Source organism: Spea bombifrons, chromosome 6 (assembly GCF_027358695.1).
Source record: "Spea bombifrons isolate aSpeBom1 chromosome 6, aSpeBom1.2.pri, whole genome shotgun sequence".
Taxonomy (NCBI): Eukaryota; Metazoa; Chordata; class Amphibia; order Anura; family Pelobatidae; genus Spea; species Spea bombifrons.
Genome location: NC_071092.1, coordinates 17,136,202 through 17,280,380, shown reverse-complemented (window position 1 = coordinate 17,280,380; position 144,179 = coordinate 17,136,202). Strand labels below are relative to the sequence as shown.

The window sequence follows — 144,179 nt, the reverse complement described above, 5'->3', positions numbered from 1 at the left end:
CCAGGTGAGAGGGTCCTCCATATTTCTAGACTGCTCTGTGGTGGGGTATTTACTCCGCTTCCTACTTTACTCCAAGGACAGACCCCCACCTTTCAACACCAGTTCCTCTTTCACCAGGTTAAACACTATATTTCCTCCATCTCCGCCACGATCGATTTGAACAGGCCCTTAACACCACAGCCTCCACTCACTTGCTGTCCAGACTATATAAAATATATATTGATGGTGTCGCCTCGCCTAAACCTTACTATTTAAGTCTCTGGGAAAGGGACCTGGGTAAAACTCTTGAACCGGACGAGCGGGAAAAGTCTATTGCCCTCACCTACTGCTGCTCCATTTCCAGCAAGCTCCAGGAGTCCCTACCGACCTTAGGAGATAGTCAAGTAGTTCTTTAAGGTCCGTAGAAGACAAAAAGGCAAGCCAGTATGACCAAACCACTGTATACCTATCCATCCTATCGGAAGACAAGTGAAGCAGCTCCTCCATCTCCCTTGTCTCCTCCACGCGGGACACCCAAGCTCGCAGGGAGGGGGCCTCAGTGCACTTCCAGTATAAAGGAATCAGACAGTGGACCGCATTAAGAAGATGACGAACAACCGTACGCCCCACTGATATTTGAGAATCCCCTGAATTCCAGGTTTCGGTGGTCGGTAAAGACCAAGATGGGGTGTGTGGAACCCTCCAAGTGGTGTCTCCATTCCTCTAGGGCTGCTTTTAAAGCCAGCAATTCGCGGTCACCGATATCATAATTCCTTTCCGGGGTTGACAGTTTCTTGGAAAAGAAAGCTACCGGGTGTGTAATTCCCTGGGGGTCTTTTTGAGACAGGATGGCCCCAACCGCAGAGTCAGAGGCATCCACTTCCATTATATAGGGTCTGGAGGGATCAGGGAATGCGAGTATAGGCGCAGTAGTGAAGAGGCGTTTGAGACTGTCAAAGGCCTCCTGGGCTGAAGAGGACCAGACGAACCGGCCTTCCTTTTTGGTTAAGGCTGTGAGTGGTTGCACTACCCTGGAGAAGTTACGGATGAATTTGCGGTAGAAGTTGGCAAAACCTATGAACCGTTGCACCTCCTTTTTGTTGGTGGGACAGGGCCAGGTGGTGATGGCTCGGATCTTTTTGTCATCCATTTGAATCCCTTGAGGGGTCAGAAGGAAGCCGAGGAACTCTACTGTGGTGGTCTCGAACACGCATTTCTCCAGTTTTGCGTAAAGGTTGTTATCACGTAGCCTGGTGAGGACACAGTGCATGTGACGTCGGTGCGCCTCCAGAGACTCTGAATATATCAAGATGTCGTCTAGATATATCACGACGAATACATCAAGATAGCCCCGAAACACATCGTTCAAGAAGTGTTGAAAAGTAGCTGGGGCATTACACAGGCCAAAAGGCATCACTGTGTACTCAAAATGCCCATAACGTGTGCGAAATGCGGTCTTATACTCGTCTCCTTCTCTGATCCGGACCAAGTTATAGGCTCCACGGAGGTCCAGTTTGGTGTATATATGAGCAGAGCTCAGGCGGTCCAGTAATTCAGGTATTAATGGCAACGGGTAACGGTTTTTGATAGTGACAGCGTTCAGAGCCCAGTAATCTATGCAGGGTCGCAGGCCCCTGTCTTTTTTGCCAACAAAGAACAGTCCTGCTCCTGCTGGGGAGGTAGACGGTCGTATGAATCCTTTCTTGAGGGCCTCGTCGATATAGTCCTTCAGGACCTGGAGTTCTGGACCAGAAAGGGGGTAAATGCGACCATATGGGATAGGCGCCCCCGGAAGCAGGTCAATGGGACAATCGTAACTACGATGAGGTGGCAGTTTATCTGCGCCCTTCTTCTCCAATACGTCTGCAAAGGCATGGTAGGCCAGAGGTACAGAAGGTGGTTTGTCGTTGGTGGGTTGGGTCTCCAGTGCGAGTAGCTGTCCCTGAGAGGGAGCGGCTTGCGATAAACAAGAGGCCTTGCAGAAGGAGGAGAAAAAGGTGATAGAGCCCCTCTCCCAATTGATATGAGGATTATGCTGTCTTAACCAAGGAAGTCCAAGAATAACGGGAAACAAAGGTGACTGGACTAAATCGAAGCGAATGAGTTTGTGATGGTGGGTACCAAGCAAAAGGGCCAGGGAGGTGGTTTCTTGGGTGACTGGGCCGGAAGCCAACGGGTTACCATCCACTAATTGGATGTGCAAGGCCAAGGGCTTGGTGAGACAGGGAATGTGGTGTGCCTTGGCAAATGACAAGTCCATGAAGTTCCCGCTGGCACCGGAATCCACCATTGCTGTTGTGGTGATGGGTTCCTCAGTCCACTGTAGGGAGACAGAGACGGAAAAGTGAGGAGCAGCATGGAATACCGCAAGTCTCTTTGGCGTGTGTTGCTTACCTCCGAGCCTGGAGGGCCTCACAGGACACTCGCGAAGCAGGTGGCCGGCCTTGCCGCAGTATAGACAGAGGTTCAGTGATCTCCTCCGAGAGCGCTCCACAGACGAAAGCGAGCCCCGGAAGAGACCTATCTGCATGGGTTCCTCTGGTGCAGGCGTGGTGGACGGTGGAGACCGGGTCACGGTGGGAGCAGGACTTTGGTAGGCACGGCGTCGTGGAGGACTGGAGCCCATGGTACGTTCCAGTCTACGTTCCCTCAAGCGTCGGTCGATCTGGATGACCAAATCCACGAGGGCCTCCAGAGAGGTAGGGATGCCAGTGCGTGCCAATTCGTCCTTCAATGAGTCCGAAAGACCCAGCCGGAACTGGTCAAGGAGGGCGGCCTCATTCCACAGATTCCACGGCGGCCTGGCGAAAGTCTGTGACATATTCCTCAACAGGCCGTCTGCCCTGTTTGAGGTGGCGTAAGGTGTTCTGGGCTGTGGCTGTGTTCTTACTCATGGCGGCCTGGAACAAAGACCAGGACTCAAGGACGGGATCGTTGGTTCTTAGGAGGTGATGGGCCCACTGTTGAGGCTCCCCGGTTAGTAATGTAATAACAGTGTGGACCTTGATACGGTCTGAGGCATAGGTGCGTGGTCGAAGAGTAAACATCACCTGACATGCTGTAAGAAAGGTCGGAATTGGGGTCTCTCTCCCGCAAACTTGTCCGGCATGGCTACCTGGGGTTCAGGGACAGTGACTCCCTCGGGAACTGTGGCTGGCGTAGCTTCAAGTGGAACAGCAACATGAGGTGTTGTGCGTTCGGACCGTAGTTCCTGGAGTTGCATCCGGAGGTCAGCGAGGCCTGCTTGGAGCTCCCCTACAGTGCGATTCAGGGAGGTCAACTGGTGGGCCGTGGTCGTAAGGGCATCTGCCACTCCTGCGGACTCCATTGTAGGCTCAGATATTATGTCAGACACCACTAGGTGTCTGTGTTCAGTTCAGAGAAGGAGCCCAATATGCAGGACGACCAAAGGAATAGGGACGCAAAAACAGGTGTAGTTCAGACTCACTTTACTAGGTACAGTCCAGGGTCTGGATCAAGCACAGGTACAGGTGACGGTACAGGCGCAGGCACAGGTGCAGGTGACGGTACAGGCACAGGTATAGGCGCAGGCACAGGTGCAGTAGCAATGCAGGTGCAGGCACAGGTATGGGTAACGATACCGGTTCAGGCACAGGTATAGGCGCAGGCACAGGTGCAGTAGCAATGCAGGTGCAGGCACAGGTATGGGTAACGATACCGGTTCAGGCACAGGTTCAGGCACAGGTATAGGCGCAGGTACAGGTGCAGTAGCAATGCAGGTGCAGGCACAGGTATGGGTAACGATACCGGTTCAGGCACTGGTTCAGGCACAGGTTTAGGTTCAGGTTCAGGCACAGGTTCAGGCACCAAATAGGGCAAGGAGCACAGCACTTGGGACGCTATGTAACATACAGAGCGTCTCAGAATATCTGAGCACTGCTGAGAGGGAGCTTGGGGCTTTTATAGGGATCACAGGTGTGATGTATGACGTCACGCCTGTAGATCCAGCCCTAGTACCGCCCTCTACATGAACTCTAGAGGGAGACGGCGCTGGAAGTGCCGCCCCTCTAGCAATAGCCTCCTCGGTATCACCTCCCACCCTCTCCTGCACACAGATGGCAGAAGGAGGAGGTGCCGGAGCGGCATGAAGAAGCGCCGCCCCTCTCTTTGGCACCCGACGCCGCTCCGTCGCCATCTTCCCCAGCTCCCCACGTGGATGTGGGGAGCGAAGAAGCAGCCGACCGAGACGACGCCGGCACCAGGGATCCGGGAGAAAGCCGGCGCCGACCCTGCGTGCCGGTACGTGCGTGACAGCATGTTGCTACTGAATCAGCTGGCTGACCCCTGGAGATCCCAATATCCCACCATGCGGGACTATACATTTTTCTCCGCACTTCATAACCGATACACACAAATAGATACTTTATTTGTATCGCATCACCTGTACTCCTTCTCCATTGGCTCCCGGATGCTTAGCAACCATGCCCCTATCCATATGACTCTTTGCATGCCTTTATCTCCTAAGAAACAATGGTGCTGGCGCTTAAATGAGAACCTTATTGACAACCCTACCTATATAGATGAATTCTCTTCTCACTTTAAACATTACTTTGCAGAAAACAATCTAGGTAATATCCTTGTTCAGACGCTTTGGGAGGCCCACAAGGCTGTAATACGGGGACACTTTATTCAGCTCGGAGCAAAATTAAAGCGGGCGGATCAATTGACCATAGTTTCGCTCAATCATCAGCGGAACTAGAACTCCAACACAAATTCTCTTTGGGTCCCTCATCAACACCGATTTAAAGATATTGGCAAAGATCCTTGCTACTATACTCAAACCCCTCATCCCCCACCTGATACATAATGATCAGGTGGGTTTTGTACCAGGGAGGGAGTCACGGGATAACGTAATTAAGATCATTAACCTCCTCACCATAGCCCGATACTTTGACTTTGATAGTCTTGGCCCTTCTTATTTAAATTAGATTCCTTCAAAAGGGGCCTCGATATTTTCTTAGAAAGGCATGACATACAGGGATATAAATAGAATAACATTAATATTTTAGAGCTTCTTGATCCAAGGAGAAATCCGATTGCCTCTTGGAGTCAAGAAGGATTTTTTTCCCCTGATGGCAGAATTCGAAGTAGCTTAATTAGGGTTTTTTTGCCTTCTTTTGGATCAAGAATAGGAAGGTTAGGTAGAAGGGTTGAACTTGATGGACTTAGGTCTTTTTTCAACATTATGAACTATGTAACTATGTAAAATTACTCGCAAACATTGGTTTGGGTCCAGGTTTTGTGCAACAAGTTAAAGCCTAATTCGTCGGCGCATGTCCGGGATAATAGTATACTCTCCGACAGGGGTGTCCCCTATCCCCGCTTCTGTTTATCCTTTAGCGAACGCTCTACACAGCAATCTACTTATTAAGGGGATTGCAACTGGAGGGGTGGAACATAAGTTAGCCATTTACGCCGATGACATGCTGTGCTCAGTCACTGACCCTATTTCCTCTATCTCTCATATTGTTTCAGAACCTTCCTTTTTCCACACGTTATCGAACTATAAGATCAATATCCAAAAATCAGAAATCTTTGGAGTCAATGTACCCCCTTCTCAACAGTCTTAAATCTCACATTGCCACCCCTTTAGATGGACGGACACACATATTAATTACCTGGGGATTAATATTTCTGCTAACACCTCTGATTTATATGCCCTGAATTTCTCATCATTACTCAATACACTCACTACCGACCTTAGGAGATGGTCATACCAACACATATCATGGTTTGGTAGGATGGGAGTTATTAAAATGAACGTTTTGCCTTGTCTATTATATTTAATTCAGACGCTCCCTATTTTTATCCCCAAAGTATTTTTTCGGGGTAGTCGAAGATCTTCGCCAAATACACCAGGTCCAATAGCTCTCACAGGCTCGCCTTCTCATATCTAACTAGTTTTAAGACCACTGGTGGAATGGGGCTTCCAGATATTGAGGGATACTGGGTGGCATCAAACCTCAGGAGAGTAGTGTAGTGGACACATGACGCGCCTAAACAATGGATACAAATTGAAAACTCATTCTGCACAACTCCTGTATCGGTGTTACCTTGGTTGGCTGAACAGTATCGTGTTGCCAGTATAAGAGCGCACCCCACTATAGGTCCAACCCTTAAAATTATAAAGAAAAGACAGCTTAAATATAAACTTACCAGCTTCCCTAGCCCACTCTTGCCGATATCACATAACCCGGACTTTCCTATAGGGAGAGGTGGTGATGCTTTGCGACCCCTGTTGTTGCCAGGTGAGAGGGTCCTCCATATTTCTAGACTGCTCTGTGGTGGGGTATTTACTCCGCTTCCTACTTTACTCCAAGGACAGACCCCCACCTTTCAACACCAGTTCCTCTTTCACCAGGTTAAACACTATATTTCCTCCATCTCCGCCACGATCGATTTGAACAGGCCCTTAACACCACAGCCTCCACTCACTTGCTGTCCAGACTATATAAAATATATATTGATGGTGTCGCCTCGCCTAAACCTTACTATTTAAGTCTCTGGGAAAGGGACCTGGGTAAAACTCTTGAACCGGACGAGCGGGAAAAGTCTATTGCCCTCACCTACTGCTGCTCCATTTCCAGCAAGCTCCAGGAGTCCCTACCGACCTTAGGAGATAGTCAAGTAGTTCTTTAAGGTCCGTAGAAGACAAAAAGGCAAGCCAGTATGACCAAACCACTGTATACCTATCCATCCTATCGGAAGACAAGTGAAGCAGCTCCTCCATCTCCCTTGTCTCCTCCACGCGGGACACCCAAGCTCGCAGGGAGGGGGCCTCAGTGCACTTCCAGTATAAAGGAATCAGACAGTGGACCGCATTAAGAAGATGACGAACAACCGTACGCCCCACTGATATTTGAGAATCCCCTGAATAGAGGAGTAGGCCCAAACTGGGGGAAGGCGGTAGAATTCGTCCAACTACCAGCCCCACACAGCGAAATACTCCTAGCCAGAAGAGTTGGAGTTGGGGGCAACTCCACCAAATGTGAAGGTATGTACCAGGCTCCGCACCACATCTCTGGTTCGGATCACTCCCCGGAAAGAGACGGCTGATAGTGGTGTCCTGTACCACATGTACGCCGTTTCCTGAGTCTTGGAGGCTATCGAACATTTATGGGTCAGAACGCACATTCTATCCCATTGCTGCTCCGAAAGTGTTTCGCCTAGTGCTGCCTCCCATGACCCCAAAAACTTTGGAGGTACCGAAAGCGCAGTCGCAACTAGCAGACGGTATAGAATAGATATGCCCCCCCCCTGGGCAGCCCTTCACGTCGCGTTAGCATTTCAAGAGGCGTCAGATCCCTAGGGAGATGATGTTTACCCAGCAAGGAGGTTACATATCGAACAATTTGATTGTACCGGAAACGTCTCAGCAAAGAGATCCTACCTTCAGGGAGTACACAGTCGCAAGGAATTGGGCCACCGCGCTCCCAAATTGTTGACAACGGGAAGTCAGGAGTCAGCCCCAGAGATTCAAGATAGCCGCGTTCCAGCCCCGACGGGAAATCTGGGTTCCCCACAATGGGAGTTAGCGGAGAGGGAAAGGAGGACAGAGCACCACCTGCCGCCGACACCAGATCGAAAGCGTAGCCTTCACAAACAGATTTCACCCACTTGGAGACTGAAGTGTGCCAGGGCAAAGTCCCAGAATGGTCGAGAGGGGTATAGGCGTGGAAGCCTGTTCCAGAGCAATCCAGAGCTTGGTCGGTGGGTTAAACCACCATTCCAGCATACGCAATAGATCCGTCGTGTGGTAGTAGGCCACGAAGTCTGGTAGGGCAAGGCCCCCTTTGTCTTTCGGGCGAGTGAGAACAGAGTGACTGATTCTAGGGTTCCTCCCCCCATATAAATCTGATAACCATGGAACGGAAGAACCCCCTCGAAATGTACCTGGAATAGGTACAATATCCTTGGAAGGACGTTCATCTTTATCACATTTATTTTCCCGAGCCAGGAAACATGAGGAAAGCTCCAACACCGCAAGTCACTATGTATCTGGGTCAAAAATCTAGGGAAGTTATCGTTATACACCAAGGCTAAATCGCTAGGAATCCAGATCCCCGAGTATTTAATGCTATCGCGGCACCATCTATAGGAGAACAAGTCCCTAACCATCTGCGCCTCTCCCATGGACAAAGTTACATTGAGGATCTCAGACTTATCAGCATTGATTTGGAAATTGGACAGGGGGCCAAATGTCCCTAATTCCTTACATAGGTTTGCCAATGAGATTAAGGGCTGGGACAAAGTAAAGAGCAGGTCATCCGTGTATGCGGAGACCTTCAAGGACCGCCCCGAGCTAGTTAAGCCATGTATACAGGAGTTGTCCCTGATCCCTTGGAGGAACGGCTCTAGGGAAAGGGCAAATAAAAGTGTAGACAAGGGGCACCCCTGTCGTGTACCGTTACGTATCGGGAAAGGGTCAGTCAGAGCTCCATTCACACGTATCCTCGCCGAAGGGTCAGAGTACAATGCGGTTATCCAGTGGAGCCAGAAATGACCAAAACCATAGGTTTGGAGTGTTTGAAACATCAGATCCCAGGCCACCCAGTGGAACGCCTTTTCTGCATCCGACAAAAGCAGGATCTTCTGGCCTGTCGATCTGGCCACATGATCCGTGTTCAGCGCCCTGAGAGTCCCATCACACCTCTCCCTCCCCAGGATGAAGCCCGATTGATCCGGGTGAATCAGGGATCCCAGCACCCGTTGAAGCCATGAAGCCAAGACCTTCGCAAAAAGCTTCAAGTCGGTGTTTAAAAGGGAGATGGGCCTGTAGCTCTGGCATAATACGTGGTCTTTGCCTTCTTTAGGCAAGACCGATATCGTCGCCATAAGGGAATGGGGGTGCAGACAAGCTCCCTCCTGTATCGCATTGAGGAGTGACGTAAAAGGTGCTTGCAGATGTTCTCAGAAAACTTTGCAGTACCGAAGGGGAAACCCATCAGGACCCGGGGCCTTCCCTGACGCCATAGTTTTAATAGACGCCAGTATTAAATCTGCAGAGATTTCTCTCTCCAGGTCCCCCATCTGTTCCGCTGACAGTTTACGATGGACCCGAGTGGCCAAGTAGTCCGCTATCAGGGACCGTCTATGTTCACCTCTACCATCCCCAGGTAAATTGTACAGTGAACGATAGTACTGGCAGAATGAATTGGCGATGTCCGCTGGGGAACAGGAGGTGACACCTCGTGATGTTTGTCCCTAAGTGCTCTCGCGAACATACAGCCAATCTTGTTACCATGCTCGTAAAAAAGGGCCCTAGAGCGCAGAAAGGACCGCTGTATCTTGTAATTAAGCAAGGTGCCCAGACGTCGACGCATCGCTACCAATTCTATGTACGTTTGTTCGTCGCGGGACAGCTTATGAAGAGTCTCCAGAGCAGCTATACGCTCCGAGAGGTCAACAAGCTCCCAAAGTCCTCTCTCTTTTTAGGTGAGAGGCCTTGCCGATAAGTACCACCCTGACTTGTGAGCCTCCCAGATCGCAGTCTCGTCAACTCCTGACTGCGCGTTTTCCAAAAAGAAGTGTTTTAAGTGATTGGAGATCTCAGTAACTGCATCGGTGTCCGCAATTAGAGACTCATTTAGGAGCCAAGATGGGGTGGTTGGGCGAAAAAGAGGAGCCTTAAGGCTCAAAGTTACTGGGGAGTGATCTGAAAGTCCGATGGAGCTATTCTCCAGACTGCCCAGGTGATAATGCTCCATCAAGAGCAAGTCTATCCTGGAATATGACCGGTGAGACGCTGAATAGCACGTATAGTCCCTCCCCTCCGGATGGAGAGCCCTCCAGCAGTCCACCAATCTTTACTTGTGCAGGAGAGAGTTGAATTGTTGAATGTGAGAAGAAGAAAGTCGGGGAGCCCCCGATGTTGTGTCCACACGGGGATCAAGGGGCATGTTTAAATCCCCACCTAAGACCAGCACTCCTTGTTTGAAGTCCATAAGGGATCGGAGGATGCGAGACAACGTGGAGCATTGTCCCCTGTTGGGAAGATAAAGGGAGGTGAACGTGAACATTTGGTCATGGATCGTACCCTTAACGAAGGTGAACCTGCCGCCAGGATCCACCCGACAATCCAGCATTTGAAAGGGTGTATAACATGAAAACAGGATAGCAGTGCCCCTAGACTTAGAATAAGTGAAGTTAGTAGTGTACACCAGCGGTTTAAGGCTCAGGACCACAAGGGGGGAGAGGCGAAAAGGCGCGCCAGGACGGGTCATGACAGCATAAGGAAAAGAGAAATCTCAAGAAGAACGAGAAGAGGAAGGTCGGAGAAAGTGAAATAGAGCCAGTGGAGGAGGTCAGAAGAGTAGGTGCAAGAAGTAGGGGAGGAGAGGGTAGAAAAAAAAAGGGAGAGAGAGGAGCAAGAAAGGATGGGTAAGGTTTGCGCGGGAAAGGGTAACAGAGCAACTAGGAGAAAATAAGTAGAACAAAGGACAAAAATGCGTAGATTACGCACTCAGCAGTTAGCGTCGGGGGGAGCAAAATTGTAGGACAGCGGCGAGTCCCTGGAGTTACCTGTCCCGCATGTGGACGGCTGGCAACCTGTCCACATGGCATCGCCCCCCCTGCAGCATGGCACCTGTGTGCCATGCTGCGGGGGGGGGCGATGCCATGTGGACAGGTTGCCAGCCGTCCACATGCGGGACAGGTAACCCCAGGGACTCGCCGGGGTCCCCAATGTTCTAGACTGCGACGCAGGGTTGACCTGACTGTGACGCAAGACTGACACTTCGTGAAGAATAAAACACACCCTACAATACACAATTTTTTCCCCCAAGGCCTCAGGACTGCGGCCAGTGGATGCAGGAGGCCAGGGACTCAAGATATGTGGAGGTATCTGGGTGCTTTGGGGTTAAAGACTTCTGGACCTTGTTCTCCTGCAGTACTGGTGGATGGCCCTCAAAGGTACCCCACTACACACTCGACACTGACTTGTCATAAATCCTATGTGCTCTAATGACTCCCCATACTACAATGTTGGGGGCATAATTTTGATGTTGGTGGGCTTGGAGACGAGCCTTCATGCTAAGAGGGGGAGACACCTTTCACACATGGTAGCGGTTAAACACAAGCACTCCATTATGTTGCTATACGGTAAACGGTCGCAGGACTCTTCTGCAGAAGTGTTGGTGAAAAAAGTGCAGGAGATTAGAGTAACGGCTGACTTTGGCATTGATTGGCGGCCGAATGGTTGCATGAAAATTGTCCAAATGCTTTTGATGAGATACTCTGGGTTTTCTGCTTTATAGAAATATATACTTTTATGGGGGTATTTATAATTAGGAGGGTGCTAAACAGGCCCAAATGAAACATAGGTCTACTAAAGCAAAATGTGAAAATTTCACGTTTGGAATCTATAATGCACATGGTCCCGTTTGTGCCCTGTAATGTCCAGAAAACCACAAAAAAACTAGGCATGTGGGGTATTTCCGTAATCAGGCTGAACAATCTAGGATAGATTTCTCTGCTGTAACACATACCCTGTACAAAAAATCCTAAGAATACTACAAAATACTAAGAATCGTTGGTGAAAAAAGCGCAGGAACTAATTTCTGCGGCCACCTTTGTGTTGTAGAATGCCCAAATACCCCTGATATGATAGCCTGGATTGTTAGCTTTACAGAAATATATACCTTTATGGGTGTTTTTGTATAAATTAATGTACACCTTATAGTATGTTGCCTATATGTGCTGGGAAAGTATGGAAATCCTATATAAATTAGGTATTCTGAAATCAGGACACCTGAATTGATAAACTTGGAGGGGATTTTCCATCACTTTAACAAATTTTTTGAGGATTCAGAGGAAAAAAAAAAATTTGGTGTTTTTTTCTAATTTTCGCTAGTTTTTACTAAATTTCTCATTCTACATTTTCAGCTAATCATTCAACTATGGTATCAAAAGAAAGCTCTATCTCCCCTTGAAAAAAAAACAATATATAGTTTACATGGGTACACTATTCACAGAAAAAGAGAATAATCGCTGAACCAACATAGCACAAAAATAGCAAAATTGCTCCGGGACATGAGTACCAAAAACCCCTTGGATTGAAGGGGTTAAAAAGATATGGGTCATCTGGGACCAAAATAATAAATGCTCTTATTTAGCCTCAAGTTAAGGAATTAAAATCTTATTACATTAAAGATAAAGGGATAAAATGAGATTCAAATAAATTAACCATGGTATTATATCTCTTCAAAAATGCTCCCCCTCAATCATGATCTCTCATGATTTGATTAACTCCTCTGGATCAGAATTGCTCCCCTAATAGTATGAATGTTGTGAATGTTAGTATGGCTGTAGTATGAATATTGTGAATGTTAGTATGGATGTATTCTACATAATAAACATAAATTCACAGATCATAGTCGTCTTATTTGTGTTATTATTATTTCGTCAATCTGTTTCATAACAATTTCCATGTCCATAACATAAAATGTAGAATACATCCATACTAACATTCACAATAATATGTTTATATCATATATCGTAACAGGAAAATCAAATAAATACTAAAAGAATTTTTTTTTTTCTTGGGTGATAGGTACAAGTAGTGTTTTGCTATTTCCAAACCAATTTTTTCCAAATCTGGTCATTCTGCCCCATGTGCTATTTCGGATATCTTCAGATAACGACATACCAAGTACCACTGCATAAAGCAGGTAACCCACAGCTACTCCAGTACCTCAACACTAAACCTTTGCCCTGCTACGTCTGTCCCACACATGTTCTTCCCTATTCCTATCACTGTCAACCACAAAACTCAACCAACATGTGCAACACAAACAATCTTATCCCTATCATCTCCAACCATAAACTCCCTCCCATCTTTAACTGTGCCCTATGCCCGCTCAGTATGCAACAAACTCGCCTGTATACATGACCTTTTTCTCTCACATGCTTTTAACCTCATAGGATTAACTAAAACCTGGATCCTCTCCCATGATACTACCTCCTCTGCTGCACTCTCCTTCAGAGGATTACACTTCAGCCACACTCCTAGGCCTGATGGCATAAAGGTTGGTGGTGTAGGCATCCTTCTCTCACCTCACTGTACCTTCCAGCATATATCAAGCCCTCCCTCCCTCTCATTCTGTTCCTTTGAGGTTCATACAATCTGTCTTTTCTCTCCACTCTCTCTTCAAATTGCAGTAATATATCACCCTCCAGGTCCTACCTCACAGTTTCTGCCCGGCTCCCTTTCTTCCTCTCTCCTAATATCCCCTGTCTTATTATGGATGACTTTAACATTCCTTTAGATATATCTAACAAATATGCTAGCTCCAAACTCCTCTCCATGACATCCTCTTCTGGTCTTTCTCAATGGACTAATTCCCCTACACACACCGAGGGACACTGACTTGATCTGGTTTTCTCCAGATCATGCTCCCTTTCAGATTTCTCCATCTCTCCCTTCCCCCTGTCTGACCACGACCTTCTAACTTTTTCTTCAGTGCTAACCCCTAACAAAACTAACCTGCAGTGCTCACCTCATACTAGTAGGCCATTGCCAGATAATACCCTTAACCAACTGTCAGCCTCACTAGAACCTCTCTTACCTTCCATTTTAACCCTTTCCTGCCCAGACACAGCTGCCTCTTTTTATAACAATACACTTGCCTCATCTCTCAACAGCATAGTTCCAATTACTAAATGTTACCCCCGACAATTGAAATTCCAACCATGGCATACCAAAACCACACAGCTTCTTCAGAAGTGAATCCAGTGAAGACTTTACTCACTATAAATTCATGCTTCGCACCTACAACTCTGCCCTCTCTCTCGCCAAACAGCTGTACTACTCCACTCTCATATCCTCCCTTTCTTCCAACCCGCGACACCTTTTTTCTACCTTCAACTCCCTTCTCTGTCCCTCCATACCCACACCACAAACCTCTCTTACTGCTCAGAATCTTGCTACCCACTTCAAAGACAAGATCGAGACTATTAGACAAGACCTTCTTTACAACCCCCTCCTACACCAACCACCACCACTCTCTCCACTCATCCCATACTAACTGCCTTTTCCCCTACAACCGAAGAAGAGATAGCCACTCTTCTTTCTTCCTCTCACCCAACAACCTGTCCCCTTGACCCCATCCCATCACACCTCGCAAATTCTCTATGTACATCCCTTGGTCCATCACTTACCCACCTAATTAATCTTTCTCTATCATCTGGAACTGTACCAACAGCCTTCAAGCATGCGCTAATCACACCCATTATAAAAAATCCTTCCTCAGATTCCATTTGTCTGACTAACTACCGCCCTATCTCTCTGCATCCTTTTACCTCTAAGTTGCTTGAATGGATTGTGTATAATCGCCTTACTAACTTCCTCTCCTCCAATTCCCTCCTTGACCCCCTACAGTCTGGTTTCAAACCCCTTCACTCTACTGATGCCGATCTTGGTGTTGCTGAATGCCTTAAGTGAAGAAAGTAATTGTAGATCACTTTCTAAGCTTGTTTAATGAATGGCCCGTCATTGGACGTTAAGGGGTTAAGTATGGGAAAAAAAGAAAAAAAAGAGGCCTCTTATATAAGCACAACCCAAACTTGAATCTAGTGCAGTTACTATACATTTCTATGTTCCACATCCATGGGTATAAGACAATTATGTGTTTATTAGCACCAAGGTTATGTGATCACACCAATTCTAATTTTGAGACGGCTAAGAAAGAAAACAGAAAGAAGTGAATTGTGAATTTACGATACATCCCCATGTTTCACATATAAGAGTACTAAACAGATTGCATGCATTATTTACCCCAGGGTTATGTAATCAAACCAATCCAAGTGGAAAAACAACGAAAGGCTTCTTATATTAAATACAACACAGAACCCAAACCTTATACATGTAAAAATTTCTATATGTTCCCATGTTTCACATTTATGGATATTAAAGATATGTGCTAACAACCCCGGTGTTATATAGTCAGTTCAAGCAGAGTAATGATTTCTTCAGTCCTCTTCTAGGATGTTAATGAATGGAGTTTAACTCTTCATTGCCAATTTTGTAACTTTCCACCCTTTTTCTAACTTTGCTGGTGAATCGAAAATTCTTATCTGGCCATCCCACCAAACCCTCTTATTTTTTTGAGAAACGTTAGTAACGGTTTCCTTCAGGGATATGTGATTCAGATCTAGGTTTGATAGCTTATTTTCCACAACATTAATCTCATCAGCTAGATCCATTAAATATCATTTTATTTCTACAGAGCCTTTGGCAATTTCTTTTTTAATTTCTTCGAATTGGGCAATAAAAAAATCTTGAGGGACTAAAGAGGAAGGACTAAAACTGATACGGGCTTAAAAGTTCTTGGGAATCATCCCACTGGGACATGGCAGACATATTTAGGCTTTTGATTTCTTTAGTTTTATCCACCGAGGGAGAGAAGAAGTCAGCCATAGAGCTCGCTTGTTTGTCTTTTTTGTTCCTTCTCATTTGATCTATAGAAGGTTCCTTAATCTGATTTCTTTTAGAGGGCATACTTGGAATTTAGTATGGAGTTGTATATCAGCTTACACGAAATGTAACAAGTACAGAGTAATTAACGTAGCCGGTTTGATGAATAATAATGAGTATAGACTATACAGACATTCCCATCCTTTCCTGCACGAAAGAGCAAAACACACAGACAAAGCCTGCAATAACTCAGAAGAATAATCAGTAGTCACAGCAAACCAGTATCAGGCAAATCCAAGTAGGCCTTCTTGGATAATGTATGCAAAGTCAAAAACAAAGTTTTTCTGATAGGAGGCCATATATACACTGCTCAAAATAATAAAGGGAACACTTAAACAACACAGTGTAACTCGAAGTCAATCACACTTCTGTGAAATGACGCTGTCCACTCAGGAAGCAAGACTGATGGACAGTCAATTTCACATGCTGTTGTGCAAATGGAACAGACAACAGGTGGAAATTATAGGCAATTAGCAAGATACAGACACAGACCACTTCTCAGTTCCTATGCTTCCTGGCTGATGTTTTGGTCACTTTTGAATGCTGGCGGCGCTTTCACTCTAGTGGTAGCATGAGACGGAGTCTACAACCCACACAAGTAGCTCAGGTAGTGCAGCTCATCCAGGATGGCACATCAATGCGAGCTGTGGCAAGAAGGTTTGCTGTGTCTGTCAGCGTAGTGTCCAGAGCATGGAGGCGCTACCAGGAGACAGGCCAGTACATCAGGAGACGTGGAGGAGGCCGTAGGAGGGCAACAACCCAGCAGCAGGACCGCTACCTCCGCCTTTGTGCAAGGAGGAGCAGGAGGAGCACTGCCAGAGCCCTGCAAAATGACCTCCAGCAGGCCACAAATGTGCATGTGTCCACTCAAATGGTCAGAAACAGACTCCATGAGGGTGGTATGAGGGCCCGACGTCCACAGGTGGAGGTTGTGCTTACAGCCCAACACCGTGCAGGACGTTTGGCATTTGCCAGAGAACACCAGGATTGGCATATTCGCCACTGGCGCCCCGTGCTCTTCACAGATGAAAGCAGGTTCATCTAACTGCCTTTTCCCCTACATGGCAAAAAAAGGCATTTAAGCTACTAAAACAGGAAGGCAGTGAGGAAGCACTAAGAAGCTATCGGGAAAAAAATAAAATATGTAAAAATCAGATAAAAGCAGCAAAAGTGGAGACAGAAAGACTCGTTGCCAAAGAGAGTAAAACAAACCCCAAAATGTTCTTTAACTATATAAATATTAAAAAGGTTAAAAATGAAAGCTTTGGCCCCTTAAAAAGTAATGAGGGAGAAGTTATAGACGGGGATCAGGAAAAAGCTAATCTATTAAATATATTCTTCTCTGCTGTATTCACAGAGGAAAATGAAATGCCAGGTAATATACAGCAGGATGAGATAAATGCCCCAGTACATGTCGCCTGTCTAACCCAGGAAGAAGTGCAGTGCCGCCTAAAAAAAATCAAGATAGACAAATCACCAGGTCCAGTTGGCATTCACCCCCGAGTTCTAAGGGAGTTAAGTAATGTAATAGACAGACACCTATTTCTAATATTCAACAGGGTCTGTTCCCCAGGACTGGCGCATAGCAAATGTTGTGCCAATATTCAAAAAGGGGACAAAAAGTGACCCGGGGAATTATAGGCCTGTTAGTTTAACTTCTGTTGTATGTAAACTGTTTGAGTCTTTCCTAAGAGATGCTATTTTGGAGAATCTCAATGAAAATAAATGTATGACTCCATATCAGCATGGGTTTACAAGGGATCGGTCCTGTCAAACTAACCTGATCAGCTTTTATGAGGAGGTGAGCTCAAGACTGGATCGGGGTGAATCGCTGGATGTCGTATATCTTGATTTTTCCAAAGCGTTTGATACGGTGCCACATAAAAGGCTGGTACATAAAATGAGAATGCTTGGGCTGGGGGAGAATGTGTGTATGTGGGTAAGTAACTGGCTCAGTGATAGGAAACAGAGGGTGGTTATTAATGGTACATACTCTGAGTGGGTGACTGTTACTAGTGGGGTACCACAAGGGTCAGTTTTGGGTCCTATTCTTTTTAATATATTTATTAATGACCTTGTAGAGGGATTGTATAGTAAAGTATCAATCTTTGCAGACGATACTAAGCTCTGTAACGTGGTTAACACAATAGAGTGTTGTATATACTTCTCCTCTCTCAAACCAATACCACCAATTGATATGCGTGGAGAATAATCCGCTCTGCGTTGTGTATTAATGATAAATGTAATACCCCTTGTTACCTCCTCCAAGAACTAACATATAACCGTATCCCCTTTTCCAGATAATATATATGTCTAGTTCTACTAAGGTTTTCTACCCGATATTACAATAAAACAGCCAACCCAAGGTTCTTACCAGAGAGAGAGCTTTAATTAGAATCTGCCCAGATTAATGCTACAGCAAAGACAAAACCAGAGTTACAGTGATATACAGATGACAATCATTCATACCGACCACAAACATCCCATCTATCTAATATCTGCTGCTAAGTGTGTATGCTGTGTGGGTCATGTGCCAAGGGTGAGACTCTCCAATCCAGTCTCCTTTTGTGTGTGTTTCTACAATGTCTTTTTAAGGGATTTCTCTATTGATGTGTAAATGAGGTCCCTGTCCTGTGTTCCCAAGACCCCACCGTGGACAGTGCACGATTACAAATGGATCTGCATAGGTTGGAGGCTTGGACTGGGATGTGGCAGATGAGGTTCAACACAGATAAATGTAAGGTTATGCACATGGGGAAGAAAAATCCAGGCTGGGAATATGTATTAAATGGAAAACACTGGGGACGACTGACATGGAAAAGGACTTAGGAGTCTTGGTTAACAGTAAATTTACCTGTAGCGACCAGTGTCAGGCAGCTGCTGCTAAGGCAAATAAAATCATGGGGTGCATCAAAAGGGGCATAGATGCCCACGACAAGGAAATAATTCTACCATTGTACAAGTCACTAGTCAGACCACACATGGAATACTGTGTACAGTACTGGGCACCAGTGTACAAGAAAGATATAGTGGAGCTGGAGAGGGTTCAAAGACGGGCAACCAGAGTAATAAGGGGAATGGAAGGACTACAGTACCCAGAAAGATTATCAGAATTAGGGTTATTTAGTTTGGAAAAAAGACGGCTTAGGGGGGACTTAATAACTATGTATAAATATATAAGGGGGCAGTACAGAGATCACTCCCAGGACCTATTTATACCCAGGACTGTATCTATAACAAGGGGACATCCTCTACGGCTGGAGGAAATTAGGTGTCTACACCAGCACAGACGGGGGTTCTTTACAGTAAGAGCGGTGAGACTATGGAACTCTCTGCCAGAGGAAGTGGTAATGGTAAACTCAATAAAAGAGTTTAAAAGGAGCCTGGACGTGTTTCTTGAAAGCAATAATATTACAAGTTATGGATATTAGATTAATAGGGACAGAACGTTGATCCAGGGATTTATTCTGATTGCCATATATGGAGTCGGGAAGGAATTTTCCCCCTGGTATGGGGCATATTGGCATATATAGGTTGAACTTGATGGACTTTGGTCTTTTTTCAACCTTATGAACTATGTTACTATGTTAGGTTCACACTGAGCACATGTGACAGATGTGACAGAGTCTGGAGACGCCGTGGAGAACGTTCTGCTGTCTGCAACATCCTCCAGCATGACCGGTTTGGCGGTGGGTCAGTAATGGTGTGGGGTGGCATTTCTTTGGGGGGCTGCACAGCCCTCCATGTGCTTGCCAGAGGTAACCTGACTGCCATTAGGTACCGAGATGAGATCCTCAGACCCCTTGTGAGACCATATGCTGGTGCGGTTGGTCCTGGGTTCCTCCTAATGCAAGACAATGCTAGACCTCATGTGGCTGGAGTGTGTCAGCAGTTCCTGCAAGAGGAAGGCATTGATGCTATGGACTGGCCCGCCCATTGCCCAGACCTGAATCACATTGAGCACATCTGGGACATCAGATGCACCACACCACGTTGCACCACAGACTGTCCGGGAGTTGGTGGATGCTTTAGTCCAGGTCTGGGAGGACATCCCTCAGGAGACCATCCGCAACCTCATCAGGAGCATGCTCAGGCGTTGTAGAGAGGTCATACGGGCACGTGGAGGCCACACACACTACTGAGCCTCATTGTGACTTATTTTAAGGACATTACATCAAAGTTGGATCAGCCTGTAGTGTGGTTTTCCATTTTGATTTTGAGCGTGACTCCATATCCAGACCTCCATTGGTTGACAAATTTGATTTCCATTGAGAATTGTTGTGTGATTTTGTTGTCAGCACATTCAACTACATAAAGACGAAAGTATGTCATACGATTAGTTCATTCATTCAGATCTAGGATGTGTAATCTTAGTGTTCCCTTTAACTGTTGGAGCAGTGTATAAAAAACATAACAGTTTTCTATCCAACGTATATTCTGTCTATTAATAAATATATAAATAAATAGATATATAAATAATAATAAGTAGAAAGTGCTTATCTGATTTTTATAGGCGATATATATCAGATGTTATTTCAGCATTGGTCTCTTCATACGTAGAAGTTATAATGGTGTTAAAGGTGCTATAGGCCTTAGACTTCTTCTTCTCATATTCCTTTCCTTTCCCTACTCTGGTCCTTCCCCCCCGGACGCCTCAAGTTGTACTCATAAAGTGCATTTGAAAATTGTCAGCCATTTTGTTCTTATGTGCTTGGTCGTTTCCTTATATATTCAGCACAGTGGTCTGTACATGTTGACGCCTGATGCCTAAATTATAAGACTATACTTAACTAATTGACCCTGTCGTGACCGGCTCAGGAGTCATATTATTAAAATGCACTACAAAGCCCTTATTATCCTAGTCAAAAGGGTATTTCTGGGTCAACCTCCTACTCATATAATCATCATGCCCTGATATTTACCAACATTCAATTCATAATTGGACAATTAGCTGAAGATTAAAATTTCCTGCATCAAAGACATTACAGGATCTGACAACATCAAAACAATGTCAGCATAGAGACATATTTTGGATTCAAAACCTCCCATTCTGATTCCCCTAATTTCATTATTGTCTCTCATCCTGGCTGCCAGGGGTTCCAGAGTTAAGATATACAGCATGGGCACCCCTGGTTTTGCTAATGGCTGGCTTTATCCGGAGGCAAAATCAATAGCACCACACCACAGGTGATAAATAAAACTAGTAAATAAAACTGATACACTCCCAATCTAGTATATGCAGCACCCTCCCAAGCACCCCTCCAGCACTCATGGGTACATATTTTGGTGTTTGGTGTGGATTTCTTGATTCTGCATGTGGAGGTAGGTTTTGAAAAGGTCAGGTGTTCTTTTGTGGGGATCCCATCCGGCTTAAGGGATGGGCTGATGGTGGTAACTTGCCAGGTGTCCAGGGGGTTAATGTGGTGGTATGATCATTGGTGGTCATAACTAGTGGAAGGTTCCTTGCAGGGAGTGGTGCTTGGAACCTCAGGTTTGGCTTTGGGCATCAGGGTATGTCTCTTCCCAAAATTGGTGTTTCGTATGGTACCTTGATAAACTTGGCAAGCTAGGTTGGTTTTGTTGAAGTCATTGTCTCTGTTAATGCATCTATGTTTATTATTTCAGGTTATGGGACAATGACTGTGTTAAATAAAAAGCTGTGGCCTTTCCATATCCATAATGTGTGTTGGTGTTTTACTTGATTGGGTAACAGGGCTGAGCCTTGTCCGTGGGCCAAAGTTACACCTGTCAGGTCATTTGACTGGGAACTATAGGAGGAAAAGGTGGACATTGAACTGTTTGTCCTTTAGCATCTACTATTTTATTTACTATTTCAGTTAATATTAAGGATATACAGAGATATTATTTTGGTCTATGAAATCATTGATGCTGATGTTACTAAAGTTAAAATTAAAATAATACTGTATTTGCTCGATTATAAGATGACCCTGTTTATCAGACGACTCCCCAAAATTTGAATATTAATTTAGAAATAAAAGAAAAAACCCTATAGGAAAAAGTTTTACTAGTAAATATTAATTCACATTTAAACTATTTTTTCATATTTACTAAAAAATATGAAAATATATATATTTTTTGCTTTTATTTCCTTTTATTTGCCAACCTCCCCCCAGTTATGCACCTCTGCCCCACGGCTTGCTACTCTGCCACCCAGAGATGCCTTATAGAGATGCCACTCTGCCTCCCTGATATGCCCTTCTATATGCCACTCTGCCCACCCAGATATGTCTTATACCACACATATGCCACTCTGCCCCTCAGATATGCCTAATATCCCCCTATTTGCCATGCTGCCTCCCTGATATGCCTTATCCCCCCCACTTACCGATGCATCTCTGGACTTGTGCTCCAGACTCCCTTGTGTCTAGTGGGGCAGCGGGTGGACGTCTGCACGAAGCGCGTACACAACATCTGCAGCTACCTGGGAATTCCGCCGGGGCTTCTATGACCACCGGAAGGTCACTTCACGCCAGTGCTTCTACTGCCAGAGAGGAGGATCCAGGTCCCCTGCAGCGCTGCGGGGGCTCCTCCTTTCTTTCAGCCGGTGAACATCTACACAATGCACGCAGACAACCTCCACTTCAGCAGGGGCTTCTAAGATGAAGCACCAGAAGGTCATGTCACGCAGGCGTTCAGTAATAGAAGCCCCAGACGAAGTGCCAGCAGCAGCAGAGGTTCTCTGTGCGCATCGCATAGACGCTCACCGGTTGCCAGAGAGGAGGATCCAGGTCCCCTGCAGTGCTGCGGGGGATCTGGATCTTAGTCTTATAGCCAGACCTCTATTTCAGGTCCGATTAAAAGATGACCTTGAATATAAGACGAGGGGGTATTATTCAGAGCATTTGCTCTGAAAAAAAACCTTGTCTTATATTCTAGCAAATACGGTATAAGAAATACTTGGCATTAGAATTACTTTATTTTATCCCAATCTTGAATTTAGGGGATAAATAAAAATATACTGAGACCTAAGTTCCAATAACTATTTTTCCAATCCAGTAATTTCTGTATTTCACATTATTTTTTATTACTTTTTTATTTATGTAGTGCCAAGAGAATCCACAGTGCTGTATAAAGGGTTATATGGACAATAATAAATAAACAGTGATAGAAGTAACAGATGGCTTTAGCCAACTAGCACAATAATCTGGTTCACGTTTCTTGACTCTAATTTTATTTTAATTAAACTTAATAACAATATCAGTGCCAATGTGAAACAGCCACACAAAGAGTATGTATGTTTATACTTCAAAACAGAATGACATAGCAGCAGCCCAAGTCTGACACTCAATAAATGTACCATCCAAATTATAGAGATAGAACTGGGTTCTTGTACATGGGAGGAGGAAAATAATAATAGTGTAGAATAGTCAATGTTATATAGATGATACACATAATATATATAGAATGCACGCACAAACAGACTGGATTAGGCAGACTCATCTCAATAAGAGCATATTCTTTGCTTCCATGATATGTAAAACTGTTGAATATTATGGGGACAAAACATAAGGGATTTCATGTACCGTATTTGCTCGATTATAAGACGACCCTGATTATAAGACAGAAAAAGCCTGAATATAAGACGGCACCAAAGGAAAAACGTTTTACCAGTAAATGTTAATTCATGTAAACTTTTTTTTTTAATAAAAGCTATGATTGAGAAAAATATTTTTTTTGTTTTTATTTCTTGTATTTTCCAACCTGTCCCCCAGTTACGCACATCTGCCCCCAGGCTTGCCACTCCAATATGGCACCGTGGCCCATGATATGCCTTTTAACCCTCTATATGCCACTGTGCCCTATGGTATGCCTTTTGACCCCTATGTGCCACTCTGCCTCCAGAAATGCCTTATACCCCTATATGCCACTCTGGCATTTAGGGGGTTAAAAGGCATATTATGGGGCAGAGTGGCATATAGGGAGGTATAAGGCATTTCAGTTATATAGGCAGAGTGCTCTATTAAATGCCCCCTTAACGCCACTCCAGAAATGCCCTATGCCCCCATTTAACACACACACCCTATACCCCCATTTAACTAACACACACACACACACACACACTCTCTCTCTCCCCCCCCCTCTCTCACCCCCCTTCCCCTTCTCTCACCCCTCTCTCCCCTCTCAGCCCTCTCTTACCGGTGCTTCCAGCCGGGGCAGCGGGTTGACGTCGCCTTCCGCTGCAGCCGGAAGGAGGTGGAGTTGGCAGCAGGGGTTTGTATCCATCCGTCGCGTATACTTTCCCCAGCTGTCAGAGATCAGATCAGAGAGTCGGGGAAGGTCTACGCGACGGACGCAGACAACCCCCGCTGCTAGCCACACCTCCTTCAGGCTGCAGCGGACGTTGTCTACGCGGATCGCGTAGACGTCAACCCGCTGCCCCGGCAATACAGCAGGAAGCACCGGTAAGTGTGTGTATGATGGGGGGGGGTGAGACAGGAGGATCCGGGTCCCCTGCAGCGGTGCGGGGGATCTGGATCTTAGTCTCCTAATCAGACCTCTATTTGAGGTCTGATTAGAAGAGGACCCCGATTAGAAGACGAGGGGCATTTTTCAGAGCATTTGCTCTGAAAAAAACCTCGTCTTATAATCGAGCAAATACGGTATATCGGAAGTGCATATTGTGCACCTATCAACCCAGAAACAAAGTCATGTTTAAAGGGACAAAAACAGGTACCTCCTATACCAGGGGCGTCCAACGTACGGCCCGCGGGCCAAATGCGGCCCGCCGACTTTGAGGTGCGGCCCGTGTGAGTAAGCAGGACCGGACTGGCCCACCGGGAAACTTGAACACGGCTTTGAACACGTGACGTTTGAGGGGGCACAGAAGGTGTTCCTCGTGGCAAGGAGAGGGTCATCACATCGGAGGAGAGCGGGAAAAAAGAAAAAAAAACAAAAATGTAAGTATTACCAATGGACATGATAGAAGTGTAATTTCTGCTAGCTTTTCCTACTGTGGCTGCTTGTGCATCATAGGAGTGTCATTGTTAGATTAAGTATATATGATTACTAACAGCAATCACACGCCTATCATGCCCAGGCAGCCAGTACATGCTGGAATCTGGGAATGCACAAGCAGCCAATACATGCACATAACCTACAGCCTCCATGTGCCCTGCCCCCCTACTTACACACCCATGCTATCACATGCATATTCATTCATCACAAACATTAATTCCCTCATTCACACACCCTCCCCCAGCCTTACCTGAACTGCAGATCGCTCGCAGACTTACGCGGGGGCGCTGTCTCCCTCTGCTATGCTTGCAGTCTGTTTGAACTTTTCTTGACCTGTTCAGGGGAACAGGAATGGAGCGGAGACACATGAGGTGACACACATTCACGTGACTCCGCTGGGTTCCTGCGTGTGGCAGAGCCTGTCCTGGTGTGTGTGTTTGGGTGTCGGTGTGGCAGAACCTGTCCTGGTGTTTATTTGGTCATCTGTTTCCCTGCACTTTACTTACTGTAGGAATAAATTTAACTATTTATCCAGGACAAAACTTTCTTGGCCCAGAAATCAGTGAGAGGAAAAGTAAAGGTTTTGTGTTATTTACTCTGTTTCAATCTGCATATTTTATTAAAAAGGATTAGTGGCACTAAATTGTGGCTTCTGGCATCCCGCGTATGATGACTTTTTTAGTGTATTGATTACTCCCAGTCCCATCACATAAGATTCTATCTTGTATTATCTGCAGAGCACTGATGTCATCTTTCTCCAGTACACATCGATGTCGAGGAGTTAAGATTCTGTGTATTTTATTTATTTCCATAAAATGGCCACCAAAATCCTCAGCACTAGGCCCATGATGCTCTTAATCCGGCCCTGCCTCCAGTGTCTGTCAGCCAGCTCAAAGTTTGTCCAGAAGGGAAACAAAATTGATTTTTATATTAAAAACCTTTTAAAAAGGGAGATTGAATACAGATTTAGACATATTAGCTTTCATGAAATAAACCATAAAGTATTATTATGACTACTGATTATTATGATTATGATTATTTTCCCATAATCTGTCGTTCAACATATACTAAGTACTTGGTTTATTAAAATTGTCTTCAATATATATGCTATATATATAAAATTGCTAAACATTATTTTATTATCATTATTGTTATTATTGTTATTATCTTTTATCATATATTATACACACTTTGGTCCTTTAGTATATATATAAGATTTTCACAGAATTAGCATATTTGGACTTCCTTTAATATTTGCACTTTTATGTAGGGATAAATATAGGCATAAGTATTTTTATATTTAATGGTCTGTTTCAAAATGCTAGCAATTGGAAACACCTAAGGACTCCGCATTTTGGCCATAAGAGGACTCTCATTTAGAACACAAACGAATGTCATCATGCATACGGAAGTACTCTGATATGCCGGGTATAAAAACTGAATACCATTAAGGCTGCACAGTAGATATTTTTTTAAAATATTTTTTATGTATTTATTTAATTGTTTATTGGCTAATGCACTTTGATTGATTTGATTTTCTATTAAAACATTTCTGAGTTTGGTGCTATTTTATAGAAAAATGTATTTAAAAAAAAACACAAACACAATAGTGGAATAGTAAAACAGTATTTTATCTAATGAACAGAAATACATGTATTTTAACATTTTTGATATCTATTATGCAGCTAGTCAGCATAAGCAGGGCTAAATGGAAAAGCAAAAAAAAAAAAAAAAAACACCTGCCCGTCCTGGGGCATCGGGCGATAGGAATTGCGCATCCCTGCATTAAACCCCGATTATAGGCCGCACCCCCACACACTTTAAGTGGGGGAAAAGGTGTGGCCTTTAATTAGCCAATACATATAGTGCTGCTGGTAATTTACTGTGCCGTTGGTGTGCTTTTTGGTCAACTTTTAGATATCATGGACATAAAGAATATGCTTTTATTGAGACAAGTCTGCCTAATACAGTCAGTTTTGCATTCCATATACGGTAGTATATATCATCTATATTTGATTGAACATTGTACACTATTATTCTTCTCGTCCTTCCATGCACAAGGACCCCATTGTATTTCTACAATCTAACTGTATTCTATAAGGTCAGAAAAGCAGCCATTTCTTCTGCCCATTTTGTTGTTGCTTCTTTATCAAGTCCTTATAATTCTCTGATCGTAAAAATCGAGGAAATGAGTCCTTGGCCATAAGACACAGGATAAGCTTTTGAGCATCATCAAAACAATTAGATGTTGGCTGTGAGATGTTCTGGGAGATAATGTCTCTTGTCTTGTGGTCTATATTAACCTGTGGAAATTAAGTGAAATGTATGTCGGTAATTACATAATTTTTTTGTTAAATATTCAAATACATATTTTGGTATGTAGTTATATGTGTGTTACTTTATTACGAATAAAAAAAAATAAGTCTCATTATGCCACAAAACATAAAATGCCCAATATGTACCTATTATGTTTTTTTTATAAATAAGCATACCTTGGAACTCTCCGGTTCTCCAGGTCAATTCCTGAATCCTCTGGGTCGTGGGAGTGGGGCCTTGACATGCCCCGCTCGCTGCCCATTTGCCCTTTAAATGGAGGTGTTTCCCACGGACATAACGGGACCGCCCACTGATGTCACAGGCAATTTTTCTTAGTTGGCGTGCGCAGAAAATTTCTCTTGTGCAAAAAGTTTCTCAGAGCAAAAATTTTGTGCGCACAATATCCGCGCCGCATAAAGTTTCAAAAAAATTATAATTTTTTTCTTTTTTTGGGAAAAACTGTTGTGCGCACAATTTTTGGACATGTGCGCTCTCTAAAAAAGCTATGTGCGCGCACACAAGCGCACAGCTTAGAGGGAACACTGGTCACAGGACTGCCCACCGACCTCAGCAGGACCGCCTGCTGATGTCAGTGGGCAGTTCTGGCAAGGGAAGACTAGGGGTAGCCGGAGTGAAGAAGTTCCCAGGTATGGTTATAAGAGACATCAGTTTAACCCCTGTTAAACCCTAATGTCCCTCTTTCTCAGGACACCCACAAAAATTATATATGTACACGTCAGCTCTAGGGCTTTTTTTATGAAATAATATTCATAAATTAATACCGTATTTGCTCGATTATCTGAATGTTAATTTAGGAAAAAAAGAAAAAGCCTCAATATAAGACGACCCTATAGGAAAAATGTTTTACCAGTAAATGTTAATTCATGTAAACTATGTAAACTATTTTTTTTAATAAAAGCTATGATTGAGAAAAATATTTTGTTTTTAATTCCTTTTATTTTCCAACCTGCCCCCCCCAGTTGTGCACATCTGCCCCCAGGATTGTCACTCTGCCCCATAAATGCCTTAAACCCCCTATATGCCACTGTGCCCCATGATATGCCTTTTAACCCTCTAAATGCCACTGTGCCCCATGATATGCATTTTAACCCTCTATATGCCACTGTGCCCCATGATATGCCTTTTGACCCCCTATGTGCCACTCTGCCTTCAGAAATGCCTTATACCCCTATATGCCACTCTGGGTTGTTGTCTGCATTCATCGTGCAGACCTTCCCCGGCTTTCAGAGATCAGAGTTCCCCTCACCGGGGAACTCTGATCTCTGACAGCCGGGGAAGGTCTGCGTGATGGACGCAGACAACCACCGCTGCTAACCGGAAGGAGGTGCAGTTAGCAGTGGGGGTTGTCTGCGTCCACCGTGCAGACCTTCCCCGGCTGTCAGAGAGAACTCTGATCTCTGTCAGCCGGAAACGCGTAGACATCTACACACCGGGAGTCAGAAGCACCGGTAAACAGCGTTGTGGGGGATCTGGATCTTAGTCTCACAGTCAGACCTATTTGAGGTCTGATTATAAGACGGCCCCGATTATAAGACGAATTGTATTTTTCCGAGCATTTGCTCTGAAAAAAACCTTGTCTTATAATCGAGCAAATACGGTAAATGTATTGCATTTATTTTGCATGATTCCCACTAAAAAAAACGCTTTTTCAGTTTTACATGTACGTAAGTTACACACAGCTAGAGCCAACAGGGAAGAAATACTCAAAATAGGGCTGCAGCTAACGATTATTTTAATAATCGATTAGTTGGCCGATTATTTTTTCGATTAATCGATTAATCGGATAAAAAAATGCATGCTCTCTCTATTCACCTTCTTATTTAACTGACATAATAATAAAAGCTACAAGAACCCAAACACAGTGTTTCTCAAACTAGGTTTTAATACATAGTTATTAGTAAATATTAATTCATATGTTAACTATTTTTCATATTTAATAAAAACTATGAGAAAAAAGCCTTGTTTACATTTTTTTTTTACCAAACTGCCCCGGTTATGCACATCTGACCCCCAGCTATCCACTCTGCCCCCATATATGCCTTATACCTCTTATATGCCAGATTCCACTGTGCTCCCTGATATGCCACTGTGCCCCCGATATGCCTTATACTCCTTAGATAACAGTGAAATCAACTGAGCCCCCTGATATGCCTTATACCTCCAGATATGTCCCAAGCCGATATGCTACTCTGCCCCCCAATACTTGCCCACCAGATATGCTACTCTTCCACAACCACCCCCAAGACTTGCCCCCCATGCTCCAGGTGAGAAGAATTTTGTATTTTGTGTTATCTTTCTATCTTATCGTATATTATTCTTCATCTTTGTTTACTGGTGACAAAATTAGGCATTCTACTGGCCTTGTACAAAGTGTTTTAGTTGTTCAACCCGTTCGTGACAATGGCTGATTTTAGTTTTTTACCTTTGTGACAATTTTCTTTTAAATGTCTTTTCTTTTAATTTTCTTCTTTCTCGTTTACTGAAACCACCCAAGGTATATATTGTTTTTTTCAGGACAACAAGGGCTTTAATTATATATTATTTTGGTTGTATCATATAATTTACTACAAATAAGTATAAAATATTGTGCAAAAAATGAGAAAAAAGGACCTTTTCTGACTTTTACTTGAAAAATATTTACTCATCTATAGAAGCTAATGGGGAAAAAACCTGCTAAATAGATTCTACTATTTGTCCTGAGTTTAGAAATAACCAATGTTTTTATTTTGCAAATTATAGGGCAATAATTATTTCAAAACCACTTTTTCCAAATCTGGTAATTTTGCCCTATGTGCTTTTTGGGACATCTTTGAAGCCGGCCAATGCAATTTACCCCATCAAACTATATATTTTAGAAAACAAGACCCTCCAGGGTATTTCAAATACTAGTATTTTAACTCTTTCCATGCACTTATTCTACCACCAGTCTTAGTCAAACTTTTTCTTACTTCAGGTATGAATTCACAGCTCCTGGTATATGTCAAAAACCTCCCAATATTTGTTCAGCAATATCTTCTGAGTACATGATACCCAGAGCCGGACTGGGAATGAAAAGGAGCCCTGGAAACATTTGGAGACCAGCCCCATATAGTTTATCTCGCTGTTGTGCTCTTGTATCCACACACCCCCCTTATACATACCCGAGTCACACTATTTGCCTTACAAATAACTATAAAACATTATTTTTATCACATTATTTGTATTAAAATGCCAGAAAGCAAAAGTGTTAAAAGGCCCTGATAAATTAAATACATTAGACATAATGGAATCAAAACATTTGCTACTGCAAAACGTTTTAGATGAAAAAGTTCCATTTTATTCAGTAGAACAAAACAGTGATCACATTATTCTTCACGATATTCTTGTAAGAAACTTTTATTTCTTTATTAATTCATGTAAACTATTTTTTCATATTTAATAAAAGCTATTATTGAGAAAAATATATATTTTTTGTTTTGATTTCCTTTTATTTGCCAACCTGCCCCCCCAGTTATGCACATCTGCCCCCAGGCTTGCCACTCTGCCCCCCAGAAATGCCTTATACCCCCTATATGCCACTCTGCCTCCAGAAATGCCTTATATCCCTATATGCCACTCTGCCCCATGCATATCATGGGGCAGAATAGCATATAGGAGGGTATAAGGCATATCAGGGAGGCAGAGTGGCATATAGGGGGTTAAAAGCTATTTCGGGAGGCACAGTGGCATATAGTGGGTTAAAAGGCATTTCTGGAGGCAGAGTGGCATAAAGGGGGTTTAAAGGCACATATCATGGGGCACTCTGCCTCCAAAAAAGCCTTATGCCCCCCATATAACAACCCCCCCGACTTACCACTGCTTCTGACTCCCTGGTGTCTGGTGGGGGCAGCGGGTGGAGGCCGGCGTTTATTAATTAAATCGGCCGCCCAATGGCCGTGTCTCAGCTCTTCGTCCCACCCCTTTTTAGACGTGGGCCGAAGTGCTGAGGCAGGCCATTGGACGGCTCGGTGCGTCCACGCCGGCCCCTTTAATTTCATTAGGCGCTTGCTTGCTGACGCTCAGCGGCTGTTTTGAATGTTGTTCTGCCGGTGGGCCAGTCCGGCCCTGGTGATACCACCCATGCAGAGGTTTGAATTTTGACGTGTTGAAAATTCTGCCCACGTATCCTTTTTGGGATATCTTTGAATGCGAGAATTTTTGTGAAGATATAGCACTAATTTTAGGACTTGCTCATAAAAATAAACTCTCTCTCTTCTTTATTTTTTTACATTTTTTAAATTTATTGTGATTAGAAAGCTGGGCTCCATTGACTTGCATGGTTGAATGAAGGTGAGAGAGACCCTCTTGGAAACTTGTTTATTTTTTTAAAGGACGCCACCATCATGCGAGAGGCAAAATCTCTCAAAGTGACGCTTTTGACCGCTCTCCACTATCGAGGCAATTCAGCGACACCGTTTAAGCTTTGGGGGCAATCGTTGATTGCAATATATAAAATATATGGCGATGTTGACATCTGGGGGAAGGGCCACAGGGGGCCCCTGCTGCTGCTCTCTGTGTTGCTGAATGCCTCAACATCAATGCATTACAGCAACACCGTTTGGATGAAGAAAGCGATTATAGATCACTTTCTAAACCTGTTTAAAGTTATGACGTGCAAGACACGTCATTTGTCATCATGGGGTTGTCTTATAATCGAGCAAATACGCTACATTTGAAGATTTTATTATTTATAGTTACGGCAGATATGAAAGCACAGTGAAAAGTGGTAAAAGTTGATCAGCAAGTACAATCCATTGTTATGGTGATTAGACCACATTTACATGTTTGCCCCAAAACAGCTCTATTGCGTGGCAACGTCCATTTATCAACACAGTATGCCAGCCACAGGCATGTCAAAATCCAGCTAATAACACACAATTTGCCGGCCACAGGCATAGCAAAGTTCAATTAATTACAGCTGTTATGCCAGCCACTGGAGTGATAAAGCCAGTTATCAAAACAGTCTGCCAGCCACAGACATAGCAGTCCAGTATCTATTCATATTCAAATAATCATATACTTCCTCCCACCGTCACTCTCCTCCACCATAACTAACCATATAATATATATTATAATAAATAATATGTAAAAAGTATGTGCGCATTCACTGCAGGGTCACATGACGTATCATGACCCTGATACGTTCCTGTCTCCCCGTGTCGATTCAAAATATGAAAAAATAACCAATAAGAATAGTGCTCAACACCCTATATCAGCCCAAGAGCTCCTCCTCCTCTTTCTTTGCTGCTTAGCCTCCAGGTGAGAACCTTCTAGTTTATTTGTATATTGCCATATATATTTTATATGTACCATTTATTGGTATTTTCTTATTATATAGTGATTGAGCACCTAGGGTTGTGCAGCCACATACCAGTGCCCTGACATAGCAGCGGATGTTGTCCAGAACAAAATAAAGTGATATCCTGCAGGCACCCTGGAGCAGGCATGAGACATAGCTCTACAGATGAATGTGCAGGATGCTTCAGGCTGGGAGTAGGGAAGCTAAGCAGAGTAACAGCAGAAAGACAGGAACAAACAGAGGCATGGAGCTCCGAAGCCTGGATGGGGCCTGACACAGGGGGCAGCACGCATCCTTTACAATCCCTTAACAACCCAAGAACAAATGTGCACTTTTAAAACATATAGCGGTGGTAGAAGTGGAGGATGTCTGCGCGCAAAGCTCCATCGTTTACCAGCTGCCAGAGTGGACGATCTAAGTCCCCTGCAGCGCTGCAGGGGATCCTCCTCTCTTGCAGCCGGTGAATGTCTGTGCTATGCACGCAGACAACCTCTGCTTCTGCCCGGCATTTCCGCTGGGGCTTTTAATATGGAGCTTGGTCATAGAAGCCCAGGAGGAAGTGCCGGCAGCAACAGAGGTTGCCAGAGAGGAGGATCCTGGTTCCTCATGTCATATCCAAGCAAATACTGTATTTTTTTTATCTGCTGCAGTCTTAGTAAATCAATAAAATGAACAATAGTTATGCAGCTTCTCCAATCCACTCCACCCCAGTAAATGTTCTGCTCTACACTTTTGACACTTACAGTATGGTAGATACGCCTTAATCTCGGCTTCCACAAAAGGAACCCAGCACTCGGTTGTGAGGTGGTGCAAGAGCCAGGGTACCACCAAGTCCTTTAATACATAAAAATAAAAAAGCAGAGTCTCAGCACTCAAATGGTAAGGTGAGTTTATTTCACACAGTGACAGTGCTTCAACACTGTCACTGACTACCTCACACTCCCATCACTCTGTGGCTGCTGACAAGTTCAATGGTGTCGGCACACTTATATGTACAGTCAGGGCTGGTGCAAGGATTTTTGCCACCCTAGACAAAACATAATTTTGCCGCCCCTGGCTCCACCCCCACAAGCCCCTCCACTTTTGTCACACCCTCTTAGATCCCACTCCTCCCCATAGGGACTGCGAGCCACGGCTGCGCTTACTGAATGACCGTGTCTCGTGGCTGCAGCCTGCACTGCTGCCTGCCTCCCATCAAGTGACCGTGAGTTCTACCCAGGCTGTGGAGCTGCATATCTCAATCTTGCTTCAGTTTCTCTGTCTTGCTTCAATCCATTCTTGATCTTCCATTCCTTGTTTCTAGTTCTGCTCTTTGCTTCAGCTCTGTTTCCTTCATAGGTGTGCCCCACCCGTTATGTTTGTCTCAGTCTGCAGTTTAACCCCTGCAATCCCAGGGGTTTTTGGTACCTCAAGTCCCAGAGCAATTTTGCCATTTTTGCGCTATGTCAGTTCAACGATTATTTTCTTTTCCTGTGAATAGTGTACCCATGTAAACTATATATTGTTTTTTCAAGGAGAGATAGAGCTTTCTTTTGATACCATAGTTGGATGATTAGCTGAATTTTTTAAAATTTTCCCTCTGAATCCTCACAAAATTAGGTAAAGTGATGGAAAATCCCCTCCAAGTTTATCAAATCAGGAGTCCTGATTTCAGAAATACCTAATTTATATAGATTTTCCATACTTTCCCAGCACCAGGGAACATACTATAAGGTGTATATTTTTGAATTGTTATGCTTATGGCTTAACGGGTTTGGGGGTTGTGAACGGGGGCAGGAGGGTTATACTGGGTAGATGTTATGCTAGGGCAATGGGATGTAAGGTTTTTAAATTTTTTGTATTTTTTTAAAATATATATATATATATATATATATATATATATACACCTCCTGAACATGTTATTAATGTCAGTGATGTCACAATGACATCACTTAGCTCACTTTATTATTTTAATGAATTTTTTAAATGAATACCTTTTTTTTTTTTTTTCTCCTTCTCTGTTTCAGGACGGGAGGGGGGTGAGAGACATGGTTTCCCCGTGATCCCCCTGCACCAATCACACTGTGATCTCTATGTAGGTCCTCACAGACGTGCATAGAGATCGCAGCGTCTGTGCCTCATCGGAGGACAGGATATCCCCTGCAGGGGGAGAGTGGCGCCTGCATCTCCGGTCCGTCCTGTGTCACATTCGGGGCCTAGGAAGCACCGGAGTTCCCATCCGGTGAGGTCCGGTAGGGCCGGCAGGCCTCGCCCGGAGGTGCAGCCGCTCCATTCATCCCTGCCGCAGTCCCGATCCAGCTCCGGGGAGGAGCTTGGCGGCGTGGTCGCGGGCTCCGTTACCGGAACGTCCGGAGCCGCCGACGAGCCTTCATCGCGGCCCGGTGATGCGGGCCGCAGCAGCGACGTCGATTTCTGGCGCCCGGGTGCTATTGGCTCCTTTGGGAACTCATTTAAAGCAGGAAGTGAGAGAAAAGATTTGGAAGGGGGAAGATGTGGAAAATTTTTCGCTCCTTCCTCTTGAGAAATTGAATTTGGATTGGCCGTCTAAGAATGAGGCCCCTAAAAAAGAGGATGAGGATCCGCACAGATCAGGGTCAATGGGATACTGTCGGATAGACTTTGCCTTGCCAATGGCACGAGGCAGGGCTGTCCGTTATCCCCACTTTTATTCATCTTAGCTATGGAACCTCTGGCCCAAGCACTGCGGGTCAATAAGGATATTGTAGGATGCGACGTCTCCAAGGTCACACATAAAGTGGCAATATATGCCGACAATTTATTATGCATAGTTACAGACCCTTTCCACTCCCTCCGTCACATATCTAGGGAATTGAGCGAGTACGGGGCATTATCTAACTTCAAGGTCAACATTCAAAAGTCGGAGATTGTGGGGGTTAACATCCCAGATGCCGTGAGACACAAGATAAGCAGCACCTTCCCATTTAAATGGCAAGCCACGGCAGCTACTTCTCTCCTTGAATTATGATACTTTATTGACATCGGTGACCACTGATTTGCGAACATGGGCGGTACCTCATATTTCGTGGTTTGGCCGCATTGGGGTCCTGAAAATGAGAAAAAAAGAGGATGAGGAGAAGCAGTGATACCGTTTGATTCCTCACACCTTTTCTAATTGGCTGTAGGCTTTTGCCATTTTGGCCAGTGTGATTGGTCAAAAGGCGCCTGAGCATTGTTCTGGGTTATTTTGCTACCTTGACTCGATTGGGGAAGCGTACCTGGTTTACGGTGGGCAAGCATGGTTGCGTTATGATGAGCAGTTCAGGCAGTGCATGGCAGTGCGCCCTGGGGTTCGTTGGGACCATAAGGATATAGCACTGTGGCTGCGTGTTATGACGCCGGGTCGGCCTGGTTCGCAGCCTTCTCAGGTGGGAGCCGGCACTTCCGGTACAGGAGTGTCGGCTGGGAAGCAGAAAGGATACTGCTGGAAGTTTAATGAAGGCCAGTTTAGATGGGGCACATTGTGTCGCTTTAAACACGAATGCTCCGGCTGTAGTGGGGCCCACCCGCTTACCAAGTGTCTCAAGTGGCAGAAGGGAAGTAAGTCCGGTGCTTGAAAAAGAGGTGACTCCGGTGCGGCTGGAGATGATGCTGCCGTGGCTGATTAAATATCCCGATAGGGACGCTGCCCTATTGCTGGAGGAGGGTTTTCGGGACGGTTTCGCATTCCGTCTAGGGTTGAAGGTTTATCTGCGCGGTCACGTAATCTGAAATCTGCGTTGTTTCCGACCGTTGTTTCTGATAAATTGTACAAGGAGATTCAGTTGGGGAGAATGGCGGGTCCTTTTCCTTCTTCCCCAATTCCTGATTTACGGTTGTCTCCACTGGGGCTGGTTCCTAAAAAGGAGCCAGGAAAATTTTGGTTGCTCCATCATCTGTCATATCCAAAGGGGCAGTCGGTAAATGATGGTATTGACCCGGCGCTGTGTACGGTATCTTATGCGTCTTTTGACAGGGCGCCTCATTGGGTGAGGGTGTCCGGTAGGGGGTCGTTAATGGCGAAAGTTGATATTGAGGCGGCCTTTCGTCTTCTGCCTGTACATCCTGAGAGTTTTCATTTGTTGGGGTGTTTTGGGGGTGATGGGTTTTTTGTTGACTGATGTCTTCCGATGGGTTGCTCCATTTCTTGCGCGTATTTTGAGAAGTTTAGCACATTCCTGGAGTGGGTGGTTAGGGAAGTCACAGGTCTCCCTTCTATTATCCATTATTTAGACGATTTTTTATGTGTCGGTCTGGCGGGTTCTTCCCAGTGTGCAGTTTTGTTGGCTATGGTGCAACAGGTGGCGCGTCTCTTTGGTGTCCCGTTGGCGCCTGAAAAGACTGAGGGGCTGTGTTGTTCTTTGAGTTTCTTAGGTATTGAAATTGATTCGGTTAATATGTCTTACAGACTCCCTGAGGCGAAAGTTGTTGAGCTTCGTTTTTGGTTGCGAGTTTTCGGCGGCTGCACAATGTTACTTTATGGCAGTTGCAGTCTTTATTGGGTAAATTGAATTTTGCATCTCGGATTATGCCAATGGGCAGGGTTTTTTCAAGGCGTTTATCGTTGTTGGTAGTAGGTGTTGGTGTGTTGGGAGCTGGCCGGCCGGCTGGGCTCAGGTGGGCTTGACTAAGAATTTGACTTTTCTGGAGTTATTTCCCATTTTGGTGGCAGTGGAGGTTTGGGGTGATCGGCTTGCTAATCGCCAGGTTAGTTTTTGGTGCGACAACCTTGCGGTGGTTCAGGCGATTTCTAATCTCACTTCTTCCTCGGTTCCTGTGTTGCGCTTGTTGTGGCGATTGGTGTTGCGTTGTCTTCAGCTCAATATGTGCCTTAGAGCTTCTCTCGTTCCTGGTGTTGATAACTGTATAACGGACTCCCTTTCTCGTTTGCAGTGGGACCAGTTCTTCGCCTTGGCGCCCGGGGCGGACAAGGTGGGCACGGATTTTCCGGTTTGGATGTGGACTCTGGGCGAGCTGGAGTAGAGATCCTTCTGCAGTGTTCCCTGGTCCCTTCCACACGTTGTTTTTACGATAAGGTTTGGGGTGAATGGTCTGCATTTTGGGATGAGGCTGCAAATTTGGAACGGGGTCTCAGTAGGGCTGAGTGCCTGTTGTGGCTGGTGGGCTATTGGTTTAGTAGTGGGGTATCGGTAGCTGGTTTGCATTGCCGGATGGCGCCTTGGCCTTCCATTTTAAGGCAGGTGGGGAGCCTGATTTCACTAAGCATTTCATGGTGCGTCAGGCTCTGCGGGGTTATCGGAGAGGAGCCTTTAGACGGGATTCGAGGAGGCCGGTTTCCTATCCCTTACTTTTAGATTTAGTGGCGTTTTTGGAAGGGGCATGTGTGTCCCTGGAGGAGTTCCTGTTGTTTCGGCTGGCGTTTGCTTTCGCTTTCTTTGGTGCATTCCGTATTGGGGAACCAGTGAGCCCCAGCAAGGCTGTCCCTGGGGGCATCCTGTTTGAGGACGTATTGTTGATTAGTGGGGGTGTCCGGTTGGCCATTAGGAGGTCCAAGACGGGCAAGCACCGTTTTATTGTTTTGTAGGCTCTGCCTGGTTTTGCAGTGTGCCCGCATGGCTGTCTGGACGCTTAACTTGCAGTACGGCCTAGGGGTGGGGGGCCTTTGCTGTTACATATGGACGGGTCCCCTTTGTCCCGTTTCCATTTTATTGCTTTGTTCAAGCGGGTTCTTGTGAGCCTCGGTTTGTTGTTCAGTGAATATGGGTCCCATTCCTTTCGGATTGGGGCGGCTACAGAAGCTGCACGGTTGGGGTTGCGTCAGGAGGTGATTATTAGATTGGGTAGGTGGGAGTCTAGTCGTTTTCAGTCATATGTTCGTCCTCATTTATTGTGATGTTTTTGTTTTCCTGACGGTTAATTTTCTTTGTTTGTTTTGCAGGAGCGGTTTGGATCCTGGGTGGGGCACTCTTATGTTTTCTGTGCGGCGAGACGGGCTGAGGTGCATCCAAACGAGAGGCAGCTAGGTCTTGATCCCGCGCTATTGAGGGTCCGCTGGCTCGGTTTCCGAGGTATGCGTTGGGATTGTGTGTCTCGGGAAGTGTCTCGCCACGTTCAGATCCATGGAGTGCCTCGGATCCTGCTCCTGAATGTCGGTGAGAAAGATTTATGTTCAGTTCCTATCAGGGCGCTGATAGCCAATATTAAGGCGGAGCTGCTTCAGCTTTGGGCCGCTTATCTGGGGACTGGGTTTGTTTGGTCGGAGATCGTTGGCCGATTAAGTTGGCGTGGGGCCAACTCGTTGGCTGGTATTGAGCGGGCTCGTAAGCAGGTTAACAGGTCTGTTTCACGTTTTGTGGCCTTTCGGGATGGAATTGTCGTTAGGCATAGGGATTTGGAGGGGGATGTAACAGGCTTGTTCCTGGAGGACGGTGTTCATTTGTCCGATATTGGTTTAGATATTTGGCTGCTTGACGTTCAGTCAGGTTTGGAGAGGGCCGAGGCTGTGTTGGGGAGCCGGTGAAGCACAAGGGGATGGCAATCACTGGCTTTGGCCGGGAACTCAGGTTTTTTACGCTGGTACGGTGCAGGAGTTAGCCATCTAGGTATGGTTACTTGTGGTGCACAGAGGTGTAAGTGCAGGACACTCCAGAGGCATTCGCCCCTGTGAATCGTATGGTCGTGTGACTGCCGCGCTAGGGGACGCCGGCAGTTCCAGCAGGGAGACAGGTGGTTAAGCCCATACCAGCAGGTTACTTATTTGGTTATTAATTTGGTTATTAATTGGTTACAATTGGTTATAAGTTTGCTTTCATTTTGATGATAAATATTTATATACTGTGTCAAAATGTGTTTGGCTAATAATGGTTGACACTTTGTAAAACATAAAGGTTGAGTGTCACGGTGCTGTAGTTATTTGCAGTCCGCACCGTGGACAAATAAATTCCATATCTGACGATTAATAAAGTTTTGAAATAAGTGTCTCTTGTCTTAATGTAAGAGGTACCGAAACTGGACGCTACTTCATTCATGTATAATGTATATCTTGTCTGGTTATGTTTATTCCTTGTCTTGTGCCCTGTATTATGTATATCTAGTCTGGTTATGTTTCTTGCCTGGTCTCCCTATCCCTTGCTCGCTATGTTTCAGCCATTACTCTGCTTAGCTTCCACACTCCCAGCCTGCAGCATCCCGCACATGAGTCTTGTGCTATGTCTCATGCCTGTTCCAGGGTTCCTGCAGGATTTATCTTTGCTTTGTTCTGGACTAAATCCGCTGCTATATCAGGGCGCTGGTATGTGGCTGCACAACCCTAGATGCTCACCACCCAGGTGAGTGCAGTCGTCCTGCATCAGGCCCTGTCCTGTGACTCCGCTACTGCATACTGAACTCCTGAACTCCATCTTTGGGCGTCCTGGGTCATTACAGTCGTCTGTATGGACCCAGTTCCTGACAAAAGCAGCCCTGGAAACATTTGGAGACCAGCCCCATATAGTTTATCTCGCGGTCAAGCTCTTATATCCTCACGCATACCCGAGTCACACTATTTGCCATACAAATGACTATAACACATTCTTTTTATCACATTATTTGTATTCAAATGCCAGAAAGCACACGTTTTAAAAGGCCCTAATAAATTAAGTACATTAGACATAATGGAATCAAAAAATTTGCTACTGCAAACATTTTTAGATGAAAAAGTTCCACTGGAACAAAACAGTGATCACATTATTCTTCACGATATTCTTGTAAGAAACTTTAATTTCTTTATTCATGTAAAAAAAAAATTCATATTTAATAAAAGCAGTGATTGAGAAAAATATTCTTTTTGTTTTTATTTCCTTTTATTTGCTGACCTGTTCCCCCAGTTATGCACATCTGCCCCCAGGCTTGCCACTCCTTACCACTGCTTCTGGTGTCTGGTGAGGGCAGCTCTTCGTCCCAACCCTTTTAAGACATGGACCGAAGTGCTGAGGCACTGCCATTGGGCGGCGCGGTGTGTGCACAGCAGCCCCTTTAACTTCATTAGGTGCCGGCGGCTAGATGAGGCGGCCTGGATGCCGTTTTCAATCCCGCTCGCGGCTGTTTTGAAGGTTGGTCTGTCGGACGGCGGTTTCCGGCTGCCGGCGCCCCCTCCAAGTATGGGCCCTAGGAGGGTGCCTACTTTGCCTATACGTGGCATTCAATATATGCTTATCCATTCCCCTTGTAAATGCTGATTAGCCAGAGCAAAAAAAGTAAGTAGTCAGAAGAAAAGTAGTCAGACCACACATGGAATACTGTGTACAGTACTGGGCACCAGTGTACAAGAAAGATATAGTGGAGCTGGAGAGGGTTCAAAGACGGGCAACCAGAGTAATAAGGGGAATGGAAGGACTACAGTACCCAGAAAGATTATCAGAATTAGGGTTATTTAGTTTGGAAAAAAGACGGCTTAGGGGGGACTTAATAACTATGTATAAATATATAAGGGACAGTACAGAGATCACTCCCAGGACCTATTTATACCCAGGACTGTATCTATAACAAGGGGACATCCTCTACGGCTGGAGGAAAGAAGGTTTCTACACCAGCACAGACGGGTGTTCTTTACAGTAAGAGCGGTGAGACTATGGAACTCTCTGCCAGAGGAAGTGGTAACGGTAAACTCAATAAAAGAGTTTAAAAGGAGCCTGGACGTGTTTCTTGAAAGCAATAATATTACAAGTTATGGATATTAGATTAATAGGGACAGAACGTTGATCCAGGGATTTATTCTGATTGCCATATTTGGAGTTGGGAAGGAATTTTCCCCCTGGTATGGGGCAATTGGCATCTGCTTCATAAGGGTTTTTTGCCTTCCTCTGGATCAACACAGTAGGGACACAATATGTATATAGGTTGAACTTGATGGACTTTGGTCTTTTTTCAACCTTATGAACTATGTTACTATGTTACTATGTAAGGAAAAAAACTTCACAGGTTGTTGGACCCATCAATCACACCCATAACATCAATGAGACCATCAACCCCTACCCCATTTTTTTTGGCTTCAGTCATTGCTATGTACCCTCCTACACACAGTCCCTTCCCACTTTATCTCATCAGAGAGCTCCAAAATAAGCTGCAATGGTGCCAAAATGTGGCAAACTAATTAATCTTAACAACATTTCTGACATTTTACTATTTGTTTGTTTCATTGGGGGCCCTGCTCGTTATCTAAGATTTGAACAAACACAGAAAATTGGCAAATTTCCTTAAAAATAAAGTGTGTTCAAATCTGAATGCACAAGTCTGGTGTCTAATACCACTCTCACTGATATAGCACTTTTCCTCACCACATTTTGGTCCATAGTGCTGTGAACACTTAGTTGTCCAAGCATGATGGGAGTTTGAGTGGCATACCAGATTGATGCGAGATTTTCATCTGCTGTTTACTTAATTTGGGAACTTCTTATTATCTTGAAAAATTGAAGGACCTTTCAGTATTGTGCTTTAGGTAGTAGATCCTAAATAAAACATGTTGGTTAGCAAGTTACTGTTAGTTAAATGATAATTTTATTTCAAGACACGGAGGCTCATATTGTGCATTAACCCTTTCTTTGTTCCCAACAGCAGCAAAGAAAAAATACAGTATGGCTAGATTTCCATTTGTTTTTTTTTGCTAAAAACGCCTATAAAAACGCCAATAGCGCCACCTGGCGTTTTTTTTGTGAAAAACGGCTGCAGCCAGATGTTAGCTGTAATTCAATAGGAAATCGCAAAATGCCATTTCCACTTGGCGTTTTTCTGTTTGGCATTTTTTCAGTCCTCTTTGGCGTTTTTCTGCTTTTTTGGGCTCTGTGGCAGTTTTTCAAAATCGCAGCATGTTGACACTCTGGCGTTTTTTGCAAGAAATCTTGGCTTTTTTTCTCCAATAGAAGTCTATGGGAGAGAAAAAACGCCATGAAAAAGCCATGTGGGTTTATTGCCTTGGCGTTTTTTATGGCGTTTTTTCCACAGTTACAATGCAGAGGATGGACCCAGTATCTGTGTGTCCTACGAGAAATAGGCTGAAAACAAACAGTTTCACACAAAACAAAGTCCTGGACTGGTTCATATTGAATTTTACACCATTTGGAACAAACATGCCATTACAAACAAACATACGCGACCGGATCCTGCGTGCCAAAAGCAACAGCAAACAATAGGTAGAAAAAAACCACAAGGAAGTACACAACAGCTCCTCCCATACCATCCCCATTAGGCTAGGTTTCCACTTGGGTTTTTGTCCGGCGTTTTTTTCTTGATGAAAAACGCCAGGAAAACTGCCAAGAAAACTGCCACTGCATTTACCTGCGTTTTGGCGTTTTTTCTGCAGTTTTTTCTGGCGTTTTAGCCTTTCTGTGGAAATTGCTTTTTTTGACCTTAGGCAGTTTTTCCAGCCTTTACAAGTTACAAGTTTCACACAGCTAAAAGGGATTAGGATAAATGGCAAGTATCTGCCCTCTCCTGATGTCATTTACTTGGTAGACCCTTTTGTCTCTTTTCTGTGGTTTGTAAGGCATGCTTTATTTCGAATGTCTGCTCCTCTGGGAAGATTGGCCCCAAATGATGGTGCAAATTGTTTGCTGTTGCTTTTGGCACGCAGGATCCAGTTGATGCGTTGGGTATGTTTGTTTGTAATGGCATGTTTGTTCCAAATGGTGTAAAATTCAATATGAACCAGTCCAGGACTTTGTTTTGTGTGAAACTGTTTGTTTTCAGCCTATTTCTCGTAGGACACACAGATACTGGGTCCATCCTCTGCATTGTAACTGTGGAAAAAACGCCATAAAAAACACCAAGGCAATAAACCCACATGGCTTTTTCATGGCGTTTTTTCTCTCCCATAGACTTCTATTGGAGAAAAACGCCAAGATTTCCTTGCAAAAAACGCCAGAGTGTCAACATGCTACGATTTTGAAAAACTGCCACAGAGCCCAAAAAAGCAGAAAAACGCCAAAGAGGACTGAAAAAAACGCCAAACAGAAAAACGCCAAGTGGAAATGGCATTTTGCGATTTCCTATTGAAGAACAGCTAACATCTGGCTGCAGCCGTTTTTCACTAAAAAAACGTAAGGTGGCGCTATTGGCGTTTTTATGTGCGTTTTTAGCAAAAAAAAACCAAGTGGAAATCTAGCCTAACAGTATAAAAGGGATAGCACAGCCCACACACTTCCTCTTTCTTTGCTGCTCCCATACAACAGATAAGTACCTTTTCGTTATATTAAAACACATTTCTTGATTGCTTGTCTGTTTTATCCGTCCGGACCGCGGGGGTTTCCCCCACCGCGGTCTGTCATATGAGTGTATTGCTGTTACTATTTGTGTTCATTATTCCTTATTTGAGTTTATTACTTATTTGTCTTTTCCGTTTCCTGGTCTCTATCACACCGTACCGGTGTTTTTTTCCCCTCTTACGTCCCTCTCTGTTTTTTCTCCCGGCGTTTTTCTTTTTCCCCTGTGCCTCTCTTACCTTTCTGTGCTTTGCATCCGTTTCCCTGGTGTCCTTCTCGCGGCTTGTTTCTTTAGTTCTACTTTGCCGCCGTCCATCGCATCGTTTCTCTTCTCCTCGAGCGTCGCAGGCGTCATTGTCTGCTCACGCGGCCATTGACGTTCTGAGACTCCTCCCTTTCTCGTTCGCGGGCATTCTTTGCATGCCTCTCGTGTGAGATAGGAGCCTCGGAACGGGTGTCTTGTTCTCTCAGCCGGTACAGTCGGTTAGTTCTTCTCCTTTTCAGGTCTCTTCAGCTGTCCGTTTTTTCGGACATATTGCGTTTTTCTTTCTCTCCTTAAAGGGGCAAATCCCTATATACTCATATACCGTTTTAGTAATTTCAAATTATGACTGGCCGTCAATCTCCCTCCAGGGATGTATCTTCTCAGGACCCCTCTATCAATGAGGATCATATGCCTGATATCCCAGCTTTTGATCCCTTACAGGAATTAAATAATTCTGTTTCCTTGGCCATAGCCTCTGCTATGTCTTCCATGACATCAGCACTGTCAGTCTTCTTGACCCAGGCCATTCAGAAATCCCTACCTGGGTCTTCACAGGCCCCAGATCCCCTCTGATTCTGTTGTTAAACCACCTGGGGGAAGGAAGGTTTCATTTAAAACACACCATACAGGTGTTTCAGCCTCCCGAACCTCTTTGAGTGATGATGCTAATTCCATCATTGAGTGCGTTCCTCCTAAACACAAGCGAGCCCTTACCCGCCGGCAGAACAGGCGAGGAAGTGGAAATGTGCCAGAGCACAATCGTCTAGCTCGTCCGATTCGGACGCTGATTCCATTGAGGAGGCTTGGGATTCGTCTGTCTCTAATTCTGATATGGAAGAACAGACATTTAATGATTCGGGTCACCCCTCTGAGGTCACCGCGCAGGCCGGGACTTCTCAGGTTAATCAGTCATCTAAACCTTCTGACTCTGCAGTCTTAGATCAATTTGGGGAACCCTTTTTCGATCCAGAGGAGATCCATCATCCTCGGTCTGCCGAGTGGTTACCTTCCGACCATGTGGCCCGTTATTTGCAGGCCAGGGTTTGAAAACCCTTGAGTAAAACCTTGCGCAGCAAACTCCGCGCGGAATTCCCCCGGCCTATCGTTCCGGGCAAAGTATGCGAGACTCCGGTCGTTGATCCTAAAATGGTTCAGTTCCTGGCCAAAACAGGCTGGAACCCCCATAAAGGCCAAGAATCCGCCCTCAAAGCCACGCGGGATAAACTGCTTGACATTTTTGGTCCCCTGACCAAAATGTTTCAAATTATTGAGGACTGGGTGGAATCAGGTTCCCCGCCTGATCCCAATGTCCTTTGAGGATGGATGCAGCGCACCATCTGTATCGCTGGCAACACCAACACATCTCTGTCCATTGAACGGCGCAAGGCCATTTTATTCAAAATCGAACCTAAATTGGCCAACCTGGCGCTCACCGAAATGGGCAGTGACCCGCAGGGCTTATTATTTGGAGATTCCTTTATTAAGGATCACGGCCGCTACGTGGGGGCCTTTACCGCCTTGGATAAGGCGCAATACTCCATTCAGGCGATCCTCCCAGCCCCGCTTCACTACAGGGCCCTCCAACGCCTCAAGATTCATCATCTTCGCCAAGGGGCCTCCTATGCGGATCTTGTCACTCTGGACGATCATACCTTGGCGGAACTCCGTTGGTGGCTGGCCAACATGTCAGCGTGGAATGGCAAGGCGATCTTCGGCGTGACACCGGACCTCTCCATAGATTCTGATGCCAGCCTTCACGGCGACATTTCCACGGGAGGCCCTTGGTCCCTAGCAGAGTCGGGCCTTCATATCAATTGCCTAGAGCTTCTGGCGGGTTCTTTTGCCATCAGAAGTTTTTCCAAGGATTGCATTAATTCTTGCATCAGGCTCCGTATGGACAATATGGTATGGTCTCTGCGGTGCGTTACGTCAATTGCCTGGGTGGCACTCAGTCGGCCGTGCTGGCGAACCTTGCCAAAGACCTCTGGTCTTTCTGTCTGGAGAACAACATCATGGTGCAGGCCGAATACATTCCCGGTCTCTCCAACACGGTGGCAGACTGGAATTCCCGTTACCTTTCGGATGCCAGCGATTGGACTCTAGCGAGATGTGTCTTCTCATCTATTATGGAGCTGTGGGGTCCGCTCCGCATAGATCTATTGCTTTGCATTTGAATTCTCGTCTCCCTTTATTTTACAGCTGGCGTCCCGATCCAGACGCCCTAGCGGTAGACGCGTTTCTTCAAGATTGGTCGGGAGGTCGGCATTATGCTTTCCCTCCATTTGCGATGATTCCCAGGACACTCCTCCAGATCCGCCATCAACAGGTCTCAGTGGTCCTTGTTGTTCCTTTTTGGACGTCCCAGCCGTGGTTTCCCAGTCTCCTCGATCTGTTGGTCGCGATTCCTCGCTTGCTCCATTCTCCAGTCCCTCTACTTCTAGACCCCTCCGGGGTGCCGCACCCCCTTATTCAGGATGGCAGCCTTTCGCTCCTGGCGTGTTTGGTTTCCGGGAGTCCGGGCAAGCCTCAGGCCTTTCGGTCTCAGCTCAAAGACTCCTGGCGGGGGCGTGGGCTCCAGGTACCCATAAGTCTTACCGTGTAGCCTGGCAAGCTTGGGTTTCTTGGTGCGTGGAACGGAACTTGGATCCCTTTTCAGCCCCTCTGACCTCTGTTATCCTTTTCCTCACTCACCTTTTCGATCTGGGACGCGCTTACAGGACCATCAATCTATACGGGTCCGCCATTTCCGCAGCTCATCTGGGTTTTGATGGTATTTCCGTTGGTAAGCATCCGTCGTCTGTCGTCTCCTTAAGGGGATCCGTCTTTCCAGGCTGCCACGGCGCAGATATTCTTCCACTTGGGACGTTTCAGTGGTGTTAAACTTATTCCTGTCTTGGCCGCCAAATTCTGAACTCTCTTTGAAGCAATTATCGGCTAAATTGGCTATGTTGCTCTGCCTTATTTCTAGCAAGCGTGTCTCGGATGTGCGGGCTCTTGACTGGAACGCCAGATCCTTCATTCCGGAAGGGGTTCGCTTTGATGTCTCACAGCGTACTAAGTCGGCGATTAAGTTTGTTACTTACCCCGCTTTCCCGGCTAATGTGGCTTTGTGTCCGGTTGCCTGTCTCTAGGAATATGAGGCTCGTACTTTGGGTTTTCGTTCTGGGGATTTTCCCCACTTGTTTCTTTCCATTCGTTCTCCTCATCATCCCGTGTCGTCTACGACCCTTTCGCGCTGGATACGTTGGGTGATGGCCCTGGCGGGGATTGACGTTTCCAGGTTTGGGGCTCATTCTGCCAGGGGCGCTGCGGCATCCTGCACTCTGTCGCTGGGTGGACGTTTGGAGGATGTTCTCCGTGCGGCGGATTGGTCATGGGAGTCCACGTTTATGGATTTCTATTTTAAACCTATTGAACACGTGTTTTCCCAAGTGGTTTCTTAGCTTTAAACTTGCACAATATGAGCCTCCGTGTCTTGAAATAAAATTATTAGATTTTAGTAAAACATGACGTAAAGTCATGATTTTATGAAAGACACGGAGGCGAATATTGTCCCTCCACTTAACTTTCTCATTTTTACGTACTTTTTTCTTGTCCCACCCTTGTTGTCTTTGATGTGCGTTCTGGGCTGTGGTCGTAGGTTTTGTCCTATTCTCCATTATTTGTTTGTGATTTTATGCTTTTCTGGTCTCCATTTATTAACCTGGGTCTGACATGCTATGCCTATTTGTTGCCTAGTCCTGACCGTACTAACTGGTTCCACGTTCTCTGTTTATGTCTCTTCATAGGTTGATTCTCCGTTTTTTCCTTGGGAGTCTGCCACTGCGGTGCAGAGCCGTTCACTTCATCCAGGAGTTTGATGTTCTTCGTTTGTTCGGAGGTTGCCTTGTTGTGTTAAACGAGTTTCTCCAGTTTCAGGGATATTCTTTTCGTCGCAGATGAAGAAAGAGGAAGTGTATGGGTTGTGCTATCCCTTTTACACTGTTATGGGATGGTATGGGATGAGCTGTTGTGTACTTCCTTGTTGTTTTTTCTACCTATACTGTATTTTTTCTTTGCTGCTGTTGGGAGTAAAGAAAGGGTTAATGCACAATATTCGCCTCCGTGTCTTTCATAAAATCATGACTTTACGTCATGTTTTAGTAAAATCTAATAATTATCCAGCTCTATTTTTCAAATGTTGTAGTAGCATAGAGCCTACATGTGGGAAAAGTCCTCGTAGTTGCATAAGAATGCATATCGTCTTTCATACTCCTGGTTCTGGAAAAATGGCACACGTTAAACAGTTGGCTGCACACTTACTGTGGATAATATTGTGGGGTTCCTGCTGTTTAATCAATCACCTGAATCTATTTTTAGCAGGCCCAGGTTATTTCACCTTGTTCTTATGCGAGCCTCGCTGTGTTTTGCAAGGCAGGTGTCATCGGATTGGGTTGTGGTTACATCACAGATGGCCTTGGTGTTTATTTTATGGAAATTTACATTATCAATATAGAAAGATGTTTCTCCTGTTGGAGCAGAGCAAAGCCCTCCATAGGTGTGATCTATGACTCCCATGACAACGTGGAAGCCCAAAAGGTGATGACGTTTGTTTGGCGTTTTCCTGCAGCTTGTTCAATGGTTATGGCCCTGGAAGAAGTGGTCTGTTATATGCCACAAATATCTTCAGTGGATTTGGAGAAGCCAGTTTCCATGAAGTGTAGGGCACATCATTTCTGCAACCCTGTGATGGCATGGTTACCATGAGCATTGGAGACTATAATCTTACTTCAGCACTTTGTAAAGTTGGAGGACACTGGGAGATGTTGTTCTACAGTGACCAAACAGGTGACTTGGGTCCTGGTGCCGCACCGTGCAGCCTGTTAAATTGGTTCTAAGATTGGCATTCTCCAGTGTGGGTGGCAGAAGAGGCCAGAATGTCACATTGAGCTACTGTATGGTGTGTTCAGGCAACTTAGGTGGTATGATAAGTGCTGTCACATCTGTATTGCACATGTTTTATAGGCATATGGATTTGAGTCAGCATGTGTATTTCAGCATGTGTGAAGTGTTGGGGAAGCCTGCCCTTGCATCAGCTATTCTCCATTCTTCCTGCTAAGCCAGCATTCTTCTCTTACTGCATTGCTTGAAATCATGAACATTGGGGATCATGTTATTGTGTTATTGATTAGTTATTTTTTAATGCAAGGACATGCAAGCACTTTGCAGGAAATAATGTATTGGCATCATGTAGATGAGATGGTTGTTTCTTTGAGGCTATTTCTTCTGGTAAAATCTATCTTGTGTTATACTTGTGACATGTAGAGGTACATTTATTTTTTATATTTGACGTGCCAGGTAATTTTATCAGAGCCTGTAAACAACAACTGGATGAATACTTGCAGAAACATAATATTCTGAGATATACATTTTAAATTATGGGGAAGCAGCTTCTTGATCCAAGGAGAGATCTGCCATTCTGGGGTCAAGAAGGAATTGTTTTTCCTTGCAAAATTGGAAAGAGCTATAAACTGTATTTTTTACCTTCTTTTGGATCAACAGCAACATCAATTAACAGATGTGGGAAAAACTAACTAACTATGTAAATTTAATTGGCCATGTTCAACAATGTCCCAATTAACACAGGGGCCAGGATGACCACATGCCAAATTTCCAATCTGAAAAATGCACATGTCCCAAATCTGGCCTTTTAGCCTCCAAGCAACCTAACAAACCCATGTATGGAGAATATCACTGTACTCAGGAGATGCTGCTGAACACATATTAGGGTGTTGCTTGACATATACAAGGAACTGTAAATTCTATAAGGAGCTAAAATACTACTTTAAAATATGTGGGGAAATGTGTACATGAAAAATACCAGCATTTGAAATACCCTGGGGTGTCTAGTTTTCAAAAATAAATGTTTTTATTGGGTACATTGAATTGGCCAGGCTCACAAATGTCCCAAATAGGGCATTGGCACAGGATCACCAAATGTCAAAGTTCAACATTGAAAAATGTGCATGCCCCAAATGTGTCCCTTTTGCCCCCAAACAGTCAGGCAAACCCACGAATGGGTGGTATCACTGTACTCAGGTGATGTTGCTGAACACCTATTGGGATGTTGTTTGACAGTGGCATATACCAGGAGCTGTAAATTTGCACCTGGAGTAAAATGTGCGTGAAAAAAACTGACTGGTGGTAGAATTAGTGCATGGAAAGAGTTAAAATAGTTAAAATGCTAGCATTTGAAATACCCTTGGGTGTCTAGTTTTCAAAAACATATGGTTTGGTGGGGATAAATTGCAATGGATGACTTCAAAGTTGTTCCAAATAGCACATGGCGTGTCACGATGGGTGCAAAAATAAAATCAGCCATTGTCACAAAGGGGTTCAATTGTATCACTATATTTGTGTGGAGTAATGTGCAGACATGCACAAGGTTTTCCTTTGTTGTTTGTAATTGCAGTTTATAGCATACATAGTCTGTGTGGATCTGAATAATAACTTTCCTTCTATTCTTAATAAAAAAAAAATCACAAAATTGGCAGCATCTTGCAGTGGAGAGAGTTTCATATCTGTAGATGATTCTAAACATAGTTACTAGACATGTGCAAATGGACCAAAAACAATTGAGACATTTTTTTGTTTGTTTTTGATACGTTCATTTCACACAACGAATTACGTTCCCTGCCCATATAATTCGGCCACAAATTCTGAGCCATTTTTAATTTGGGAATGAAATCCATTGCCCAGTGCTCACATTCACTCTCACTCTTTCACACTCATTCTTGTTCACTCTCTAAATGTTCCTCTACTGATCTACTGATCCCCGTCTTGATCCTCTGAATCCTCTTGATCCAACCTACTGCCCTGAGTTAACATTAGAGGAGCAATTTACAGTTTAAACTGATACGAACCACACAAGTCTAATAGTTATTTCTGTCTGCTGTTTTTTTTTTTTTTTTAAAGCGGAAGAGAGAGACGGACGCCGAGTGGTTTTCAATTACCAAGTTGTCAGTACCCGCTCAGCGCCCCTCTCTCTCCTCTGCGAGCCCTCTAGCTCGGTCTCGGTGCTGGCTTATAATGCTGAGCGCCGGAAGATGACGTTGTTTCCGGCGCTCAGCATTACAAGCCGGCACCGAGACCGAGCAGGGAGACTCGCTGCAGGACTGCTGAAAGGTAAGTACAAAGGGGGGGGGAGAGCATTATGTCTTGGGCCAGCCCTGTTAACATCATACAATATATGTAATTTGCAGGGGGAAAAAAGAAATATATACCCTTGGAATTTATAGTGGTAGGTACAATAATATGAAACGTTACTGCGTTTGTGTAGTGATAAATGTAATTGAGTGCTTCTAAATAGTATATGTTGTATAAAAGAATGAGAGTAAAAATGCTGAAAATATTCTTGCACACTTATGTAAAAGAACCTTAGTCATCAAGGAGTAAAATAATTACCTCTCTTGGTGCTTCAGTCTTGATAAATTCACAATAAATGTTGTTGGCCTTTAATGCAATTTGAGTAGATGTCTTGGTTTTCTTGAGGTCTTCACAGGCCAACCAGAACTCAATGTTTTCATCACTGAACTCTGATTTTAAGAAAGCTTTAAATGCATCAAGACCGTCTAGGGAAAAAGTAAAATAATATTTTTTAATTTTATTTTTGTACCTTTAATTTTGTTATTTCAGACCTAAGCTTACCCTGCTGAAACATGTTTAGTAGGATTAAAGAGATAAATGAAGTCTGGGTAAAAGCTATATGATCATGATCATGGAAGCTCGCCTGCCACGTCACGGCAAACCTCTTAGGCGAGTCCTACACTATACAATTCACCTCGCTGCTGTGAGCTAAAGGTAAAAATCTCTCCAAATAGAGGTCTGACTACAAGACTAAGATCCAGATTCCCCACAGCGCTACAGGGGACCTGGATCCTCCTCTCTGGCAGCAATGCGCGCAGACAACCTCAACTGCTGCCAGCACTTCCTCTGGGGCTTCTATGACGGAGCGCTGGCATCACATGACCTTCCGGTGCTCATTCATAGAAATGCCAGAAGCAGGAGCGGAGGTTGTCTGCGCGCAGTGGCTGCCTCACTACACACCAAGGAATCTGAAGCATGGGGGACAAGTCTAGGGAAGCACTGGTAAGCCGGGGGAGGGTAAGAGTGGCATATGGGGGTATAAGGGCTTTCTGGAGGCAGAGTGTATAAGGCATATCTGGGGGGCAGAGTGGCATATAGGGGGTTAAAAGGCATATCTGGGAGGCAGAGTGGCATATAGGGAGTATAAGGCATATCTGGCAGCAGAGTGGCATATCAGGGAGGTAGAGTGGCATATAGGGGGGTATAAGGTAAATCTGGAGGGCAGACGACAAAGGAAGGGATACTTTACAGTGAGGCAAATAAAGGTATGGAATTCACTGCCAAGGGAGGTGGTGTTATCAAATATATTAGATGCCTTAAAAAGGGGTCTGGATATTTTTTTAGAAAGGCATGACATACAGGGCTATAAATAGAATAACATTAATATTTTAAAGCTTCCTAATCCAAGGAGAAATCCGATTGCCCCTTGGAGTCAAGAAGGATTTTTTTCCCCTGATGGCAGAATTCGAAGTAGCTTAATTAGGGTTTTTTTGCCTTCTTTTGGATCACGAATAGGAAGGTTAGGTAGAAAGATTGAACTTGATGGACTTAGGTCTTTTTTCAACCTTATTTCCGATTTACTATGTAACTGGGGGCAGGTTGGCAAATAAAATGAAATGAAAACAAAAACATTTTTCTTAATCATAGTTTTTATGAAATATGAAAAAATAGTTTACATGTGAATTAATATTTACTAGTAAAACTTTTCTTATAGGGTAGTCTTATGTTCAGGCTTTTTCTTTTTTTCCTAAATTAAGATTTAAATTTTGGGGTGTCGTCTTATAATCGAGCAAATGCAGTATTTTCAGGATGTTAATTTTGAGGTCATCTATGGAGTGACCTGTTTGGGGGAAGTGGTGACTGACTGCGGAGCAATAGTTATTTTCTTCATGATGGTTGATGGAATATCTTTGCAGATTCATCCTTTCATTTATTTGCTGGCAGGTAACACCCTACTTCCCTCTTGGTGCATTCTATCATGTATAAAACATTTTGGGATGTGCAAGAGTATAATACTTTAATGCTGCATGCATTTTTGTTATGAGTGGCTGTATTACTTGAACAACTTTGTTTGCAGAGTTTGCAGTGAGGTTTGTTGCATGGTTTGGTTCCAATATCTGTGTGTGTTGTCTTAGTAGGCCATTTCCTATTAACCAGCTTTTGTTTTAAAGTAGGTAGTTGCCTGAAGGCCAAGATGGGAGATTCAGGGACAATTTCTTTTAGTACTTTATCCTCTGCTAGTATCGGCTGCAGATCCTTGATCATTTTTGTGTATTTTTTCAAGGGCAAGGTTGTAAGTGTCTACTAATTGTATGTGTGGGGAGGTTTGTTTCTCTGTGTATTGCAGCAGGTGTTCACATGGTGCTTGTAGAACATAGTTTTTTTTCCTGATGGTTCTGGTCTAAACGCTTCAGACAGTGGTTTTTAAATGCATGTCTCTGTCCTCAGTGTTGCCCCCTTTCTCTTGAAATAAGAGACACCTGCATATTTGTGCCCATTTCACTCTCCTGCAATGGAAGGACCATCACCACCACTACTGCTCTCATTGACTCTGATGCCACTGGGGACTTCATTGACTGTTCCTTCTGTTTGCTTAATGGGTTGCCACTGGTTCACAAACCATGCCCTTTATTTGTGTAGGCTATTGATAGAAGCCCATTATATCCTGCTATTGTTACTAAAGAGACTATGCCTCTTAAGACCCTGGTGGGGGCCCTCTACACAAAATGGTTGAACGTGATTACATTGCCCGCTTCCTCTGTGGTTCTGGGTCATACCTGGCTTTTTTTTGTCATAATCCTTCTATAGACTGGAGGAAAGGGGAAGATCACCACCTGGAGCAAGCAGTGTCACCTCAATTGTTTGCCATCCATCTCCAGGCACTCTGGAGTCTCTGTGTCTATTAACAATGCTAAGCTTCCGGCTGATTGTCATGACTCAGTGGAGTTAAGCAAAAGCAAGGCTGATCAATTACCCTTCCCCATTGTTATTATCATTGCCCCATTGACCTATTAAATTTAACCAGCAAGGTACCACTAACCTTCACAGCAATAATCCATCTCTGGCTGTCTATTGACCTTTTAATGCTAATATATTTTAAGTTTGTATTGTCATTGAATGAATTGTATATTTAGCCTACTATTACTTTCTTCTTAAGCATTTGCATCAGTTCCAATTATCCAGTGTTGGTACAATTGATAAGTGTATAATAATGTTAGAGTCTCTAGGTAGTCTTAACATAAATTGGAATGTATTGTGTAATAAAAGCCAAATCTAACTGTGATAAAAACAACAAGATCAAAAAGTACAGCTTATTGTGTTACCTTTGCAGGCCAGTAGTTTGTCCACAGATTCAAAGCCTTCCATTTCTTCACTGGAAGAAGACCTACGAAAACAACATCTATACTTGAAAATAGTATTGCAATATTTTTTTTTACATTGATACCACAGTGTTCATGCTTCTTGAAGATTTTCTTTAGAAATACCATTGCTCCAGAATTGTCATGTTAAACTGTGTAAAGGCTAAATATCTCAATCTTTAGTGGCATACGTAGCACATTTGAACTATGCAGAAAGAATCTTCTAGGTGGTGTCTGCAATGAAGCATCATAAAAAATGAATAGGCACAGACAATGGTTCTTATCAAATATTTTCATAGTTAGAGGATTTAATGGAGGACACCTGTTTTTTTTTTTTTTTTTTTTTTTAACAATACTCAATAACTACTGTTTGTTAAAGGATCTTATGGACCACTTAGCTAATGCCGTACATGCTTCGCTTGCCTGCATGGCCTTAGGCATTCCGTACCTAAGGCCATCCGTTTTACCTCAGTCTTTAGAGCTGGAAGGTGTAAAGGTTTCCTGAAACGAAGTTCTATGCCATTTGAGATGTCTCTGTACCTTTTTTAACACAAACAGGGCTAGGGTGGGGTACGGAATTTTTCTGTTACCCGAACCAAGCCCTGGTCAGTTATCTCCTTTATGGAAAAGAAATATGCACCTGGTTAATAACTGTTTGGGCTTTGTTGCGTCTCTTTGTCAAGTATTTGACCAGCCGGTCATAAGCCATATGGCCTCCATCAGCTCTCTGGGGCAGGGCATCGGATCACACCATAACATTTCGGTACCCTGGCTGCTAAGGTGGCTCCCAGCTTGTCTCCTCCTGAGGGCCCCTCTTTATGTCCAGAGGAACCTGGACACAATGGTTAGTATTCAAACTGAAAGAAATTGGTCTAGATGCAAATTCTTGTTCTTGGGTTGAACATTGGCTTAGTGATAGAGTACAGAGAGTTGTCAAAAATGGTACATTTTCAAGCTAGACAAAAGTGGTGTTCCTCAGGGTTCTGTCCTGGGACCAATTTTATTCAACATATTTATAAAGGACCTTGCAATAGGCATTGAAAGTCATGTTTCAGTGACTGCAGATGACACTAAACTCTGTAAAGTAATACAATGTGGGCAGGATATTACTATCCACAAAAGCTGGGAAAAGCCCTCAAAGTACTCAAATCTAAACCTCTGTGTGTTGAGGCAATTGATGGTAGGCCTTTGTATCCAGCCACAGTCAACCATGAAACAATGCCTCCCCATACTCATGTGATGGTTTTTCATTCTGAACTTTTGAGCCTTCATGTAATTTCCTTTCCCACCTCTCCAGTAGCCTTGGGGAGTTTACCTGGTTGCAGATTCATAACCCTATCACTGATTGATGTTCTAGACAAATCACTGAATGAAGCTGTTGTTGAATAGGTTGTCCCACTCTTACTAGTCTTACTGTGTCAGTGGATGCCTCTTAACTGCCTGCTCCCTACCATCAGTTTACCAACGTCTTTAACACGAAAGAGGTCAATCAACTTCGACTACATAGAGATTTTGGCTGCCCAATTGACTTATTGCATGGAACTGTTCCTCCCGGAGACAAGGTCTATTGTCTCTCTGCATCTAAAGCTGCTGCCATGAATCAATATATCCAGGAGAACCTAGACAAAGGATTAATCCGCAGCTCCACCTTCCCTGCTGGGTCAGGTTTCTTTTCTGTGACCAAAAAGAATGGTACGTTAAGACCCTATATTGATTATATGGCTCTCAATCTGATTACCATCAAGCATACTTAGCCCGTTCCTTTAATTCCAGAACTGTTTGACACACTCAGAGTATCTCTCATCTTTACTATGCTAGATATATGTGAGGCCTATAACCGATCAGGATATGCCAAGGAGAAGAGAGGAAGTTTTTAATACCTGCTCCGGGCATTATTAGTATATAGTAATGCCTTGAAAACTTTGCAATGCTCCAGCTATCTTTCAATAGTTTGTTAATGAATGCTTCACAGACTACCTTCACCAATTTGTGATCACCCATCTGGACAACACTCTGTGAACATGTAAAAAAAGGTATTTTTATGTCTTAGAGAGAATAGAATATGCCAAGGCGATTTTTATGGACGGATCCAGGAAAATTACATGTTGTCCTACAATGGCCCCAACCTATGGGACTCAAACCTTCGGAAAGGTTCCTGGGGTTTTACTTTTTTTTTTTTTTTTTTTTTTTGAGTTTCATCTGAGACTTGAAAGTGGTCGCCCCACTCACTTTTATGACAAAAAAAGGAGCTGACGATCTTAATTGGACTTCTGAAGCTTTTAATGTGTTTCTTTGATTGAAACAACTACTTTCCTCTGTTCCAGTATTAGTTCACCCTGATATGTCCCAGCCTTTTGTCCTAGAGGTAGATGTCTCCAACATGGAAGCTGGTGCTGTCTCTCTCAGCAAAAGAGTTACGAGGGACAGTTACATCCTTGCGGTTACTTTTCTAAGAAATTTTCTACAGAACGCAATTACGGTGTTTGTAATCGTGAACTGCTTGCAGATCCTTCCTCTTGTGGAGTTTGCCAGGAACAATGCTAATCAAGACTCTACCCAGGTTTTTATTTATGCAGATTTCATCCAAACACTCTCCCCTCTACATTTCCTGAGTCGGCTATCCCAGTACTTAATGGATATTTGCACCATCTGCAAATGATATGGGTATCAGTACTTCCGGCCTTGCAGATGACATCCTTAAACAAAGATCCAAGCGACAATGTATGGCTCTCTACTTGACATATCGGACTTCAGATGCCTTTCATGAAACTGGGACCCAATTTATTGATCTGTTTCCTGTCCTCCAGAGGGTAAATATGGCGACCTATGAGCTTACTCTGCCTAGAAATCTGCAGATTCCCAGAGCATGTCACGTCTTGCTCCTTAAACCCTTTATTCGCAACAGCTTTGCCAATGTTTCTTCACCTTTCATTCTGGTGACAAATGCTGGAAACGGTAGCAGGCACCCAGGGCGGACCATACACACTGCCCAGCCTGGGTACACCAGTGCTAATCAGATGGGTCTATTCACTAAGAAGTTGAGGGCTAATTTGACTGACCACAGTTGATTTTAGTCATATGCCCTTGGCATGCTATTTTGCATACACCATAACTTGCAGATTAGACATAGGCAAATGGGCCAAAAACGATTCAGACATGGGCAACACATTTTGTTATCGGCCCATTCAGTTTGGCCAAAAGGACATCACTGCAAGTGCCGCCCTCAGATTAAGTAAGGGCAAAATGAAGGTGCTTTGGGTGACGTCCTCTCCCCCAATTGGAGCATCAGGGAAAGGACATCACCGCAAGGGCCGCCATTTCGGAGGAAGTTCCCGCCAAGTTATATCCAGGTGCTGCTTGAAGATTGAGCATTAGATAAAAGATGTAGTAGTTGTGGAAGTGGTTGGCAGAGAAGGTAGGGAAACATTTAGAGAGTGTGACAATCGTGATGGTCTAGCCTGGTTTTCATGGCTTCGTACAAATCACAGAATTTACTAAAATTCGGTAAATTTGCAATTTGTACGAACCAGAAGGCACAAGCCCATTGCAGATGCACTTAAATTAATTAAACTTTAAACGTTTAATGAAACATTTAAAAAAAAGAGAGGGAGAGAGGTACCAGGGGTATATCAGTATATTTTTGCCCCTCTCCCCACCCCCTGCTGATGGGTTAAATACCGCATTTGCTCCATTATAAGACGAGCCCCCAAAATCTAAATATTAATTTAGGAAAAAAAGAAAAAGCCTGAATATAAGACGACCCTATAGGAAAAAACGTTTTACTAGCAAATATTAATTCATGTAAACTATTTTTTCATATTTAATAAAAGCTATGATTGAGAAAAATATTTTCTGTACACTACAGCTTCTTCAATCGACTCCACACCAGCAGATTTTCTGCACTAAAATAAACTATTACTTTATTAATTAACTTGCAATATGGTAGGTGAACAATGATCATGAATCTCAGCCTCTGCTAAGCTAAACTGTCACCGTTTCACACTCCAACTGTCATCAGTCTAACTGCTGCTACTGACAATTTAAAATGGAACCAGCACACTTGCATATCTAATGTTTGTCCCTTCCCCATGCGGACTTATAAAGAACCGGAAGTAGACACCAGTAACCATTGCTGAACCCCAACCATCTGATATAACACTAGGACACATCTCCACTATACGTAAGTGTAAGCGTTTTTATATATTTAACATTTGTGGTTTATTCTAAAAGTTTTTCTATTTCCATCTTTTACTTTAATATATGCCTGTTAGGTACCCAGATGTATGAAGATGTGTAATGTCATCTGAAGCTGCACCTAAAAGTGCTCTGAGCAAGACCATATGTATTTATCACCAATATCCCAGTTTCAGTATTGACCTGGTGTTGTGTGTGCGCTCCACAATTATATGTATACATTTTTTCACTATTAAGGACAAGTGTGAAGATTGTCCTACATTGTGTGTAGCATTTTTGTATATAAAATTTGTATGTGGGATAATGTATCACCATCCTTACTCAAGGGGAACCCTTTTTAAAATGGAATGTTTTGTCCTCTGAAGTGACTGCAAATTAAGGAGGGTGTTTATCTCTGCATAAGTAAAAAATAAATAGTTCAATTTATTCCTACAGAAAGTAAATTGCCAGGAAACCGATGACAAAATACACATACCAGGACCGGCTCTGCCACACTGATACCCAAACACACACACACCAGAAAAGGCTCTGCCACATTGACACCCAGGCACACGCACCAGGACAGGCTCTGCCACACCGACACCCAAGCACACACACACCAAGACAGGCTCTGTCACACTGACACCCAGACACACACATCAGGACAGGTTCTGCCACACCAACACCCAGACACACACACCAGGACAGGCTGATATTAATGCCAGTGGAAGTTTGCAACTCTGCAGCTATGGAATCAACAGAGCGCTAGCGACTTTTACTCTGTGACTTTACACGGTCTTCCACTTCATGACTGATCCTAAACACTTCCACTTTCCAATAATAGCACTTACATTTGACAGTGGAATATCTAGCAGGGATGGAATTTCATGAACTGACTTGCAAATTTTGCAGATTGAAAAGAAATATCTTCAGGGCAAGGTCTTGTTACCAGTGGGGTACCTCATGGATCTGTACTTGGACCCATTCTCTTCAATATTTTTATTAGTGATATTGCAAAAGGTATTGATAGTAAGGTATGTCTTTTTGCTGATGACACAAAGATTTGCAACTGGGTTGATGCTCCTGGAGTGATAAGCCAAATGGCAAATGATTTAGGTAAACTGGAAAAAGTGGTCAGAGGTGTGACAGCTGGCATTTAATGTGGATACATGCAAAATAATGTACCTAGGGCATACAAACCCAAGGTCAGAGTGTAGAATATCTGATACTGTCCTAACCTCATGATTAATTCAGAGGATTTAAACAATGCAATAGAGCAGCAGGAAATGCTTGCAGAATGTTTGGTTGTATAGGGAGTGGTAATAGCAGTAGAAAGAGGTAAGTGCTCATGCCGTTATACAGAGACCTCACTTGGAGTATTGTGTACTGTACTGGAGACCATATCTCCAGAAGGATGTAGATATGCTGGAGGAAGTTTAGAGAAGGGCTACTAAAATGGTTTATGAATTACAGGATAAAATTTACCAGGAAAGGTTAAAGGATCTTAACATTTATAGCCTTGAAGAAAGACGTGATGGGGGGATATGTTAGAAGCATTTAAATACTTAAAGGGAGTCAACATGATAAAGAAAAACAGTTTTTTTAAAAGGAGAAGTACTACCACAACAAGAAGATATACTCTTAAGCTAGAGGGGCAAATGTTTAAAAGTAATAAGGCTAAGCCAGATATAAATAAGATAAGGCCAGGGAGGAGAGTGAGAAATCATGACTTTTTTTTAACAATAAAAAAAATCACTTAAATAATACATTAAATAATAATAATAAATAAACAATAAAGTGAGCTAAGTGATGCCATTGTGACATCACTGGCATTAATAACATGTTCAAGAGGTTAAAAAAAATAAAGAATACAAAAAATAAAAAATATATAAAAAAAAATGATAATAATAATAAAAGAAAAACCCTTACATCCTATTGCTCTAACACAACATCTAAAAGGCATTAGAGTTGCAATCCCATCATAACTAATGTAAAAATTCTATGGCTTTGTAAAGAATAATGTACCCCTTATAGTATGTTCCCTATAAGTGTCGGGAAAGTATGGAAATTCTTTATAAATTAGACATTTCTGAAATCAGGACACCTGAATTGATAAACTTGGAGAGGACTTTCAAAACCACACAAGTGTCTGCGCACCCAATTAATAAGTGAGTAAATTATATGTGCAACACAAAAATAATATATACAAAGATACCCTTCCAGCGAGCGTTCCCACACACAGTATCCAAATGGTTCGTATATAAAAGGAAGAGAAAAAAGAAAGAAAAAATTATGGTGTAGTATATCAAAGTAGGTCTTAAAAAAAAAACGCTATTAAGCAGATCGGACCCTTACAATTTAAAGGGCATAAATATGCCCATACATAGAGTGTAGTGTAGTCTCCTTAGGAGTTTCTTTATCCCACACTGGTATTTGTAGATAAAGAAGGTAGGCAGCGGAGGGGAGTAGGTAAAAACGATAATTTTAATGTATAAAAGAAAGGCAAACTTGTTGTCCTCCGTCTCGGATGTCACAGAGTCCAGGCTTCAAACTTCGTAGCAGCGCTACCACAAAGAGACGCCGTCTTAGTCCTCTGATCCACTTCCTTGATGCTACTCCTCCTCCCAATGTCGTCAACACGCACTACGCATTTCGCTTATCGCTTCATCCTGTGCATGCTCTTGACGCTCTGCCTACTGGTTTATAAAGCAGCCAGTCTGTCCTAATTGGTGTAAGGCTGCTGAGGAAATCAAACAGCTGATGCCAGTAATTTGTTTCAGGTGAGTATTCACTATGATTCGTTTGATTTAACCCCTATGTATATGTCCTGTATACATATACAAATTCTCTCTAAAAATATATATAAAATGACATACAATAAATGAATATAAAACCCCCACATAGGTTATTCCATATAGTTATATATAACGCTCGCTAGAAGGGTATCTTTGTATATATTATTTTTGTGTTGCACATATAATTTACTCACTTATTAATTGGGTGCGCAGACACTTGTGTGGTTTTGATTGTGTTTAATTTGGAACATTTTTGGGGAGTTTGTTCCTGTGTCTTTGCAGCACCACTTCACCAGAAGGTGCAATACTTATATTTAATTTGAATATTGCGCTTCACTTTTTTGTATTTTGGAGAGGACTTTACCTGATTTTGTGAGGATTCAGAGGGGAAAATATATTTGAAAAAAAAAAAATCTAAGTTTTTACTAGATTTCTCATCCTAAATTTTCAGCTAATTATCTAACTATGGTATCAAAAGAAAGCCCTCTCTCTCCTTGAAAAAACAATATATAGTTTAAATGGGTACACTATTCGCAGGAAAGGGGAATAATCGCTGAACCGGCATACCACAAAAATGGCAAAATTGCTCCGGGACTTGAGGTACCAAAAACCCCTGGGACTGAATGGGTTAAAAACTTGATTTTGAAACAGCAATATGCTACTTGTACTCATTGCCCTATGACATGCAAAAAACATAAAAACATGAGGCATTTCTAAACTCAGGACAAATAATATAATCTATTTAGCAGGTTTTTATTAGCTGTTGTAGATGAGTAAAATATTTTTCAAATTAAAGTCAAGATTTTTTTAAAAATGTTATACCATATTTTTCATTTTACTATGGTATCTAAAGAAAGCCCTTCTTATCCTGAAAAAAACAAGATATCATTTGTGTGGGTTCACTAAATGAGAAGAAAATTACAGTTAAATGAGCACAGCAGAAATGTTAAAACTGCCATTATCACAAATAAAATAAAATAAAGCTCTGTCCTTAAGGGCTTAAATAAACACTCCTGTTCTGTTTTTCCAACAGAAGATGAAGGTTTTTCAAATAGACACAAGGTGAAGTGAAAATGTTTATAGAGAAAGAAGTTCTACTTCAACTCTCCAATGTAAAAACAGACAAATCCTCGGGACCCGATGGGATACACCCAGGTATAAAAAATATTGCAGGGAAGACTCGGCCAGCTACAAACCAGTTAGTCTTACTTCAGTACTTGGCAACTTAATGGAAACCATGGTAAAGGAAAGGATTGTTAAATATATAAATTAAATATGTTAATTGTGTGCAGGATCAGTAACACCACGGATTTACTACTGTCAAATTTTTGAGGAGCTGTTAATATAGCCTATCTAGATTTCAGTAAGGCATTTATCACTCAAAATAGTTGAATGGATAAGGCAATAGCTGGGTGACAAGAGGCAGAAAGTTGTAGTTAATGGTGTATCGTTAGAGGAAGGACTTTTTTTTAGGATTGATAGGATTGGTGTTGCGACTAATACTTTTTTGTAGTAGTGATATTACAGAATGGCAATGTATGTCTTTTTGCTGATGATGCAAAGGTCTACAACAGGGTAGACATTCCCGGTCTGACAAGTCAAGTAGAAGAATAGTCATGGGTGCAGCAGCTGTACTTTAATGTTGATAATATAAAATAATGCACTTGGGATAATACCAAGGCACAATATAGCACTTTGGACACTGTTCTGTCAGTGACAACCGAGAAGAGGAGTAATTTCTGATGACTTAAAGGTAAACAGACCATTCAATAAAGCATCTAAAAAAGCAAGCAGGGTACTGGGTTCTATAGTAAGAGGCATTGGTAGCAGGAAGGTGGTTCTGACACTTTACAGATCTCTAGTTAGGCTTCATCTATTGTGTACAATAGAGTATTTTGTACAGTTCTGAAGACCCCAATCTCCAGAAGGATATTGATACATTGGATAAAGTTCAGAGTAGGGCTACAAAATGGTAAGTGGTGTGCAAGATAGAAAATATTAGGAAAGAAAGGATATGTACTAGAAACATTTAAATACTTAATACTTAGGGATTTAACAAATTACAGGAGGCAAGCTTATTTGAAAGGAGGAACACTGTTAGAAATAGAACATACTTACAGGTTTAGACTGTGACCTCTATTTTACTGATAGAATAGTAGATAAATTGAACAGTTTGCAACAGAAGTGGAGGAGGCTAAACAATGAGGGAATTTTAACAGGCATGGATACACATAATCTATTTTCACAATGGAACCAGACCAAGGACTGATAGGGCTTTGAATACCCTACATAAGGAAAAATGGTCAGACTAGATAAGCCGAGTAGTTCTTATTTGCCATCAAATTGTATGTTTCTATGTTACCAGCTGCTGTGTGGAAGTAGAAATACAGCCCTTTGTAAAGCTTTCTTAAAGGAAACAAAAAAGAAAACTTTTAATTCAGGGGAAAAGTAGAGCCATTTTTTGGTATAGATCAAGGGATGACAATAAAGCAGATCATTATCTAAATGTGAGATTAGAACAACAGTGGATTACATGGAAATAAACAAAAGATGTATGGAGAAAGCAACTAGTTTGGAAGAGGCTGTTCTTTAAATGGTGATTAATCAAAGGGATGTCTGTTTCGCATGTTATGAAATAGAGAAAGGCTACTAATCATACTATAGGCAACCACTTGGAGAAGAGCCTACTCCTGCTCTGCTGATCACCATAGCAAGAGCCTACACCGTTCCTTGCCTGGGTAGACTAGCCCTAATTCCTATTACAGAAGGCAAAAAAACAGCTAGCTAATGGTTCGAATGTGGCATCAGTACAAACAACATTAAACAAGTGATTACATAGAATGTTGTTTCCTGTTGGTACAAAGCAAATTTCATATATGTAGCCTTAGATCTATACAAAATGATTGCAAACACATCCAGGTCTTATCTATGACTATATGTATATAGTATATGTACAAATCGTTCTGCTTGACTATTGGTCTCTGGGTGGTAAGGTGCGCTTAACTTGTAATGAAGTCATGAATTGGGCCCCATTATCTGTGACAATCTCCCTGGGGTACCCAAATGCGGCAGAGGTGCAACAATATTGCAATTGTTGAGTTTGCACGTTAATTGGAATGTCCTTAGCCCATTTCAAGTGGGCATCAATTGTAATCAAAAAGGTTTGCCCCTTTATCAGACCGAAGGCGAAACCAAGGAACCATGGGCCAAGGCTGAATACATCATTGTGGAGGGTCTCTGGCAGTTTGTGCACAACCTATACAAGCACTGGCATATGCTGTGATATTGGCATCTATTTTAGGCCACTACACGCAGCCTTGTGCTTTCTGTTTCATCTGTGTGATACTAGGGTGACCAGTATGTAGCAAGTCTAAGATATGTCTCTAGAAGTTTTTTGGAATAACCACTCATACTCCCCATAAGACACAAATGTCATTCACAGTCAATTCCATTCGCTTCCTCTAGTAGGCCAGGTAGTTTGTGTAAAAGAAAGCACTGTGTTTAGAAAAGCATCCTTCGCCGTAAGGGCTGCTTTGGCTCCAGAAATCAGGAGGTGTGTGGTGTTGTACATACAAATCTTGAGTCTGAAAGTATTTCCATCAGCCGGGACTTTGCATCAGATACTGTATGCAATAGTTATATGTACCCAAGATCAGTGCATAGTGTTGGAGACGGCTACAGTTGTCTGGGAGATCCCTTCGTCAGGGCTAAAAATCTGAAGTAGTGGTTTATGATCCGTTAATATGGTGAACTCTCTACCATAGAGGTAAAGTTGAAACTTCTGAATTGCCCATATCAATGCAAGTGCCTCTTATCAATTAAGGCATATTTCTTTCTGTCTTTGTCAATGATCTTGAGCCGCTGGTTTCTCAGAACCATCTAGTAAAAGGTGGGAAAGTACAGCACCCAGACTATAAGAAGGGGCATCGCAAGCCAAGGTAAGAGGTCTATTGAGGTCATAGTGTACAATCATATGGAGAGCTCAAAAGCCTGAGGACATTCTGCCGATCGCTCCCATCAGAACTGTTTCTCTAGGAGCTTATGCAGTGGGAACAAGGTGTGAGCCAAGTCTGGGAGAAATGTATTATGGTAGATGAGCAGGCCAAGATATGATTGTAGTTGTTGGACATTTGTTGGGGCTGTAGCTTTGACTAAAACGTCAACCTTGGCTTCAGTAGTGTGTATGCCTTCAGCATCTCCTAGGTAGACGCAAAACTCTAATACAACATACATTTGTATTTTGTTAAGTTCACCTTGAGACCATGGTCCTGAAGTCTTTGTAAAAAATGTTCTACCTTCTTCTTGTGTTCTTGGTCTGTGTGACCAGTGATGAGCATGTCATCTAATAGATACTGTGTGAAAGTAATATCTGCTAAGATTGCACCCATCTTCCTCTGCCAGATGGCTGGTGGAGCTGCTATGCCAAATACCATTCGATTACAAGCCCTTGTAAGTGTTAATGGTGAGGTATTTCCGGGAAATTATGGCAAGATTGGTCAATGAACCGACATTGTGAACCTGAGGGTTCAGGGCCTCAGTATCCATGATAGCCATTTTCATAGCTGATGCAATCTCAATTGCCCATGTAAGGGTGAGACCTTTTTCTATAAGAACTTTCTTTTGAATGGTTTTGCTATTCATTCCCAAGAGTAGTCCCTCAGAGTAGTGGGTAAGTACTCCCCAAATGAACAAATAGAGGCTAGTTTGTGCATGGCTACCACATAGGCCTTAATTGTCCCCTGATTGCTGTTGGTGTTGATAGAAATGGAATATTCCTACTATTTCCAGTGGTTTACACAAGTGTTTTGTTTGCTGGTTTCTCAAGGAACAGAAGGTCTCTTATGTGTCATATGTGCAGGGCCGGCGCCACCTATAGGCAAAGTAGGCGTCCGCCAAGGGGTCCTTTCAGGGCGTTTGGCATTTGCACAGAAGTACTGTTCAAATTGTTCAGTCCAGGAACTCTAGGAGGCATACTCTCTATCAACTTCAGATAATGTGCCATGTGGTAATCAGAGCCATGTTCTCGCTAGGTTATCTGTCGATGGCAGTGTGCGATTAACAATACCTCTTGTTATTTTCTAGTTCAGGCTATGTAGGACTTTTCTAGATCCCATCCTCATCACCACTGTTACAGTTCAGATATGAGGCCAGTAAAACCTTACTTTATTGCTCAACTCTTACTGAATAAACAGCTTTTACAGGAGTAGACATCCTCTGCAGCATTACTGCTCCACACTGAGTGACTGCTGTGCTCTCTCACATGTGTGTATGTTATGACAGGGGTGGAGCCACTAGTTAACGTGAGAGAAAAGTGAGGTAGTGTTCAGTTTGGTTGTTTAGGGACTAAGGGCCACATTTGTTACATTCAAATTTTGAAATCTGGTCATTCTGCATCTATGTTCCTATTTGGGACATCTTTGAAGTCGGCCAAATCAATTTACCCCATCAAACCATATATGTTTGGAAACTAGACACCCCAGGGTATTTTAAATGCTGGTATTTTAACTCTTTCCATACATTAATTCAACCACCAGCCTTTGCGAAATTTTGTGGTAGCATTTTTTGTGTGTTTTCTCATGGTATGTGTCACTGTCAAACAACACCCCAATATGTGTTCAGCAACATCTCGTGAGCACAGTGATATCATCCACGCATGGGCTTGTTTGTTTGTTTATTAACCCATGAAACCATATATTTTTGATTCTTTGGTAGTTGCAACATCCTCCAATTAAATAGCTGGTGCGGAATGCGTGAGGACGTAGCACGCAGCACGTTGTACAGCTGGTGACGCCCCCCAAGAGATGCATGGACACATACTATGGAGGAGTATGCCGCGAAGAATACGCTGAAAACCCATTTATGGGAGTAATAAACTCAGTGGTTCCCTTGCACATCCACTCCTCAATTGATCCTTAAGCGATTCCTAAGTGGCGCTCAATCGGAGTCTGCTCTACCACCACTACTGCATCCTTACTCCTCCCCTCTATCTATACTTGGAAGGATCTCACCCTTACGCTCTAACTCAATTTTGAGTTCAACGTGGGACCTCGACGGTTTGAACTCAGACGCAAAGGCAAACGGACGAAACTGTTTGATATTATAGAGCTGCCTTTTCTCCTCAAGATAAGTGGTAACCATTTATATAAATAGTTTTATATTATTAAATCAAGAATCAAAGGAAGTTTATGTCCTTATACCTCGGAATTGTTCTCAAATATGCTACAGAGTCTCTATGCTTATGTGCTTATCAGCCAATAGAGCTGTGAAGATATTGGAACTGTTATTTAATATTTGAAGATTTCCACAGATCTTACAAGATTTTTTTTTGTACATTTATTTCACTTATTCTTACCTCTGACAAAATTAAAACAGTTCTTACATTTAATCTTCACTGAATGAGATTAAACAGCTTGGTGAATCACAAAAGAGAAAAAAAGGGAAAAAATTTGCTAAAACAAATAAAAAAGGGAGGGAATTCCACCTGCACTCTTGGAATTGTAACCAATCTTTGAACACCTAAATGTAATACATGATCTGATCTGGTATCAAAAACTGGTCATTTTATCTCTTGTTTTTAAAAAAGCTTTTGATCGTGTATCCCATGAATATCTCTTTATGGTTTTAAAGAAAATGGCATTCCCAGATGACTTTATTCAGTATATATATATATATATATATATATATATTGTCTTTTAGCAAAATTTTAATCAATGCCTTTTTAACTTAGAAAGTCTCTCTTAATTCCAGGGTGAAGCAGGGATGTCCGCTTTCACCCCTTCTTTTTGTCTGTGCCATTGAACCCCTTTTAGCCCTTCAATGAAAGGATAAGTTTATCCGGGACGTCCCCATCCCGAGGGGGGGTACAGGTGAAGGCTCTGGGCTACATGGATGATGTATGATGTTAGTGTGTATTGCACAACCCCAGAGTCCTTGAAAAGAGCTATTCGAAACAACCGAGTATTTTACATGTGCCTCTGGTTTTAAGCTGAATCTTAACAAATGTGACTGTTTCACTATTGGCGATTGGGATGGAAGTCAGACCCAAAGTGACAGTATTAAAATTCTTGGAGTGTTTTGGATTATGCAAATAATGGCAAGAGATCATGGGATATTGTTTTGGAAAAATTAAACCGCAAAATAGAATTATGGCAAACCCGAAAGCTGACAATGGAAGGGAGAATTTTAATCATCAAGGCAATACTCTTATCAATAATGATGTATTTAGGAGTGGTATTTCCCCCTTCTCAATTGTATGCAAAGAAACTTATGCGTGTTTGTTTTATGTTTCTCTGGAACTCCACAAATGAGAAACAAAAAAGAGAGAAAGCGTGTAAACAAAATGTGAATGGTGGTAAGGGGATGCCTGATGTGAAGCGTATTTTATATATAAAGTTTTTTACTACGTGTTTTAAAAACTTTTACAAAGAATGTACTTTTGCTTATTTTTTACGCTGCGCGGCTGGTCATATTTTTAGGAAATATAACATTTACTCGCTGTCTCTTAACTCTCCTGTGCTTTTAAATCCGCCAAAGCAGTATGTTTTTTAGAGGAAACAATACAATTGTATCCAGTAGCGTACCTAGCGGGGGCAGGGGTGTGTGGGCGGCGCCGCTCATCAGTGGGGTGCCACGGGCTAGGGTGACCACATGTCCCGGATTGCCCGGATCCCTGGCAGCCTTGTCACTTTTTTTTTGTACGCGGAGGAGAGAGAGGGGCATGATAAAGAAAAACAGTTTTTTTAAAAGGAGAAGTACTACCACAACAAGAAGATATACTCTTAAGCTAGAGGGGCAAATGTTTAAAAGTAATAAGGCTAAGCCAGATATAAATAAGATAAGATAAGGCCAGGGAGGAGAGTGAGAAATCATGACTTTTTCTTCTCACGTGCTAAAACACAAACCAACAAATAAAAGAAAAAAAAGTGTTAGTGATTTTTTTAACAATAAAAAAAATCACTTAAATAATACAATAAATAATAATAATAAATAAACAATAAAGTGAGCTAAGTGATGCCATTGTGACATCACTGGCATTAATAACATGTTCAAGAGGTTCAAAAAAATAAAGAATACAAAAAATAAAAAATATATATATAAAAAATAATAATAATAATAATAAAAGAAAAACCCTTACATCCTATTGCTCTAACACAACATCTAAAAGGCATTAGAGTTGCAATCCCATCATAACTAATGTAAAAATTATATGGCTTTGTAAAGAATAATGTACCCCTTGTAGTATGTTCCCTATAAGTGTTGGGAAAGTATGGAAATTCTTTATAAATTAGACATTTCTGAAATCAGGACACCTGAATTGATAAACTTGGAGAGGACTTTCAAAACCACACAAGTGTCTGCGCACCCAATTAATAAGTGAGTAAATTATATGTGCAACACAAAAATAATATATACAAAGATACCCTTCCAGCGAGCGTTCCCACACACAGTATCCAAATGGTTCGTATATAAAAGGAAGAGAAAAAAGAAAGAAAAAATTATGGTGTAGTATATCAAAGTAGGTCTTAAAAAAAAACCGCTATTAAGCAGATCGGACCCTTACAATTTAAAGGGCATAAATATCTTTATCCCACACTGGTATTTGTAGATAAAGAAGGTAGGCAGCGGAGGGGAGTAGGTAAAAACGATAATTTTAATGTATAAAAGAAAGGCAAACTTGTTGTCCTCCGTCTCGGATGTCACAGAGTCCAGGCTTCAAACTTCGTAGCAGCACTACCACAAAGAGACGCCGTCTTAGTCCTCTGATCCACTTCCTTGATGCTACTCCTCCTCCCAATGTCGTCAACACGCACTACGCGTTTCGCTTCATCTGGTGCATGCTCTTGACGCTCTGCCTACTGGTTTATAAAGCAGCCAGTCTGTCCTAATTGGTGTAAGGCTGCTGAGGAAATCAAACAGCTGATGCCAGTAATTTGTTTCAGGTGAGTATTCACTATGATTTGTTTGATTTAACCCCTATGTATATGTCCTGTATACATATACAAATTCTCTTTAAAAATATATATAAAATGACATACAATTGTCACGGACTGGGTCCAAGCTGGTGGCTGGAAGGACCCAGCGCGCCCGATGGTTGTTTGCAGGAGTCTCGATGCAGCAGTGGAGTCTGGGGCAGGGCCTGGTTGCAGGGTGACCTCACTCGCCCAGGCGTTGAGCACCTAGGTAGTGCAGCCAAACACCAGCGCCCTGATATGGCAGCAGATGGAGTCCAGAACAAAACGAATCCTGCAGGCACCCTGGAGCAGGCATGAAGCATATCACTGAATCACGAGCAGGATGCTGCAGGCTGGGAGAATGAAGGCTAAGCAAAGGGTTAATGTAGCAGACACAAAACAAGCAAGAGAAAGGGAGACCAGGCAAGAAACATGATATGAGATATACACAAGAAGTGGCTAGAAGCATGACATGAATTGAAAGATATAAACAGGCACAAGACAAGGAATAAACATAACCAGACAGGACATACATGTTACAGGGCACAACAAAGGACAGGGAAGAAGGCAAGGAACACAGGGGAAGGAGTGAGGAGCCTGAACCCTCGGACGCTTCTCCTATAAGCAAGGATAGGGCATATTAACAGGGACATGGGGAGAGGAGAGAGGAACCGGAATCCTCAGATGATTCAAGGAAGAAGGGCAAAGGTACATAAGAGACAGACAAACATGAATACAGAAACTAGCCTAGGACTACAAGATAACTATTGGAGATTCAGTCACATGATATGGCCATAGTATGCTTAGCCCACCACTACGCCAAAGTACTCCAATGACGGTGGGTCCTAACGCTAATCCCTGCAGACAAAGATACAAAACAAACCACACATGGAAACTAAACACATAGCACTGAGACATACCTTAGACTGCAGACTGCAGACTGAGACAAACAGAACACACAGGTGGGGCACACCTAATAAAGGAAGCAGAGCTGAAGCAAAGAGCCGGAGCAGAAGCAAGGAATGTAAAATAGAACAAAGCAAAAGGAAATCCAGGAATGGATCAAAGCAAAGCAGAAAAACTACAGCAGGACAGATATGCAGCTCCGCAGCCTGGGCAGACCGTGACAGTATCCCCCTCCGAAAAGAGCGGCCTCCGGACGCGAACAGAAACATCAATAAAAGGAGGGCCCGCCCTCAGACGGGAGAACGGAGGAAACAAGTCAACCCAGGAACCAGCATACAGAGTCCGAAAAACGTAGGAGTCCTTCGATGACCAGCACTGCCGCTAGTAGACAAATCTCCTCCAAAAACAGGAATCAGAATGACTGTACAGGATTGAGGAAGTAGTCTCTAGCTGACATTTAGGGCCAGACGAAGGCAAGGTAGATAAGCCACTTGACAAGGCAGACACGGCAGGAACCCACTTGCTGGGCAGACACGACTGGTACAGGTTCAGGCACAGGCACGGTTCAGGCACGGGTTCAGGTTCAGACAACAGGTTGCCCACTTGCAGGGCACACGGCAGGTTGCCCACTTGGAGAATACTCGACCAAGGTAGCCCGGATGCAGGCACTCATACTGGGAGTCCATAGTGGGGCGCTGGCCGCAACTCAGGAAACCCTCTTTCAGGGTACACGGCGGGTTGCCCACATGGAGAATACTCGACCAGGGTAGCCCAGATACAGGCACTCATACTGGGAGTCCATAGTGGGTCGCTGGCCGCAAACTCAGGAAACCCTCTTTCAGGGTACACGGCAGGTTGCCCACTTGCAGGGTACTCGACCAGGGTAGGCCGGATACAGGCACTCATCCTGGGAGTCCACAGTGGGTCGCTGACCGCAACTCAGGAAATCCTCTTTCAGGGCACACGGCAGGTTGCCCACTTGCAGGGTACTCGACCAGGGTAGGCCGGATACAGGCACTCATCCTGGGAGTCCACAGTGGGTCGCTGACCGCAACTCAGGAAATCCTCTTTCAGGGTACACAGCAGGTTGCCCACTTGCAGGGTACTCGACCAGGGTAGGCCGGATACAGGCACTCATCCTGGGAGTCCACAGTGGGTCGCTGGCTGCAACTCCGGAACATGACAGGAAGCCCACCGGAAGGGGCAAGCTTGGCAGGAAACCCTCTGGAAAGGGCACGCTCGGTAGGAAGCCCTCTGGAAAGGGCAAGCTTGGTAGGAAGCCCTCTGGAAAGGGCACGCTCGGTAGGAAGCCCTACGGAAAGGGCTCACATCAGGAAACCCTACGGAAAGGGCACGCTCGGTAGGAAGCCCTACGGAAAGGGCTCACACATCAGGAAACCCTACGGAAAGGGCACGCTCGGTAGGAAGCCCTACGGAAAGGGCTCACAAGTCAGGAAGCCCACCGGAAGGGGCGAGCTTAGGAGAAAACCCACCGGAAGGGGCGAGTTTAGTAGGGAACCCCTTTTGATGGGGTGTACACAACAGAAAACCCCGTTTGGTGGGGTGCACGACAGGAAACCCCTTTTGATGGGGTGCATGATAGATAGCCCTCTGGCCGGGCTGGAATGCTGCAGACAGGTACGGAGGCCCACTGGAAGGGCAGACGGATACGGAGGCCCACTGGAAGGGCAGACGGATACGGAGGCCCACTGGAAGGGCAGACGGATACGGAGGCCCACTGGAAGGGCTGACGCTGCAAACTCCACTCCGCGAACTCCTGGCCTTTTACCTGCGGCCATGTGTCACGGACTGGGTCCAAGCTGATGGCTGGAAGGACCCAGCGCGCCCGATGGTTGTGTGCGGGAGTCTCGATGCAGCAGTGGAGTCTGGGGCAGGGCCTGGTTGCAGGGTGACCTCACTCGCCCAGGCGTTGAGCACCTAGGTAGTGCAGCCAAACACCAGCACCCTGATATGGCAGCAGATGGAGTCCAGAACAAAACGAATCCTGCAGGCACCCTGGAGCAGGCATGAAGCATATCACTGAATCACGAGCAGGATGCTGCAGGCTGGGAGAATGAAGGCTAAGCAAAGGGTTAATGTAGCAGACACAAAACAAGCAAGAGAAAGGGAGACCAGGCAAGAAACATGATATGAGATATACACAAGAAGTGGCTAGAAGCATGACATGAATTGAAAGATATAAACAGGCACAAGACAAGGAATAAACATAACCAGACAGGACATACATGTTACAGGGCACAACAAAGGACAGGGAAGAAGGCAAGGAACACAGGGGAAGGAGTGAGGAGCCTGAACCCTCGGACGCTTCTCCTATAAGCAAGGATAGGGCATATTAACAGGGACATGGGGAGAGGAGAGAGGAACCGGAATCCTCAGATGATTCAAGGAAGAAGGGCAAAGGTACATAAGAGACAGACAAACATGAATACAGAAACTAGCCTAGGACTACAAGATAACTATTGGAGATTCAGTCACATGATATGGCCATAGTATGCTTAGCCCACCACTACGCCAAAGTACTCCAATGACGGTGGGTCCTAACGCTAATCCCTGCAGACAAAGATACAAAACAAACCACACATGGAAACTAAACACATAGCACTGAGACATACCTTAGACTGCAGACTGCAGACTGAGACAAACAGAACACACAGGTGGGGCACACCTAATAAAGGAAGCAGAGCTGAAGCAAAGAGCCGGAGCAGAAGCAAGGAATGTAAAATAGAACAAAGCAAAAGGAAATCCAGGAATGGATCAAAGCAAAGCAGAAAAACTACAGCAGGACAGATATGCAGCTCCGCAGCCTGGGCAGACCGTGACAACAATAAATGAATATAAAACCCCCACATAGGTTATTCCATATAGTTATATATAACGCTCGCTAGAAGGGTATCTTTGTATATATTATTTTTGTGTTGCACATATAATTTACTCACTTATTAATTGGGTGCGCAGACACTTGTGTGGTTTTGATTGTGTTTAATTTGGAACATTTTTGGGGAGTTTGTTCCTGTGTCTTTGCAGCACCACTTCACCAGAAGGTGCAATACTTATATTTAATTCGAATATTGCGCTTCACTTTTTTGTATTTTGGAGAGGACTTTACCTGATTTTGTGAGGATTCAGAGGGGAAAATATATTTGAAAAAAAAAAAAATCTAAGTTTTTACTAGATTTCTCATCCTAAATTTTCAGCTAATTATCTAACTATGGTATCAAAAGAAAGCCCTCTCTCTCCTTGAAAAAACAATATATAGTTTAAATGGGTACACTATTTGCAGGAAAGGGGAATAATCGCTGAACCGGCATACCACAAAAATGGAATGGCAAAATTGCTCCGGGACTTGAGGTACCAAAAACCCCTGGGACTGAATGGGTTAAAAACTTGATTTTGAAACAGCAATATGCTACTTGTACTCATTGCCCTATGACATGCAAAAAACATAAAAACATGAGGCATTTCTAAACTCAGGACAAATAATATAATCTATTTAGCAGGTTTTTTATTAGCTGTTGTAGATGAGTAAAATATTTTTCAAATTAAAGTCAAGATTTTTTTAAAAATGTTATACCATATTTTTCATTTTACTATGGTATCTAAAGAAAGCCCTTCTTATCCTGAAAAAAACAAGATATCATTTGTGTGGGTTCACTAAATGAGAAGAAAATTACAGTTAAATGAGCACAGCAGAAATGTTAAAACTGCCATTATCACAAATAAAATAAAATAAAGCTCTGTCCTTAAGGGCTTAAATAAACACTCCTGTTCTGTTTTTCCAACAGAAGATGAAGGTTTTTCAAATAGACACAAGGTGAAGTGAAAATGTTTATAGAGAAAGAAGTTCTACTTCAACTCTCCAATGTAAAAACAGACAAATCCTCGGGACCCGATGGGATACACCCAGGTATAAAAAATATTGCAGGGAAGACTCGGCCAGCTACAAACCAGTTAGTCTTACTTCAGTACTTGGCAACTTAATGGAAACCATGGTAAAGGAAAGGATTGTTAAATATATAAATTAAATATGTTAATTGTGTGCAGGATCAGTAACACCACGGATTTACTACTGTCAAATTTTTGAGGAGCTGTTAATATAGCCTATCTAGATTTCAGTAAGGCATTTATCACTCAAAATAGTTGAATGGATAAGGCAATAGCTGGGTGACAAGAGGCAGAAAGTTGTAGTTAATGGTGTATCGTTAGAGGAAGGACTTTTTTTTAGGATTGATAGGATTGGTGTTGCGACTAATACTTTTTTGTAGTAGTGATATTACAGAATGGCAATGTATGTCTTTTTGCTGATGATGCAAAGGTCTACAACAGGGTAGACATTCCCGGTCTGACAAGTCAAGTAGAAGAATAGTCATGGGTGCAGCAGCTGTACTTTAATGTTGATAATATAAAATAATGCACTTGGGATAATACCAAGGCACAATATAGCACTTTGGACACTGTTCTGTCAGTGACAACCGAGAAGAGGAGTAATTTCTGATGACTTAAAGGTAAACAGACCATTCAATAAAGCATCTAAAAAAGCAAGCAGGGTACTGGGTTCTATAGTAAGAGGCATTGGTAGCAGGAAGGTGGTTCTGACACTTTACAGATCTCTAGTTAGGCTTCATCTATTGTGTACAATAGAGTATTTTGTACAGTTCTGAAGACCCCAATCTCCAGAAGGATATTGATACATTGGATAAAGTTCAGAGTAGGGCTACAAAATGGTAAGTGGTGTGCAAGATAGAAAATATTAGGAAAGAAAGGATATGTACTAGAAACATTTAAATACTTAATACTTAGGGATTTAACAAATTACAGGAGGCAAGCTTATTTGAAAGGAGGAACACTGTTAGAAATAGAACATACTTACAGGTTTAGACTGTGACCTCTATTTTACTGATAGAATAGTAGATAAATTGAACAGTTTGCAACAGAAGTGGAGGAGGCTAAACAATGAGGGAATTTTAACAGGCATGGATACACATAATCTATTTTCACAATGGAACCAGACCAAGGACTGATAGGGCTTTGAATACCCTACATAAGGAAAAATGGTCAGACTAGATAAGCCGAGTAGTTCTTATTTGCCATCAAATTGTATGTTTCTATGTTACCAGCTGCTGTGTGGAAGTAGAAATACAGCCCTTTGTAAAGCTTTCTTAAAGGAAACAAAAAAGAAAACTTTTAATTCAGGGGAAAAGTAGAGCCATTTTTTGGTATAGATCAAGGGATGACAATAAAGCAGATCATTATCTAAATGTGAGATTAGAACAACAGTGGATTACATGGAAATAAACAAAAGATGTATGGAGAAAGCAACTAGTTTGGAAGAGGCTGTTCTTTAAATGGTGATTAATCAAAGGGATGTCTGTTTCGCATGTTATGAAATAGAGAAAGGCTACTAATCATACTATAGGCAACCACTTGGAGAAGAGCCTACTCCTGCTCTGCTGATCACCATAGCAAGAGCCTACACCGTTCCTTGCCTGGGTAGACTAGCCCTAATTCCTATTACAGAAGGCAAAAAAACAGCTAGCTAATGGTTCGAATGTGGCATCAGTACAAACAACATTAAACAAGTGATTACATAGAATGTTGTTTCCTGTTGGTACAAAGCAAATTTCATATATGTAGCCTTAGATCTATACAAAATGATTGCAAACACATCCAGGTCTTATCTATGACTATATGTATATAGTATATGTACAAATCGTTCTGCTTGACTATTGGTCTCTGGGTGGTAAGGTGCGCTTAACTTGTAATGAAGTCATGAATTGGGCCCCATTATCTGTGACAATCTCCCTGGGGTACCCAAATGCGGCAGAGATGCAACAATATTGCAATTGTTGAGTTTGCACGTTAATTGGAATGTCCTTAGCCCATTTCAAGTGGGCATCAATTGTAATCAAAAAGGTTTGCCCCTTTATCAGACCGAAGGCGAAACCAAGGAACCATGGGCCAAGGCTGAATACATCATTGTGGAGGGTCTCTGGCAGTTTGTGCACAACCTATACAAGCACTGGCATATGCTGTGATATTGGCATCTATTTTAGGCCACTACACGCAGCCTTGTGCTTTCTGTTTCATCTGTGTGATACTAGGGTGACCAGTATGTAGCAAGTCTAAGATATGTCTCTAGAAGTTTTTTGGAATAACCACTCATACTCCCCATAAGACACAATTGTCATTCACAGTCAATTCCATTCGCTTCCTCTAGTAGGCCATGTAGTTTGTGTAAAAGAAAGCACTGTGTTTAGAAAAGCATCCTTCGCCGTAAGGGCTGCTTTGGTTCCAGAAATCAGGAGGTGTGTGGTGTTGTACATACAAATCTTGAGTCTGGAAGTATTTCCATCAGCCGGGACTTTGCATCAGATACTGTATGCAATAGTTATATGTACCCAAGATCAGTGCATAGTGTTGGAGACGGCTACAGTTGTCTGGGAGATCCCTTCGTCAGGGCTAAAAATCTGAAGTAGTGGTTTATGATCCGTTAATATGGTGAACTCTCTACCATAGAGGTAAAGTTGAAACTTCTGAATTGCCCATATCAATGCAAGTGCCTCTTATCAATTAAGGCATATTTCTTTCTGTCTTTGTCAATGATCTTGGGCCGCTGGTTTCTCAGAACCATCTAGTAAAAGGTGGGAAAGTACAGCACCCAGACTATAAGAAGGGGCATCGCAAGCCAAGGTAAGAGGTCTATTGAGGTCATAGTGTACAATCATATGGAGAGCTCAAAAGCCTGAGGGCATTCTGCCGATCGCTCCCATCAGAACTGTTTCTCTAGGAGCTTATGCAGTGGGAACAAGGTGTGAGCCAAGTCTGGGAGAAATGTATTATGGTAGATGAGCAGGCCAAGATATGATTGTAGTTGTTGGACATTTGTTGGGGCTGTAGCTTTGACTAAAACGTCAACCTTGGCTTCAGTAGTGTGTATGCCTTCAGCATCTCCTAGGTAGACGCAAAACTCTAATACAACATACATTTGTATTTTGTTAAGTTCACCTTGAGACCATGGTCCTGAAGTCTTTGTAAAAAATGTTCTACCTTCTTCTTGTGTTCTTGGTCTGTGTGACCAGTGATGAGCATGTCATCTAATAGATACTGTGTGAAAGTAATATCTGCTAAGATTGCACCCATCTTCCTCTGCCAGATGGCTGGTGGAGCTGCTATGCCAAATACCATTCGATTACAAGCCCTTGTAAGTGTTAATGGTGAGGTATTTCCGGGAAATTATGGCAAGATTGGTCAATGAACCGACATTGTGAACCTGAGGGTTCAGGGCCTCAGTATCCATGATAGCCATTTTCATAGCTGATGCAATCTCAATTGCCCATGTAAGGGTGAGACCTTTTTCTATAAGAACTTTCTTTTGAATGGTTTTGCTATTCATTCCCAAGAGTAGTCCCTCAGAGTAGTGGGTAAGTACTCCCCAAATGAACAAATAGAGGCTAGTTTGTGCATGGCTACCACATAGGCCTTAATTGTCCCCTGATTGCTGTTGGTGTTGATAGAAATGGAATATTCCTACTATTTCCAGTGGTTTACACAAGTGTTTTGTTTGCTGGTTTCTCAAGGAACAGAAGGTCTCTTATGTGTCATATGTGCAGGGCCGGCGCCACCTATAGGCAAAGTAGGCGTCCGCCAAGGGGTCCTTTCAGGGCGTTTGGCATTTGCACAGAAGTACTGTTCAAATTGTTCAGTCCAGGAACTCCAGGAGGCATACTCTCGATCAACTTCAGATAATGTGCCATGTGGTAATCAGAGCCATGTTCTCGCTAGGTTATCTGTCGATGGCAGTGTGCGATTAACAATACCTCTTCTTATTTTCTAGTTCAGGCTGTGTAGGACTTTTCTAGATCCCATCCTCATCACCACTGTTACAGTTCAGATATGAGGCCAGTCTTTAAATAAAACCTTACTTTATTGCTCAACTCTTACTGAATAAACAGCTTTTACAGGAGTAGACATCCTCTGCAGCATTACTGCTCCACACTGAGTGACTGCTGTGCTCTCTCACATGTGTGTATGTTATGACAGGGGTGGAGCCACTAGTTAACGTGAGAGAAAAGTGAGGTAGTGTTCAGTTTGGTTGTTTAGGGACTAAGGGCCACATTTGGGAGATTCAAATTTTGAAATCTGGTCATTCTGCATCTATGTTCCTATTTGGGACATCTTTGAAGTCGGCCAAATCAATTTACCCCATCAAACCATATATGTTTGGAAACTAGACACCCCAGGGTATTTTAAATGCTGGTATTTTAACTCTTTCCATACATTAATTCAACCACCAGCCTTTGTGAAATTTTGTGGTAGCATTTTTGTGTGTTTTCTCATGGTATGTGTCACTGTCAAACAACACCCCAAATATGTGTTCAGCAACATCTCGTGAGCACAGTGATATCATCCACGCATGGGCTTGTTTGTTTGTTTATTAACCCATGAAACCATATATTTTTGATTCTTTGGTAGTTGCAACATCCTCCAATTAAATAGCTGGTGCGGAATGCGTGAGGACGTAGCACGCAGCACGTTGTACAGCGTGTGACGCCCCCCAAGAGATGCATGGACACCTACTATGGAGGAGTATGCCGCGAAGAATACGCTGAAAACCCATTTATGGGAGTAATAAACTCAGCGGTTCCCTTGCATATCCACTCCTCAATTGATCCTTAAGCGATTCCTAAGTGGCGCTCAATCGGAGTCTGCTCTACCACCACTACTGCATCCTTACTCCTCCCCTCTATCTATACTTGGAAGGATCTCACCCTTACGCTCTAACTCAACTTTGAGTTCAACGTGGGACCTCGACGGTTTGAACTCAGATGCAAAGGCAAACGGACGAAACTGTTTGATATTATAGAGCTGCATTTTCTCCTCAAGATAAGTGGTAACCATTTATATAAATAGTTTTATATTATTAAATCAAGAATCAAAGGAAGTTTATGTCCTTATACCTCGGAATTGTTCTCAAATATGCTACAGAGTCTCTATGCTTATGTGCTTATCAGCCAATAGAGCTGTGAAGATATTGGAACTGTTATTTAATATTTGAAGATTTCCACAGATCTTACAAGATTTTTTTTTGTACATTTATTTCACTTATTCTTACCTCTGACAAAATTAAAACAGTTCTTACATTTAATCTTCACTGAATGAGATTAAACAGCTTGGTGAATCACAAAAGAGAAAAAAAGGGAAAAAAATTAATAAAACAAATAAAAAAGGGAGGGAATTCCACCTGCACTCTTGGAATTGTAACCAATCTGGTATCAAAAACTGGTCATTTTATCTCTTGTTTTTAAAAAAGCTTTTGATCGTGTATCCCATGAATATCTCTTTATGGTTTTAAAGAAAATGGCATTCCCAGATGACTTTATTCAGTATATATATATATATATATATATATATATATATTGTCTTTTAGCAAAATTTTAATCAATGGCTTTTTAACTTAGAAAGTCTCTCTTAATTCCGGGGTGAAGCAGGGATGTCCGCTTTCACCCCTTCTTTTTGTCTGTGCCATTGAACCCCTTTTAGCCCTTCAATGAAAGGATAAGTTTATCCGGGACGTCCCCATCCCGAGGGGGGGTACAGGTGAAGGCTCTGGGCTACATGGATGATGTATGATGTTAGTGTGTATTGCTTAACCCCAGAGTCCTTGAAAAGAGCTATTCGAAACAACCGAGTATTTTACATGTGCCTCTGGTTTTAAGCTGAATCTTAACAAATGTGACTGTTTCACTATTGGCGATTGGGATGGAAGTCAGACCCAAAGTGACAGTATTAAAATTCTTGGAGTGTTTTGGATTATGCAAATAATGGCAAGAGATCATGGGATATTGTTTTGGAAAAATTAAACCGCAAAATAGAATTATGGCAAACCCGAAAGCTGACAATGGAAGGGAGAATTTTAATCATCAAGGCAATACTCTTATCAATAATGATGTATTTAGGAGTGGTATTTCCCCCTTCTCAATTGTACGCAAAGAAACTTATGCGTGTTTGTTTTATGTTTCTCTGGAACTCCAGAAGTGAGAAACTAAAAAGAGAGAAAGCGTGTAAACAAAATGTGAATGGTGGTAAGGGGATGCCTGATGTGAAGCGTATTTTATATATAAAGTTTTTTACTACGTGTTTTAAAAACTTTTACAAAGAATGTACTTTTGCTTATTTTTTACGCTGCGTGGCTGGTCATATTTTTAGGAAATATAAAATTTACTCGCTGTCTCTTAACTCTCCTGTGCTTTTAAATCCGCCAAAGCAGTATGTTTTTTTAGAGGAAACAATACAATTGTATCCAGTAGCGTACCTAGCGGGGGCAGGGGTGTGTGGGCGGCGCCGCTCATCAGTGGGGTGCCACGGGCTAGGGTGACCACATGTCCCGGATTGCCCCGATCCCTGGCAGCCTTGTCACTTTTTTTTTTGTACGCGGAGGAGAGAGAGGGGCGCCTAGCAACTGCTCCGTGCGGTGCCGGCATGTCGTTCTGAGCGCCGGAATATGATGTCATATTCCGGCGCAGCGGCAGAGCAGGAGGCAACGGCAGAGCAGGAAGACAGAGGCGTCGTGCTCCCACCGCAGGATTTCTGGATGGTAAGTCCAAAACCTTTAACTACAAAGGGGGAGAGGGTGGTAGATAGTGAGAAGGGAAGGAGAGGGGGTAGATAGTGAGATGGGGTAGATAGTGAGAAGGGAGGTGGAGGGGGTAGATAGTGAGAAGGGGGAAAGGTATATAGTGAGAAAGAGGGTAGTAAGTATATTGGAATAAATAAACAGTGAGAATGAATGTGTGGATGAATTGTCTGAATGAGGGAGATAATTGATGAGTTTGTGAGAATGCATTAATGAATGTGTAAATTTGTGTGAATGAGTGAGAGAATAAATGATTGTGTGAATTAATTATGTGAATGAAAGTGTGAATTAGTGAGTGACTGTAAAAGTGTTTGTGTGTATGATAGATGTATAATTGATTTGTGGAAAGGCAAAGATGGCACAAGCAGGATGTTTGAGCCTAGGGGACCAAGATGACACAGGCAGGTTGTTTATGGGACAAAGATGGCACAGGCCGGGCTGTTTAGGGACAAAGTTGACTCATGCTGGGCTGTTTGGGGACAAAGATGGTAAGTCCTATGTGTGTAATCTGGGTGCTGGTCAGGTTCTATGTGGGAAGTGTGGACACCAGGGCTGACTTTGGGTTGTGTAACCTATCATCTATTTCTGTAGTTTTATCTTTTGCTGTGTTTCCATACATTATTATTGTATACCTGCAAATACGGGATTTGTATGTCTGATTCTATGCCTCCAGTGCTGAGTTCACATGTGAACACTAATAATAACAATATTAATATATATATATATATATATATATATAACCAGTACATGCTAGAACCTGAACATGATAGGAGTGTGATTGCTGTTAGCAATCACACTCCTATCATGCCAAGTCAGCTAGTACATGCTGGAATCTGGGCATGATAGGAGTGTGATTGCTGTTAACAATTATATATATTCAACAACTATATATATATATATATATATATATATATATATATATATATATATATATAGTTGTTGAATTTTTTTGTCCTATTTTGGTGTGTTACTTACTTTAAATAAAAGTGTGAGATTTTTTTTTATGGTGTGGGGTCATATTCGGTTTCGGACAGGTAAATGCTGCATTTTCGGTTTCAGTACAGAATTTTCGTTTCGGTGCATCCCTAAGCCAGACAATGAAGTGGTAGGCCTACACCACATTAATGTTTGGCTTAGTATATAGTGATAGGAGTTATGCTGCACTATTGTCAATGTCTGGCTCAATGTATAGTGATAGGGATTACGTTGTACCACCGTCAATGTCTGCCTCAGTATATAGTGATAGGTGTAATGCTGTACCCCGTCAATGTCTGCCTCAGTATATAGTGATAGGTGTTATGCTGTACCACTGTCAATGTCTTCCTCAGTATATAATCACATTAATGCTGTACCACCTTCAATGTCTGCGCCAGTATATAACGATAGAAGCTATGCAGTTTTAAAGTGTTTGGGGGGGTGCCACATACAGGATCCGCCCCAGGTGCCAAATACTCTAGGTACGCCCCTGGTTGTATCACCTCCAATATTTTAGCCCGGATATTTTAGCAAATCCAAAGAAGTTGACTGCTGCCATATTATCAAAGGAAGAAACTGAGCAAGTGGCACAACACTCTCTCATAGAGTCCAGAAGAGTTTGGCAGAATGTATGTCGCCACTTTCTTGCCAACTCTGAGAGAGATCTTGCATGGCAGGTAGTGCACGAATGTTTGCCTACTAGGCAATTTCAGCACAGGAGAGGTCTTGGTGCTACCGCTAAGTGCCCCAGAGATCAGTGTACCCAAGATGAGACAGTGCTGCATGTATTTTGGAACTGCTTTTATGCACAGGACATATGGGAAAAGGCCCACTTTTAAAATGGATTTTTGGCTCCGGTTTTTAAGCCAGACAGTTGTTTTATGTAGCCTTTTTACCTGTCCCACAGCTGACCAGACGTGTGCTTTGTGGATTATGATAAATTGTATAAAAGAAGCAATTTGGAAGACCAGGATTATTTTACTGTTTCATAAAGAATATATAGACCCTTCAATTTGTCTTAAGATGGCTTTAAGTGGTATGTACACACATTTTTTAAAGGATTGTAAAGGCATGGGTTAAATGAACACAAAGACTTTGGTGCCTTAATATATGGAACATTTTACTTGCATGAACGTCCCAAAGACTGGTTTTATGTATTTATTCTAATCTTAATGTTTTAATTCATTTGATCATTTTAATTATTCCATTATGTCCTTTAAAGTATTTATTTACTGTACTGTAGCATATAGCTAGTAAAAAATCCCTGTACCTGACTCTGTATTGTTCCTGCCGTGTGCCCCGCCAGAGGGCTTCCTGCCGTGTGCCCCGCCAGTGGGCTTCCTGCCGTGTGCCCTGCCAGTGGGCTTCCTGCCAAGAGACGTATTACCTATACTTATTTGTCCTGCCATATTCCACAATACAGACTGTATCATAATATTCTGCCTGTGGTGTCTTTCTTTGCACCTGTCTGTGTCATGCCTCAGCTAAAATGCATCGTGGGGTACTAACAGAGCCCCAAGTATCCCCTGCGACTGGGCTCCTACCCGACCTGCGTACCAGGTTCCTGACACTATTTGAATATTAAACTAACTATAATATTGATGCAAAAGAAACCCGTTGTGACAATGGCTGATTTTATTTTTTTCCTGCGTATAGTGGCAGTACGTATGGGTTGTTCTTTCCCCTCAGGACAAGCTTCTGAAAGACCCATCAAAAAGTAAACTCCTCCCCTCAGTTCTTTCTTGTCCCTCGTAGGGTGAACAGCTTCGTGGATTCTTCTGATGGTGCGGCACACGGGTTGTTGCCGGGGGGGGTGAGTGTTTGGCTGCGGTTTAAACTTCCCGGGTGGAAGTTCTGTGCTGCGCGCCTCGTAACTGGCTTACAGAGGCAGCGTTCACTCTATCCTTTTTGGTTACGGAGGAGGAGCATGTGCAGCTGTGTGGAACACACACCCGGGTGGCTATTCGTTCCACTATGATCCTGTAGCGTGATCTTAGCATGCGCGGGCCGGTTCATTTTTATGGCGCCAATTCTGATGATTTTAAGCTGTGCAAACCTGACTGACCACAAGAGTCCACACGGTTGTCTTGCATTGGTTTTAATTTGGGTTTTATCTAAACATGTTGAACCCTTCCTCTCCAGAATCAGACAAACCTGCTCCTCCTGCTAAATAGCTGCTTCTAAAGCTAGATATCTAGCCTGTGCAGAGTGTAATATGCCGCTCCTGGACGGCTACAGAAAAAAAGACTTGCCAACGGTGTGCTGCAGACATCTTGGCAAAAGAAAAGCAAAAAGACATACAGTTATTCTTATGCTGGTTCCAAGATAATTTATTCCAGACCTTTCAGCATTTAAAGCTAAATCTCCTGCACCTGAGTCACCTGCAAAAGGCATTAAAGGCGGCTGACCGTTCTTCGGGAGAATGCTCTCGCTCATCTTCTGAGACTAATTCTTATGATTCAGAGGACGGATTTGGCTTTCCACCTCAAGAAATTGACAAGTTTATTAAAGAAGTTAACTGCGTTCTTCAGTTTCAACCAAGAGCAACTAAGAAGGGTTTCCCCTATGCCTCCCAAATTAGTGGAATTGATGCAGGGAGTGGAATAACCCCGGCAATCGAGCTTTTATTTGTAAGCGTTTTAAACAATTCAAGTTTCAAGAAGATATTAAATGGCAAGAGCTTCCAAAGGTAGAGGTGCAAGTGAACAAGGAAGACTTTTTTGGTTTGCCATTGGAAGGCAAGAGAGCATGGGTTGCCTGCAACACTTCCAGAAAGCATGGTTTCAGTCTACAGAAAACACATGAATAACGGAGTGGTCTAGACAAATAGTTTTTGTAGGCTACAAGATCAGGTTTTTTTCATCGTTCCTCGTGACCACTTCCTGTGTTCCTCTTATCTTACAAAGAGTAAGAACAAAGTTTTGTCGGCAGCAGTGTTGAAGTTGTTAGTGGTCAAAGAGGTCATCGAACAAGTGCCCTCGGAACATCAATGGAGAGGAGTGTATTCTCGAATTTTTTTCGATTTAAAGACCATCTTTCATCGTTGTATCGCTTATCAACATTTCAGAATGGAAGCCATTATATCCGTTTCCCACATCATCCGAGAAGGAGATTTCATGGTCACTATAGACCCAAAAGATGCATATCTACACGTCCCTATGACAGTAAGTTCCAGGAAGTTCCTGAGATTTGCTATAATAACAAAGAATGGCCTGAAGCATTTTCATCTCAAATCTATTCTTTTCGGTTTGGCTACCGCTCCACAAGTCTTCACAAAGCTTCTCTGTCCCCTGGCGGCGCAGTTGAGACAGTTTAGCCGTCATCCAATATGTCAATGACTGGCTTCTCAAGGCATCTTGTCCAAGTCAACTAAATCACCAACTGAAGACTTCAATAGCCTTTTTAGAACAGCACGGATGGATCAAAAACATAGAAAAATCTAATCTTACTCCATCTAGGAGAATCAATTTCCTAGGTTGCATTGTGGACTCTGTATCCCTCTTTTTGCACCTTACTTCTCAGAAGATCACACGGATCAAACCAGATGGGCCCGGTCAAGAATGAGGCCACTTCAGTGGCAGATCCTTTCCAGCTGGTCCAGGTCTCAAGAGGAGTTAGATTCTAAGATCCAGGTGTCAAGAGTGGTTCTCCAACAGCTCAATTGATGGCTTTGTTTTCAACCAGCAGACTGGTCCATTGTCACAACAGACACGCCAGAGACAGGTTGGGGTGCTCACCTTTGGTTCCATAGAGCCCAAAGAAGATGGTCGCCAGAAGAGGCAAGGGAACTGAATGCAGTTTTTCTAGCCCTAAAGGTGTTCAAATCGTGGATTATGTTCCCCCACGTAAGCTTCAGTCAGACAATGTGACTGTAGTAGCTTACCTCAACAGACAAGGAGGCACAAGGGCTTGGAAGCTTCAATGTCTATGTTCGGAGATTTTTTTGTTATGGGCCCAAAATCATCTGAGAGATCTATCGGCATGTCATATCAGGGGGCCTTCAATACACTGGCAGGCGACCTGAGCAGGGGAAGATATTCTCAGACAGAGTGGTCTCTGAGCCCAGTTATTTTTCGACAGGTTGGTCGTCAAGTTTGGGCGTACAGAAGTAGATCTCATGGCTACAAGACAAAACAGAAAACCCCTCTTTTTGCGTTTCTCTACAAAATAGACAATTCTCATTTTCTAGACGGCTAACTGCGATATGGCAAATCAACCTAGCCTATGTGTTTCCGTGGTAGCTCTGATCCCGCGTATCCAGAAGATCAAGAAGGACAAAGCCAGGGTGCTTGCAATCCTTCCCTTCTGGCCAAACTGGGGCTGGTTCTCGGACCTGCTCCAGATGACGATTTGTTCTTGGGAACTTCCAGTATCTCCAGATCTACTGGGAAACCGCAATGTCCATATACACACCATCCAGATGTTTCACTTAGCGGCATGGATGCTGCAAGGCTAATTCTAAAGGAGAAGGTATTCACGGTGCTATGGCTGGTCGGTTCTTAAATTCGGTTAGAAGGTCTACATCAGAAATTTACCTCAGAACTTGGAGCAAGTTTTTGGAATGGAGCCAGGATCAAGAGTTCCATAGCTATCCTCCCTCTATTCCAGTCATCTTGCAGTTTCTCGAGAGGGGGTTCAGTGCAGGTCTCCAGGTGGCTACCCTGAAGGGACAAGTGTCCGCCCTAGGTTACTTCTTGCTGTGGTCTTGGCCTCGGATCCCTTTTTATTAGGCATTTTTTGCAAGGCTATTACTCTACTAAAGCCTCTTTCCAGGTCGTCCGTTCCTCCTTGGGATTTATCTCTAGTTCTTCAAGCTTTGTGTCATGCGTCATTTGACCCTCTACAGGAGATATTTTTAAAAACTCCTCTCCCTAAAACTGCATTTTTTTGGTCCTATCACTTCAGCTAGAAGAGCGGTTGAAATTCTGGCTCTCTCGTCATCCAGTGAGTTCGTTGTCTTTCATCGGGATGAGGAAGTTCTGCACCGTCTTTCCTCCCTAAAGTCTTGTCGCGGACTAACATTAACCAGCCTTTAGTGTTACCCACCTTTTTTCCTAATCCTTCTTCTCCAGAAGAGATCATGTGGCATTCTTTTGGATGTTGAAAGAGCTCTTCATGTCTATTTACAACGTACTGCAACAGTTTGTGTGTCAGACCACTTGTTTCTTCAGTTTCATGGGAAATCTGCGGGCCAGGAGGTGTTCAAATCTACTCTGGCTAGATGGCTTGCTGATACTATTCGTTTAGCCTATGTATCCTGTAAAGTGGATGTATCGACTCATATTAATGTGCACTATACTAGAGCTATGTCCGTTTCCTGGGCAGCTAAGGCCTTAGCTTCCCCAGAAGAAATTTGCAAAGCGGCAACCTGGTCTTCATGGAATACTTATATTAGACATCAGGGCCGGACTGGGACTGAAAAGCAGCCCTGGAAAAATTTGGAGACCAGCCCCATATAGTTTATCTCACGGTGAAGCTCTTATACCAACACGCACCCCTTATACACACCCGAGTCACACTATGTGCCATTCTTTTTATCTCATTATTTGTATTAAAATGCCAGAAAGCAAAAGTGTTAAAAGGCCCTAATAAATGAAATACATTACACATAATGGGATCAAAACATTTACTACTGCGAACATTTTTAGATGAAAGAGTTCCATTTTATTCAGTGGAACAAAACACTGATCACATTATTCTTCACGATATTCTGGTAAGAAACTTTTATTTCTTTATTAATTCATGTAGACAATTTTTTTCCATATTTAATAAAAGCTATGATTGAGACATGTTTGGTTTTTATTTCCTTTCATTTGACAACCTACCCCCGAGTTATGCACCTCTGCCCCCAGGCTTGCCACTCTGCCCCCCTGATATGCCTTCTAACCCCCTATATGCCACTCTGCCTCCAGAAATGCCTTATACCCCCTATATGCCACTCTGTCCCATGATATGCCTTCTAAACCCCTATATGCCACTCTGCCATATAGGGGGTTAAAAGGCATATCATGGGACAGAGTGGCATATAGTGAGTATAAGGCATTCCTGGAGGCAGAGTGGCATGAAGGGGGTTAAAAGGCATATCATGGGGCACTCTGCCTCCAGAAAAGCCTTATGCCCCCCTATATGCCACTCTGCCTCCCTGATATCCTTTATACCCTCCTATATGCCACTCTGCCCCATAATATGCCTTTTAATCCCCTATATGCCACTCTGCCTCCAGAAATGCCTTTTACTCCCTATGTCACTCTGCCTCCAGAAATGCCTTATACCCCCCATATGCCACTCTGCCTCCCTGATATGCCTCAACCCTCCTATATGCCCCTCTGCCCCGTGATATGCCTTTTAACCCCCTTTTTTGCCACTCCACCTCCAGATATGCCTTTTGACCCCCTATATGTCACTCTGCATCCAGAAATGCCTTATACCCCTATATGCCACTCTGTAACATGATATGCCTTCTAACCCCCTATATGCCACTCTGCCATATAGGGGGTTAAAAGGCATATCATGGGACAGAGTAGCATATAGGGGGGTATAAGGCATTTCTGGAGGCAGAGTGGCATAAAGGGGGTTAAAAGGCATATCATGGGGCACTCTGCCTACAGAAAAGCCTTATGCCCCCTATATGCCACTCTGCCTCCCCAATATGCTTTATACCCTCCTATATGCCCCTCTGCCCCATGACATCCCTTTTAACTCCCTTTATGCCACTCTGCCTCCAGATATGCCGTTGACCCCCTATATGTCACTCTGCATCCAGAAATGCCTTATACGTTTAAAAGGCATATCATGGGACAGAGTGGCATATAGGGGGTATAAGGCATTTCTGGAGGCAGAGTGGCATAAAGGGGGTTAAAAGGCATATCATGGGGCACTCTGCCTCCAGAAAAGCCTTATACCCCCAATATATGCCACTCTGTCCCATGATATGCCTTCTAATCCCCTATATGCCACTCTGCCATATAGGAGGTTAAAAGGCATATCATGGGACAGAGTAGCATATAGGGGGGTATAAGGCATTTCTGGAGGCAGAGTGGCATAAAGGGGGTTAAAAGGCATATCATGGGGCACTCTGCCTACAGAAAAGCCTTATGCCCCCTATATGCCACTCTGCCTCCCCAATATGCTTTATACCCTCCTATATGCCCCTCTGCCCCATGACATCCCTTTTAACTCCCTTTATGCCACTCTGCCTCCAGATATGCCGTTGACCCCCTGTATGTCACTCTGCATCCAGAAATGCCTTATACGTTTAAAAGGCATATCATGGGACAGAGTGGCATATAGGGGGTATAAGGCATTTCTGGAGGCAGAGTGGCATAAAGGGGGTTAAAAGGCATATCATGGGGCACTCTGCCTCCAGAAAAGCCTTATACCCCCCTATATGCCACTCTGTCCCATGATATGCCTTCTAACCCCCTATATGCCACTCTGCCATATAGGAGGTTAAAAGGCATATCATGGGACATTTTTGTTTACTTTATATGGCAAGCCGATCCAGCTTGCCATATTAAATAAAAAATAATTTATGCCACTCTGTCCCATGATATGCCTTCTAACCCCCTATATGCCACTCTGCCATATAGGGGGTTAAAAGGCATATCATGGGACAGAGTGGCATATAGTGGGTATAAGGCATTTCTGGAGGCAGAGTGGCATAAAGGGGGTTAAAAGGCATATCATGGGGCACTCTGCCTCCAGAAAAGCCTTATGCCCCCTATATGCCACTCTGCCTCCCCGATATGCTTTATACCCTCCTATATGCTCCTCTGCCCCATGATATACCTTTTGACCCCCTATATGTCACTCTGCATCCAGAAATGCCTTATACCCCTATATGCAACTCTGGCATATAGGGGGTTAAAAGGCATATCATGGGACAGAGTGGCATATAGGGGGGTATAAGGCATTTCTGGAGGCAGAGTGGCATATAGGGGGACACACTTACATACATACACATGCCGATTTTTTTTGTTTTTAACAAATACAAAAAACATTATACAGTACAAAAAATACATTATTTTACTCACCTTCTACTTCTCTTGACTTCCTGGTAGCTGCACACTGTTCTCCTCTATGCTGACAGGATGCCACTGACCTGACATCAGGTTGCTGCAGCAGTCTGAGTGCGAGGGGGCGGAGCTTCCACCTCACGCTGCTCCCATCACAATGCAGCCATCAGACTGCTGGGAATGTAATCTAAACGGCCGATGCATGCTGATGCCGCCAGCCGGAGCTACTTTAACACTTTTTTTTTATTTATATGGTAAGCTGGATTGGCTTGCCATATAAAGTAAAAAAAAAGTATTAAACCAGAGGCGGCCGGCGGCATCAGCACGCACCGGCCGTTTAGATTACATTCCCAGCAGTCTGATGGCTGCATAGTGATGGGAGCAGCGTGAGGGGTGAAAGGTCAGTGCGAGGGGGCGGAGCTTTCACCCCTCACGCTGCTCCCATCACTAGACGGCCATCGCACACGGCTGCTGGGTGCTGATGCCGGCCGGCCGCATCAGCACCCAGCGGCCGCTTTGATTAGATTTCGGGCAGCCTGGGGGACAATTGCCCCCCTGCCCAGCCCGCCCCTGGCACCGAGGGAGGCGTTCAATGCCATTTGCAGCCGCTCAGCGGCTGTCTTCATGGTAAGTCTGCCGGCCGCCCAGCCCGCGGACCTTCCGGCCCACCGGGAAATTTCCCGGTATCCCGGTGGGCCAGTCCGGCCCTGTTAGACATTATAGGCTAGACCTTTCTGCAGCTTCGGAAGCTGCCTTTGGCCTTCATGTTCTTCAAGCGGTCAATGCCTCTATCCCACCCATGTAAGGGATCTTTCTATATCCCATACGTACTGCCACTATACACAGGAAAAAACAATAATTTCTTACCGTAAATTTTCTTTTTCCTAGTATAGTGGCAGTACGTAGTTCCCTCCCTTATACGTTGGAGTGAGTAGTATTTCTTGTTATTACTGAGGACTCTACCAGTTTGCCGGCTTTTATGGGTAAGAGGGGAGGAGTTTACTTTTTGATTGGTCTTTCAGAAGCTTGTCCTGAGGGGAAAGAACAACCCATACGTACTGCCACTAGGAAAAAGAAAATTTACGCTAAGAAATTGTTTTTGTACCCTTTGTGACAATGGCAGTTTTAACACTTCTGCGGTGCTTGGGTTTAGCTGTAATTTTCTACTTTCCCATATACTGAACCCACACAGGATATACATGTTTTTTTTTTTTTAGTACAATGTCATTATTTTGAGTGTATCGTATAATGAACTATAAGAAAAAGTATAAAATATGGTAAAAAATTACTTTTTCTGACTTTTACTTGAAAACTATTTTACTCATCTATAAAAGATAATGAAGAAACCTGCTAAATAGATTCTATTTGTATTTAGAAATACACAATGTTTTTTTTTTATTTTTTTTCTGCACGTTCTAGGGCAAGAAGCACGTTCTAATTACTAGAAGCGTTTTGCTATTTCAAAACCATTTTTTCAAAATTTGGTAATTTTGCCCCATGTTCTATTTGGAACATCTTTGAAGCCTCCAATGTAGTTTACACCATCAAACCATATATTTTTTGGGAAACCGAGGGTATTACAAATGCTGGTATATTAACTCTTTCCATGCCCACACTTTACCACCAGCCTTCATCAATGTTTGCAGTAGTATTTTTTTGTGTGTATTTTCCCACCGCTCCTGGTATATTTCACTGCCAAACAACTCAATATGTGTTCATCTCCTGAGTACAGTGATAACCCCAATCCTGGGTTTGTCGGGTTAATTGGGAGGTAAAAGGCGAGGTGTACATTTTTTGGAATTTAGACATCTAGTACTTCTGTGTCGACGTCCTATTTTTGGGACATCTTTAAACCAGGCCAATTCGATTTACCCCATCATTATGGTGGACATTGATGTCTGGGGGAGGGGCCAAATGGGGCCCCTGCTGCCAATCTCGGTGTAAAAGATTCTAACACATCTCTTCTAACCCCAATAATATAAAAGGACCAAATGTAATTATTGGTATAGGCAATAGTCAAAGATATGTCATAAATAAATAAATAAATAATTAAGAAATATTAATTGGTTTCAATGATAGGGAAAAGAGTTTCCTTGACCTTAAGTATGGAATGAAAGATTTGCTGAACAGGCATTCTATAGATAGGATAGTAACTTGTTAATGCATGGTGTAAGAAATCATTTTTATACTTTTATTTTGTTCTGCACATTTTAGGCCTGAATGCAACTTGAGTGCTAGGAACATATGGTATCAATTAAGTGACGTAGCTTAGAGGGTCTTGGAATGCCGGTGTATCATATGACTGTTCCAATAGGATTCCTTTACGTATACCCTAACCAAATGTAAAGGGGTATAAATTGGCATGACTACAAAGACAAGGTCTCTTTCCACGCTCTTTCCACGCTGTTTCCACGCTCTCATCTTCATCTCACAAAGATAGTTAGCCTACAGTACCTTTTATCAACATTTGTTCCAGCATTGGTATTGTATGAATTGATAATTTGTTATCGAATAAACCTGATTAATAAGACATAGAAGCTGTGGTCTTGATTGCTGTTTGATCACTGGAGAAGCTTAGATATTCAAGACAAAGAATATTCTAACACATGGTATAATTGTAACTGTAAAAGGGCATTACAGTATGCTTACAGTGACCAACTAAAATAGGGTTTAGACATGTAAAGACCTTAGTAAGCATGTTTGAACACCCAATCAGGTGAAGACCAAAAGACTGAAATCATTATCCAAACCGCATATAAGCAAGGCATTGGAGAGGCATGGCAGGAGAGGTTGAGGGGAGATGTACTTGCCATCCACGGACTCTTCACGTCCCGAACACTCCCTCCCTCCATCCTCAGGAATACATAGGACAGATGTCATGATCTAAATTCCTCTCCAAAGTTTTGTAAGACTTATTTTGTATTATTTTTGTTATCTACTTTTTATATTCTTCTTCCATTTTTGTTTGTATTAAATGTTTTACCTTTGTTTGCATCTAAGTGACTCTGCCTATTTTTGACGTATACATATATATATATGTATACGTATACATATATATGTGTGTTGTTCCCGATACAAAGTTTGTGTTGGCCCTATTTTTATTACACTCGGTGTTGCTTAATACCTCGGGATCAAGGCATTACAGCAACACCGTTTGGGTGAAGAAATCGATCGTAGAACTGCCTTTTCATGATGTGCCTGGCACGTCAATTGTCGTCAACGAGTTAAAGAGAAAATGCAATTAGAGAAACAGCATCTGATAAAATAATGCAGTCCCTTTCAGAACTTGAAATGTTACTAGTTAAAGAACTATATCTAAAGTGGGACATTGTAATGCCTACAAAAATTTATGAAAACTCAGAAATCCTCTTAGAAAAGATTTTGTTTCTTTCAGAAATGGGTTATTCTGGATTTTTTGTTCTATCTCTCACTGTTCAAATATTAAAAGTACTCTGTAAAAAGAATAAAAACCACAAATAACGTTTCCCGAAAATAGAAAAAGGTGGAGCGTTGACGTGATGACGCTGACACTCTAGGAGGTGGAGTTCAGGGGGTCTCGCATGGCGGGGGAACGCTGAGAGGACTCGGGCGTGAGACCGTGAGAGCTCGGCAAGCGGGGTCTATCCGGTGGCTAGGCGGTTCGGCGGCTTCCCCTGGATTAAGTGCAGGGCTGTGCCGACGTGCCGAAGATATGTATGCCTGAGCCGACGAGTGCCGGGATTAAAACCCGCATTAATGATTAAGTTGGTCCGGCTTTAAGCGCCATTGAAGTGAACATAAAAAAAAAGAGAGAGAAAAGAAAAGAAAGAAGGGAAAAAAAAAGAAAGGGAAGGAGAAAAGAAAAAAAGAAAAAAAACGAACAGGAACAAACAAAGGGGAGAGAGGAAAAGGCGTTTGTATTACAGGTTTTGGATTATTCACATATAGACTCATTTTCTTCAATGGAGGAGTCACGGTCTACCCCCACTAAAACAAACAATGAAACTATAACTCCTGATATGCTAAGAAATTCGTTGGATGATTTTATGAAAAATATAAAGTTAGAAATTCACAACAGTTTTGAAGACCTCAAAATAGAGATCACTACATTGACTAAGAAACTAACAGGAATAGAAGCTAAATTGGTGAACTTGGAAAATCAACAGATAATTACTGCGGAAAGAGTTAAAAACCTAGAAAAAAACCATGAAGAACTACAAAATAAGATTTCAGATCTTGAGGACCGCTCACGCAGAAATAACTTACGTTTCAGAAATATCCCAGAGTCATTCTCTAATGAAAAATTGCAAACATTTCTAATGGAATTGTTTCAGCATATACAAATAAAAGATATCTCTATAGGGAATCAAATAGAACGGTGCTATCGCTTGAGGAAGCCTAAAACAATTGCCGATGAAATCCCCAGAGACGTTATAGTTATATTCTCATCTTATCATCTGAAGGAAGAAATTATAAGAGCAGGAAGAAACAACACTATGAAAGATTCTCGCTTCAAGAACATTCAAATTTATCCTGACCTTTCCACTTTAACGAGAAGCTGGAGAAGAACCTTCCAACAAGAGCTAAGATACCTTAGAGAAAAAAATATTAAATATATTTGGGGTTTCTCTAGAATCCTGAAAGTCTTTTGGAATAATGATCTTGAAATTTTTACTTCAGCGACTGATTTGAAAAATTGGTTTAAGAAGAATAATTTATAGGTTCAGTGAATAGATGTATTAGTATTATTATTATATTAAAACTGGTAATATTTTTTATTATATACATTTTTTTTTTTTTTAATATACTCTATCTATGACCATACTGGGACATAGTCTTCCGTTATATATTATTAAAGGGGTCCTGTTTTTTTTTTTTGTTTTTTTTTTTACACATTAATAATACTTGCACTACTTACACTATACACATATCACCATAATGAAATCACAATTCACAGAAACATATAATACTGATAGGGTATATAAGATACCTATTAGATGAGATATTTATTTATTTATTTATTTTTTTCTTTATAGTATACACGAACATATGAATTTACACAACACTGATAAGGTACTTTCAGTATGAAGTAGCTATAATAGACACTCTTTCCAGTTTGATTTATGTTTTGATTATCACTAGGAATTCTTTCACTTTTTTTTTTTTCCCCAACACATTTTCCAATGCACCCACATGATTCATCTATATTTCCATTGTATGTAGAGTGGTAGGACTTACACTATTATCACATACACATTAATGAATTTAGTTACTATGAGACACTTATACACGTTTTTTTTTTGTTTTGTTTTTTTTTCTCTTCTTTTTTCTTTTCTCCCCTTTTATACGGCTGGTATAAATAAATACCAATATGGCTCTACTGGGATGTTTTCAGGATATTGATTTGTTTTTTTTTGTTTTTTTTATAATGATAGTTGGAAGGAAACTATATAAAATTTGTATATCTGGAGTTATATCCCTATAATCTTAAGGTAACTATGTAAATATCTAAAATAGGATATATTAGTGAATTAACAATTGTCAATTAAGATATTTACAAGATAATGATATGTTTCTGAATAATTATTTATTTATGTATTTTTTTTTATTTATTTTTTTTATATAATGAGATGTGATAATGATAGTTGTAATGAATCTACCTACAACGTGTATATCTGGAGTTATACCCTTATAATCTTAAAGCAACTATCTAAATATCCAAAATAGGATATATAAGTGAATTAATAATTGTCAAATTAAGAAATTTTCAAGATATTGATTTGTTTCTGAATTTTTTTTTTTTATTATAATGATAGTTGGAAGGAAACTATCTAAAATTTGTATATCTGGAGCTATATCCCTATAATCTTAAGGTAATTATGTAAATATCTAAAATAGGATATATAAGTGAATTAACAATTGTCAAATTAAGATATTTACAAGATAATGATATGTTTGTGAAGAATTATTTATTTATGTATTTTTTTTTATTTTTATAAATGGTGGATTTTGATCGGGGGAATAGCCTTAATGATATATACATCTATTTTGGATAATGAGATAGACACGTCATGAGTCGGAACACTCGAGGGGGGGGTGGAGTCATGACGTAGCACGCGCGCGTGCCACGCTCGTGGCAACGGAGTCTAGGGCAGGAGAGGCCCAAAACTAACCTGTGGCGTACCGAGAGTCCCCCGCCGGCTTCACAGAAGGTGCCGCTGCCGCTGCTCTGCTGTTGCGGCTCTTGTTGCTGCCGCTGCTGTTGCCGTCCAGCTTGTGTACCTGGACCGGACCAGGACGCGACCGGGACTACGACCGCTGTGACTGCCGCGTCGCTGTGCCGCTGTGGTCGTCGTAGCGGCTGCCGGAGTTGAGCTCGTCGGAGCTGTGATTGCCGGGACCGCTGGGATTCCCGGGTTGCGGTGATCCTGGCGTTTCTGGCGGTTCTGGTCGCCGAAAGTATTACGGCTGCCGCCATTGAGGCTCTCCACGAGGCTGTTCCCGCGGTGAGAGAGCGGTGAATTAAGCTGCGACCTGGCTCGGTACAGTGGGAGATCTGCATGCGGGAGTGGACGGCCGTGTGACCTGTAGAGTTTGTGGAGCCCGCGTCCTGATGTGTCTGCTAGCTGAGGCCCCGAAATATTAGTCTATACTTCAAATCTTCTATATATGGATATAGATATCTGATACGGACATCTTGAAACGGATATATTTTTCAGTTAAGTGGATTTTTTCTTTTTTCTCTTTTTTTTTTTTTTTTTTTTTTTTTTTTTTTTTGGATGAAATTTTTTGTGGATGAAATTTGATATTTTTTATGGACTGCTATTGATCATGGGATGAAATTTGATATATTTTTTTCTTTTTTTTATGGACTGCCATTTATTATACATATCGAATATATATAAATTCTATATGTTATATATGATATATTAGCTAAACTGCATCTACACCATTGAACTATTTAAGAATGAAAGATGAATTATTGCCATACATAAGATATATTATTTAAATACCTAGTATATTAAACAACGTAAGAAGGAAAGATCCATAAATGTAACATAGCGGGTCAGTTAGTTAGAAAGAAAGGTAGGAAGGAGAAGGAAAGAAGGAAGGAGGAGGAAAGAAAAAGGAAGGGAAAAGAGGAAAAATAAAAGGAAAAAAAATAAAAAAAAAGAGAAGGAAAAGAAATAAAAAGAAAAGAAAGAAGGGGAAAGGAAGGAAAAGGAAAAAGAAAAAAAGAGAGAAAAAAAAAAAAGAGAAAAGAGAAAATAAAGAAAAAAAAAATAATAAATAAAAAAAAAAAAAAAAAATTAAAAAAAAAAAAAAAAAAAAAAAAAAAAAATATTTTTTTGATATGGCGGCAAAAAAGCCCTCTGAGAAATCCCTTAGAAGAGAGAAAAGGGATGAGAAAAAAGACAGACCCGAGAAAAGATTATCTTTTTTTTCACCACATTCCTCTAAACCCGAGAATGAAAGATCAGTATTGGAACAAACATTGAATACAAGCCCGGGGGAGGAAATATATCAAAAAACTAATTCAGCATCGGGAGGAGATTTAACCCCTATAATTCAAGAGCAACTCAAAATGGCCCTGGATGATCAATTTGAGAAAATAAAATCGGAAATACAAATACAGATGCAGGGAATAAGAACTGACTTACTATCTGTTGCTACACGGGTGAAAAAAAATGAAGAGAAATTAGAATACTTAACTATACAGGATCTGTCTCATCAAGACAATATTACACAGAATACCACAAAAATAGAGGCTTTGGAATTGAAAATTGCAGATTTTGAAGACCGTGCAAGACGAATTAACTTGAGAATAAGAGGAATTCCGGAGAGTTTAACAACTGATTCCTTAGAAAAGTTTCTTAAAGATTTTTTCTTAAAATTGGGGATTACCCGAGAAGCACATGTACCTATATGGGACCGCTATTATAGATCTGCAAAAGTAGCAGACTTATCTTCGGAAACACCCCGTGACATTTTGTTGAGTTGTGCAAATCTTCAAATTCGTGAGAAAATCTTAAGAATGCATAGAGAAAACCCATTGCCGGAACCATACAATAAAATTAAAATTTTTCCAGATCTCTCTTATCTTACACGATCAAGAAGACGGCAGTATATACATCTTACAACTATTTTGAGGAAAAATAATATCCGATACAGATGGACTTTTCCGACTAAAATTACGCTTACATATGAATTTAAAACTTGGACTCTCGATACACCTGAAAATTTGGAGAAATGGTTACAAGATAAAAGAATAAATTAACTTTAATTTTTTTTTTTTTTTTTTTTTTTTTTACACTGTAAAAACACGTTACGTAATACATATGAGATATATATGAAATTTTGGGCACGAATATTCTTAGCTACTTGATAAGTAACTGGGATGAGATAATTAAAACAATTTGCACTTAATGCACTTTATGAGGTATATTTAGACATTAGATATATTAGTAAGTAATCAGAATGTAATTGGGACGAGACAATTAAAATAATTTGTACTTAATGCACTTTATGAGGTATATTAGACGTTCCACATGTTTATACATGTAATTTATGAATTTTTGGTACAAATATTTCTAGCTATTTAGTAAGTAATCAGAATGAGATAAGTAAAATAATGGAAATCTAGTGCACTTTATGAGATATATTAGGTATTTCACCTGAGTTATATTTTAGATTAAATTTGTTGGAAATGGCTCTGTTGCTAAAAAAAAAACAAAAACATTTTTGAGATGGAAAAACATGATATTAATAGCATAAGTAACACATTGTGACATGAATTTTTTGACACGAATATTCCTAGCTACTTGGTAAGTAGCTGGGATGAGATAACTAAATTAATCTACACTCAATGCACTTTACGAGGTATATTAGACGTTTCACTTGTTCTCATATGATTTTTTTTTTTTTTTTTTTTTTTTTTTTTTTTTTTTTTACTTAAGATATTGTAAAAACACGTTAATAATAGATATGAGATGTGAATCTTGGGCACGAGTATTTCTGGTTACTTAATAAGTAATTAGAATGAGATAATTAAATAATGGAGATTCAATACACTTTTGGAGATATATTAGATATTTTATTTGATTTATAGGTAACATTTAGTTTTTGAAAATTGCTTGGTTGTAAAACTTTTTTTTTTTTTTTTTTTTTTTTTTTTTTTTTTTTTCTTCTCCTTAATTTCTTAGGAATAATATGGGCACATATATACATACTTGATAATTTTATAACCTAGACCTAGACTCCAATTGTCATCTGATCGATGGCATTAATTATCCGCACTATCAGAGGGGAGAATCGGTGCGGTTGTAGGCGAATACATCGGTGGATGTTACTCCTACAAATTTGTTTAATGTTTTTAATTGTTGTTTTGTTTTTTTGTGGATTCCATGTCTATGTTATACGAAGGACATACAATGTGAGACTCATTGGGAGAACAAGTAAGATTGTTAAATTAACTAAAGATGATTAGGTTCGGCACGATAAATACCCAAGGCCTTAATTCGACCCAAAAAAAACATATAGTATTGCAAAGGTTATGGCAAGAAAAAATAAATATATGTTTCCTTCAGGAAACACATTGGCGCCTGGTGGATAATAATACTTTAAGAAATCAGAGATATCCGTATTCCATACAGGCATCAATAAAAACAAAGAAAAAAAGAGGTGTAGCCATATTATTTTCTAAAGAGCTGGATTTAAAATTTAAATACGTAGAAACTGATCCTGATGGCAGATATATTATTGCTATTGTTGAAATCAATAATATATTATTCACATTAGTAAATGTATATGCACCTAACACCTCTCCAGCTCGATACTTGTCTAATCTTTTAGGAAAAGTTCAGAAGGTAAAACAGGGTTTTCTAATATGGATGGGAGACTTCAATTGCATATTAGATCACCTTCTAGACAAAATGTCTTCAAAGAGAATTATTAAGGATCGAAATCTCCTCCTACAAGCTCAGAGATTCCAAGCTTTGTTAAAATCACATGCGTTATTTGATATTTGGAGAATAGCCCATCCTACAGAAAAAGACTTTACATGTTTTTCTAAAACACATAATTCCTATTCTCGTATCGATTTAATTTTGGGAGAATGTAACTTAGCATTAAAAGCAAAAAATACTAAAATACATGAAACAACATGGTCTGACCATAATTTAGTTACTATGGATTTGGAAGAGAAGGGGGAAAGATTTAGAACAGATTGGAGATTGAACCATAAATTAATGGAAAAACCAGAAGACATTGAATATATAAAAAAAGCATCCCAGCTTTACTTTAATGAAAATGATGTGGATAACATTTCAGCCCTAAATCTTTGGTGTGCATTCAAGGCAGTTATAAGGGGACATTTTATTAAATTGGGAGCATATGCAAAAAAAAAAGCGGGAGCTAAAATATCTGATTTATATATCACTCTTTTTCATCTTAATAAACTTAATAAACAGAATCCCGTAAAAAATAATGCTATGAGAATTAAAGAAATAAATGATAAAATTAACCATATATTACTAGAGAATACCAATAGAGCCTTGATGACTTTGAAATCAAAAAGATACTATAAAGGAAATAGGGCAGATAAAATGTTATCCAATCAATTGAAAAAGAAAAGGGAAGATAAGATGATTACTAGAATTGTACACAAAGGAAAAATTCTCCTAGCCCCTATTGAGATAGGTCAAGCTTTTAATGAATTTTATGAGGAGTTATATAATTTGCCTAATAAATCTACAGAATCAGATGTAAAAAAAATTTTTGCGGACAGAACATTTCCTAAACTCCCCAAACATAACTTGGATACCTTAAATGGAAAAATAACTTTAGACGAGGTTCATAAAGAAATACATAGATTGCGGGAAAAAAAATCTCCTGGACCAGATGGGTTCGACGCTACATTCTATAAAATATTTATTGAGGAGATTTCACCATGCCTAGTCCGAGCCTATAATGAGGGTATGGATAAGGGGGTTCTCCCTGAAGAGTTTTTGAGAGGCAACATTATGCCAATACTTAAAGTAGGGAAGGAACCTGACAAGATAACCAGCTACAGACCCATATCTCTTTTAAATATAGATGCAAAAATATATGCAGGTATACTAGCTCAAAGACTAAACATGGTGTTACCGCAGTTGATCCATACAGATCAAGTTGGATTTGTCAAAGGACGTTCTGCATCTAATCACATAAGAGCGTTATTGGGAATTTTGGAAGATAATATACAAACTGAAACTCCTCAGTTGACCCTATCATTAGATGCTGAGAAAGCCTTTGATAGGGTCAGCTGGGGATACTTAGCAGAAACCTTAAAAGCATTTGGGATAAAAGGCAAGATTCACCAAGCGATAATGGCCCTTTATAAGAACCCGAGAGGCAGAGTAATTGGATCAGGAATTAAATCGGATTGGTTTTTGTTGTCTAATGGGACAAGACAAGGTTGTCCTCTTTCACCACTGCTCTACGTCCTATCCTTAGAACCTCTCGCAAGAGATATTAGAATTAATCCTGGGATAGTGGGATGTGGAGAGGGGGAAATACAAAAAATCAAACTTTACGCAGACGATATATTACTTACAATTAAAGATCCAGTGAACTCAGTGAATCAGATCATAAAGCAAATAGATCGATTTAGCTTTATCTCTAACTATAAACTAAACATAAATAAATCAATAGTGTTACCTTCCTATCTTAGTGAAATACAAAAGAATGAAATTGAGAGAATTGGTTTCGGTTGTACAAATGATACTTTAGTCTATTTAGGTCTTAAAATTACAAATACTCCAAACACCTGGGTTGAAAAAAATTTACTCCCCATGATTAAAGAAATGAATTTATCCTTTAAAAAATGGCGAAACCTATTTATCTCTTGGTGGGGGAGGATAAATGTGGTGAAAGCATATATTCTACCCAAATTTATATATTTGTTTAGGATGATGCCACTAAATATACCTTACAGTTGGCTGGATCTAATTCAAGGTGCTATAAATAGATTTATTTGGGGAGGTAAGAAACCGAGATTAAATGCTAAATTGATTACAAAAAAGAAAGACCAAGGAGGATTAAGTGTTCCACTAATCCAAGAATATTCACAAGCAACCCTCTTAATGCATGCTAGTATATCACAGAGAAAGGAATCTATTCAGGAGTCTTGGTATAGAGGTGAGACTATAAAAATATACCCTGTTAAAGTGCTACAAACTCTGTTTTGGGTCCCCTACAAGAGAGCGATAGAATTAATTCCAACTATAAATAGCTTAGTCTTAAGACAACTCTATACGAATTGGACCTGGGTAAGAAGCAAGTTAGGGCTAAAAAATAAGATAATAGTAGATTTACCATTGGAGGTTATGGAAAATTTAATAGATAATATCAATCTAAAAACTTGGCTACAAGGAGGTGTTTATAGAATTAAAGATTTAATTAATGGCTCTAATGTGAAGCCTTTCTCTCAGCTTCAAATAGAATTCAATCTCCCAGAAGGTGAAGCATATAATTATTTAAGAGTTAAAAGTTTTTTATTAAAATCTATAAACTGGAATCTAAATGTAAAAGTACAAAAACTTTTAAATGACCTAGTAGTAGGGGATTCACAAAAAAAATTGTTGTCAAAAGCACTAACTTTGATAACGCTACTTAAAAGGGAATGTATCCCCCCAGCAATTAAAAAATGGGAGAGAGATTTAGATATTATAATTAAACCGGAAGAATGGAATAAATCATTATATGTATCGTATAAAAATATACACTGTTTGAACCTTAACGAGATGCAATATAAATTGATGAACCGGTGGTATTTAGTGCCTACAACATTGGCAAAAATCTCTCCCAATAATCTGGCGAATTGTTGGAGATGTGGGTATTATAAAGGAGATATGACCCATATTTGGTGGAGCTGTCCTTTGATAAATAGAATTTGGCAAGAATTATCTAATAAGTTCATTAAACTGTTTGGACCACACTGGGGATTAACACCAGAAAGAGTCTTATTACATCTAAATCTACCTAAAATATCTATTCAGGAATTGCAGTTTTTATTACATGTGTTAACATCAGTTAAAATAATTATAGCTAGGAATTGGAGAACTTCTGATCCAATCAACTGGACAAAAATAAAAGCTCAGATTATGCATCAATGTTATATGGAAAAATTGCTTCTGTTATATGATAGAGGGAATAAAGCTGGGTCAGAAGCCTGGGAAAACTGGATAAAATTGCTGCAAGAAGGCAAAATGGATTAATTAAGATTAGCAATCCTTTAATTTCTTCTCTTGCAGCTATATCTCTGCAGTTTGAAAGAAATAGAGCTTTAACAATATCCCAATAGAGTCAATAATACATTGATATGAAGAAGTAGTATTGTCCTCGTATATTCCTTATTTTTTTTTTTTGAAATACGCGGCAATTGAGGCTGTTAATTGGAATCCAAAATTGTTTGTCTGTCCTAAATTATGTTATGTATGTATGTATTTGTTTAAATTTTATCGATGTATTTATACATTTACTTGTAAGTCTTTTTGTATTTTCGTAATAAAAAAAAAAAAAAAAAAAAAAAAAAAAAAAGAGATAGACACGTAATGAACAATTTTCTTTTCGTTTTCTTCTTTTTTCCTTTATAACATAGATAACCCGCCTAACTTCCACCACGAACATTTTTTCTTTCGTTATAAAGTCTTTTTATGTTTTTTGTTGTGTTGGAGACATTATATGTAAATTATATCGGGAAATAGAGGTTGCCCTGATTTTAGGAAGGAGAGCTGAGACCCGAGTGGCAAATTTACTATAACTATAGATAAGCTTCACCATGGAATGGTGATTAAATGTATATCAGTAAATGCCCAGGGTCTAAACTCTCCTACAAAACGTCATAGAGTTTATTCACATCTGCGTAAAGATAAGATAGATGTGGCTTTCTTTCAGGAAACCCACTGGAGATCTAAGGATAAAATGTTATGGGGAGGGAAAGCCTACCCATTAACCATTTCTGCATCATTGGAGAATAATAAAAAGAGAGGGGTAGCGATAACTTTTTTGAGCAATATCCGAATACAAACGAACTTTGTGGATTTAGATTCAGAAGGGCGCTATATAATTTGGTTAGGCTTAATCAATGAGATAAAGTATACCCTGTTTAATATTTATCTTCCCAATACAGAACCTTTATCACAATTTCAAAAACTTTTGGATAAGATTGATAAAATTAAGATAGGCATATTAATACTAGCCGGGGACTATAACTGTATAATAGATGAAACTATAGATAAAGAGGTAGGTAAAAATAAAATGATTAACAAGAACTTAAAAAAAAGAGCGAAATCATTTCGTAATATTATTCATAAAGCCAATTTATATGATCTATGGAGGATAAAGCACCCTATGATAAGGGACTATTCACATTTGTCAAAGGTTCATAATACCTACTCAAGAATTGATATGATATTTGGTGATGAAAAATCAATTGGTAATATAATATCTATATCAATGAAAGAGAACTTTTGGTCAGATCACAGTATTATCTCATTTGTATTAAAAAACAAATGGAGTTTCTCTCATTATACCACATGGCGTCTTGATGATAATATTTTATATTCAAACGAGTACAGATCTTATATTTCTAAGATGACTAAGATTTTTTTTCAGGAAAATAAAGTAGAACAGACCCCCTCAAACGACTAGATGGTGTGCATATAAAGCATACATGAGAGGACTGTTAATTAAAATTAAAAAAGAAATGAGATCAAAAAAATTACATTCACTAAATGAACTATATGTGACTTACTATAACTCAGTAAAAAAAGCTAAAATACACCCTACACAAGAAATTAAAAATGAGGTAAAAATGCTTAGAGAAATGATAAATCGAAAAGAGTTAGAAAAGGTTAGTTACTGTATGGACAAACTTAAAGTTAAATACTATTTTAAAAGCAATAGACCTGATAAACTGATGAGTAATCAATTAAAAAAGAAAAGAGCTAAGGAGAGAATAACGAAAATTGTGACAGAGGACAAAGTTTATATGGCCCCAGATGAAGTGGCAAGGGCTTTTAAAATATATTATGAAAATCTATATAGCATTCCATCAGGGGCAGAGAGCACTGAGATAGAGGAGTACTTAAAATCAGCGAAATTGCCGAATATAACAGAGGCACAACAAGAGTTATTATATAGACCACTGGAAAAAAAAGAGCTAAGCGATCTAATAGATAAATTACCAAAACAAAAGGCTCCAGGTCCAGATGGCTTTACAAATTTATTTTATAAATCCTTCAAAGAGGAACTACTAGACCATTTAATGGGGACTTATGACGAGATAACAAAAACAGGCACCCAAAAGAACTACTGCAGGCTAACATCCTTCCGATTCTAAAAAAAGATAAAAACCCCGAAGATCTAAAAAATTATCGCCCAATCTCACTGATCAATGTGGACATAAAATTATTTTCAGCGCTCTTAGCAAACAGACTAAAACCTATTTTACATTTTTTGATCCACCCAGATCAAGTGGGATTTATACCAGGTAGGGATTCAACAAATAATATAAGGTGTTTGATTGACGGATTGGATTACGCTGAGAAGACAGGTTGTCCTCTTATGACTCTTTCACTTGATGCTGAGAAGGCGTTTGACAGGGTTGACTGGAGCTATTTAAAATCTTCTTTGAAATCTTATGGAGTGACTGGGTGGCTGTATACTGCTATTATATCCCTCTATTCTAACCCAAGTGCACGAATAGTTGGCTCAGGTCTCTGTTCAGAATGGTTCGATCTGCAAAACGGTACCCGTCAAGGTTGCCCTCTGTCACCAATATTATATATCCTTTCTCTTGAACCCTTTGCAATAAAAATAAGGAATAATAATGAGATAAAAGGTCTTAATATAGGTATGATAGATTATAAGATTTCATTGTATGCGGACGACGTGGTAATTTCTTTATCTAATCCACTTACTTCTATGCCCCACTTTTTACAAGAAGTAACAAACTTTAGTAGAGTATCAAATTATAAGTTGAATTTGAATAAAACTATTGTTCAGAGCAAGAATATCGACCCCCAAACATGTAAGAGACTTCTAGAAGCCTTTTCTCTGACAACTAACACTCACGAATTCGAATATCTAGGGATACTCATTACTGAGAAAACCGAAGATATCGTTGAGAGGAACTTTCTACGCTTATTGAAATCAACAAATGTAACTTTAAAAGAATGGCGGAAAGGATATCTTTCATGGTGGGGTCGAGTAAATGCCTTAAGAGCTTATATAATACCTAAATGGTCATATATGTTTCGGATGCTTCCATTAAATTTTCCACAGAGTTGGTTGGAAATTATCCATTCCTGCTTCTTTAATTTTGTATGGAAAGGTAAAACTCCCAGAATTAATGCTAGGTTGATGGGAGCTAAAACAAGAGAAGGTGGAATGGGCTTTCCCCTGATTAAGTTAATATATGAAGCAAGTGTTCTATTTCATATAGTTAGAACCTATCAGGAACAATCGAAAGAGGAAGTGTGGTATAAAATCGAACAGAAAGCAGTAGATAAACATAATTTGAATAGCCTTATTTGGACTACAAATGATAGAGTTAACATTGCCCAAATACAAGGTAAAAATAGGATTTTAGAAAATATTAAAGCTAAATGGAGCGACATTAAAAAAAAGATTGGCATTAAAGATAAACTCTTAGATTTATTAGACATACAAACATTGGAAGACAATATAGAGAATATATCACTAAATACATGGAAAAGAACGGGAGCTAAAAAAATCATAGACCTTATGACTCAGGGACAAATAACTCCATTTCCCACACTTATGGAAAAATATCAGATAATAGACCCATCGATATTTAAGTATTTGCGAATAAATTTTTTTATAAACAAACATGTTTTTGTTATCCAAGAAGAACCAATTAAAAAGTTAGCTCAAATCTTTAATTTAAACATGGTAGAGAAACTTTACTCTAAATGTTTGGAATATACAAGAACAAAGGAGGGAGATAAGCATATACGGGCACCTATAATAAAATGGGAGAAAGAATTAAACACAACGATCTCAACAAGAGAATGGCTAAATGCATTTAACAGATTGAGCTCTAGGATACATGACCTGTCTTTGCTCGAAACTCAATTTAAAGTTTTAAATAAATGGTATCTTGTCCCGACTAGACTTGCTCATATCTATATTAACAGTTCTAAATTGTGCTGGAGATGTAACCAGACAGAGGGTACATTTCTCCATATTTGGTGGTCTTGTCCGATAGTGGTGGAATTCTGGAAAAAGATTTTCGAATTCCTAAGAAAAATTGATATTATTTTAAACATCATCTTTTCTATTACATATAAGTTGGCCATCCCTGCCACAGGTTCAGTTAAATATTACTATCCACAGCTGTTTAGCCGCAAAAAAAATAATTGCAAGGGAATGGAAGCAAAGTAGAGACTTAGAATGGTCCTGTTTTTTGAACCAATTGAAGACTCAATTAATAATGGAAAAAGAAGTCTCCCGGCTATTAAAAACAAACATTAAAAAAACATATATTTGGGATTAATGTCTCCAAAAATTGGGTTATACCAATAGATAGCAGATGAAGCTGATAAAAGGGCTACCTCCATTTTAGTTTCTTTGTAAACATGATTTTGTCTCCAAGTATGTGTGTGTTTATATTAGTTTTTTTTTATGTATGGATTATATAGTAATTTTATCTATGTTGATCTTATATTATGTTAGAAATTTTGTTTTTGGCTGTTATATGTATATATACCTCTGTGGTATATTTTTTGTTTTATTGTCTTAAAAGAAAATGGTTATAAAGATTATTTTGAAAAAAAAACCCTTACTTCCCATTGCCCTAGCATAACATCTAGCCAGTATAACCCTCCTGCCCCCGTTCACAACCCCCAAACCCGTTAAACCATAGGCATAAAAATTATACAAAATTGTACACCTTATAGTATGCTCCCTGGTGCTGGGAAAGTCTAGAAAATCTATAGAAACTAGGTATTTCTGAAATCAGGACACCTGAATTAATAAACTTGGAGGGGATTTTCCATCACTTTACCTAATTTTGTGAGGATTCAGAGTGAAAATGTAAAAAAAAATTAGTTTATTTTTCTAATCTTCGCTAGTTTTTACTAAATTTCTCATTCTAAATTTTCAACTAATCATCCAACTATGGTATCAAACGAAAGCTCTATCTCTCCTTGAAAAAACAATATATAGTTTATATGGGTACACTATTCACAGGAAAAAAGAATCATCGCTAAACAGACATACCCCAAAAATGGCAAAATTGCTCTGGGCTTTGAGGTACCAAAACCCCCTGGGATTGAAGGGGTTAAGATAACTTGTATTTTAGGAATCCTGGAGGTTTGCTGGAACTTTTAAAACCACCTAAAAGTTTTAAAAACCGGTCATCTGCTGGATACAAACGAATGGCAGACAGGGTATCTTCCAGAAGTTCTTTATTTACAATAGCCCATTAAAAACGCTTAATGCTTTAAGAAACTAAGTCCAGCGCGTTTTGTCATATACTGACTTCATCAGGGACTAGTTATAATGCATCAAGAAACATAAGCTAACAAAAAATAAACTTTTTGTTAGCTTATGTTTTTCCATATATCTGTTGTAAGGGGCTTTTTGAAGGAAGAGTCCTTGGGGAAGCTACCACATATGTTTCCAGATGACTAGAAGGGTTAAAAAGCTAAGTACTCTGTTTTTATATTATCTTTCATTCTCGTAGAACAGTTACAATTTTATAGTATACACTTCATGTAAGTTTAAGTCCAGAACGGCGGAACATGTGAGGAATATAAAAAATAGATTTACACTAGACTTGTGCATTCGTATTTGGGCAAACATGAAAACGAACACGAAGGCTGTGTTTTCGTTGTTCAGTACTAATACCAAACATACAAACATGGTGGCGGCAAGACGTATACGAAGACACACAACATGAAGAAACTTCGTGTTCGTCTTCATTTACTAATCTCCCTGGTCCCTTCCCAATCTAGCCTACCTTATCTACGCAGCATCGCGGGGGTTAACGGAAGCAGAAATCCGTAGGTTCGCCATCAGGACCTAAAGGGGCGTCAGCAGTCAAAGCTGCTGCGTAGTGCGTACCACCATAACCCCGTATTAACCCCTTCTACAAAAAACTAACACGAAGAATGTACACAAATATTCACCCGACCCGAACACAGGAACAGGCGAATATTCGTGGAATACGAAGATTTTTCCCTCACGAAGACGAACAGGAAGAGTTGGCTGGCGCCCAAGTCTAATTTACACAACTTTCATCGAAACACTTTCTGCAGTGCCTCATTAAAAATCCCTTAGATATTAACTTCTGTGACATATAGACTGTTCTTAATAATATAAAAAATATAGGAAAACTTGAGATGGAGTGGGTTTTTAATTTTATTAAAGACACGGAGGCTCCTATTATGCATTCTCTTTCTTTATTACTCCCTCAGCAGCAAAGAATTGAGGGAAAAAACTTGACTGAAAGAGTTAAAACAAATGAAATAGTAACAACCATAACACTGCCCAGCGATAGCCCAACCAATCAGCAGTCCTCATCATCCTCAGGGTGAATGCAATACCGTTAAGTATTTTTTGCTCTCCGTATATATATATTTCTTATATATATTGCTTATATTTATATGTCTGATACTTATGCCTGTGTCTCTATATTTTATTGCATATATTCCCCTTGACTGTTTTTCTATTTGTGCCGTTATCATGTACCGTTTTTTGTCCGTTCCCCTTCGTTCCTCTTTGTCCTTAAAACTGTGTTAACTTACACGTTTGTGGTTTTCTTCTCCTCCCTCCGTCACCGGCTCGGTTCTTGCATCGCGGCATTTCTTCCTCTACTCGCGGGCTTTCAGTTTTCTGTCTTTATCCGCGCATGCGCGTTTCTTCCGTAGCGGTCATTTTGTATATTGCACCTTCGTCCGCGTTTATTGTCGCGGTCACATGGTGCTGCTTCTGTTCTTCCCTCCTTTATTTGCTGATTTTTTCCCTTTCAGGTTATTTGGTTGTTTACCTCCTTGGTTCAGAGCCACTATGGATCAGCATGACGCTCATTTTGCTCCTTCTAGAGAGACTGGCACTCCCTCTGGTGGCCAAACTGCAGATTCTCACCCCTTATCCTCAGAGGATTTTCAAACCTTATTGGATGCCACTATGTCCCATTCCATTTCTCAGGCTCTGTCCTCAGCTATGAGGGTCATGTCTCATTCTATTGGCCAGTCTATTCAGCAGGCTTTACTTCAGGCTCCTTTACCCTCTACTACCGTACCTGCTGTTTCTGCTCCTGCTCCCACTGGCAAAAAGGCTCTGTTTAAGTCTAAGCATACTGCTTCACTCCCGATGCACAGCCTTGCTGCTGTTGAGATGGACAAGGCGTCTAATCCTGTCCCTGAGAGCGCTGGTTTGCCGCGCAAGAGAGCCACTGACCGGGCAAAAATGGCCAGAAATTGGAAGAGAGCTAGGGCTCTTCAAGATTTGTCAGATTCTGACTTGAGTGAAGAAGATCTGGATTCCTATAGGGATCCAGTTGAGGACTTTCCTGAGCTTTCCTCCTCCCCTCATGGGGAAGGGTCAGACCCTGCCATGGGGGCTGAGGGTGAGGGCGATGGTGTCAGGGACCCTCAGGGTAACCCCCTGTTTGACCCTGATAACTTGCGCCACCCTAGGTCTGCTGAGTGGGATCCCCCATCTCATATTACTCAATATCTGGCACTTCGTGTACACAAGCCTCTCTCTAAGGAGAGTAGGCGCAAGCTTAGAGCCGAATGCCCTCGTCCCATAGTGCCTGATGGGGTCTGTAAAACTCCTGACGTTGATCCCCAGATTATCCAATTTCTTTCTAAAACGGGTTGGAAACCCAGAAAAGGGTTGAAATTCTCCCTGCACCATTGCCAAGACAAATTGGACATATTGGGTCCAATTACAAAACTGTAATTGTAAGATTGAGCCCAAACTTATCAATATGGCTTCTCTAGAACCCGGCCAAGCAGCTAAAGGCCTTCTGTTTGGTGATTCATTTATCAAGAATGTCGGTTCTTTTGTCAAAACATTTACAGCTTTGGATAAGGCTCAAATCTCCATGAAAAAAAAAGGTTTTGCCCCTAAGGTTTTTGCAGGGGCTGGACGAAGCAGGGGCCGTTCGTCCGGCCGTGATGCCAGGTTTCGCGGAACCTACAGAAGCTCCTTTTCACAACGCCCAGCTTCTTATGATCAGCGACCAACGCCTTTCTTCCCCTATCGAGGACGTGGCGGGCCTTCCAGGACTTCACGGGGTTTCTCCTTTTCCAGGCGACCTTACGGTGAGTACAATTCTTCCTTCTCTCCTTCTAAAGGTGGGCGGTCGCCTTGCTTCTTTTTGTCAGGCTTGGGTTCATCTCCTCAGACGCTTGGGTCTTAAACACGATCAGGGGCTATCGTATAGAATTAACCGCTCTGCCTCAACAGACTTGTCTTCCTCCCACTGCAAAGTTTCAAATGTCTCAAGTCCTTCTGATCTCAAAGGAAGTTCAGTCACTTTCACAGAAAGGGGCTATTCAAAAGATCCCCATGGACTCCCCAGGCTTTGTCAGCTCCCTCTTCTTAGTCCCGAAGAAAGGACGAGGTGTTCGACCCGTCATCAACCTGCGTCCTCTCAATGCTTTCGTGGTGTATCACCACTTCAAAATGGAAGGGATACATTGCCTCAGAGATCTGGATCTCCAGGACGCTTACTTCACTATTCCTATTGCAGCAGATCATCAGGATCTTCTTCAGTTCGTGTGGGCAGATCAGAAATGGAGATTTACGTGCCTTCCTTTTGGCCTCTCATCGGCCCCGTGGTGGTTTACAAAGGTTATGAAGCCAGTAGTAGCATTTCTTCAATCCCGAGGTATACGTCTGATCATTTATCTGGATGATATCCTCATCATGGCTCAGTCCCCTCGTCTTCTACAAACTCACCTCGACTGGACTTTACATCTCCTTCAGTCTCTGGGTTTCCTCATCAACTGGGACAAGTCTTGCCTCATACCTTCCCAATCCATAGAGTTTCTGGGATTTCGGATAGACTCCATTCAACAGTCTCTCTGTCTTCCAAAGATAGTGGCGATCAGGAAAGAGATCAGGAAATTGCTTCGACTGGACGTTGTTTACGTGAGGCAGTTGGCACGATTGACGACGACGAATCCAGAGACGAGATGAATTGGTGGTTGTCCCACATGGAGGCGTGGAACGGCCGAGCCATCTTCAGTACCATTCCAGACGTCATCATAGAATCGGACGCAAGCTTACATGGTTGGGGAGCGCGCTACGGGACCGTATCTACAGATGACAGATGGTCCGCAGAGGAATCTTACCTGCATATCAACTGCCTGGAACTCTTGGCAGGATCTTTTGGACAACGTAGCAGCGGTGAGATATATCAATCACCTGGGAGGCACGAAATCCAAGATGCTAGCTTGTCTCGCGAGGGATTTTTGGAAGTTCTGTCTCCTTCACGGAATCTCAGTGACGGCCGTTCACATTCCCGGTCTTTCCAACTGCGCGGCGGATTGGAACTCGCGTTTTCTCAGGGATTCAGAGGATTGGCGTCTTCATCCATCCGTCTTCCTCAAGCTCCAACTGCTCTGGGGTCCTATGGAGATGGACCTTTTCCCTTCACGTCTCAACACCCACCTGCCGAAGTTCTTCAGTTGGAGACCAGATCCGGAAGCAGTAGCCACCGACGCATTCCTCCAACAGTGGCATCAGTCTCTACTATATGCTTTTCCCCCTTTCATCATGATTGCCAGGACAATCCTTCATATGCTACGGTTCACAACATCCTTGGTCCTCATAACTCCTCTGTGGAAATCCCAACCGTGGTTTCCCAGGCTGCTGGAAACATCAGTGGACTTCCCCAGGACCATCCCTCCTTTTCGGCATCTGTTACTCGATCCAGACCTTCAACCCCATGATTTGATCATCCAGGGCCAGCTTCAACTAATAGCTTTGTGCGTTTCAGGGGACCCTGGTCTGTCGAGGGAGTTTCACAACAGACTCTCCTTCTCTTGGCCGATGCTTGGGCCCCAGGTACTAGAAGAGCCTATTCCTCTGCGTGGAAATGTTGGTCTAGCTGGTGCTTGGGCAGATCATTGGATCCCATTTCTTCCCCTTTGAACATGATTTTGTCTTTTCTTACTGAATTGTTTCAGGATAATAAAGCGTATCTAGTCTGTAGGTTGCTTAAGGGTATTCGTTTTTCCAGGCCTCCTTTACCCCGTTACTCATCTACTTGGGATGTTAATGTGGTCTTGCGTTTCTTGGAACAATGGTCCTCTAATCAGGATTTGTCGCTTAAAGTCAAATCCCGTATGCTTTGAGACCCCTTGTCTCTTCCTTTATTCATTTCTTTCAAACATCCACATCATCCGGTGTCTAGTTCCACCCTTTCTCGATGGCTTAAATGGATTTTGCTTCGGGCAGGTATCGATATGTCCATATTTTCTCCTCATTCTGTTCGGGGTGCTTCGGCGTCCAAGGCTTCATCGGTTGGTTGCCGCATGGAAGATATCATTAAGGCCGCTGACTGTTCTTCGGATACCACATTTAAAGAATTTTATCTCCATTCTATTCATCATTTCTCCGAACGCCTGGTAGATCAGCTTTAAAATTGCATAATAGGAGCCTTTAATAAAATGTCCAAGAGTTTACTATTACATGACGTAAAGTCATGATTTTATTAATGACACGGAGGCGAGTATTATTCCCACCCATTCTTTCCCTCCCTGGGCGAGAGAAATGATTGTGGTCTGGTCTCAGGTAAGATCTTTTTATGTTTATTCAGCTTCTGTATTTATACCATGTTTATTCGATTTCTGTATTTATACCCGCCTATGTTTAGCTGCCTAGTTGATTTCCCATTTTGTATACCCGATTTGGTACCTGTTTGATCACTACTATCACCTCTTTTCTCATTTTCTCTAGCTTGCTCTGCTATGGATGTTTCGTTGGAGTTCTACATGAGGCCTTGCTTCGGTTTCCTGTTTGGTTTCTTCTGGTTCGGTTTCGTTGGATCCGCAAAGAAAGAGGAAGTTCCTTAGGATTGCATTCCCCCTGAGGATGATGAGGACTGCTGATTGGTTGGGCTATCGCTGGGCAGTGTTATGGTTGTTACTATTTCATTTGTTTTAACTCTTTCAGTCAAGTTTTTTCCCTCAATTCTTTGCTGCTGAGGGAGTAATAAAGAAAGAGAATGCATAATACTCGCCTCCGTGTCATTAATAAAATCATGACTTTACGTCATGTAATAGTAAAATCTTGGAATTTTGACACCTTAAGACACCAAAGGTTAAATGCAGAGTTTGATTTATTTATTTATGTTTTTAAATGTAATTATTATTATTATTATTATTATTTATTGTTTTATATATCGCTATCAAATTCCGTAGCGCTGTACAATGGTTAATTGATTTTTTTCTTTTCTATACTGGAGGAGATCTGCCTTATATATTCAAATGGAGCACTTTTGCCAGGATGTCATCAAATGCATTGCATCTCTTAACATCCTATATTTTTCTCAATAATATGTATTTTTAATATTATATATTTTTTATTATAGTTTATTATTGTTTTGGATGCAGGGGTGGATATGCAGTGCACCTGACTACTTTATAATGTCCAGTTTCCATCTGTCTTCTGTTGTCCTCCTGGGGGCTCTTCATGATACATGCTGAGTTAATTAACATGAAGGTAGTGAGATTTTAGCACTATATGCGGTAGTAAAATGAAGATCTCTAATGACATCACATTCTTGGGCAAAATTGTCAGAAAGCACAAGAGGGACACAGAGAAAACCAGCTATTTATTTGTAGGGTGGTGCAATAATCAAACAATCTTGGTAGAACTCTGGAGTGTCTATTGTAGTTTTCAAAAATTCAAAATTGAAAACCTGAAACGTGCATGTCCTAAATGTGGCCTTTTAGCTTACAGAGAGGAATGGCAGACATTTGCTTGTGTTGTGACAGGAGCATTCAAATACATTAAAAAAACTGAGAGGTTCACAGTGCTTAGCATATGATGCCTAGAGCTTGTACAAATAAAGCATATGTTCCTTCGTGCATCTATGCATGTATGGGTGTATATGACCAAGGGGCGTAGGAACCCCTAAAAATCTGGGGGGGCAGCATTTTCCCCCATCAGATCCCCACTTTCTTCCCATCTCTCACACTATCTACCCCCTCTCCCCCCTCTCACACTATCTACCCCCTCCCTGCCCTCCCTTCTCACACTATCTACCCTCTCCCTACCCCCTTCTCACTAGCTACCCTCTACCTACCCTCCCTTCTCACTAGCTACCCTCTCCGTATCGCACTCATTTTTCACTGTGAGAAAATATGGCCTTTAATAAAATATGCAGATTGAAATAAAGTAAATGACACAAAACCTTTACTTTTCCTCTCACTGATTTCTGGGCCTAGAAAGTTTTGTGACTACAAATTCAGGACTCAGGATAATGAAAAATGAAATAGTTCTATTTATTCTAGGGATGTGCCAAAATGAAAATTCTGCACCAAAATTAAAATTCTGGACCAAAACATTCACGGTTCACTTAGCCAAAACCCCACCTTTAAAAATAATAATAAAAACTCAAATTTTTAATAAAAGTAGGTAACACACCACAATTGGACAAAAAAAATAGCAATATGACATACCCAGGCAGCCAGTACATGATGGTATAGGGTGGCTGTAAGTGATGTGCAGACCCCATATTGCTGGCAGCATCAATACACAAGGGGAGCAGCTAGCTAGGTTTCCGCATGTACTGGCTGACTTGGCATGATAGGAGTGTGATTGCTAACAGCAATCACAGTCCCATCATGCCTAGGTTCCAGCACTTACACATCCAAACAGTAAATGCTGGAACCTAGGCATGATGGGACTGTGATTGCTGTTAGCATGCTGGTACAGGGTGGCTGTAAGTGATGTGCAGACCTCATACTGCTGGCAGCATCAATACACAAGGGGGGCAGCTAACTAGGTTTCAGCATGTACTGGCTGACTTGGTATGATAGGAGTGTGATTGCTAACAGAAATCACAGTCCCATCATGCCTAGGTTTCAGCACTTACACATCCATGCTATCACACACACACACTCATTAATTCATATACTCATTCATTCACAGATTCATTCCCTCAATCACGCATACTGATTCAAACACCCTCCCCCACCCCCTTACCTGCATTGCAGCTCCTCGATGCCGCTCACAGACTTCAGCAGGGGGCGTGGCCTCCCTCTGCGTTCTCTGGTACTGCACAGAGGAAGCAGGATGTGATGTGATGTCACGTGAGCTCTGCTGGGTTCCGCTTCCTCTGTGCAGTACAGAAGACCCTCCCCACAGGTAAGTAGCAGGGGGGGATTCCTACGGCCCTGGGGGGGATTTCTTAATTATTGGTCCCCCCCGCATGAGTTACTGGGGGGGATCTGCCCCCCCGTCCCCTCCCCCCGGTTCCTACGCCCATGTATATGACTTAAATCAAGGGTGGCTAGAAATGTCCTGCTACCCCATTTTGTTTGTGTCATTGAAAATAGAAAAAAAAAAAAAAAACATCTTACACATTGATGCAGAGCTTTACTAAGGATGAAAAGTGAATACCCAAGACTTATCTGTGGCTGTCCATACACTATGCTTTTACCCTTACACAGCATTCGGTCACATGTATCCAGCTTGTAGGCACATATTTAAGTGCCTGATCTTGCCAAATTGTTAGTCTGGGAAAGCATACAGTAGCAGTCTATTGTCTCAAAATGTGAAACTGTTTTTGTCTGACATTACATTATACATTACAAAAGTGTACTTATTTGCCTAAAGTGACAATAGCAAATTAAATTAAAAATACTTGAATTTAATTGATTTAGTTTAAATAGCCAACTATTTAAATTAGGCATATTTTGTAATTTCACCAATATCCATATACTTTAAAAAGTAAACTCACTTCACTGGCATGATTCTTCACAATGCTATATTGTAACAGTTGTTGCAGAATGTCTGTTGGACTGATCTTCAATCTGTAATGTAATAGTGGCAATGATATAATTAATTGACGTTGCATCAGATTTAATATTATATAGGGTATATCAAAATAGTTTATGTAGTAGAAGCAGAATCCACAACACACTTTATAATATAATAAAGGTATCTTTAACCCCTTAAAGACAGGCTGTTTTAACAGTTTTATCAGTAATTTTCTTCTCTCTCATTTTGTGTAACCACACAAGTTATACCGTATTTGCTTTAATTATAAGACGACCCCCCAAGTCTGAATATTAATTTAGGAAAAAAGAAAAAGCCGGAATATAAGACGACCCTATAGGAAAAACGTTTTACCAGTAAATGTTACTTCATATAAACTATTTTTTTAATAAAAGGTATGATTGAGAAAAATATTTTGGTTTTATTTCCTTCTATTTTCCAACCTGCCCCCCCCAGTTATGCACATCTGTCCCAGAAATGCCTTATACCCCCTATATGCCACTGTGCCCCATGATATGCCTTTTAACCCTCTAAATGCCACTGTGCCCCATGATATGCCTTTTAACCCTATATGCCACTGTGCCCCATGATATGCCTTTTGACTCCCTATGTGCCACTCTGCCTCCAGAAATGCCTTATACCCCTATATGCCACTCTGGCATATAGAGGGTTAAAAGGCATATTATGGGGTAGAGTGCCATATAGGGAGGTTTAAGGCATTTCAGGAGGCAGAGTGGCTTGTAGAGGGTTAAAAAGGCATTTCTGGAGGCAGAGCGGCATTAAGAGCACTCTGCCTACAGAAATGCCTTATGCCCCCCATTTAACACTCCCTTCCCCTGCCCCCCCAAACTTACCGGAGCTTCTGAGTCCCCTGTCATACAGCCGGGGCAGCGTGTAGATGTCTACGTGATTCGCGTAGACAACTTACGCTGCAGCCGGAAGGAGGTGCGGCTAGCAGCGGCGGTTGTCTGCGTCCATCACGCAGACCTTCCCCGACTGTCAGAGAGAATTCATCCCACCGGTGCCGCGTAGAGCTCTACACGCTGCCCAGTGCTTAGTCCAGACAGCGTATAGAGCTCTACATGAATCGTGTAGACATCTACACGCTACCCCGGCTACACACCAGGGACTCAGAAGCACCGGTAAGGGGGCGGGGGGGGCGACAGGAGGATCCAGGCCTCCTGCAGCTGCGGGGGATCTGGATCTTAGTCTTCTCATAGTCAGACCTATTTGAGGTCTGATTATAAGACGACACCGATTATAAGACGAGGGGTATTTTTCAGAGCATTTGCTCTGAAAAAAACCTTGTCTTATAATCGAGCAAATAGGTTATATTGGGGGGTTTTTTCAGGACACCATATCATCTCATTTTGATCATACCATAATAAAATATGGTGGCAAATAAAAAAAACATTTATCACTTTTAAAAAGTCCTTTACTCATCAAAAGCTAATGGAAAAAACATGCTAAATAGATTCTAATATTTGTCCTAAGTTTACAAATACACATTTTTGTACGTGTATAAGATTTTCAAATCTTGTCATCCTGCCCCATCTACCAGAGTATTTCAAATGCTGGTATTTTAACACTTTTCATGCACCAATTCTACTACCAGCCTTTCTCAATCTTTGTGGTAGTAACTTATTTTGTGCTTTTTCACACAAATTGTACTTCACCTATAAATTTACAGCTCACGGTATATATGGTTACATCCAAACAACAGCCCAATAAGTGTTCAGCAACATCTTCAGTGATACCACCCATGCATATGTTTGTGGCTAAAAGGCCACATATGGACATCCCATTTGTGACATCTTTGAAACCAATTCAATGTATCCCATGAAACCACCAAAGCTAGACAACCCCACGGTATAGGCAAATACTGATATTTGTCAAAGTTTGTGGTATTATTTTTGTGTGTTTTCCCGCACTTATATTGTACTTAAGGTATGAATTTACAGCTCCTGGTATATGTCCCTGTCAAACACCACAGTCATTGCAACATCTCAATGTACAGGTTTGTCAGGATTTTTGGGAAGATATAGAACCATTTTTAACATGTTTTTGGAACTGGATGGTTCCACTAAAGGTGACATCAGTGGAGAATTATTTTTAAATGTCACTACATTTGTATTTATTTTTTAACTTTATATAGTTTCATTTTATATTTTAGTAATCATTGATGTACACAGTAGTTTGGGGTAGCCGTATTAGTCCAGTGTATACGAATGCAAAAAACAGAATGTAGCAGAATCTTGTAATACCTTTTTTATTGGACTAACAGTATTTAAAATAATAGACGAGCTTTCGGGAATCCTCCCTTTATCAAGTCAAAAGCATTTCTGACCAAGCAAGTGAAAAACACAGTTTAAAACTGACCAGTACATGTTCTGATACAGGGTTAAAACAGGGGTTAAAACAACAAGGTAGAGAATTTGCAGACAAAAAACTAAGAGGGTCGTAAATAGTAAATAGTGGCATATACTGCACAGATAAGGCAAGGGGGGGAGCAGGGGTAAGCATGTAGGAGAGAGAGAAGAAGAAAAAAAAAAAGCACAGGTTATAGGAATTTTTGATAGTGTGCTAAGAAGCTCAAATCCACATTAAGTCCTCTGTTTTTACAATCATAAAAATGTATCATTTTGGCTTCAAATGTCTTTCTTTCTTGGGTGTTTTTGAAATGACCTCTCAGTGTTTTGATTTTAAGGTCATGTATGGAGTGACCGGTTTGGGTAAAGTGGTGCCCAACTGGGGTGCAAAAGTTTTCTTCATCATGATGGTTGATGGAGTATCTGTGCAGATTCATCCTTTTATTAAGTTGCTGGCAGGTTTCACCGATGTAACACCCTATAGTACATTTGGTGCATTGAATCATGTATACAACATTCTGTGAAGTGATCCTTTAATATTGTATGTCTTGTTGTTGTGGGTGGCTGTGTTGCTGGTACAGATGTGTTGGCAAAGTTTGCATCTAGCTTTGTTGCATGGTTTGCTTCCATTATCTGTGTGTTGTTTCAGTATGTAGTTTGCTACTCACCAGCTTTTGTTTGAGATTAGCTGGTTGTCTGAAGGCCAAGATGGGGGGTTCAGGGAAAATATCTTTTAACACCACATCCTCTGCTAGCATTGGCTGCAGATCCTTGATGATTTTTCGGATTTCTTCTAGGGCAGGATTGTATGTGGCTACCAAAGGTATGCGTGAGGATGTTTGTTTGTCTCTGTATTGCAACAGGTGTTGGCGTGGTGTTTGTAGCGCAGAGTTAATTTTCTTATTGATGATCCTGGGTTTGTATCCCTTTTGTTTGAATGTCTGAGACAGTGTTTTTAGATGCATGTCTCTGTCATCAGTGTTGGAGCAGATGCGGTGGTACCTGGTGGCTTGGCTATGAATGATGCCTTGCTTTGTGTGGGATGGATGGAAGCTGGATTTGTGCAGGTAGTTGGATCAGTCTGTGGGTTTTCTGTACAGGGATGTATGTAGTGTGTCCTTGTTTATTGTGACAGTTGTATCCAAGAAGTTTACACTTTCTGTGGAGAAGTCCATTTTGAGTTTGATAGATGGGTGAAATGTATTGAATTCGTTATGAAACTTTCTGAGGTTTTCTTTTCCGTCCGTCCAGACAATGAAAATATTATCAATGTAGCGATAATATTTGAAGGGTTTGTGAAGTTGTGTTTCCAAGAATCGTTGTTCCAGGTCAGCCATGAATAGATTGGCATATTGTGGTGCCATTCTCGTCCCCATGGCAGTGCCCATGGTTTGCAGATATATATTGTTGTTAAAACTGAAGTAGTTGTGTGTGAGGATGAATTCTATGAGTTTGGTAATGGTTTGAGGACTGTATTTCTGGTTATGAGTATGTTCTGAGAGGAACAGAGAGCAGGCTTCAATTCCATCTTCATGTGGGATGTTGGTATATAGAGATTCTACATCCATGGTTACAAGTATGGAATTGGCAGGCAAGTTTGTAATTTGACTGAGTTTGTTCAGGAAGTCCGTGGTGTCTTGTATGAAGCTCTTAGTGTTTTTAACAAAGGGTTTTAAAATATTTTCCACTAAGCCTGAAATTGGTTCGGTTAGTGTGTCCATACCTGTTATTATAGGTCTGCCTGGGTTCCCTGGTTTGTGGATTTTCGGAAGCATGTAGAATGTCCCTATGTTGGGATTGGTGGGTATGAACGTTTCCAATCCTTTTTGCTGTTCTTCTGGGACAGATCTGATCAGCTTCCTCAGTTTGGTGGTGTATTCCTTGGTGGGGTCTTCTTATAGTATGTGCTGTCTGATAGTTGTCTGTTTCCCTCTTCTATGTAATCTTGGGTGTTCATAATGACGACTGCTCCTCCCTTGTCTGCTGGTTTGATTGTGATGGTTTGATTATTCCTTAAATCCTTGATTGCATCTCTTTCTATTGGTGAGAGATTAGCTCTGATTTTATTATGGTGCTGCTTTGTGACTAAGGATGCAGTTCTTAGCCGGAAACTTTCAATGTAACTGTCCAATTTGCTGTTTCTTGATATTGTAATCCGGCGTTGTGGTAGTTTTTTCTTTATCATGAAAAAACTCTTTTAATCGTAGTCTCCTAAAAAATTCTTCCAGGTCTGAGTACAGTTCAATGTCATCTAATTTTGTACTTGGACAATATGATAGTCCTTTGGAGAGGACAGATATCTCAGGTGTGGACAGTTCGTGATCTGAAATATTTATAATTCCTGAGCTGTTTGTGTTGTAGTCCGGGTTAGTAGTGAGACCATCGGCTGTTTCAGGTGCTCTGGGTGCTTTAGTGGTGATCCTGGTCTCTCCCTCTGTTTGCATATAGCCGTTTAACAAAGCAATTCTTCAAAATCACCAGACATACAATATTAAAGGATCATACTCATGCACTTCACAGAATGTTGTATACATGATTCAATGCACCAAATGTACTATAGGGTGTTACATCGGTGAAACCTGCCAGCAACTTAATAAAAGGATGAATCTGCACAGATACTCCATCAACCACCATGATGAAGAAAACTTTTGCACCCCAGTTGGGCACCACTTTACCCAAACCGGTCACTCCATACATGACCTTATAATCAAAACACTGAGAGGTCATTTCAAAAACACCCAAGAAAGAAAGACATTTGAAGCCAAAATGATACATTTTTATGATTGTAAAAACAGAGGACTTAATGTGGATTTGAGCTTCTTAGCACACTATCAAAACTTCCTATAACCTGTGCTTTTTTTTCTTCTCTCTCTCCTACATGCTTACCCCTGCTCCCCCCCTTGCCTTATCTGTGCAGTATATGCCACTATTTACTATTTACGACCCTCTTAGTTTTTTGTCTGCAAATTCTCTACCTTGTTGTTTTAACCCCTGTTTTAACCCTGTATCAGAACATGTACTGGTCAGTTTTAAACTGTGTTTTTCACTTGCTTGGTCAGAAATGCTTTTGACTTGATAAAGGGAGGACTCCCGAAAGCTCGTCTATTATTTTAAATACTGTTAGTCCAATAAAAAAGGTATTACAAGATTCTGCTACATTCGGTTTTTTGCATTGATGTACACAGAAATTCTGGGAACCTGTTTACTTCTTTTTTAGTGGGCGCTGCCATCTTGTGCTATGGTGCTTGTGATTCCTCCCCGGAGCGATCGCAGGGGTCTCTGGGGTGGGTTTTTGATGTTGCCGAATGCCTGAGTGTTAAGGCATTTCAGCAACACTGACAGAGCATAGGAGGTGATCAATGTTTGAAGCTTTAGAAGAAAACCATATTAAACCTAAATAGAATCTAAATCTGGTGGAAAAACTATCTTTGTAATGATTATCTAAGTGTCATGTTCTACCCAGGCTGCGGAGCTGCATATCTCGGTCTTGCTACAGTTTCTCTGTTTTGTTACAATCCATTCCTGGATTTCCTTATGCTCTGTTCTGATCTTCTATTCCTTGCTTCAGCTCTGTTTCCTTTATAAGGTGTGCCCCACCCGTGTGTTTTGTTTGTCTCAGTCTGCAGTCTACAGGTATGTCTCTTTGATATGTGTTTAGATTTCATGTTTGGTTTGTTTAGTACCTCTTTAGGCAGGGTTTAGCATTAGGACCCACCGTATATTGGAGTACTTTGGCTCCACCACCCCCCTTACCCTATAACCGTATGTACCGGCGTTAAGAGTCAGTTCTTTTTTGTCCCGCAGGGACGAGTACTGGGGCTTCGGCTCCTCTTGAAACATCGGTCGGCACATGGGTTGTGCCGGCCAAGAGGGGGTCCTGCAGTCCGTTCGCTCCCCGGGTGGGAGCTCAGCTGCTTCTCATCGGCACCGCGTTACAGACTGTGTCTGTAGCGGTGATTTAAGCAGCCAGGGGAGGAGCATGCGCAGTACAGTGGAACGCACGCCCGGGTGGCTATGCGTTCCACTGATGATCCGGCCGTGCTACAAACGCATGTGCCTATAAATACTGTGCAAACCTGTCTGACCACAAGAGTGTGTGTCAGGACAGGTTTTGCTGTGTTGTCTGACCCCCCACACGGTTTTTGGTGATCTTTATATTGATACACCAAAAAATATGTTAACCCCTTCATCTCCAGAGAAGGATAAAATGCCTTCTGCTCCTCCCAAAAAGGCTTCATGCAAGTCTAAACATTTGGCTTGCCTTGAATGTAATACTCCTCTCCCAGACGGCTACAAGAGGAAGACATGCCAGCAGTGTTTAGCAGATATTCTGGCAAAGGAGAAACAGAAGGATACGCAGTCCTTTCTGTCCTGGTTCCAGGATAATTTGTCTCAAACATTCCAAGCGTTTAAGGAGGCTGCCAAACCAACGGTACAAGACAAGCCAAGTAAAAAACACAGGAGAGAGCGAAGTTCATCCACATCAGAGTTGTCATTTGGGGAATGTTCTCGTTCATCTATGGATGTGTCTAGTTCTGAAGATTCTGAATCCGAATCCGGTTTTCCCTCTCAAGAACTGGGGAAATTCGTTAAAGAAGTAAATCATGTATTACTGAATCCAGAAGCTAAGAAAAAGGGTTTCCCAATTTTACCTCACCTTATGGAATTTGTACAGCGTGAGTGGAAGCATCCAAGTAAGCGAGCTTTTGTTTCAAAGCACTTCAAACAAATTTTTAAGCTTCAAGATGACATCATATGGGAAGAGCTTCCTAAGGTTGATGTCCAGATCGCTCAGTTGTCTAAGAAAACTACGTTGCCAATTGAAGAAGTTTCCGGCTTAAAAGATACCATGGACAAAAGAGCAGAGACTGCTAATAGAAGAATCTTCCAAGCAGCAGGGCTTCAAAGCAAAGCAGCATCAGCTGGAGCAGCGGTAGCGAGAGCTCAAGGCTTATGGCTCCAGAAAGACCACGTTCTGGAGGATGCAGATAAGGATCTTTCTCAACTTCTAAAAAATTTGAAGCTTTCTAATGAATTTTTGATTGATACGGTGGAAGAATCGGTCAAGCTATCTGCCCGTAATATGGGGCTGTCTACGGTTGCCAGGAGAGCAGTTTGGCTTAGATCCTGGAATGCTGATTCTGCATCTAAATCTTCACTGTGTGATTTACCGTTTTGAGAGAAAAAAGCTTTTTGTTCTCCTCTGGAAGAACTTTTGAAACAAATGTCGGACACCAAGAAAGCACTGCCTCAACATCTTAAGCCTAAATGGAACCGCAGGTATCCCTACAATAGGCAGAGATATTTCAGACCATCGGATAAGTCTTCCTTTCGGAAACAGAATAAAGACACCAGATTTCACCCTAAAGCGGCTAGACAAGAGGGCGAGACGGTTCTGACAAAGTAGGAGGTCGCCTTCGGATGTTTCCGGAAAGATGGTTCCAGACTACGAGCAACCCATGGATCTGTCAGATTATATAGGAAGGCTACACCATAAGATTTTGCGGGCCTCCACAGAATTGTTTCCTAGTCTCCTCTTACCCATCAGTGAACAAGAATACAGCGTTAATCAGGGCAGCACCAAAACTCCTCAGGCAGGGAGTTATAGAACACGTTCCAAAGGCACAGCTTTTTCAGGGGGTTTACTCCCGTTTGTTCCTGGTCCCAAAGCCAGGTGGCACTTTTCGTCCCGTACTGGATCTGAAATTCGTCAACCAACATATTCCATATCAACACTTCCTTATGGAAACCATCTCTTCGGTTACTCAAATGATTCAGAGAGGGGATTATATGGCTTCCCTAGACCTTCAGGACGCTTACCTACATGTGCCTATAGCGGTAAAGTCAAGAAGATTTCTAAGATTTGCAGTGAACACAAGCCAAGGTCTCCATCACTTTCAATTCAAGGCGCTACCATTCGGCCTATCAACCGCTCCAAGAGTCTTCACCAAGATTCTTACCCCTTTGGCGGCAGAACTAAGATTGAGAGGAATAGCTGTGGTTCCATATCTGGACGACTGGCTGATAAAAGCTTCATCCGCTGCACAACTTTTAATAGATCTTCAAGTGACGATCGCTCTGCTCAAAGACCATGGTTGTCATCTGAATGTGGCCAAATCAAACTTAAATCCAACAACAGAGATCAAGTTTCTGGGGTTTCGGGTAGACTCAAGATCTCTACGTCTTTTTCTTCCAAAAGACAAAGCCAAACGCATTCGGCTCAGGGTCGCCGATCTCCAAGCATACCCCATCTGCTCTATCAGAAGGGTAATGAGCGTTTTGGGACTTATGACTTCCACCATGCTGGCGGTAGCCTGGGCACAGGCAAGAATGAGGCCTCTCCAATGGCACGTTCTGTCCCACTGGTCCAGAAACGACGAGGACCTAGACAAAGATATTCTGATATCTCAGGAAGTGCTTCGACAATTAGAGTGGTGGAAAATCAAACAAAATTTGACAAGCGGGCTGTGATTCCAGCCCAAGCAGTGGATGATAGTTACCACAGACGCATCCCAGACTGGTTGGGGAGCTCATTTCCAATCTCACACAGCACAAGGGAAGTGGTCAACGCAGGAGGCGCGTCAATCCTCGAACTTCAGGGAACTAAATGCCGTCTTCAAGGCCCTAGTATTCTTCAAGCCATGGCTATTGGGCAACCCGGTAAAGATTCAATCAGACAACGCCACAACAGTGGCCTATATAAACAGATGAGGAGGTAAGAGAGTAACCAGTCTTCAAACTTTATGCACCAAAATCATGCTATTTTCCATCCATTCCGGTCATTTTGCGCTTCTTACAATGGGCCTCAAGGTGTCAACACTTAAAGGTCAAGTGTCTGCTCTCAGTCATTTCCTGCTACTCGATCTGGCGTCAGATCGCTTAATTCGTTGATTTTTTAGGGCCATCACGATTAAGAGACCTCTGGTAAGATCGTTTTTTCCACCATGGGATCTTACCGTTTGTCTCCGTTTGAGCCTCTCCAAGAGGTTTCGCTAAAATTCCTCTCCCTAAAAGACAGAATTTTTAGTAGCTATCACATCAGCACGGCGGATTGGGGAACTCCAGGCTCTCTCAGGCTCAAAAGATTTTCTCATCTTTCATCAAGACAAGATGGTTATGTTTCCCAGACCGTCATTCCTGCCTAAAGTGTTATCTCAGGTTAATATTAACCAACCTATAGTCCTGCCAACTTTTTATCCAGATCCTACGACACCAGAAGAAAGTAACTGGCACTCTCTGGATGTTAAGAGAGCTCTTACCATATATTTGGAATGTACCTCTTCTTTTCGTTCATCTGACCATCTGTTCCTTCAGTTCCATGGAAGATCTTCAGGGCAAGCTGTGTCAAAATCTACGCTGTCCAGATGGCTCACAGATACCATCCGCCTGGCATATGACTCCTGTGGGGCCACGATTCCTCCTCAGATTACGGCTCATTCCACAAGAGCCGTCTCGGTTTCCTGGGCCTCCAGGTCTTCGGTCTCTCCGGAGGAGATTTGTAAAGCAGCAACATGGTCCTCATGGAACACTTTCATCAAACATTACAAACTGGACAGTTCCTCTGCTGCGGCAGCAGAGTTTGGACGTCAGGTCCTTCACGCTGTTAAGGTCTAACTCCCTCCCTTTTGTGGGGGGGATCTTGATATATCCCAACGGTACTGCCACTATACGCCGGGAAAAACAGTAATTTTACTCACCGTAAATTCTCTTTTCCCAAGTATAGTGGCAGTACAGGTTTCCCTCCCAAATTTCGTTAATAAAGGTAATTGTTTTCCATCCTTTGGTCCTCTTGTTATTTAACTGAATCTTAACGCCGGGACGTACGGTTATAGGGTAAGGGAGGGGTGGAGCTTAAGCGTTTGTCCCGGTAAAAGAGCAAGCCCAACGGTACTGCCACTATACTTGGGAAAAGAGAATTTACGGTGAGTAAAATTACTGTTTTTATAGTCCTAGGCTAGTCCTGTTTGGTCCTGTGGTTTCTGTGTGCTCTTGTCGTATGTAGCCTGGTCAGGCTGGGCAGCTCTGTGCTTTGTGTCCTGTATCCCCGGTAGAGGGGTGTAGGGCTGCAACTAACGATTATTTTCATAATCGATTAGTTGGACGATTATTTTTTCGAGGTAAAAAAAAATTATGCAAATTTTTTGTTTATTTAAAATTAAAAACTTATAATGTACATTAAGATGTGTCATTAACACTTTTATCTCTTTATGATAATGGCATTTCACAATTTGCTTTCTTATTTTACTGACATAATAATTAAAGCTATATTTTAACAAGAACCCCAAAAATACCAAAAAAAGCTTTACTAGTAAATATTAATTCATGTAAACTATTTTTGCCCAGTTATGCACATCTCACCCCCAGCTTGCCTCTCTGCACCAGAAATGCATTATACCCCCTATATGCCACTCAGCCCCCATATATGCCATATACCCTCCTATGTGTCAGAGATGCCACTGTGCCCCCTTATACCTCCTACATGCCACTCTGTCCCCCTGATATGCCTTATAGCCCCCTATATGCCTTTTACCCTTGATATGCCACCATGCCCCCTGATATGCCTTATAGCCCCTTTATTCCACTGTGCCCCCCTCATATGTCTTATGCCCCCCCGATATAAGAAAAAATGACATCGCTAAAATAGGTATAAAAATATATGCTTTAATAAATATAGACAAAAAAAATAAATACACAATACAATAAAAATATAAATATATGGACAATAATCAAATATTACAGCAATCAAAAAATAAAAAACACAAATTAAAGAATGCAAATAATTAATAGATCTCGAAAAAATTCTACCTGCCCCACCAGGGGTTAATATATCAACAGAAGAAACACAGGACACACTAGGACAGGCTCTGCCCCACCGACACCCAAACACACACACATCAGGACAGGCTCTGCCACACCAACACCCAAACACACACACACACACATACCAGGGCAGGCTCTGCCACACCGACACACAACACACACACACTGGGACAGGCTCTGCCACCCAGACACACACACACCAGTACAGGCTTTGCCACACAGACACCCAAAAACACCAGGACAGGCTCTGCCACACCAACACCCAACCACACACACCAAGACAGGCTCTGCCACACGGACACCCAAACACACACACCATGACAAGGTCTGCCACACAGACACCCAAACACACACACACCAGGACAGGCTCTGCCACACAGACACCCAAACACACACACGCACCAGGACAGGCTCTGCCACACCGACACCCAAACACACACACCAGGACTGGGTCTGACACCCAAACACACACACACACCAGGACTGGGTCTGCCACACCGACACCCAAACACACACAGCAGGACAGGCTCTACCACACCAACACCCAAACACACACACCAGGACAAGCTCTGCCACACTGACACACCAAACACACACACACCAGGACAGGCTCTGCCACACCGAAACCCTAACACACACACCAGGACAGGCTCTGCCACACAGACACCCAAACACACCAGGACAGGCTCTGCCACACTGACATCCAAACACACGCACCAGGACAGGCTCTGCCACACCAACAACCAAACACACACACACAAAGACCGGCTCTGCCACACCGACACCCAAACACACACACCATGACAAGCTCTGCCACACAGACACCCAAACACACACACACCAGGACAGGCTCTGCCACACAGACACCCAAACACACACACCAGTGTGCCACACCGACATCCACACCAGGACAGGCACTGCCACACCGACACCCAAACACACACACACCAGGACAGGCTCTGCTGCACCGACACACCAAACACACACAATAGGACAGGCTCTGCCACACCGACACCCACACCAGGACAGGCACTGCCACACCGACACCCAAACACATACACACCAGGACAGGCTCTGTCACACCAACACCCAAACACACACACCAAGACAGGCTCTGCCACACCCAAACACACACACCGACACCCACACCCAAACATACCAGGACTGGCTATGCCACACAAACACAGCTAGACAGGCTCTGCCACACCGACACCCAGACACACGCACACCTGGACAGGCTCTGCCACACAAACACCCATACACACCAAGACAGGCTCTGTAAAAAATATTTACTACACTGCTTTGTCATTAAATGCCCCTTTTGTATTTTTGCCCCTTGTGTATTGATGCCCCAGCTAGGCCCTCTTTACTATTGATTATTGCCCCCCTACAACCTTGTGTATTGCCCCCCTTTATGCATTTATGCCCCCACACCCTTGTGTATTGATTTATGTGATGCCCCAGCCAACCCCCTCCCTTGTGTATTCATGCCCCCACCCCTTTTGTATTGGTTAATGTGATGCCCCTACCACCCTCTTGTCTATTGATGCCCCCACTGCCATGTGTATTACCCTCAGCCACCACCCCCCCTGTTTATATTGATTTTGTAATAGCAAAACCAAGCCACCCCCTTCTCTTGAATATGGATCCACTTTCCTATAACCCCTAACTATTATTTTGGTAATACTTACATTTTTGTTTTTTTTCTTTTTTCCTGCTCTCCTCTGATGTGACGACCCTCTCCTTGTCACGAGGAACACCTTCTGTGAGCCCGACCCGGTAGGGCCGGACTGACTGGCCCCATGCGTTGCCCATCGGGAAACCGGGAAATTTCAACATTCAAAGCGGCAGCCCGGCCGCGAAGTTCAAAGCAGCTGTCATGTTGCTGTAAGACCACAACGGCTGCTTTGAACTTCGCGGCCGATTTGAATGTTGAAATTTCCCGGTTTGCAGCTCCATCAGCCCCTATGTTAATCCAGCCCTGCTGATATCTTTCTATCAGAACCAGCAATTTCAGCTACATTAGCTTGTCTGTTGGAGGCTACAAAGGGTTTCCCCTGCTTGTGTTATCCCCCCTGAAGTGAGGGTGCCATCTGGGCAAACAGGGCTGTGCTGGCTGATTATGACTTTCAGCCAGGTTCCAGGATTGTTCCTTTGAAGGGCTGGAGCAGCAACCACTCTGGGCCGGTTATAAAATAAAACACCTTATAAATCCTTCCGGGTCACGGTATCAGGCACTGGACACAAAAGGGCTCTTAGTTGGTATAGTTACATAAATCTCACCCCGGGCTATAGCTATCTTTGACAATCACTCTGCTCTTATTTTACAGCTACTTTTTTCTTATCTTCTGCCTTTGCTCCCCGTTGTCTAAATTTTCAACCAGGTAACTCAGATCCTGGTAAACCCGGTGATGCAAGGAGGCCATTTGCGTCAGCCTGAACTTTGGGGAGTTAGTCTTCAAGAGTTGTGGCTTTTTGGGTAGTTCGGCCAAAGCTTCTGTGGTTCTTCTCTTACCGTTTGGTGAACCCCTTCAACGAAGGCACTACTAAAATCAGCCTTTATGAGGAGCGTGTTGAACATTTCCTACAGGTCATCCCTTGTAACAGAGGTCTGTGTGCTTGTTTCCCCTACACAGTGCTGCCGCTCATGGGGCATGTTGTCTTCCTTCTCTCCCCTCGGGCCATGTGGGGTTCGAGAGTATGATTCATCCATCTGTGAGGCCAGCATAGCCGGGATGGTAAAATACTCCCAGAGGGACACTGACATTTGCCACATTCCTGTCCATGGTGCACTCTGTTCTGTTACTTTTGTGTTCTTCCAGTTTTGATGGTGGGTATGGTTTATTCACTTAGTTTGCGGGGCATGAACAGGAGCTCCAGAGTTATGCGGCCATGTTCCAGCTACGCCCCCTGCGTGTCAACCCTGGTCCTACGGCGACAGTACATTGATAGTGTCTGTCCTGGAAAACAGGTGATAGAACTCATGGGCTCTTGCAAAATCTTCTGGTCTTAATAGAGATTTTATTTTATAGGCATTTTTATAATTATTATCACTTGTTTATCATTTTAATATAACTTTTTAGGGGGGTAATTACATTTTACAATAATTTAAAAAAAATCACCTATTTTCATATATCTTATTTTATTTATCATACACTCATAATTTATTTAATGCATTTTATTAATTAATGTGACTTTTTGGGATGTTTTGATATTTCATTTCTCTCCTTATTTCTATTTTATTATGAGCCTTAAATGCATATCTATTAATAAATGTCTGATAGACTAATACTAGCACTTTATATGTATATTATATATTTTTTTTTCATTTTTATTGTGTAGTAGATTATTTATAATGTAAGGGTTAATGCACTTGTCTATTTAGGCAATTCTAGAACAGTTATGCTGCCCTGAGGAAGTCTTTTGAGATGAAACACGTTGTGAATTGAATTGACTTTGCAGAGACACCATAGTCTCTTTGTGTCATCAAGGTTTCCAGGAATCCTAACACTCTGAGCAGGCTGACCAAGGAAGACAGTGAGACCTATACACTCCTCCTTTTTTACATTATAGAAATTGGATGCTTTGGGACATAACTGGAAACCACAGGGCCCTGGTGCGGAAATTGCTCCCCCCACTTCACAATTTGTCTGTGCCCTCTTTGGAAGGGGGCTTCCAACATACACTATGGCACACATATGTAAACACACTAACACACTACTCACTTACAAACACATACATACTCCATTTCACCCCACACATACAAGTACACATCCATGCTGACACACATAATTACACATCCATGCTGACACACATTAACACATCCATGCTGACACATGCACACTTACACACCCATGCTGACATACACAATTTCACATCAATGCTCACTCACACACAATAACACATCCATGCTGACACACACATACAATTTCACATGCATGCTGACACACACAATTTCAAATCCATGCTGACACGCACAGAATTACGCATCCATGCTGACACACACACAATTACACATCCATATATGTACATACAAACATATTTACACATACACATTTCTTCCTGCTCACCCCTGCTTACCTTTCACCACTCCAGCTTTATCTCTGGCTGCTCACACACTGTGTTTCACTGTGATATGCTCCTGTCTCCCTGTGCCAGTTCAAAATAGTTTAGAAAGGGCACTTCCGACTGAGACCTGTGCTGTCCAGGGCGGAAGGGCATGTTTTAAACTATTTTGAACTGGTACGAGGAGATAGTAACATGGGGTTGCAGGGTCACACCGGGCCCCCTAGAGGCACGGGCCCCTGTATTTACTCCAGTGGCTTTGACTTGTTGCCAAGTGCAGCCTCTGCATTTGCCAGCCATTTTGGTGCTCTTTGATGAGGTAGTGTTGGAAGGGACTGCGTAGCAGGGTACATATCAATCAGTGGCGTCTCCAGCTTTCATATTTAGGGGGGGCACATGGGGGGCCAGGGACCAAAGTAGGGGGGCCAATTATAAAACAGCACATATACACTATATATATATATATATATATATATACACACGTTAGACGTGCATTTTTAACTACATAATAGTAAAGACCGTGATTGAAATATGATTTCAAAATAACAGCTAAACTGGCAGTTATTTTTCATTCTTTAATATTAGCCCCTGCTGACAATATATATAAATATTAGACCCTGCTGCCGATATATAGAAATATTACACCCTGCTTCCAATATATATTAATATTAGCCCCTGCAGCCAATATATATTAATATTAGACGCTGCTGCCAATATATATAAATATTTATCCCTGCTGTCAATATATAAATAAATATTAGACCCTGCTGCCAATATATAAATAAATATTAGCCCCTGCTGCCAAAACATATATACATTTTTGCCCCTGCTGCCAATATATATATATATAAATATTAGAACCTGCTGCCAATATATTTTATAGTGAAAAAATTGGACCCTACCCAAGCATTTCCATGGGCCCCGCTCAACGCTTCCTTGCATGCAATCACTCCCTCCGCTACCACACCAAAAAATTGCCACACTGACTGCAGATCAGAGGAAGACCGTGAGAGTCAGTCCTGCACCGTGACATTGAGAGGTCCTCTCCCCTGTAATCATCCCCAGAGTCCCTTTGTCCCCTCATTCACTAAACCATACCGCTCTTTTACTTACACCCTGTAGTTCAGGTATAGATCAAATAAACAACACATGGAAACAGCACATGCAACTGAATGAGATAAACCAACAGAACACACAAACCCAGCATTGCAGGTATAAACCAACAGAACACACAAACCCAGCATTGCAGGTATATATAAACTGGAAATCACATGTACACTCAGCACTGAAGGTATAGATCAAATAAACAACACATGGAAACAGCACTCCAGGTATTGATCAACTGAATAAGACATACAAATCCTATATTTGCAGGTAAACATAAATAATGTATGGAAATATAGCCGATACAGATCAACAGAATAACACAAAACCCAGCTTTGCAGGTATATATCAATTGGAAATTACATATAAACTCTGCATTAAAGGTATAGATAAACCCCCCCCCTAAATTACAGGCATAGATCACTGGTCACACACCCCAAAGCCAACCCTGTCGTCCACATTGCCCACATAGAACCTGACCAGCACCCAAATTACACGTACATAAGACGTGCCATCTTTGTCGCCAAACAGCCCAGCATGAGTCAGCATTGTCCCCAAACAGCTGAACGTACGCCATGTTTGTCCCATAAACACACTATCTGTGCCATCTTTGTCCCCATTGCCTAAACACCCTGCTTATACAATCTTTGCTTTTTTGACAAATCAATAATACACCTATGATTCACAAACACTTTTACAGTCACTCACTAATTCACACAATCATTTATTCTTTCACACAAATTATTTACACATATTCATTAATGCATCCACACATTAATCCATTCATTCTCTCTCATTCTGACTCTTTATTTCAATATTCTTGCCACCTTCCTTTCTCCCTATCTACCCCCTCTCCCTCCCTATCTACCCCCTCTCCCTCGCTATCTACCCTATCTAACCCCTCTCCCTCCCTCCCTAATCTCTCTCCCTCCCTCCCTACCGCCTCTCCCTCCCTATCTACCCCCTCTCCCTCCCTATCTATCCTATCTACCCCCTCTCCCTCCCAATCTATCCTATCTACCCTATCTAACCCCTCTCCGTCCCTACCCTATTTAACCCCTCTCCCTCCCTCCCTACCACCTCTCCCTCCTTATCTATCCTATCTACCCCCTCTCCTTCCCAATCTATCCTATCTCTCCCCTCTCCTTCCCAATCTATCCTATCTCTCCCCTCCCCCTCCCAATCTATCCTATCTCTCCCCTCTCCCTCCCAATCTATCCTATCTCTCCCCTCTCCCTCCCAATCATTCCTATCTCTCCCCTCTCCCTCCCAATCTATCCTATCTCTCCCCTCTCCCTCCCAATATATCCTATCTCTCCCCTCTCCCTCCCAATCAATCCTATCTCTCCCCTCTCCCTCCCAATCAATCCTATCTCTCCCCTCTCCCTCCCAATCAATCCTATCTCTCCCCTCTCCCTCCCAATCTATCCTATCTCTCCCCTCTCCCTCCCAATCAATCCTATCTCTCCCCTCTCCCTCCCAATCTATCCTATCTCTCCCCTCTCCCTCCCAATCTATCCTATCTATCCCCTCTCCCTCCCAATCTACCTCTTCTCACTCTCTAACCCCCTCCTAACTTTCTACCGTCTCCCCCCTTCGAAGTTCACTTACCTTGGGCTTGTAGAAGTCCAGCGGTGCGATCGCGAAGTCCCTGTCTCCCTGGTTCTGCCGCAGTGTGCGCGGCTTCACTGTTGAGCGCCGGATATGACATCATATGCCAGCGCTCAACTTGAAATGCCGGCACTGCGACCAAGGCAGAGGCCTCACGGAGAAGAGTGAGAGGCGCCGAACGGTTTCTGAAAATGTATTCCTCCGCAACCGTTCGGCGCCTCTCTCTCTCCTCCGCGTCTATTACAAAAAAAAAAGACAGCGTTTCAATTGGGGGGCACACGGGGGGCACAGCATGATGTAGGGGGGGGCATGGCCCCCTCTGCCCCCCCCCCGCCGATGCCACTGATATCAATGTCTAATAGGTAGTAATAGCCCAAAAAACAAGAAGCGGTCTCATTGATGGTTATGGCTGTGATTAGTGGGTCCAACAACCTATGGGAGTTTTTCCTTACTGTTTTCACTCTGGCCAATATGCATTTACAAGGGAAGGGACAAGCATTAGATACTGTAAATAAATGTGCTGATGCAATTTGAAATTGTCAGTAGCACCAGTTACAAACTGATGAGAGTTGGAGTGTGAGACAGTAACAGCCTAGCAGCAGCTGAGATTGATGCTCATTGGTCATATACAATGCTGTAAGTTAATTAATTCAGCAATAGTTTATTTTAGTGCAGAAACATTACTGATGTGGGACAGATTGGAGAAGCTGTAGAGTACTATAGTTGTGTATGTATATAATTCACAGGGACTGAATCAGACATTTTTTTCTCAATTTATTTTAGTGAAAAAACCCTAGTTTTTGGTCAACACAAATTTGGTGTCAAAATTGGGCATTTGACTGTGCTTGCACGTGGTGGGTTTTAGTTGCTTATTAAATACTGTTCTCTTCCTGAGTAAAGTTTACTTGATTAAGATAGTTGCATGTAACTGCCTATGAGTTGTTAAAATATTAAAACCAGTTCCTGTGTAATTACTCATAGTTACCCATTTACACTTATTTATTTTTTTTATCATCATTCTATCATGTTAAAGATTATTCTTCATTGATATATACATATTGGTGCCAAAACCAATATCATATATATATATATATATATATATACCAAACAAATCACCATTATATACATAGCATAGCAGTACCACTATACAAGGTGTACATGGAAGCACAAAACATGAAAAACAGAAATATCTCAATAGATGCAGCCAGTAGTAAGTGGCTTAGTACATTAATACATTATCTATAAATTATGTTTTATAAAATATATTAAAAAACACAGGAAGGTAACATGTTCCTCAGAAACTAGCGGGTCCTTCCAGGGGTGATAATTTATTAGTACTTTAAAGCTCTAAAAATTAAATAAAAATTACTTCTCAGTTGTTTAGATACAAGTTAACTTTAACAATAAAATAGCTGTAGTAATGAGCAAATTTTTAATAGTAAAATAGCATTGTAATACCAATTCATAATATTCTCCATAATATTGTATATACCAGTATATTGTATACATCAGCAAACAAAAATCATCAATGACTAATTGTATGTCATCCACCATTTTACATATTACTAATATCGTATTTATGAATAAATTGATGTTTTGTTGTAAATTGTTGTGAATTTAAACATTGTAAGTTGTAAGTTGATGTTTTGTTGTAATTTGTTGTGAATTTAAACATATATTACAATTACTCTAAAAAAATGTACGGCAGCCTAGTACAATATTAATGGCTAATTTTTGCTCGATTATTTACTTTCATTTAAATGTGGACACAGCCAACATTTTTGAAAATATTTAATGCTTTTTGAACGATATTATGAAAAATAGCTTACTAATACTAGATTTAAATTGCTACATCTGAAACAGAGTTGTACCAATGTATTATAACATAGTAGATGTGATTTTTACATACACAATTGTTACTTTTTTATTATATATTATATCAGTAATACTTAATACTTACAATGATATGGCTGAACAATATAATTTTCATGCACTTGCTGCTTTTTCCTCTTATGTGGATTCCTTCATTAGTCACGAATTTAAAGCTAAAATGGTGGCTTGCAAGAATCTTGAACAGCAAACTTTTATCAGCCTTGAAAGGTTTACAAGAATGATATTGAGCAGCTAAAGAAAACTCTTTGCCTATTTTCAGGGTCTCTTTAAAGAAATGTAAGCACAGGTAACCACATTCTGACAGTTCGTGCAGAAAAGTGAGTGCCTTGTCATTTTGTATGCAAACATACAATATTTTTTATGCAAACCTAGCAGCTGAAGTATACTACATGATGAAAGATATGTCACAACACAAACAAATCACATCTTGTCTAATGCGTGATTTGCTTGTAGTATATTTACCCACCGGAATGACTTTGCATAATAAAATGAACTCATACATTCGCTTAAAACCATTCAGGATACATGTTTTAAATGCAAAGCCGTTGTGAATAACAAGAGGTTAAGGAAATCTACATAAATTAAACAATCATGTTATTTCTAAGGCAAGTAATTGTTTCTTAGTAAACCACTCTTAGTAACCTAGAAATTAGAACAATTCACTGAAACATGATAAAACTGGATTTTGTTTTAATTTAATTTTGTTTTAATATGCTTGTACATTTTTACTTCTATAACCTACTGTATTTCTAAAAAACATTACATTTTATTTGAAATCTGTAAATACAAGCACCAAGTGTGGTTCTGTACTGCTTAAGAGAAATATGCGTTTAAGACTAAAATAGACCATTATTTAAAAAGTAATTATATTGTGAATATATGAATTTCCATACATAAGGAATAGTGGGCCACTGGTAAAATTATGGGGGGACTTTATCATCATAAAGCAAAGTCTTACATCTAAACCAATGAAACACACAAGAGGGAAAGCAAGAAAGATGCTTTTATTAACTCATTAAAGTAAATGACCTTAGAGTATAGGAAACGCAAAAAGTGTTGCATTGACACAATACATAACTGTAATCAAGGCAAAATCAGCAATGCTTTAAATAGTTACAGGGCACAGTGATTGTAGAATCATTGTAGGAAAGAAACCTGGCTGGTATGTGAAAAGATCATAATAGAATTTCCAGACAGAAGTGGGCAGTAGTGAAGTCCTGGGGATTTGTTTGGGGAAGACCCCCAATCCTACAATAAATATTACAAAAAAACATAATGATATAAAACAATGTAATGAAGGCCCCCAGAAGCCCCTATTAATCATGAGGGGACTAACAATAGGGTCAATTAAGGAGGAGCCACTGACCCACGAGATGTGCAATATATAGCATTCAGGGCCCTGATAATACTCTCTCAGGCTTTGTGGCTCTTATAAAGCCCATTTCGTCTGAGGGGGTCAGTAGTGTTACCCTGTAGCATCCCATTGCCCCGTCTACTAGTTTAAATGCCTGTTAATAGAACCACTGAACCACCTGCTAAGATCTTCTGTTTCTTTGGGAGATAGATACAAGCCACGTATACAGTTACTTTGTACCAGAGTTGCTGGCATGTGAGGCATGGGTATCAGGATTATTGGAGAGAGAGTATCGGGATTATCGGGGAGAGATAGAGTATCGGGATTATCGACTTTACATCCTGAGAAACTATAAACTAAGGAGCTTCAAAGAAGGTCACACAATGCAGTTGTTTGCACATAAAGATCCAGCAGAAACCATGTATGTAGGTAGTGTGTATTGTGCATTGTAACCCCATACCAGTTTAACCCACCAAATAACGACACGGAGACCGAAATTGGATAAAGCAGGCCACAGCACAATTTTATTATAAAACCATAAAACACTGTGTTGGCCCAAAACACCATAAACCAATAAGAATGATAAACAATAACCAATAAATACAAATATACAAAATATACATAACACATTACCATAACATATTCAAATCATAACCAACACAGGAACCGAATTAACCTCGTCCTTGCCGGCCTCTCACACTGCACAATCCAGACCACAGGTACTCACCTCCCCCCTCGTCCAAACCAAATTGACAGCTACCTTTCGCTGTCCCACCACCAATGCTAACCACCAGCCGTCCAACAAGCTCGGTGGGCACGTCCAATAAAACACCAGAGGTTAGGGGAGGATTGAGGCTTCCATTACACCAGCATCCAAACTCCATCACTTACCAAAACCAGACCGGCAAGGACACACAAACCGCCACTAACCCCGCTGTTTAACCCCTTAAATCAGCGGGGGCCCCCACCAGCACACGCCATGGCCTGACCGATAGCCTCCTGCAGAGCCAAATTAAAAAGATCCAAACCGATGTCATTCAAATGAACGCCTTCACTCCGAAACAAATTAGCCGCGTCCCTCTCAAACACCCGATGCCGAACCGACACGCCATTAACGCTAGCCACAAACTGGGAAATCCAACGATTAAACTTAACCCGCGACCGCTCCAGAGCCCGCTGGTTAGTCGCCACCCGCCAAAAATTCCGAGACACCACCTCGGACCATACCAAGCGGACATCAGGAAACAAAACAAGAATCCTAGCAAGGTCCAGAAGAACCGTATCCCCCAGAGACCTGACCGGGACTACCCCAAGATCATTCCCCCCGAGGTGAAGCACCAGAACCGAGGGAGGACCCAACAACCGAGACAACCGGACCAGCTCAGGGAGGAGATGATCCCACCGCATCCCCCGCTTGCCGAACCACCGAACCTCAACCGCAAGAGGAGAGAACCCCAACTGCTCCCCGTTCGGACGAACTGCCGCCCGCCTCCTGGCCCAGAAGATGAAGGAATGTCCAACGAGCCAGACTTGAGGGAGAACCACACCTACAAAAAACAGAGAACATTAAACAGGCATATCCAAACGAACATACGACCTAAAACGACCCGATCGCCAGCGCCCAATACGTTGCACAGAGGAATCAGGCAAACCAACCCGGGTAGCCTCCGTGGCTGCACCAATCCGAAAGGAATGACCCCCAAAAGACGCGGCAGGAACACCCAAGACCGACAGAGACTTCCGAAAAACGCTGACAAACTGGAAATGGGACAAAAAAGACCCGTCCTGATGCAACAACAGCGGACCCCCCACCGCCGGGCGTACCAAGAGAAACTCACGAACTGACGACACCGGGCAAATAGGGGAGCCCGCAATGGCACCCAAACGAACCCAAGACCCCCTACCCAGGACATCCGTCTTTGAGCGGCGAATGCGAAAGCTCAGACCACCAACCCCCAATTCCACATCCTCCGCCAAAACACCGCCAGGCACACGCTTACTAGGGCTAACCAACTCCCCTATCCGCATAGCCCCGAAAAAGGCTAAGCTAAAAGCCGCCCTGAACAACCGAACCTCGTAGTCCGAAACGCAAACAGAACCCAACACCCCACACAACCGAACCAGCAACTCAGCCGAAACCGGCCTCCTAGTATCCCTCGCAACAACCCCCTTGCGCCATCCCCTTAAGGCCTGGCGAACAAGGAAATCCTTAGTAAAATCGGCGATGCCCATCAACCTACACAAAAAACCAAGACCCGACAGGCGAGCAGAAGCCGCAGACGGGGACACCCCGGTCGAGTCCCACTGACACAGGAGGGAAAGCAAGCCACGAACCCGAGCAGCGTGAGTCGGAAAACCCCCACAGCCATCCTCAAAGGCCGCCCACTCGTCCCACACCTTACCATACCTCCCCCAGGTGGACCGGGAAACCGAATTTCGAATCCACTCCGTCACTCGTCCAACCCAAGGTACCACAGGTCCACTGGACACGGGACCCCCTCTTCGTCTGCGAACGGTGCCGTAGCTCGAAACTCCGCCCACTGAAAGCGAGAAAGAGCATCAGCCGTCACGTTTTTGACACCGGGTATATGCACTGCCCTACAGGTCACATTCAGACCCAAACACCGCAACACCAGCCGACGCAAAAGGCGAACTACCGGAGGAGAGGAAGCTGTCAAAGTATTGATAGCCTGAACAACCCCCAAGTTGTCACAATGAAACAGAACCCGCCGATCACGGAGAACATCACCCCATACCTCCACCGCCACCAAAATGGGAAAAAGCTCCAGGAACGCCAAGTTCCGGGTGAGCCCCGACTCCCTCCAGGAGACCGGCCATTCCTCAGCACACCAGTGCACACCCAGGATAGCCCCGAAACCCACCGACCCAGCCGCATCCGTGTAAAGATGCAACTGGGAATTAGAAACCTGGGGTGCCTGCCAATACGACCGACCATTGTAGGTATCCAAAAAGGACCCCCAGACAGCCAAGTCGTCCCGCAGCGGACGAGTGAGCCGAATAAAATGGCGGGGCCGAACAACACCCGCCGTCGCCGCGGCCAGCCGCCGGCTAAAAACCCGACCCATCGGCAAAATGCGACAAGCGAAGTTCAACTTCCCCAACAGCGATTGCAACTGACAAAGCTGAACCTTCCTCATCCCCCGCACCCTGGCAACAAACCCCTTCAAGTCGACCAGCTTATCAACAGGCAAGCGGCACTCCATCGCCACAGAATCGATCTCGATTCCAAGGAAACTCAGACAGGTCAAAGGACCCTCCGTCTTGTCGGCCGCAAGGGGGACTCCAAAGCGACACATCACGGACTGCACAGTGCGAAGGAGACGAAGACAATCCCCGGAATCCCCCGACCCGATACACAAGAAATCATCCAGATAATGCAAGATGGAAGCCAAACCCGCCTCCTCCCGAACAACCCACTCCAAAAACGTGCTAAAACATTCGAAATAGGAGCAGGAGATAGAACAACCCATTGGGAGGCACATATCAACGTAAAAACAACCCTCGAACTGACAACCCAACAAATGATGGCACGCCGGGTGAACCGGGAGAAGGCGAAACGCCGCCTCAATATCCGTCTTCGCCAACAGGGCGCCATGACCCGCCGCCCGTACCATGTCAACCGCCTTATCAAACGACGCGTAAACAACCCGAACCATTTCAGCCGAAATGCCATCATTAACCGAACTACCACGGGGGTACGACAAGTGATGAATCAAACGAAACTTACCAGGATCCTTCTTAGGAACCACCCCGAGCGGGGACACCCGCAAATTCGCCAAAGGCCGCACGGCGAAAGGGCCCGCCATGCGCCCTAACTCAACCTCCTTACGCAACTTGTCCCTAACAACATCAGGAAATTCCGCAACAGAGCGCAAATTCCGAAAATTAACCGAACCAGGGGCATCCACAAAGGGAATCCAAAACCCCTCCGAAAACCCCCGCAACAAAATGTCAGCAGCCCGCCGGTCCCTATAACGGCTTAGCCACGGGCGCATCGCGGCGACGTCCACTGGCGTCGTCGCCCTTCGATCCCACATCGGCGCGCTCGCCCCCCTTAGCCCGCTTGAAGCAGCGGGAATGGGGATGGGCTCCGCCACAGCCGGAGCACTCATGCTTGAACTTACAGGACGCTCCAAACTTACACTGCCCGTCATTAAACTGGTAACAGCACCCCGGCCGCCGCTGACCGGCCGGAGAGGGCGTGGCACCAGATACCCCCCCGGCCCCCCCAAGAAACGACGAGAAACCACCCTGGTGCGTGGCCGGCCGAGTCATAATGGCCAGCCACAGACCAATATCCATCTGATCCCAACCGATAGACGGCCGGACCGCCAAGCGCTGGCGGAACTGCTCATCGTACCGCCACCAGCCCAGACCCCCATAAGTCCGACACGCACTCCAGATGAGATCCTGATACGCAAAAAGTGCCGAACATTTCTCAGGGCACTTTTCGCCTATCACACTAGCCAAAATAGAAAAGGCGCGGATCCAATTCCCAAAGGTCTTTGGAATCCGCCGATACCGATACTTCTCTTTTTCCTTCTCCTTTTCCTTATCCTTCTCCTCCGCCGCAGGGGGAGGTGCCTCCTCCAGCGGCAGAAGGGAGAAAATCTCCAAAAATTCCCCTTTCCAAATCTTTTCTTTAGTCTCCTGTTTCAAATGCAGCCCAAGCGGGCCCGACCAGCACATGTAGGCCGCCCCACGAGCCACGTCCGCCACCCCCAACGCTGCATCCACCACCGGCGCCGAGCCAATTACCGCAGCAGCCCCGCCCGCCGGCGGGGCCACCGCCACCGGAGTCCCGGGGGCCACCGGGCCAGACGTCCCGGCACCAACAGACCCCGCCACAGCAGGCGCAGAAAGGGAAACCGAACCTAAAGACCCCGCGCCACCCCCAGGCTGCTCCCACACGGACCGAACCTGACTATCCACCCCCGCCGCGCTCCCACGCATCCAAAAAACCTCGCAGACCGGAAAGAAAAACACCCATGGAAGAGTCCGAGCGACCCTCCACCCCGGCACCCAAGAGGCCCACAGAATGAGAAGACAACTCACCACCAAGCGACCGGCAGACCTCCCGCGGCGCCGTAGCTGAAGCCGTATTGCGAGAAGGTCCCTGAAGTCCTGGTCCCAGCAGCGGCGAAGCATCCTGCAGCAGCACACCAGACACAGCCTGTGTAGAGGAAGGGGGTGAGATAAGAGGTCCTGGAACAGTGCCTGCAGTACCAGAAACCGCCACCAGGGGGCCGAAACTTGGCAAGCCACCAGCAGGCGCCGTAAGGAAAGGGGGAAGGGGGGTAGCAAAAGCCTCCTCATCAGAGGAGCCGTACAGCCTGGAAGACGCCACCATCCCCCCACCCTGAGGAGGTAAGCGGGCCGAGGGCCCCGAAGAGAGGGCCAGGTCGTCCCCGGAGGACCCCC

General features: G+C 42.5%; 1 protein-coding gene and 1 long non-coding RNA gene across 2 annotated transcripts; one reads left to right on the top strand and one right to left on the bottom strand.

The window, feature by feature from the left end:
• Positions 1-26,306: 26,306 nt before the first annotated feature.
• On the bottom strand, positions 26,307-137,635 carry RGS21 (regulator of G protein signaling 21). Its single transcript, XM_053468653.1, has 5 exons — positions 137,451-137,635; positions 117,484-117,556; positions 54,008-54,069; positions 51,003-51,169; positions 26,307-26,751 (listed from the first exon to the last, which is right to left on the bottom strand). Exons 2-5 carry the CDS (start codon positions 117,492-117,494, stop codon positions 26,551-26,553), a joined length of 441 nt encoding a protein of 146 aa, XP_053324628.1. The 5' UTR covers positions 117,495-117,556; positions 137,451-137,635; the 3' UTR covers positions 26,307-26,550.
• LOC128499753 (uncharacterized) lies at positions 114,024-114,749 on the top strand. Its single transcript, XR_008354808.1, has 2 exons — positions 114,024-114,308; positions 114,474-114,749. It is a non-coding gene; the product is annotated as an uncharacterized LOC128499753 (long non-coding RNA).
• Positions 137,636-144,179: the final 6,544 nt, after the last annotated feature.

Bases quoted from the DNA above. Each gene is read 5' to 3' on its own strand.
- RGS21 (XM_053468653.1), bottom strand. The intron at 51,170-54,007 runs GTAACACAATAA...CTTTTTCCCTAG, and splicing joins CAAACTACTGGCCTGCAAAG to ACGGTCTTGATGCATTTAAA. The intron at 26,752-51,002 runs GTAATTATTTTA...TAATTTCCACAG, and splicing joins AGACTGAAGCACCAAGAGAG to GTTAATATAGACCACAAGAC.